The sequence below is a fragment of the Pseudophryne corroboree genome (genome assembly GCF_028390025.1).
Source record: "Pseudophryne corroboree isolate aPseCor3 chromosome 3 unlocalized genomic scaffold, aPseCor3.hap2 SUPER_3_unloc_7, whole genome shotgun sequence".
Taxonomy (NCBI): domain Eukaryota; kingdom Metazoa; phylum Chordata; class Amphibia; order Anura; family Myobatrachidae; genus Pseudophryne; species Pseudophryne corroboree.
The window spans coordinates 3351905-3496083 of NW_026967563.1; the positions used below are offsets into that span (position 1 = coordinate 3351905).

The 144179-nt window shown below is 46.8% G+C and overlaps 2 protein-coding genes across 4 annotated transcripts; one reads left to right on the forward strand and one right to left on the reverse strand.

Annotated features, from left to right (window-relative positions):
- Positions 1 to 33448: 33448 nt before the first annotated feature.
- LOC134984636 (zinc finger protein ZFP2-like) lies at positions 33449 to 41917 on the reverse strand. 2 transcript variants are annotated; one of them, XM_063950181.1, is made up of 4 exons: positions 41841 to 41917; positions 41625 to 41722; positions 40745 to 41480; positions 33449 to 38421 (listed from the first exon to the last, which is right to left on the reverse strand). In XM_063950181.1, the coding sequence occupies exons 1-4, from the start codon at positions 41872 to 41874 to the stop codon at positions 37214 to 37216; spliced, it is 2076 nt and encodes a 691-aa protein (XP_063806251.1). In that variant the 5' UTR covers positions 41875 to 41917; the 3' UTR covers positions 33449 to 37213. The 2 variants fall into 2 exon arrangements, with proteins under 2 accessions (XP_063806251.1, XP_063806250.1); XM_063950180.1 differs by having other exon boundaries at positions 33449 to 38424.
- A 6540-nt stretch (positions 41918 to 48457) lies between these two features.
- Positions 48458 to 92179, forward strand: LOC134984622 (zinc finger protein ZFP2-like). 2 transcript variants are annotated; one of them, XM_063950166.1, is made up of 6 exons: positions 48458 to 48509; positions 50240 to 50416; positions 51850 to 51928; positions 52048 to 52145; positions 61121 to 62084; positions 89226 to 92179. In XM_063950166.1, the coding sequence occupies exons 3-6, from the start codon at positions 51898 to 51900 to the stop codon at positions 90473 to 90475; spliced, it is 2343 nt and encodes a 780-aa protein (XP_063806236.1). In that variant the 5' UTR covers positions 48458 to 48509; positions 50240 to 50416; positions 51850 to 51897; the 3' UTR covers positions 90476 to 92179. The 2 variants fall into 2 exon arrangements, with proteins under 2 accessions (XP_063806236.1, XP_063806237.1); XM_063950167.1 differs by having other exon boundaries at positions 89229 to 92179.
- The last annotated feature ends 52000 nt before the right edge of the window (positions 92180 to 144179 follow it).

Here is a 144179-nt window from a genome sequence, read left to right on the forward strand (position 1 = left end):
AGGATTGGGAAGCAGCTGTTAGGAGTACAGTGCAGAGTTTTGCTGATAAGTGACCACCAGTTTTTATCCGTTCTCTGCCTGAAAAAAACGCTCCATACCATATCTGTGCTCAGTGTGCTGCATGATATATCTGTGCTGAGTGCTCACACTGCTTAATTGTGGGGACTGGGGAACAGCTATAGCAGGAGTACAGTGCAGAGTTTTGCTGACAGTGACCACCAGTATACGTTGTCTGCCTGAAAAACACTCCATATCTGTGCTCAGTGTGCTGCTTTATTGTGGGGACTGGGGACCACCAGTATAATTAATATTATATAGGAGGAGTACAGTGCAGAGTGCACTGCTGTACCTACCTCTGTGTCGTCACTCGTCATCCATTAAGTATACTATCCATCTACATTGTATACCTGTGGTGCATTTTAGTTGTGCGCAGTATATATAGTAGTAGGCCATTGCTATATATACTGGCATATAATTCCACACATTAAAATATGGAGAACAAAAATGTGGATGTTAAAATAGGGAAAGATCAAGATCCACTTCCACCTCGTGCTGAAGCTGCTGCCACTAGTCATGGCCGAGACGCTGAAATGCCATCAACGTCGTCTGCCAAGGCCGATTCCCAATGTCATAGTAGAGAGCATGTAAAATCAAAAATACAAAAGTTCAGTAAAATGACCCAAAAATCAAAATTGAAAGCGTCTGAGGAGAAGCGTAAACTTGCCAATATGCCATTTACGACACGGAGTGGCAAGGAACGGCTGAGGCCCTGGCCTATGTTCAAGGCTAGTGGTTCAGCTTCACATGAGGATGGAAGCACTCATCCTCTCACTAGAAAACTGCAATGCCACTCCTAGATGGGCCAGGTGTTTGTGTCGGCCACTTGTCGCTTAGCTTAGTCACACAGCGACCTTGGTGCGCCTCTTTTTTTCTTTGCATCATGTGCTGTTTGGGGACAATTTTTTTGAAGGGCCATCCTGCCTGACACTGCAGTGCCACTCCTAGATGGGCCAGGTGTTTGTGTCGGCCACTTGTCGCTTAGCTTAGTCACACAGCGACCTTGGTGCGCCTCTTTTTTTCTTTGCATCAGTGACGTGCGGTGAGGTCAATGGCTGGGGAGGCACTGGATTCTCCAGTACATCCCCAGCAGCACAAGAACACAAACCTCAGATCACTTTTTAGGAACAGCATAATACGTTAGAGTACATGGGGGGGTGGGCTGGTACTGCAGCCATTGTGTGTATATACTGTGATTACAGGGCAGCAGGGGTGTATCTACTCTTTGGAGGGATGCCATTCATCAGGGGTGCCGGCGAGAGGGGCGCAGTACAGTAATTGATAGTAGCTGCTACTGGCATGGCATCTATGCAGCATGTACTGTATGTGAGGCCAAGTAAGAGCCCAAGCTGGAGCTTACTGTACCTCGGTCCCTCCACCAGCAACAAAATGCCACGACTTGCCGCCAGTGAAGGGCACTGTCATTAAAGAAGACAAGGCGACACGCTCACCCATAACGTACTCCGCCAGAGGCTTCATTCCCGCCCAGCATCTCCCAGAGATGCCTCTGCTGTTCCTCAATCGCTTTCCCTGGCCCGCATACACCGCTCTGAGAGGGGGAATTGTGGGAGATAGAGGAGGGTGGGCCGGCGGAGACAGAAGGTGGCCACAGCTATCTTGTGTGTGTGTGTGTGTGTGTGTATGTGTGTGTGTGTGTGTGTGTGTGTGTGTGTGTGTGTGTGTGTGTGTGTGTATGTACACAGTACATACATAGAGTGATTGGCCTTTCCAGGGGATTCCACACTGATACTGTACATAGACATTATTCTATACAGTAGTAGCATATACAAAAAGAATACTTAAAACGCACACACAGAAGAGAATACATACAGTACATACTAATGTATACACACTGCTGCAGAGTCAGTGGGAGGCGAAGTGCAGGAGACAGTCACTGCCTCACTGGTTCAGCATCCACTTCACCGCTACCCCGCGCCTTACCCGACCCAAATAATTCACACAGCTTCACAAGAGAAGTGTCTTGGAGGAGCCGTGCGCTACCGCTGCGGCTCTCCCTACTTGCAGGCAGACTCTCAGTGTGCCCGCATTATAGTAGATACTGCCTGTGGATTTGTCCTCCACATTAAATAAAAAATAAGAATAGTTCAGCAGCATCGATTGAGTGGCGGCCATGGGGGGGGGGGTTCTAGGTACTCAGAAACCCCCCCTGCGTGCGCAGCAGCACTGCTCCAGCGCTTACCTGTCCAAGATGAGTACCTTTATCCTCCTCGCTTCCTGTTGAATGGCTGTAGGCTGGATACTCCGGGGGGATAGGGTGGGTGGGGTGAAGGTGTCGAGAGCACTGTATGCTGCTACCGGCTGCTTCTGTGTTTCGAGGGGGCTCTCTGTGCTGCAGCCACCACTTCTGGGGATTCGGTGAAAACCGGACCGGACCAGATTCCGGAACCCAGGACGAGACCTGCTCCCTGCAGCGACTCCTGCCGCTGAGTAGCTTTGTATGCGGGAAGGGGGGGGGGGATGTCTCTAACAGGCTGTCAATGGGGACCGGGGTGACGGAGAGCAAGAGTTTATTTAATATTATTTATTTGAGATTAAATTTAACAATAAAGTCAGACCTTGGTAATACCATATAACATATATATATATATATATATATATATATATAAAATGAACCTTACAGTGACCACGCTTTTAAAAAATATCACAATTGGCTGTCACCATTTTTTGAAAATGTGGTCACTATAAGGTTCATTATATATATATATATGTATACGTTATATGGTATTACCAAGGTTTGATTTTATTGTTAAATGTAATCTCAAATATTAATTGATCCCTCATTTGCACACAAATGTGTTTTGTTCTTTTGTACTGTTGTTATATATAAAACTGTAGTGTATATATACACCCCCTCCCCTTATGCAGGAAGCGGCTATATATGATATGTATGTATAGTAGCACAGCACCAGCATCTCCCTGTGCTGCTCCCCCCTCCCTCCCTCTGTCCGGGCACAGCAGCAGCAGGGTAGGAGGCAGCGGGGCAGGAGGCTGTCATGTCTCCCCACACACAGCAGCACACGGACTCGTCCGCCCGTCCGCTGTGTGTGCAGGGCTGACAGTCTCTCCAGGGAGCAGCAGCCCAGTCGGCTCTTAAAACACTCGCTCTCCGTCTCCCCGGTCCCCTCTGACAGCCTGTTATTGACACGCCCCCCCGGACGGGAACGCGCATATAAAGCTCCTCAGCGGCAGGGGTCGCTGCAGGGAGCAGGTCTCGTCCGGGGTTCCGGAATCTGTTCCGGCCTGGTTTTCACCGAATCCCCAGCTGATACAGGGCGGGTGAGGACGGAGGACTCTGAGAGGAGGGGAGATCTGGACGGGGCCGTCTGGCTGACAGGTGACGCTGGGCAGGGGCACTGAGGGGTGACCACTGGGCCGAGGGTGGAGGGGGGGAGTGTGCGCAAAACAAAAAAAAGACAGTACGTTACTATTAATTATTACTTACAACTATGAAGCAGGCGGCCAGCGGGACGGGTGTCCCCGATGACCCCACCTGTCGCCGGGCCTGCCAGTGACAGCACTGTCAGTGCTAGCACTGTCAGTGCTACAGCTGCTGCCCAATCATAGAGACAGGGGCGTGCTTTCATATACGCTGAAAGCACGCCCCTGCTGCTCTGCGGCACTTGTACTGGTGCCGCTTTCACTGTTATTTTCCATGGCCTTTTCCAATCCTCTGATTGGCTCCGCCCCCTAGCCGTCCCCTGCTTCTGGACTTTTACAATGGCCATCGTGCGGCACCGCTCTAGGTGCCGCAGAAATTCATTTACAAGATATTTCCAGTGTCAAATGATTAGAGTAATTTAAAGAACATACTTATGACACAGAATATGTGTCATAAGTATCTTCTTTTTATTCTTTTCATCATTAATGACAGGGGAGGCACTGCCTCCCCTGCCTCCCCTGACTGCACGTCCCTGCTTTGCATCATGTGCTGTTTGGGGACAATTTTTTTGAAGGGCCATCCTGCCTGACACTGCAGTGCCACTCCTAGATGGGCCAGGTTGTTTGTGTCGGCCACTTGTGTCGCTTAGCTTAGCCATCCAGTGACCTCGGTGCAAATTTTAGGATTAAAAATAATATTGTGAGGTGTTCAGAATAGACTGGAAATGAGTGGAAATTATGGTTATTGAGGTTAATAATACTATGGGATCAGAATTACCCCCAAATTCTATGATTTAAGCTGTTTTTCAGGGTTTTTTGAAAAAAACACCAGAATCCAAAACACACCCGAATCCGACAAAAAAATTTCGGTGAGGTTTTTCCAAAACGCGTCCAAATCCAAAACACGGCCGCGGAACCGAACCCAAAACCAAAACCCGAAAAATTTCCGGTGCACATCACTAAATAGCATAGATACCCCATCTGCCCCTAAGACCCCTCAGTTCCTTAAATCCAATGGTACCATCTAATGGGGCATCCGGGTCCCAGCCCTCACTCAAAAGCAGAATCCCAGCTTGCTTCCAAATCATCACAGCCTGCTTAAATATATCGGTAAGCCAATTAACTTGTTCTTACCAGACAGCAAGCAGTGCAGTGGAGTGAGTCCAGGAACCAAAGCAGATACCACCAGAGAGGGAAGATCCAACCCGGCCTCGTCCCTAAGCCAGTCATAAATATGTGTCAGTTGTGTGGCCCAATAATAAAATCTAAAACATGGCACTGCCATACCCCCAGAGTCTCTGTCCCGAGTTAGGGTGTCTAGTTTGATTCGCACTCTCTTGTTAGACCATATTTATGGAGGAGAGGAAACTGTCCATGCGCTTAAATACCGCTTGAGGGATATAAATCGGGGAATGCTGTAATATATATAACAACTTAGGTTGTGCCGTCATTTTAATGAGATTAATTCTCCCGGTGACAGTCAGCGGGAGCCTGCCCCATACTGCTATCCGAGACTTCAAATAAACCAATTGGGGTTGTACGTTAAGAGTTACATACCGAGATGGGTCGTTAGATATCCATATTCCCAAGTAGTTAAAGACTTCCACCCAATGGAGTGGGAGGGAACTGGAGTCTCCGGACACTGACCCCTGAGCGGCCCCAGTTTATCAGAAGACCTGAATACATACCAAAGTCATTAATTATAGTAAGGATTATAGGCATGGTGACGGGATAGTTGGAAACAAAAAGCAATATGTCATCTGCATACAAAGCTATCTTGTCCTCTCTTGGACCAATTTTAAAACCAGATATGGTCGCAGCGTGTCTAATGAGACACGCCAACGGTTCCACCACCAGTGCGAGTAGAATAGGGGATAGGGGGGGGATAGGGGGCAGCCCTGCCTAGTCCCCATCTGCAACGGGAACGAGGAGGAGATAAAGCCGTTAACCGATACCCTAGCTTTAGGGTTTGAGTACATCAATTTAACCCATTTAATAAAACCAGGACCTATCCCAAATTTCTCCATGGTCCCCCAAAGGAACTTCCACTCCACCGAGTCAAACGCTTTAACAGCATCCAATGAAACTATAATCGAGGAGTGGTCGTCCCCTCGGGTGACCTGCAGATGAGTAAACAATCTCATGAGATTAATCAGAGTAGATTTCCCAGGCATGAATCCAGTCTGATCACCATGAATCAGCTGAGCAATAACTGAGTTAAGTCTAATCGCTAGTATTTTAGCTTGGATTTTGACATCGGTAGGCAGCAGGGATATGGGCCTATACGACTCCATTCTAGTGGGGTCCTTATCAGGCTTCAACAGAACAATAATCAGTGCCTCAGATATAGACTCTCCCTGAACAGCCCTTCATAGGGAGCTAGCAATCTAGGCGCGCAAAATTCCCCGTGCTTCTTATAGAATTCTACAGGTATGCCGTCCAGCCCCGGCGCTTTACCGCCAGGGAAGAACTTTATGGCCCTCTCCAGCTCAGCCAGAGAAATCGGGGAATCAAGAAAATCACGTGCATCAGGGGTCAGTGTCAGCAGAGAGACCGCATCAAGATACGACAGATGGTCCTCATCCGTGCATGTCAACCTAGTGCTATATAAATGATTATAGTAGTCAAGAAATTGATTGGCTATGTCACGGGTTTGGTCATACACAGTGCCGTCACGGCCTACCAGACGAACCACAGTATTAGACGGTTGCTCAGTACGCGCCAATCTGGCCAGAAAAGCGCCGTAAGTCTTTCCAGGGACGGATCTATGGTGTTTTTATAGTCCCCCAGGCTAATGACTGGAGCATCAGGGAATATAGCAAGAAATTCTGCCGTTTTTTTAAGGACTTCCGGGGAATACGGGGGTGGTATATAAAGTGCTATCAGCACAAGAGATGCGGAGTGAATCTGGCACTTCATAAAAACTGATCTACCCCAGGGGTCAATTTGCACCTGCTCTATCGTGAACGGAATATGTTTCCTGACCAAGATGGAGACCCCTCGAGAAGAGGAGGTATTGGTTGAGTGGTAAGTCCAACCCACCCACGTTTTTTTCAAAGACAGAACTCTAGCCCCAACTAGGTGGGTCTCCATCAGACAAATGATGTCCGCCCCAAATTGCTTGAGCTGTCTAAGGACCAGCATCCTTTTAACCTTGTCATTGAGGCCTTGTACATTCCAGGAGAGAAATTTAATTAAATTAGTTGTCATAGTACCATAGTGTGTCGTAGAACCGAGACTCCGCCAGCCCACACATCATCCAGCATGTAACACATTGCACTCCCAATATCACAGAAATACACATTTCCCACGTACCACAATGCAGTTGAAGAAGAAAAAAAAACACATCTCAACAGTTGTAAAAACAGTCCTGGTACCTACTCCCCCAGTTACCGCCCCAAACCTTTACTCCCAAATCCCACACCCTCCTCCCTGTATACCACCCCAAACATTGGCATACTTGGATCCCTACAACAAAAACTAGCCCCTCTCCCCCCTTCTACCGAAAAAAAGTATCAAAATCCTAAATACCCAATGGCAATCTGGCGGGCAAAAAATACAGTGGCGACTAGACATGTCTCAGCCCCCTCCATACATTTAAGGCATCCCCCCACAGGGAAAACTGCAAGAACATTCTATATTACATAACATTGTGGCATGAAGCATAAACTCTAAAAGGCCCCAAACCCCGAGATTCCCCTAAGTGGAACCTATTCAATGCCTAACTGACTAAGTCAGACCCCCTGACTACTCCTACCCAGCTACCAGCCAGCAAGGGAACACACTGTAGAGCCCACCTAGAGCCCATGAACTTAGTAGTTACACAAAGTGGAAATAGGTGGCCGACTTTCAATATATTCCCCCTAGCACCTCTACAAATAGCAAAAAATTAGGTCTAAATGTAAAAGAGAGCGTCCACAGCAGAAGGTTAGCCACGCGTCCTTAATCCTCAGCAATAGCCCGTCTCGCTGGCCTGGCAGTGTCCAGCCACACAGAGGCCTCCCGAGGAGTGGAAAAGAATTTTGCCTCCATCCACCACAATTCTCAACTTAGAAGGGAATAGCATGGCATAAGATATGTTCAGCTCACGAAGACGTCTCTTAACGGGTAAATTGGGCCCTATTCTTTTGGACTTCCACCGCAAAATCAGGCAATACAGATACGCGGGAGCCATTCCACAACAGCGGGCTCTTAGTACGATTCAGTCGCAAAACATCTCTGTCGCAGTAATTAAGGAGCTTAGCTATCAAGGTACGAGGAGGCGGCCCAGGTGGAGGAGGATGGAAGGGGACTCTATGAGCTCTTTCCACGGTGAAAAAGGGCGAGAAGGATTCCATTCCGTAACTATCAGTGAGCCATTTTTCCACAAATTTCTCAGGAGACTGTCCCTCCTCACGTTCCGGGAGACCTACGAATCGCACATTACATCTCCTCAAACGCCCCTCCATATCCAGCAGTTTGTGTTGTACACCCGTTAATTGGGCAATAATGGTAGTGACCTTTGCCCCCAGCGGCTTCACTGAGTCCTCAAGGGTGGACGTACGGGCCTCCACCTCACCCACACGTTCCCGTACCCTCTAAAGGTCATGACGTATAATAGACAGGTCAGATTGAACCTGACCAATTTTTTACGCCAGCCTAGCCTCGCTAGCTGCCACAGCCTCCAGGACCTTCTGTAGGGCAGCATCAGGAGAAGCATCCAAGGCGGCCAAGCCACGCAGAGATTTAGGCGGAGGAGAGGAGTCACGGTCAGGGGTCACCTCTTTACAGATAGGATTAGACGACTGGGAGTATTTCTTCAGCTTAGCAGCAGCTGATTGCTGCGGTTTCACCATTTTGCTGTAGTACAAGGTGAGGTGCTCAGGCAGAGGACAATAGTATAGAATAAAATAGCAGCGATACTGTGCAGGGTATAAATCAGACCAAGCATCGATCATAGAAAAGCAAATGCCCACACTTCCAAAAAACACAGGCACTGTAGAGGTAAAATGGCGGCATTTCCCACCTCTGTATGTCTCACATTGCAATCACTGTAGAGCATGGGGATCACAAGCATCCAGGGGTCCCAGCAGATATAAACAGTAGAGCAGTTCACATATCAGCAGGGAGTTACTGGGGCTAGAGCAGGCAGTAATAGGGCTCAGGCAGATGTATTCTTCCCGCTATCAGCAGGCGCTCATCTCCCCCCGCAGGGTGGGTGTATGTGTGGCAATGGCGTCAGGGCGAACAGGAACAGCAGGGCACAAGCGTATAGCAGACCTTACCCCGCTGATCCGCTGTCTCCACCGTCTTCTGCACCCGGCGCTGTCATGTGCATGAGCCACAGCTTCAGCTCCAGCCTCTCCCATCTTTGATGGCGCGGCGTCTTCCCGCGCGCCAATCCCCGCAGTACTCTCTGGGTCCTCACTAGCATGGCGGACGCAGTACACAGTCTGGAGCAGGATCAGCGGGGTCAGCGCAAGTTCCCCCACACCACAGATGCCGCACAGGGCACAGCAGGGACACCAGGATATGGAATCAGGATAGTTGGTATGGAGAGCGCTGATCAAAGGCTGCTTACTCCATGTCTGTAAAGCCACGCCCCCCTAATAGATTGGGTCTTAGTCCCAGCGGCGGCTGAGAGCTATCAGGTAGGGTAGATAAGAGGAGAGCTCCAGAAAACACATCTGGATGGACCTCTCCGCTCTTATTTTATATACTCACAGGGGTGACAGGTGTGGTACATCCCTGCAAAGGCAGATCCAATCTCTTTCTCATCAGACTCTGCTGTCTTCCCTGCACTCTCACTCAGATGTTCACTGCTGCCAGTAGCACACGTATGAGAAGCAGAAGTATGGCGGCAGCTGTATAGATTCTGATATGTAATTCTCTGTTTCATACCGTATACACATCATCCTTATTACTATTGAGACAGTAGAGGTAAGACACTGATGATGGGGGTGTAAAAATGGATTATAAACTAGCAGATAATGATTGCAGTTTATTATATGGCGTATTGCATGTAAAGTACCTTGTTCGACACCTACTCTGCTGTAGCAATATACCTTATATAAGGACGAGTAACAAATGTACAGGCTTACCAGCATATGGGCACACACATAAAGGAATGCTACCTTACCAATGCTTCCAGGAGTAACGTTAGGAGACATTTCTCTGATCCATCAGCTCATATGTCTGATGTTATTGTTCATCTAGAATCTCCAATTCATACGATATGTTCCCCATCCATTGTTTTACATTGGTGCTGACATAGGACTTGGCAAGTGACTATGGCCCTCATTCCGAGTTGTTCGCTCGGTAAATTTCATCGCATCGCAGCGTTTTTCTGCTTAGTAGGCATGCGCAATGTTCGCACTGCGACTGCGCCAAGTAATTTTGCTATGAAGATAGGAATTTTACTCACGGCTTTTTCTTCGCTCCGGCGATCATAGTGTGATTGACAGGAAATGGGTGTTACTGGGCGGAAACACGGCGTTTTATGGGCGTGTGGATGAAAACGCTACAGTTTCCGGAAAAAACGCAGGAGTGGCCGGAGAAACGGAGGAGTGTCTGGGTGAACGCTGGGTGTGTTTATGACGTCAAACCAGGAACGACAAGCACTGAACTGATCGCAGATGCCGAGTAAGTGTGGAGCTACTCTGAAACTGCTAAGTAGTTTGTAATCGCAATATTGCGAATACATCGTTCGCAAATTTAAGATGCTAAGATACACTCACAGTAGGTGGCGGCTTAGCGTGTGTAACTCTGCTAAATTCGCCTTGCGAGCGATCAACTCGGAATGAGGGCCTATATCTCCATTTATACTTCATGGTTAGTTACCAGTACAAGAGAGAGATATATCTAAGTCTTATTATAAAATTACATTTGTTATTGTGAGTGTTCTCAGGAGGGTGGACACAATGATAGTCTGAGACACAATATTATAAAGCCTTCATTAAAAATTATGTTTTATGATACACACACATTTACAATTAAGTGTCCCAGAGAGTCGTCTTCTCCTATTGTTTACAAGATTAATATTGTTACAGAAAATGTCACATTTCCATAATGTATTTTATTGCCAGCAGATGGACACACAAGCAGGAATATCTCAGAAGGACATCTAATGTTATCCCCGGATTGTGGCATAAAAGATAATGACAGTAGACCGGATTCTCCAGGAGCTAACCCCATTACCCCAATTATGCATCCAGCACTATCAGCTGATCCCCCTGATCCTGGGAAATGTTCTCCTGATCACTCTGATATTGGTGCATCTGTTACAGCTCTGATAGTAGATATAGAGTTTCCCTGTTCTATAGATGCCAAATGTTTTACACAGAACACAAAGCTTATTACCCATCATCCAGCTAAGGCAGGGGAGAGGCCATTTCCATGTTCTGAGTGTGAGAAATGTTTTGCATGGAAATCACAACTTGTTGCACATCAGCGTAGTCACACAGGCGAGAAGCCATTTCCGTGTTCTGAGTGTGGGAAATGTTTTGCACACAAATCAGATCTTGTTACACATCAGAGAAGTCACACAGGTGAGAAGCCATTTCTATGTTCTGAGTGTGGGAAATGTTTTGCACACAAATCATATCTTGTTACACATCAAAGAAGTCACACAGGTGAAAGGCCATTTTCTTGCTCTGAGTGTGGGAAATGTTGTTTATTTGAAGCACATCTTGTTATACATCAGCGAAGTCACACAGGTGAGAAGCCATTTTCTTGCTCTGAGTGTGGGAAATGTTTTGCACACAAATCAGCTCTAGTTAGACACAACAGAAGTCACACAGGTGAGAAGCCATTTTCTTGTTCTGAGTGTGGGAAATGTTTTACACAAAAATCACATTTTGTTACACATCAGCATCGTCACACAGGTGAGAAGCCATTTTCTTGCTCTGAGTGTGGGAAATGTTTTACATCTAAATCACAACTTGTTACACATCAGCGATGTCACACAGGTGAGAAGCCGTTTTCTTGCTCTGATTGTGGGAAATATTTTACACGGAAATCACAACTTGTTACACATCAGAGAAGTCACACAGGTGAGAAGCCATTTCCATGTTCTGAATGTGGGAAATGTTTTGCACACAAATCAGATCTTGTTAAACATCAGAGAACTCACACATGTGAGAATCCATTTCCATGTTCTGAGTGTGGGAAATGTTTTACCCAGAAATCAAGTCTTGTTACACATCAGAGAAGTCACACTGGTGAGAAGCCATTTTCCTGTTCTGAGTGTGGGAAATGTTTTGCACGGAAATCAGTTCTTATTAAACATCAGCGAAGTCACACAGGTGAGAAGCCATTTCCATGTTCTGAGAAATCAGCTCTTATTGCACACAATAGACATCACTCAGGTGAGGAACCATTTTAATCTTCTGGAGTATACTCATCATTGCCATGCCCTCATCTACTGCTATGCAGATGACCTGTCTTTTGCTCCGGGTACTGAGAACCCAGTACCATTCCTAAATGGTTGTCTAGCTGAGCTCCAGGTGTGGGTGATGCCAGTTGGCCGTGACTCAGTCCTGGTGAAACAGGTTCTTATGATAGATGCTCACCAACAAAGGGCAGGGCTACAGCTCAGCTTTGCAAACCAACCAGAATTACGCTTGGGGGTTCAGAGTTACAAAATGCTGATCCTGTGCGGAATCTTGGTGTACTGGATGGTGGAGTGACACTTAGACATCAGGTATCAGCCACAATCAGATCCTCATGTGAGGAACATAGCCAGACTCCAGCACTTATTTCCCTCAGAAGATCTACCTACAGTCATACATGCACTTGTATCATCACGCATAGACTACTGTAATGTCCTCTAATTAATAATTGCACCGTTTGTAGCTTGTACAGAATGCAGCAGCCAGGCTGTTACCTAACCAGCCCGTTCCTGCCACATAACACCCATTCTCTGCTCCCTTCACCGGCTGCCTGTAAGATGGGGACTCTATTACATATTCTTACTGACTCTCCTAGCCCTAAATGACCAGTGTCCATGGTACCAGAAGCAGCTTCTGCCTCCTTACTGCCCTGCTTACTTCCATCTGCAGAAGGACTATTACCAGCAGTGCCAAAAATCCCCAAGAAGTTCTGAGATGCCAGGGATGAGACAGGGTTGTGGTACTAGTGCTGTAGCGGGGGCTGCTGGAGGCACTGTCTTTGGGTAATATTGTCCCCAAGCAGTGCTAAGGTGTCAGAGGGGAGACAGGGCAGTGACAGTATTGGGGGAGACAGGGAGGTGGCAGTTGTGGGACAGGTGGTGACAGTAGTGGAGAGGAGACAGAGTGGGTGGCGGTAGTGAAGGAGACAGGGTGGGTGGCAGTATTGAGGGGAGAAAGGGCGGATGGTCACCGTGCAGTACCAGGGGCTGCTGGAGGCAGTAAAGAGGTGTATGGGTCCCGCACAGAATCAGTTGATAATTAGACTTAATGATGATTCTGCTTCCTTATTTCTAATTAATCCCTTGTATGTGTTACTGTTATTCGCTGTGTCAGCCTTTATGTGTGTTCTGTGTAATAATCCTGAAAGTAGTGCTGCTACCAATCTCATATCATTTGTAGTAACTTGGAAAAGATGAGATATGAGGTGCACTCTGGAAGCCTATAGGGGGTTAATCAGAGATGATCGCAGATGTGACATCATGCAGCCCCTGGAAAATGGTTCCGGCCCTCCCGCGTTCACCCCTCAGGGATGCGGCCACAATGAGTGTCTGCGCGGCTGCTGCGCACGTGCATTTTGTCACCACCACCAAACTGCTCCGGGCCGCTATTGTGGCTGGGTCTGAATGACCCCCATAGGGTTTTGGCTCTCCTGATATGTATCTGTTTTACTTACCTGCAATACTATAATGTAACTTGAATTGTTTTTGTGCTTTAAAGGATATTTTATCCATGTTGTGCAGAGTAAAGTATTTTTTAAATTTAAAATATAGAGAAAAATCTGTGTATTAAAAATATGAAATAAAGTTGTTTAAAAACAAAAGATTTCCGTTGAGTCTTTTTATGTGTCTGCGTATTATCTTATTTCCAGATAATTGTCGCTATGGTGACAGAAACAATTTCCTGTGAATGTGTCACTTGTTGTGTTACTTTTGTGTCCAGCGGGTGGGCTCGGAAATGTTATCCTTTTCCTCGCAGCCCCAGTTGCTGGAGAAAATGAAGGAGGAGCTGTTGACGGGTCACGTTCCGCTTGAGTTGACAATTTTCTCACCAGCAGGTCTTTCCACCTCTGCAGACTTGTGTCCGGAAAGAGAGATACAACGTAGGCTTTAAACCTAGGATCGGGGACGGTGGCCAAAATGTAGTGCTCTGATTTCAACAGATTGACCACCCTTGAATCCCGGCAAAGCGAATGAAGGGCTCCATCCACAAGTATTTCCAGGTAAGACGTTAAGTCTGAGGGACTATGCACAGGCCCAAATGATAATTGTTTTATGATCCTTCTATGTATGAACCAACCGATAGAGGGAATAATCCAAAAGTGTTAATACCAAAGATTAGCTAATCTTGTTGGAGGTGCGCCATTAAGCAAAATGCAATGACTGGTTAGAGGGTGTAATACCAATCAATCGAGGAGATACGCAGGATCAGATGAAAAAGCATATATGGTTTATTTTGCATCTAGGCCCAGATGGGTGTCAGCAGAGCACGCAGGCTCAGTGAGACAATTTGCGTTACAGTCATTACAGTTTATATAGTATACAATACACATAACATCAGAAATGGCTTACGTGACCGGGAACACAGTTCGTCTTTATTACAGGCATCCAAATACAATACTTATTCATAATTATGGGCCAGGAATGACCCCGGGCAGTCACTTAGGGCCCACGAGTTAGTAATAAAGCACTATACACCACTCTCAGCCCCCTAATGACGGAAAGTGGCCCTTATCAGTAGATACATACACATAAAGCACAATTAACAAAAAGCAGGTGCAGAGAAAAACAACACTTATACATGGTTCAGAATATATATTTTCTGCACCTAGGAATATATTGATACATCAAGCTTTTAACCCTATACGCATTCAGTCCCAGTATAAGGGGTCTAAATTTCTCTGACAATTCCTCCCTCTGACAAATTCCTTTTGTCACACACAACTATCCACTTTTTCATAAATGACCCTTTGGTCACCTATGTCACTTGCTCGAAGGATCTGAAAGGTACTAACAGAAGGTATTTCAGGCTCCAACGGCAGAAAACTTTGACCAGGGGGCATCACCCCTTTGGACATTGGAACATACAAAGAGGGCTGAAAAGTAGAGGGAAGTGGACCCATTGCAGATCTTGAAATACTCTGACACCCTTTACTAACGATCATTGGCACACCCTTCAGACACAGGTAAAAAGTAATAATACCAATCCTCCAATTACTACATACTGCAACAATCCGGCTATCAGAGCTGAGACGCCTCTACCTAAGAATCCAAACAGATCCCATCTTTCTCCTCCTATCTTCCTTATTCCTTCCTGCATCTTTTCCACTTCTCTGTGTCCTTCCACTATATCTGAATTGTCTGCAATGTAAGTGCAACACTCCTGTCCTATGAAGGCACATGTTTCTCCCTCTGAGGCCAGCACTTGGTCTAAAGCAAACCTATTTTGCAGCGCCACTTTACACACTTGAGCCAACTCTTCATTCATTTCTCGTATGGCATGACTAGTTTCATTTATTATTCTATCCATATAGTGAGTGTACGCTTCCAGTCTTTCTGACAGAATTCCTACCCCTACCTGAGGAAAAAGTGAGTAAAAGAATTGCTCCCATTCTTGTACACTATGCCTCTCCTCGCCCTGTAAAATACTTCTCTATCATCAATATTACGTGGAGCCCCATGTCATTTTCTTGTGATCCTTAACATAGGGGCTATTTAAGAAAGGACACATTTATATGAACATTTACTGCCAACCCCGAGTAAGCATTTTTTTTACAGAACCAGTAAAAACCTCTAGGGAGTACAACACCTCCTACCTTTACATTTTTAAGTAAGGCTGAAAGAAATGAGTGAGTGATGTTACCTGATGTACTATAGGGGTTCTGGCCATGAATGTCTACTCTTTCTTCTCAAGTTCTAAACATGGAGTTATTGACATTGCCATAAATATCCCTAAATGTATGTCTTCCCCATTCTTCCCATTCAGTACCAGGACTCCTTTGGGACATTCAGTGTCCCCCATCTTCTGTCTGTTAACTATACGTATGACCCTTGTCCCACCATCATCTAGTGTTCCTTGAGCTAAATCATTATGAACCACACAAATGGCAGGCTGCCCCACTCTGGCTACTCTTGCTAAAGGGGGGAGTTTATTCTCCTCAGAGGACTAATTCTGGTACTATAAGTGGTTCCGGAAAAATTCTCTTCCCAGTATCCCCAATCAAATCTCATGGCTTCTTCCCAAGTTACCGAAATGGCTACTAAGGGTATCCCTGATTCAGCAGTCATTGGCAAATGTGTACACACCCCACAGTCAGTCTCATTGTTAACTCTTGCAATGGCCTTATGAATGGCAGGTATAGCATTCTTTCCTTTTATCTCATGTCCATAGTCAGTGATGTGAGTCTCCAGCATAACAGGAGTTAAGACAGAGATCAGGATCCAAAGTATCTTCATTTTCTTCACGGGTAGAGAAGCTCTGCTTCTTTCCGGCTTAGGTGGCAACTCACCATGGGGCTATATTGTATCCTTTCTGGCAGTCACGGTCCTGTGAGCAACACAGGTAAGGTGGTCTGCAGGATGTCCTCGGGTTCACTCCGGGGCGGGTCTGATCGGACCTCTTTTGCAGTGTGATGCGTGTACTCAGGTGGATCTTTTGCCGACTCTCGCCACTGTCGGAGTCGTTAACAGCACCTGGAATGGTCCCTCCCACCGCTCGGACAAGGAACTGCAACGTAAAAAGTTTATCATCACAAAGTCACCAGGCATTAGGTCATGGCAGGCCGCAGGACTGCTTGGTTGTTGAGAAATGACAGCATTGTGAGTTTTCTTGCTCTATCTACTCATATTAATCAAATATTTAACAGTCACATCTTGGGCGGTAGAGATGTCTGGCGCTGGGACCATCATAAGATTAGGCAACTTTCCAAATAGAATTTCATACGGGGAAATACGTAATGGCCCCGTGGGCGTGGTTCGGATAGAATGCAAAACAAGAGGCAAAGCCTCAGGCCACAAGAGTCCAGTATGTTTGGTACATTTTTGCAATTTATTTTTCACAGTTTGATTTAATCGTTCAATTTTTGCACTTGACTGGGGGTGGTAGGGCACATGTAATTGCTGCTTTATGCCCATCATTTCACACATTTCTCTGCATACCCTTCCGGTAAAATGTGTACCTTGGTCAGAAGAGATTACCTGGGGAAGTCCATACCTGCAGACTAAGTCCTGTACTATCTTCTTGGCTGTTATACTAGCTGTTGCTGTGGCTACAAGCAATGCTCCACCCACCTGCTAAACAGTTAAAGTCACAACATACTGCAATTGTCTTACCTTTGGGAACTGAATGTAATAAATTTGTACCCCCTGAAATGGTCCCTCTGTGGCGGGAAGGTGTGATGGTATTGTAGGCACTTTTCTACCTGGATTGTTTTGGAGACAAATTAGACAGCCTTGACAAAATTTAGAAGCCAATGCAGAAAATCCAGGGGCGTACCAGTAGGTCCTGACTAAATTAGTAATTGCAGTTTTAGATGCATGGGTCAGACCATGAGTGACCTGAGCCAATGCAGGTAAAAGTGATCTGGGGGCCACTGGCTTGCCTTCTCTATTGCACCACAAACCATCAGCATCTGGCTGGCATCCTTCCCGCTCCCAGGTGGAGATTTCCTGTGGACTGGAGGTTAATTGCATAGAAATCAATGCTTGTGTATCAGGTATACATATTTCAGACATTACATACACTTGTTCTTTTAACATAGCCGTGGATTTTGCTATTCGATCCACTCTGGCATTTCCTTTTGACACCTCATCTCTGCCAGAAGTGTGGCCCTGGCACTTTATGACAGCAATTTGTTCAGGTTCCATTACTGCTTCTAAAAGCTCTCGCACCTTGTCTGCATGCGCTATAGGTGCTTAATTAGATGTTAGGAAGTTTCTAATTTTCTACAGACAAAATTTGCACCACACCAAACGCATAGCGCAAGTCAGTGTAAAGTTTACAACAGTGTCAGATTACAATTTTACCCTTTGCTAATTTGCAAGCTCTGGTCAATGCTACAAGCTCAGCGCTTTGAGTTGAGTTAGGGGCTGGCAGGGGTCTGGCTTCCAGCGTTTCAGTCTGTGTACACACAGCATATGCAGACCCCAGGCTGACATCTTCTCGTCGTAAGCAGCTTCCATCCACGAACAGTGTTAAATCTGCATGCAGGATGGGTTCATCAGTGAGGCCAGGGCTGTGTGTCTTGTGTGTCCCCACCTTCCCCTCCTCCCTCTGAGTCTGGAAAGACTCATCCCTTATAATCAGAAGGGTGGCGAGATTCAATGTATTGCAGCGCTGGATAATGATATTACTGGGTGCTAGCAAAGTCAGTTCCCACTTAGTGAGCCGTGAAGTGGTTAAATGTTGTGTCTGCTTGCAAGTAAGTAAAGTAGCTACCGCATGAGGCACATACAGATACAATGGTTGATTCAGGACAATATCTGCAGATTTGTGAACTAAGATTGCGGCAGCAGCCACTGCTCGCAGACACACCGGCAAGGCTCTGCCAACTGGGTCCAAAACGCCACTGTAGTATGCCACAGGGCGTTGTTTATCGCCATGCCGTGGAGTTAACACACCTGCAGAATGTCTCATCGCTTTATGACCAAACAAGGACAAAGCTTGTTCTAATGTGGAATGCCTAGCGCTGATGATGGTGTCAATGCCTCTTTTGTCCACAATTGCTCAGGGATTTCTGAAAGCCAGCCTGGCAGCGCCTGTGAGACAGGCATAAGCCTGTAGTCATCATACTGCCACAGGGCATCTCGTACAGCATCAGTGTGTTGCTCTGGAACATGCAGAGAGAATCCAGCAGGCGAGCAGCTGATATAACATCGAAGTTTTGAGAGGAGATCGCGACTAAGCAAACTGACAGGGGCACTGGTGGACAACAACAAAAAGCGTGTTTGTAAGAGGACATAGGAGTCAATTTACTAAGGTGGGAGATTTTTAGAACTGGTGATGTTGCCCATGGCAACCAATCAGATTATATCTATTACCTGCTAGAAGCAGCTAGATAAATGGTAAGTAGATTCTGATTGGTTGCCATGGGCAACATCACCAGTTCTAAAAATCTCCCACCTTAGTAAATTTACCCCATAGCGTGACAAGGGCTCTGAAAGCGTCATTTCAACGGGACTGTTTGAGATTCCTACTGCAGTGACAGTTTTGTCAGAGGTAGGAAAATCCTGACTACCTGCTATTGATAAAACAGAGGCTCCGGTGTCTATTAAACAAGAAATTGGCTTATTATTTATTATTACATTTACCATGGGATGATTATCTGTAGCCAATACAGGATACACCGGAGCCTTGACTTTCTGTCAATCTCTATTCCCGGGACGGTGTCTAAAGTCCCTATTATTGTAGTTGTCAAATGATTTAAGTCTCCCCTGCACGGAGGGTTTGTTACAATCATATGACAAGTGTCCCTTTTCCCGACAGTTGTAGCACACTATATCTCTCCGGGGAGCGGCCCCTCCCACTGGACAGTGCATTTAAACTGCATATTCATTCATTTCTGTTGTCTGTTTATCCTTTTTCACTAAACTATTTTCAAAATCAATTATGGCAGGGAATGTTTTGTTAAATGCTGTTTCTAGTTCTTACCATTTGGCAACTAGCTGATCACTATTAAGCTTATCAGCAGTAGAATCCTATTTTAAATTGCTGCATCAGGGACGTATAATCATTGGGTTTAAATACAGCAAGTAATAATTGCAAAACATCTCTATATGTGGGCTGGTGAATATTTTTAGTTAGAAATAAATGATCCTACCCTGTCTTGGGATCTTTTCTAGGGTCGGGCATCTTTTCTGCTCGGGCTCTAAGGTCTGCTGCCGCCCAGGGAACATGCTTGGAGTATGTAACAGCCGGCCCCACACCCCCAGCTGGAGGGGCTGTGATAAGCCTGACCGGGTATAAGGTCGGATGCAACGCACCAGGATCTGCAGGGGTTAAGGTCTGCGGTATCATGCGTTGACCTCTACCTCTGCCTAAAAGTATTACAACGTAGTCCAGTGTCCCTGAACATAAACTGAAGTTTCCTGTAGTGTAGTGTTATCAGGGGTGGTCTTCTGTATGCCGGCGGCCAGGCTCCTGACGCCGGAATCCCGACCGCCGGCATACCGACATTTATTCTCCCTTGTGGGGGTCCACGACCCTCCTGGAGGGAGAATAAATAGCATGGCGCAGCGTGGTGAGCGCAGCGCGCCTGCAAGGGGCTCATTTGCGCTCGCCCAGCTGTCGGTATGCCAGCGGTCGGGATTCCGGTGCCGCTATGCTGGTCGCCGGGAGCCCGGACGCCCCATACACTACTACACCCGTTATCAGAGAGGGAAGAAATGGCAGCAGCAACTTAAGGGGTTTCTATGGACCGTTCACCCTCTACTCTTCTTATAGAGGAAGCAGCAGAGGCAATGATCAGGGAAGTGTCTATTGCCAGTGTCCCTTAACTCTGTGGGTTCTCGATAATCTGATGCAAATGGGGGTATAATGCCTCCTCCCTTTCTCTAATTTCCTTAACTGTGTGTTATTAAGACCGTATTTTTGCCGCATAAGGCGGAGGGTTTTGTATTGGAGGTGACAATAAAAGTGCATCAGCTACCCACAAACAATAAAATTTACATTCATTGCAACTTATCAACTTATTTCCTAAATTATTCAAAACATTTGCATCAAAGGTACCTGTAAAAGGAAAGGTTAGATAATTCTGTGTTCTCTTATTCCATTCTTTCAAAGATTTCACCGCAATATCACCATACTCGCAACTCCTAACACTAGCCGGTGCACTCAGAGGGAATCACTCTTTGTGGACTGATTTTGCTTCGTTTGCCTTACCACTAGTGTACACAATTTTATCTCAAAAACCGGCTCTCACAAGCAAATGGAGTCTCCTGCCACAGCAGGGAGATGAATCAATTATTTTCAGTACAGTAAAGTATACCCACAAGTGTCACGTCTGACGAGAGTGCTAAACCTCTCTCTCCTCAGGCTGTTATAAGTTTCTCAACAAAAATGATCACACAGCTCTATTTCCTATCAAGTACTCACAATGCCTGCTATGAGAGAGGGTCCCACAATTTTCCTTATACCTTCATCATACCTTGGGCAAGAAAAAGTCACACAAATATTTCTCTTTCCCCCCTGCGTTATAAAGGCAGATATGAGAAGCTTTACCTTTTCTCCGTCCCTGGCACGGGTACAGAGTTCAGTTTACACACATGTACTCAGCGTCATTCATCTCTTACATACACACATCGCAACACAAAATACTTGTAGCAGCTATTGCATCGGTTTAACCCTATACATTTCCAACCTTCAATGCTTATTAACACAACTGTAAGTTATACAATGTATACCTTTTATATTATTGATGGAAAAAATAAGGTTAGAACCTGAAAATAAGGTAAAAGCCATATATAAAGCAATATATGCACAAGTTTGAGTATTGCAGTAAATAGAAATAGTAATGCTTTCTGGAAAGAATGGTGTTAGATAGATGTTAGTCCTAGAAAAAGAAGTATTATTCATACATTTCATATATATCTATAGACACAGAGAAATATGCTTTTTCGTCTATTCCTTACTTCAGGAACGAGGTTCTTTTTGGAGCGAGCACTGCACACACGGGACAGACTTGCTGTATCACTATGCCGCAGAAAAAGGGAAGGTGTGATGAAAATTTCTCACCTTACACCGCTGTTTAGTTTCTGCGGCAGAAGACCCAGCAGTCGTGTCGTCCCGTATGCGAAGCTAATCGTCCAACCAGCCAAAAGTAACACCAAATTGTGATAGCAATCAATCGAGGAGATACGCCAGGATCAGATGAAAAAGCATATATGGTTTATTTTGCATCTAGGCCCAGATGGGTGTCAGCAGAGCACGCAGGCTCAGAGAGACAATTTGTGTTACAGTCATCATGGTTTATATAGTATAGAATACACATTACATCAGAAATGGCTTACATGACCGGGAACACAGTTCGTCTATATTACTGCCATCCGAATACAATACTTATTCCTAATTATGAGCCAGGAAATGCCCCAGGGAGTCACTTAGGGGCCTCGAGTTAGTAATAAAGCACTATACACCACTCTCAGCCCCCTAATGACAGAAAGTGGCCCTTATCAGTAGATACATACATATAAAGCACAATTAGCAAAAAGCAGGTGCAGACAAAAGAACACTTTTTTATACATGGTTCAGAATATATGTTTTCTGCACCTAGGAATATATTGATACATCAAGCTTTTAACACTATAAGCATTCAGTCCCAGTATAAGGGGTCCAAATTTCTCTGACAGTTGTTTTTGTAACCCCCCCTTTCAGTAATTATAAGTTGGTGTGTTGGAACCAGGCATTTTAAATACAATCTGGTGTCGTGTCTCCTTTCCCTGCTAAGGTTATAATGTGTATTTCAATCACACGTGTAGCTGCTAAGTGCTCACGGCGTGTCTTTGGGTGTGTACGCGCTGCGTGTACTTTGTACAGCCAGCGCGGCGTTAGTACGGGGCCTTGTACGCAATTAGTGTAAAAAGTACGTAGGCTAAGGATTAATTACAGTGGCCACAGCAGCTCCATTTAAAGTGTATTGAATGTCTTTTTAAAGTGTTGCTTTTAGTCCTGTATGTAAATCGGCATTTACAGAAATGTATCTGCCCAGTGGAGGAGTCAGGAGACATCAGCCCCTATTATACTCCTGCTCTCTCCCTCACATCATGTCACTGTGTGTTATCAGCCCAGAGATCTGACCAGTCTCCTCCCCACACTCTCTGGTGTATCTCATACATCAGCAGCCATCAGCCCCTATTATACTCCTGCTCTCCCCCTCACATCATGTCACTGTGTGTTACCAGCCCAGAGATCTGAAAAGTCTCCTCCCCACACTCTCTGGTGTATCTCATACATCAGGAGCCATCAGCCCCTATTATACTTCTGCTCTCCCCCTCACATCATGTCACTGTGTGTTATCAGCCCAGAGATCTGACCAGTCTCCTACCCACAATCCTTGGTGTATCTCATACTTCAGGAGCCATCAGCCCCTATTATACTCCTGCTTACCCCCTCACATCATGTCACTGTGTGTTACCTGCCCAGAGATCTGAAAAGTCTCCTCCCCACACTCTCTGGTGTATCTCATACATCAGGAGCCATCAGCCCCTATTATACTCCTGCTCCCCCCCTCACATCATGTCACTGTGTGTTACCAGCCCATAGATCTGACCAGTCTCCTCCCCACACTCTCTGGTGTATCTCATACATCAGGAGCCATCAGCCCCTATTATACTTCTGCTCTCCCCCTCACATCATGTCACTGTGTGTTACCAGCCCAAAGATCTGACCAGTCTCCTCCCCACACTCTCTGGTGTATCTCATACATCAGGAGCCATCAGCCCCTATTATACTCCTGCTCTCCTACTCACATCATGTCACTGTGCGTTACCAGCCCAGAGATCTGACCAGTCTCCTCCCCACACTCTCTGGTGTATCTCATACATCAGGAGCCATCAGCCCCTATTATACTCCTGCTCTCCCCCTCACATCATGTCACTGTGTGTTACTGTCACAATCCTGACTGTAGGTTTTATATTTGGTGACTTACCCCTGCTATCTGTCCTGGATCCTGTGTCTTTTCACTCACAGAGTTAAACAGCTTGTCAGCACTGAGTTTTCCTGAGTTCTCTGCCTGAGAGGTAATAGTTAATTAGCTCCACCTGTGGTGATCTCCTGTGTGAGGCTGAATTCAGTAATCTAAACTTTAGGTCTAAAAGCCAGTATCCTTGCCTCAGCCCAGCCCCGTGAAGAGGGGGCTCTTGCCTCAGCCCATCCCCATGAAGAGGGGGCTCCTGCCTTAGTTCAGCCCCGTGAAGAAAGGGCTCAGTCCATCCCGGTTCCAGCCGGTCCAGCAATACTCCAGGCCCAGCCTGGTCAGTCCGTCCCGGTTCCAGCCGGTCCAGCAATACTCCAGGCCCAGCCTGGTCAGTCCGTGTCGGTTCCAGCCGGTCCAGCAATACTACAGGTCCTGCCTGGTCAGTCCGTCCCGGTTCCAGCCGGTCCAACAATACTCCAGGCTCCGCCTGGTCAGTCCGTCACGGTTTCAGCCGGTCCAGCAATACTCCAGGACCAGCCTGGTCAGTCTCCTTTGGCTCCAGCCAATTCAAGTATCCTCGGATCCAATCCAGTCCTACTCGTCCAGCCAAAGCTTTCTTCAGTTTCAGCCTCTAAGCTTTCGTCTGATGGTTTTCCACCTATTTACTTTGATGGAGATTTATTGCAATATGTCGCTCTGGTTGAACAATTTCTCTCTCGGATGGAGTCTGATCCTTCAGGTGCATTAACTCCTTCCAACGTTACTCGATATTTGTTCCTGGCATTCAGAGGAAGAGCTTTGGAGTGGGCCAACATGCTTTTTGAGAGTAATGATCCTGTGTTCCATGACTTACAGACTTTTAGTAACGCTGTAGTTAAAGAATTTAGTCCTAAACCTTTGGATTCTGCATCAACGAAGGTCCTAAATTCTTCTGTATGAATTTCTCAAGTTCCTCTAAGATTCAAGATGGGTGTCCGGAGTCCACCCTTGAAGAGGGGGATACTGTCACAATCCTGACTGTAGGTTTTATATTTGGTGACTTACCCCTGCCATCTGTCCTGGATCCTGTGTCTTTTCACTCACGGAGTTAAACAGCTTGTCAGCACTGAGTTTTCCTGAGTTCTCTGCCTGAGAGGTAATAGTTAATTAGCTCCACCTGTGGTGATCTCCTGTGTGAGGCTGAATTCAGTAATCTAAACTTTAGGTCTAAAAGCCAGCATCCTGTGTTTTGCAGAAGTCCAGGCTTCAGTGTTCTCTCGGCCTGCTAGGCCTCATTCTACATCACAGCCTTGGCTAGAGTAGTCACATGACAGTGACTGTTCACCTGACCCAGAGTTGTTCAATCCTCTGCCAGCCTGAGACTCTTTGCATCACCTAATCCTGCTCACCAATCACCAAGGACCAGGAAGTATAAATCAGGAGTCTCTTTGTTATTTTTATTTTATTTCTTTTCTTTTCTTTTCTATATTTGTAAGTCTAGTAGTTAGAATCTGGGCCAGTTCCTCGTGTCACATACAGCCTTGTGTGAGTCTTTATGCTGAGCTCCCTTAAGGTAACCTTTGTACCTAAGTTCCTGTGGAAACTCTGTTCCCTTGTTACCGTTTGGTTTACTTGTTTGTTGCCATTTGATTTCACCATTTCCCTGAGTCTCAATGTAAAGGCACAGCTGCAATGTTTCGTCTTAAAGGCACAGTACTGAATTCCGTGTTCTCCACTGAAAACCACAGCTGTCGTGTTTCAGTTTTACTACTGTTGTAGTTGGGATCTCCAGAGCTCAGTACCTCCATGCTTCCGTCATCTCCGTGCTTCCAGCACCTCCGTGCCTCAGTACCTCCGTGCCTCAGTACCTCCGTGCTTCCAGCACCTCCGTGCCTCAGTACCTCCGTGCTTCCAGCACCTCCGTGCCTCAGTACCTCCATGCCTCCGTGCCTCAGCACCTCTGTGCTTCCAGCATCTCCGTGCTTCCAGCACCTCCGTGCCTCAGTACCTCCGTGCCTCAGTACCTCCGTACTTCCAGCACCTCCGTGCCTCAGTACCTCCGTGCCACAGCACCTTCGTGCCTCAGTACCTCCGTGCCTCAGTACCTCCGTGCCTCAGCATCTCCGTGCTTCCAGCACCTCCGTGCCTCAGCACCCCAGTGCCTCTACGCACCTCAGTGTCTCCAAGTACCTCAGTGTCTCCAAGCACCTCAGTGTCTCCAAGCACCTCAGTGTCTCCAAGCATCTCAGTGTCCCCAAGCACCTCAGTGTCTCCAAGCACCCCGTGCCCTTTAGCACAGTTGAACCTGGTATTCTTCACTGATTCATCAGCGCCTTTCCAGTTCTGTCTTTCCGGAGACCTTCAGCGCCCCCACGTGCTTCCTGTCTGCCGACCTAATCCTGTATGAGGAGAGCCTAGATTCGGCCATCTCTGCCACGGTTCCTCTTCCCAGTCATCGGAGGAATCCTCGAGTCCACAACATTTCCAAACCAGGTCAGTGGTAGTATTCACTTAATCCTCCAGTCGCCCGCACAGACTTCACTACACCGGGTTCACAAAAACCTCAGTCATGACAGTTACCAGCCTAGAGATCTGACCAGTCTCCTCCCCACACTCTCTGGTGTATCTCATACATCAGGAGCCATCAGCCCCTATTATACTCCTGCTCTCTCCCTCACATCATGTCACTGTGTGTTACCAGCCCAGATATCTGACCAGTCTCCTCCTCACACTCTCTGGTGTATCTCATACATCAGGAGCCATCAGCCCCTATTATACTCCTGCTCTCTCCCTCACATCATGTCACTGTGTGCCACCAGCCCAGAGATCTGGCCAGCTTCCTCCCCACATTCTTTCAGTGTTTATTATACTCCATTCCAACCTTCATAGTATTTTTCATTAAACATAAAAGCAATGCCAGAACTATAGTACTGGTTAATGTCAGTTACAGAATTATACAATGTACCATGTAACATCCTGGGTCTTCTCTACTCATTTATAGTAATTTTCCATTTTTGAACATAACCTATACAATATTTAATTTGTTTCATGAAAATTCATATTTGCATAATGTATTTTATTTCCAGCAGATGGACACACAAGCAGGAATATTTCAGAAAGACATCTAATGGTAACCCCCGGATTGTGAAATAAAAGATGACAGTAGACAGGATTCTCCAGGAGATAACCCCATTACCCCAATTATACATCCAGCTTTACCAGTTGATACCTCTGATCCTGGGAAATGTTTTCTGGATCATTCTGATATTGGTGCATCTGTTACAGCTCTGAGAGTAGATACAGTGTTTCCCTGTTCTATAGATGCCAAATGTTTTACACAGTACACAAAGCTTATTACCCATCAGAGAGGTAAGGCATGTGAGAGGCCATTTCCATGTTCTGAGTGTGGGAAATGTTTTATACGGAAATCAGATCAATTTACACATCAGAGAAATGACACAGGTGAGAAGGCATTTCCATGTTCTGAGTGTGGGAAATGTTTTACATACAAATCACTTTTTGTAATACATAAGAGAATACATACAGGTGAGAAACCATATTCCTGTTCTGAGTGTGGGAAATGTTTTACATACAAAACAACTGTTGATGAACACAAAAGAAATCACATAGGTACATCTCAATTTCCATGTTCTGAGTGTGGGAAATATTTTGCATGGAAATCAGATCTTATTACACATCAGCGAAGTCACACGGGTGAGAAGCCATTCCCATGTTCTGAGTGTGGGAAATGTTTTGCACTCAAATCAGATCTTATTAAACATGAGAGAAGTCACACGGGTGAGAATCCATTTCCATTCTCGAAAGTATGAGAAAAAAAATCAGCTCTGTTGCACACAATAGATATCACACAGGTGAGGAACCTTTTTAATCTCATCACCATTGCCATGCAATGTTCCTAAAAGTCCTGTCCTATCTCCTATGCTTTTTGCAATATACCTGCTGCCACTAGGTGAAACAATCAGACGTCATGCCCTTGTCTACCACTGCTGTGTAGATGATCTGTCTGTTACTCCGGGTATTGAGAACCAAATACCAATCTTAAATGGCTGTCTAGCTGAGCTCCAGGTGTGGGTGATACCAGTTGTCTGTGACTCAGTCCTGGTGAAACAGAGGTCATTATGGTAGAAGCTCACCAAAAAAGGGCAGGGCTACAGCATTGCCAATCAACTGAACTTATGCATGTGGGAATCGTAGGATTCATAGAAATTGTAGTTAGATAACCAAAAGTCAGAAACAAATAGAATTTTATGGCAAATGCTTTTTAGAAAATTGTTATCCAAAAACAGTAGTTGAACAAGCATCAAAAGAGGCCCTAAGTCTGACCAGGGAGGAATTATTAGAATATAAAAGTAAACCTGATAATAGACCAGAAGGGAAAGACACTTTATTATTCATTATGAGGTATAACACTTATGAAAAGCACACCAAAGAGGTCCTGAATAAGCATTGGAATAATTTACTCCTAGACCCCGGACTTGGAGGTGTATTACCACATGAACCTCAGGTGGTCTTCAGAAGGGCTCAGAATTTTAAGGAGGTTTTGTCTCCTAGTAAGGTCACTACAAGAGAGATGAGGAAGCCTCTAGATTGTCATGGGTGTTTCCAATGTGGTAAATGTATCGCCTGTGAGCATATTGGGGGGAATTCAGACCTGATCGCTGCTTGGATTCGCATCGCAAGTGGCGTGTTTTAGCCAAATGCGCACGCGTGAAGCCAGAAGTGCACATGTGCCGGGCTCGCCATGCGATGAATGTGCAGCAATACACATGGATCTTCTGTTCATTGTCAGGCAACATAGAGGCGTGGTGAAGGCGGTGCGGGGGCGTGGCTACGCAGGATAGTGAAAAGGGGCGTGAAGGTGGGTGTCTTGCAGGGGAGTGTGCTGGGGACTGCAGGCGTGGTTTTTACACAGCTGCAAAGCAAATCACTGCTAGTGCACACTGGGCGTTCACAGCTGGCGAGTAGATCTTGGGCTGCGCACGACTTGCAAACGCTCAGCGCGGGTGTCCTGTCTGGCATCATCCAGCGATTAGTTGTAAATCACACACACCTGTATGCAATTCATCCGCCTCCACAGCTCATTTCACCTCCAGCTCCCTGATATGGTATGTAGGTTATGAAACCCTGCAACACACAATCTGCAACACACCCTGCAACACACATGTGCAACACAATCTACACACGTTTATTTCCAAATATTACATGTTTACTGCACATGTACAACATGTGTTGTTTGACAAGCAATTGAATACAATACACACAACTGGTTATGTTATTTGGAAGGCCCTCTTTCTGTGGTCACATTGCTTTGTGATGACACATTGCTTTGAGTTGTCTATCAAACTGCATTGTACACCCAGAATACACATACTGTATTTCTATATCCCACATACATGCCATGTTTTCTTGATTAATACATTTGTGTGTGTTCCATAAAACAACATTCCCACCATAATGATCCTTTACGGTGACCATATGAACCCTTTTCCTGCCTCACACATGGATTACACAGGTTCTGGGGCTGGCTCACTTCACGCCTACATTTCAGCTGGTAACTGTGCTGCAGATCTGTAACAATTGTATTTCCTCTTTTCCATCTTGCGGAGATGTAATAAATTAGAATTGGGGAGGAAAAACAAGAAGTCATCTTTACCGTTGATGCACTTGGACAGAACCAATTATATCATAAGAAATATCCTTTATTAGATATACATTAAAATGAGACATACGTTAATATGTTTATCCCAAACTCTCAGTGAAACATAAGGTTTAAAATCACAAAACAAACATGTATGTGAATAGAAAAAATAAAGAAATGTGAATGAAAGATTACAAAACGTGTCCACGTGTGATTCTTTGCTGTACCGATTTCACAAAATTATTTCGCTATGTTATAAATATTCAAATGACTTGATGGTGTGATGTTACAAAATATCTGTTCAGTCTACAATATGACCACAAGAGCTTGTCATTGGTATACCATTCACTAAATATAAATGAACCCCCAGGAAATCATCCCTGTTCACAGAATTATAAGGGTAAGTGATTGTAACCGTCTTATCAACAAAAAGCTGAGGAGTTAAAGTGTAGATTGGAAAAAAATGGCTATGACAGTGAGAGAATTGAGCAAGCACTGGGTGATGTAGAGGTACTGGACAGAAAAACTCTATTAGGTAATGATATAAAACGTCAGAAGGCAGGAAAATATGAATGGGCTTTCCTTACAAGTTTTAACACACAACATAAGTTACTAGAAAGGTCTTTTAGAAAAAATTGGAACATCCTAAAAAAAGGACCCAATAGTTGAGGATGTAATTCCAGACCACCCTATTTTTATTTATAAAAAAAGCCCCGAATCTGAAAAACTCCTTGGTAAGAAGTTATCTCCCACCAAAAAGGTGAGAAAGCAGGATTTTAACAAAAGGGTTTCACCGATGCAGGATTTGCATCGGGTGTAGGGAAATAAAAATGACGGTTCCAAGAAATTAGATTCAATATGCATTAATGGAAAAACTGCCAAAATACATGATTTTATAACTTGTAACGTTAAGAATGTTTTATATTTTATTGAGTGCTCTTGTCATTTATTTTATATTTAGACAGTGGAAAAAGTGGAAAAAGAGGGATGGCGCTGAGAATAACTCGCTAATACTTATCTGAATGTCGGGATATCCTGATATTGTGGGTGGTCTTCCTTCTCCTTCTGTTTTCTTTGAAGGTAATCTTCCAAAGAATTTCGGATGGTGTATGTGAATAGAAAAATTGGAATAACTAGGTTATGTTCTAGTTCCAATTTATTCTATGTGAATTATGCGATATAAGATTTATTGCCGGATATACCTAGCTTACACAATAATTAGTAAGTCACAGCACATAACGGTTTCTTTAAATGATGATTGGAGCTAGAAGATCTCTCAATCATGTGCACTTTTTAGAGTGAGTGCGTACCTCCACTTACACTATAACGATATCTGGTAAACTTATAAAGGTATCTTTATTTCCCCTTCAAATTCGTATCAGGATTTGATCTTAATTTCAGATGATATTACAAATACATAGACATGGATATCTTCAAAGTGTACCTAACTTACACTCGTTAGGTGCAATGTCCTCCTATAAAGGTATCTTTATAAGTGTAGAAAGTCGTACCAGTACTCACGATGTTGGTGTGTGTTACATTCGCATCAAGGTATCTTTGTTCTTCATGAAGATAGAAGCTCATATATATATGGTGAATTTAAAAAATTTATTGACAGAATTTCTTTTTACAAAAAAACAATGATAAGATCCAAAAAAAAGTTAAAAAATATATATTGGCTGCCGGAGGGCACCGCCCGTATTATGGATTTAGGGAGACCAGCCAAATCTTGTGCATAGGAACCGGTAACTATGAAACTGAGATGGAAAAAACAAAAAAGGTCATACCTTTAATCCAAACAGCAGGCGGTGTGGTGTCCAGCAGGCAATAGTCCTCAGCCGACACGTTTCAAGTATGCTACTCTTTTTCAAGGCTGATGGAGGACTGTGTTTGCGGGGTATTTAAGGTATAAAGCCGGAAATTTAAAAAATTACATCACTTCCGGTTCCGGTGTATCTCGGAAATTGTGCATCTAAATTACTGGTTTTTCGGTTGTTTATACATTCTAATCAATACAACTAGAGGGTATATGAGTATTCTGTGTGGTTTACTGATGATCTAATTTCATTTAACGGAATTGTAGAGAAAACGCCGCACCGGAAGTGATGGTGGGGGTTTCTGGGAAATTTAGTTTTTTCTATTAGACGAATATAACTTTTTCCTGCGGAGTATTTCTTTTGGGATATTAATAAAATATATGCATTGGTTTGGGATTACTAAAATTCGTTGGTGATACAGTGATAAGTCCTGTATAAACTCTGAAAGAGAGTGGTGTTTACGTGCCGCAACCGGAAGTCCGCAACCGGAAGTCTTATCCGAGGCTTCTGGGTAATGTAGTTCTCATGGTGAAACGGAGTCAGGGTTTTTTTTTTTTTTTGCTATTTTTTGTATTCAACATTCTTAATACAAAAAGGTCTGTCCAGTGACTTAGTGGATGTGTCCGAAAACTTGACGATCGGTACTGTTGGAGCTGGGTAGTTCTGTTTAATGTTTTTTTATGAAACTAAAAAATAGAAGTTTATAAACAATTAGTATAAATAACCGACCCAGTGGTTTTTTATAAATACCATTTATTTAAAAATACCCACTTCTAAGCACCTTTTCACACTGGCTCCAACTATATCTAATAACCTATCTCATTCCACTTCACCTAAAAAGATACAGTATCATCGATTCTTATATCACTTTATAATTGTCAATTGCCTCTAAAGGAGGTTATTTATACTAATTGTTTATAAACTTCTATTTTTTAGTTTCATAAAAAAACATTAAACAGAACTACCCAGCTCCAACTTTATTTGAAATATTGTTCAGACAACTATCAACATTGACAGCATGCCCCAAGATTCCCCCTCTACGGACGACGCAGGCTCCAATATGTGGGAGATAAAATTGAGTGTCTTCTTCTAGAAACTACATCTCCCAGAAACCATGGGGGCCACTTCCGGTTGCGGCACCCGCTAAGGAACATTTTTTCCGTATAACAGTACCGATCGTCAAGTTTTCGGACACATCCACTAAGTCACTGGACAGACCTTTTTGTATTAAGAATGTTGAATACAAAAAATAGCAAAAGAAAAAAAAAAACCCTGACTCCGTTTCACCATGAGAACTACATTACCCAGAAGCCTCGGATAAGACTTCCGGTTGCGGACTTCCGGTTGCGGCACGTAAACACCACTCTCTTTCAGAGTTTATACAGGACTTATCACTGTATCACCAGCGAATTTTAGTAATCCCAAACCAATGCATATATTTTATTAATATCCCAAAAGAAATACTCCGCAGGAAAAAGTTATATTCGTCTAATAGAAAAAACTAAATTTCCCAGAAACCCCCACCATCACTTCCGGTGCGGCGTTTTCTCTACAATTCCATTAAATGAAATTAGATCATCAGTAAACCACACAGAATACTCATATACCCTCTAGTTGTATTGATTAGAATGTATAAACAACCGAAAAACCAGTAATTTAGATGCACAATTTCCGAGATACACCGGAACCGGAAGTGATGTCATTTTTTCAATTTCCAGCTTTATACCTTAAATACCCCGCAAACACAGTCCTCCATCAGCCTTGAAAAAGAGGAGCATACTCGAAACGCGTCGGCTGAGGACTATTGCCTGCTGGACACCACACCGCCTGCTGTTTGGATTAAAGGTATGACCTTTTTTGTTTTTTCCATCTCAGTTTCATAGTTACCGGTTCCTATGCACAAGATTTGGCTGGTCTCCCTAAATCCATAATACGGGCGGTGCCCTCCGGCAGCCAATATATATTTTTTAACTTTTTTTTGGATCTTATCATTGTTTTTTTGTAAAAAGAAATTCTGTCAATAAATTTTTTAAATTCACCATATATATATGAGCTTCTATCTTCATGAAGAACAAAGATACCTTGATGCGAATGTAACACACACCAACATCGTGAGTACTGGTACGACTTTCTACACTTATAAAGATACCTTTATAGGAGGACATTGCACCTAACGAGTGTAAGTTAGGTACGCTTTGAAGATATCCATGTCTATGTATTTGTAATATCATCTGAAATTAAGATCAAATCCTGATACGAATTTGAAGGGGAAATAAAGATACCTTTATAAGTTTACCAGCTATCGTTATAGTGTAAGTGGAGGTACGCACTCACTCTAAAAAGTGCACATGATTGAGAGATCTTCTAGCTCCAATCATCATTTAAAGAAACCGTTATGTGCTGTGACTTACTAATTATTGTGTAAGCTAGGTATATCCGGCAATAAATCTTATATCGCATAATTCACATAGAATAAATTGGAACTAGAACATAACCTAGTTATTCCAATTTTTCTATTCACATACACCATCCGAAATTCTTTGGAAGATTACCTTCAAAGAAAACAGAAGGAGAAGGAAGACCACCCACAATATCAGGATATCCCGACATTCAGATAAGTATTAGCGAGTTATTCTCAGCGCCATCCCTCTTTTTCCACTTTTTCCACTGTCTACATATTTCATTTTGGATCTACTGGGATAGATCCGGGATAATTGTAGGAGGCAGCAGAGACCATTTGGAGCGCCAACAGATTCCCCAAACAATCATCTAAAAAACCATTTATTTTATATTGGCCGTACCACCAGACCACTCAAAGTACGGATAAGCGAACATTGCAGAAATATAAAAATATGGATTGACTACACACGCTCTGTCTAACCACTTTAAAATCCATCACAACAAATCTCTAAAACACATCATTAGATTTGCGGGTTTTAATTAATTAAATGCTCCAACAGACAAAGGGATATTATGTCGATTTTAGCTAAAAATGAAATGCAGGTTATATATGAACTTAATACACTACACCCATCTGGACTGAGTAATGATTTTGAAGTGAAATGTTTTTTTAGAATTTTTTAATAAAATGTATTTTTATGCATTTATTTCTGGATATTTATGTATGTCTTTTAAATTCTAGCCTATCTGGACAGAAGCCAAGAAGAAACTCTCTTACAGTCCCCTATGTTTTAATTTTGATATTGGACGTATGATTTACGAGGACTGATATGATTGTGAAGAGGCACTTCCGGGTTTGGTTGGCAATCCTGCTCCCAGAATGGTTGGCGGAAGCAGGGATCGTCTAAACCACAGCACTTCTGGCCTTGGTTGGCGCAACAAGGCGGTCGGAAGTGAACGGCCGGGATCATCCGGCCTCAGTTCACCACGGAAGCCGGTGCCCGAGACTTCCGGTTGGCGAACATGCACTAGGCAGGTTGGCGGAAGCGGGGACTAGACATCACCAATAAGAGAAAGAAATAGTCCTTTTGATAGATGCGATTGGCCTCCACAGCTTTCCCGGAAGTGACACGACGCAATCATGATCAGCCCCTTAATATGATTGGAGGAGATTGTAACTATGGGAACACACAGCTGTTCAAAATAATTGCACAAAAACGAGGATTGGTTGAACATGTTTAAATTCTGTATCATCAGACTGCCCCTCATCTCACCTTGAAAAAGACTGCAGCAAAGCAGGTGGAAACGCGTTGGTTATTGAGGGACCAGCAGTGGACCTTGCAGCTTCTGTGGTACATTTGGGTTGCAGAACTTTTGCCAAGAACGGAGTCCGGTCAGCTTATCCGGAGAGGCCATTGTACGTTTTAAGAACTATTTCATTGGTTCTCAGACCTGCTGGTAATTTTTCTGACTCCCCTCATACAGAGACTGTGCTAGTCCTTTCTTGTTATATTTGCATATCTATGTCATGTTTGTATGTCAGTATTAAAGTGTTGTTACTGTGCTACATATGATATTCCTCTCTCTTTTTCACATGTGAACCTGTGAATTGAAAAATATTCATTGAGGAAAAATGACTCCTGGCTATCTATTTTCAAGATAAGAAATTATTTTATTGCTTCACCTTGTTCACTATTATGCTGGATTTGTGATTTCACTTAGTCACTCTAATAAGTTACGCTCATCATTAGCGCCTGAGGTAATACATCCCCACCACCCATATATACCCTTGTTACTTTGGCGTTATCTGGAGAAAGACTCCGCGGGGTTTGTTTTACCTCTGGGCTGCTTCATTTTTGGTTTGTTGCGTGATTCCAGATTGTCCAATTAGAACATTCCTATATTGTATGCAGTATAGATACTGCCAGTCTGTACACTGTCATTCACAATGAGACTGGTATATGCGCTGTACGAAAATTACTGACAGGAAACCCATTATATGTTGGTCCAGATATTGAGTTTGTACTAGATCTTCTAACTATGACGCTAACATATAATTATTTTGTTTTCGATGGCAGGTTTTACCTGCAGACAGCAGGTTGTGCGATGGGGTCCCCTGTGGCCCCGTCCTATGCAAATGCTTACATGTTCTCTGCAGAGCAAGATATCTTTTTCAGTGACGGGTCTGTCTCGGAATCCATCATCATGTACTTACGGTACATAGATGACGTGTTTGTCATTTGGTCACAGTCAGAGGAGAAGTTCCGGGAATTTATGAATTTTCATAACTCTACGGAACATCCGATCAAATTTACCTTTAATATCAGCAAAGAGTGTGTCAATGTCCTTGATGTACTAGTACAGTGTAAGGAGGGCATTTTATCCACCGACCTGTATTATAAAAACACTGACTGCAATACGCTGCTTCACTTTGAAAGTTTTCACCCCCTCTCATGCAAATTGGCTTTACCCTATTCTCAGTTCCTGTGGGCGGTGAGAATTTGCAGTGATAAATCCAAAGCTACCATACAAATTGACAACATGATTAGCAAATTTAGACAGAGGGGATACCCTCTTCAATTGTTGTTTGCGGCTAAGAACAAAGCTCTCAATATGAATCGGGATACTTTATTGGCCAAAAAAGAGAAAAAAATTGGCAGCACCCGGTTTCCATGGGTTAATCACTATAATGGTAATAGTAGGGCAATTGCCAAAACTACCAAATCCCTGTGGCCCATGGTAGAGACTGACAAGGATCTGAATCTTATGGGAACAACCATCATGCCCACATACACGAGAGGTTGTAATTTACATGACTGGCTAGTCAGATCTGATGTGACTGGTCTGCACTCCAGAGTGAACAAAACATCTTTTTGTCTTTACAAAAAGGTTACTTTAGATGCCTTGATTGCACTACATGTAGATCTCTCCTTACCAGGAGAACGTTCAGGTATCCGTTCAGTGGAAGAAAATACACCATTAAGCATAGCGTCACGTGCACTACTAGATTTATTATATATCTTATCAGCTGCCCATGCGGATTGCATTATGTCGGTGAAACCGACTGTACACTAAGGGAACGTATGGCTAATCACAAATTGGCCATTCGAAAGGCCATACAAAGTGGGACTAGTGACCAGCCGGTCGCTCTGCACTTTGCCCTAGCCAAACATAACATCGCCTGTTTAAAATATATCATTATAGATCACAAACCTGCGAATCTGAGAGGTGGGAATAGATCACTTTATTGCAGAAAGAATCCAGATGGATTCATGAGCTGCAAACTCTTTCTCCCAAAGGCCTTAACGAGTCTCTTGGTCTTCATTGCTTTTTATAATGATGTATAGATGTGGTCAGCAACCTTAATATTCATAATCATCTAGAAGTATGTATCTACATATATGATCTGTATTTATTACATGGCATCTGTACTTGTTCCTGGTCTGTTTAAATTGTTTTGTGTATAACAATTCTTGTTTCTATGTTTCAGTTTGTATCTATTATGAAATCTCCGGTAGGCGGGGCGGCATGATGACATCTTCTGTAGGCGTCAGAACGCTGCAACCACGCCAAAATTCATTGCACATGAGGGGGGATATAAGGTATGTCTGTTTGTATTTTCTGTGACCTGAGTGCCGCCCATTGCTTCGTCGCTGCATGGGTACCGGACTTTAACTCATGTCGTGGGAGTACTACCACAAATTGACTTATTTATATAATTGTGCCCAAGACTGATTACTGCATATACAACAGATATAGGGGCTTATGTGACAGCCTGTGAGATACAGATGTGGGGCGACACTGGCACAGCTGCCCATATATAAAGTGGCAATCATTATTAGGCAGAGCGGAGGTGTAGCAGGAACATGACAATCAGACCGTATCCCTATCATTAGGTAATAAGCACTCACCCCCGTCACCTCCAGGATGGTACTCCCACACTCCTCTGGGCAATCCAGTTCCAGAAACTACTACTCATGCTAGAAAGTGACTCCCCTCCCCTCACACAATGACAGCAGGAGATCTTACAGAATAGGTAACAGGGAAACAACAGAAACATAAAACTACAGGTATAAGATGTAATGTGACACAAGTGATAGATGTGAGAGGTCACATAGAGCCGGGATCAGGATACCTTGTGTAATGAGAGGTCAGAGAGAAAGCTTCCCCCATGTTGGTTGGTAACGCCTTGCCCTTTGTAGGTGTGACTTCTCTCATGTCTAACAAGATTTGATTTTTGTATAAAACATTTCCCACACTTAGAACATGGAAATGGTTTCTCACCTGTGTGTATTCTCCCATGTGTAACAAGTTCTGATTTCTGTACAAAACATTTCCCACACTCAGTACATGGAAATGGCTTCTCACCTGTGTGATGTCTCTCATGTCTAACAAGTTGTGACTTAACTATAAAACATTTCCCACACTCAGAACATGGAAATGGTTCTTCACCTGTATGACTTCTCTCATGTCTAACAAGTTGTGACTTATGTATAAAACATTTCCCACACTCAGAACATGGAAATGGCTTCTCACCTGTGTGACCTCTGTGATGTGTAACAAGATATGATTTCTGTACAAAACATTTCCCACACTCAGAACATTGAAATGGTTTCTCACCGGTGTGTTTTCTCTCATGCATAACAAGATGTGATTTCTCTAGAAAACATTTCCCACACTCAGAACATGGAAATGGTTTCTCACCTGTATGACTTCTTCTCTCATGTCTAACAAGATGTGACTTATCTATAAAACATTTCCCACACTCAGAACATGGAAATGGCCTATCACCTGTATGGATTTTCACATGTCTAAGAAGATGTGATTTCAGTGTAAAACATTTCCCACACTCGGAACATGGAAATGGTTTCTCACCTGTGTGACTTCTCTCATGTATAACAAGAGCTGATTTTTGTATAAAACATTTTCCACACTCAGAACATGGAAATGGCTTCTCTCCTGTGTGACTTCTCCCATGTCTTACAAGAAGTGATTTGTATGTAAAACATTTCCCACACTCAGAACATGGAAATGGCCTCTGCCCTGCCTTAGCTGGCTGATGGGTAATAAGTTTTGTGTTCTGTGTAAAACATTTGGCATCTATAGAACAGGGAAACACTGTATCTACTCTCAGAGCTGTAACAGATGCACCAATATCAGAGTGATCAGGAGAACATTTCCCAGGATCAGAGGGACCAGCTGATAGAGCTGGATGTATAATTGGGGTAATGGGGTTAGCTCCTGGAGAATCCTGTCTACTGTCATTATCTTTTATGTCACAATCCGGGGATAACTTTAGATGTCCTTCTGAGATATTCCTGCTTGTGTGTCCATCTGCTGGAAATAAAATACATTATGAAAATGTGACATTTTCCTGTAACATTAATCTTATAATGAAAAATGTCTGTTTACTATAAAATGAGTAGACGAGACCCAGGGTGTTACAGTGTACAATATATAATTATATAAGTGACATTATTACATGTAAGCATTGCGGTTATGTTTATTATTTTTTTAAACTAGGACGATTGGACTGGAGTATAACTAACACTGAGAGATAACGTGGGATTACTACAGGTGACATGAGCTGCTGCCATAATGTCTACTTGAAGAAGCCCAAATCTTTCTATCAGTAGCTGGAAGACTTCCTGATGTAGGGACCAGTCCCTTGGAACATCCTGCCTCAGTCTCAGCTATTCGGCCACTGTATACTCCTAGCCTGATACATGGAACACGTGAGGTGACTCTCTCTACACAATATATCAGCTTTCCCACCTCTGCCATAATCCCATTGCTTTCCTGGCACACCCACTGTCTGAGAATACTCGGAGATGTTCTCCAGTAACTACTGATGGAAACATTGATCTACTGTCCATGCTCCTCTGATGTACATTACATTTATGTGACACATCTCTTCCCGTGACTATATACCTTATACTATCGTCCTGTAACACACAGTGACATGATGTGAGGGGAGAGCAGGAGTATAATAGGGGCTGATGGCTCCTGATGTATAAGATACACCAGAGAGTGTGGGGAGGAAACTGGTCAGATCTCTGGGCTGGTAACACATAGTGACATGATGTGAGGGGGAGAGCAGGAGTATAATAGGGGCTGATGGCTCCTGATGTATGAGATACACCAGAGAGTGTGGGGAGACTGGTCAGATCTCTGGGCTGGTAACACAGTGACATGATATGAGGGGGAGAGCAGGAGTATAATTGGGGCTGCTGGCTCCTGATGTATGAGATACACCAGAGAGTGTGGGGAGGAGACTGGTCAGATCTCTGGGCTGGTAACACATAGTGACATGATGTGAGGGGGAGAGCAGGAGTATAATAGGGGCTGCTGGCCCCTGATGTATGAGATACACCAGAGAGTGTGGGGAGACTGGTCAGATCTCTTGGCTGGTGACACACAGTGACATGATGTGAGGGGGAGAGCAGGAGTATAATAGGGGCTGATGGCTCCTGATGTATGAGATACACCAGAGAGTGTGGGGAGGAGACTGGTCAGATCTCTGGGCTGGTAACACACAGTAACATGATGTGAGGGGGAGAGCAGGTGTATAATAAGGGCTGATGGCTCCTGATGTATGATATACACCAGAGAGTGTGAGGAGGAGACTGGTCAGATCTCTGGGCGGGTAACACACAGTGACATGATGTGAGGGGGAGAGCAGGAGTATAACAGGGGCTGATGGCTCCTGATGTATGAGATATACCAGAGAGTGTGGGGAGGAGACTGGTCACATCTCTGGGCTGGCAACACACAGTGACATGATGTGAGGGGGAGAGCAGGAGTATAATAGGGGCTGATGGGTCCTGATGTATGAGATACACCAGAGAGTGTGGGGAGGAGACTGGTCAGATCTCTGGGCAGGTAACACAGTGACATGATGTTAGGGGGAGAGCAGGAGTATAATTGGGGCTGATGGCTCCTCATGTATGAGATACACCAGAGAGTGTGGGGAGGAGACTGGTCAGATCTCTGGGCAGGTAACACAGTGACATGATGTGAGGGGGAGGGCAGGAGTATAATAGGGGCTGATGGGTTCTGATGTATGAGATACACCAGAGAGTGTGGGGAGGAGACTGGTCAGATCTCTGGGCAGGTAACACAGTGACATGATGTTAGGGGGAGAGCAGGAGTATAATTGGGGCTGATGGCTCCTCATGTATGAGATACACCAGAGAGTGTGGGGAGGAGACTGGTCAGGTCTCTGGGCAGGTAACACAGTGACATGATGTGAGGGGGAGGGCAGGAGTATAATAGGGGCTGATGGGTCCTGATGTATGAGATACACCAGAGAGTGTGGGGAGGAGACTGGTCAGATCTCTGGGCTGGTAACACAGTGACATGATGTGAGGGGGAGGGCAGGAGTATAATAGGGGCTGATGGCTCCTGATGTATGAGATACACCAGACAGTGTGGGGAGGAGACTGGTCAGATCTCTGGGCTGGTAACACACAGTGACATTATGTGAGGGGAGAGCAGGAGTATAATAGGGGCTGATGCCTCCTGACTCCCTCACAGGGCAGATACATTTCCCTCATTAGTTTGTACTGACAGAAGAGGGTGTAGGATAAGAGATTGTTGTAGTGACTGAGGAAGGAGAATATGTGACTCTGTTCTGTAATAAATGTTTATTACTCACCTGTGCTGATATCTGTAGGGATCTCCTCCTCCTTACACTGCTGATCACCCCTCACATACGTCCCTTCTTCTCCCTCTATATCTTCTGCCTTTATATCAGTCACATACGTCTCTTCTTCTCCCTCTATATCTTCTGCCTTTATATCAGTCACATACGTCTCTTCTTCTCCCTCTATATCTTCTACCTTCATATCAGTCACATACGTATCTTCTTCTCCCTCTATATCTTCTGCCTTTATATCAGTCACATACGTCTCTTCTTCTCCCTCTATATCTTCTACCTTCATATCAGTCACATACGTATCTTCTTCTCCCTCTATATCTTCTGCCTTTATATCAGTCACATACATCTCTTCTTCTCCCTCTATATCTTCTGCCTTTATAGCAGTCACATACGTCTCTTCTTCTCCCTCTATATATTCTGTCTTTATATCAGTCACATACGTCTCTTCTTCTACCTCTGTATCTTCTGCCTTTATATCAGTCACATACATTTCTTCTTCTCCCTCTATATCTTCTGCCTTTATATCAGTCACATACGTCTCTTCTTCTCCCTCTGTATCTTCTGCCTTTATATCAGTCACATACGTCTCTTCTTCTCCCTCTATATCTTCTGCCTTTATATCAGTCACATACGTCTCTTCTTCTCCCTCTGTATCTTCTGCCTTTATATCAGTCACATACGTCTCTTCTTCTCCCTCTATATCTTCTGTTTTAATATCAGACAGAAGTTGTACCTAAAAAGAAAAAAAACACTATAATGACATCTGCATACAGTCAGATTAAACTGAGGTGAAACATTATAATATCAGTGTATAAGACACACAGCTTCTCTACAGATCATATAGTGATATATTGGGGAGACCCTAAATCCCACCTACATGATCCTCCTGTGGGATCCTGTGATTCTCCTCTGTACAATCCTGGGAATACAGAGGACGGGGACATCTCTCTGGGGTATCTCTGTTACTGGGCCCATCTGTAGGAGACACACAGTGACTGAGTACAGTGTATATATGTGATTATCAGATGATGTGTGTATATAGGGGCCCCCATACCTGCTCTCCCCTGTACAATATATGACAGTCTCCTCTTACCCAGTGATGTGAGGGGCCGGTGATTCTCCATCATCACGTCCTTGTACTGACCTCTGTGTTCCTCTATATACTCCTCCTCCTGCATGGAGACATAGACAGTGACATCCTGACACCTTATAGGAACCAGACACACACAGTGATACAGTCCTCACCCAGTCACATCCCCTGGTGTTACTGTATAATGTCCCATTCCCAGCAGTCACCTCTCCAGTCATCACCCAGACACGTCCCCTGGTGTTACTGTATAATGTCCCATTCCCAGCAGTCACCTCTCCGGTCATCACCCAGATACGTCCTCTGGTGTTACTGTATAATGTCCCATTCCCAGCAGTCACCTCTCCAGTCATCACCCAGACACATCCCCTGGTGTTACTGTATAATGTCCCATTCCCAGCTGTAACCTCTCCATCCTGACACCTTATAGGAACCAGACACACACAGTGATACAGTCCTCACCCAGTCACATCCCCTGGTGTTACTGTATAATGCCCCTTTTCCAGCAGTCACCTCTCCAGTCATCACCCAGACATGTCCTCTGGTGTTACTGTATAATGTACCATTCCCAGCAGTCACCTCTCCGGTCATCACCCAGATACTTCCTCTGGTGTTACTGTATAATGTCCCATTCCCAGCAGTCACCTCTCCAGTCATCACCCAGACACATCCCCTGGTGTTACTGTATAATGTCCCATTCCCAGCTGTAACCTCTCCAGTCATCACCCGGACACATCCCCTGGTTTCTGTATAATGTCCCATTCCCGGCAGTCACCTCTCCAGTCATCACCCAGACACGTCCCCCGGTGTTACTGTATAATGCCCCATTCCCAGCAGTCACCACTCCAGTCATCACCCAGACACGTCCCCTGGTGTTACTGTATAATGTCCCATTCCCAGCAGTCACATCTCCAGTCATCACCCAGACACGTCCCCTGGTGTTACCGTATAATGTCCCATTCCCAGCAGTCACCTCTCCAGTTCTCACCCAGACACGTCCCCTGGTGTTACTGTATAATGTCCCATTCTCTGCAGTCACATCTCCAGTCATCACCCAGACACGTCCCCTGGTGTTACCTTATAATGCCCCATTCCCAGCAGTCACCTCTCCAGTCATCACCCAGACACGTCCCCTGGTGTTATTGTATAATGTACCATTCCCAGCAGTCACCTCTCCAGTCATCACCCATACACATCCCCTGGTGTTACTGTATAATGTCCCATTCCTAGAAGTAACCTCTCCAGTCATCACCCGGACACATCCCCTGGTGTTACTGTATAATGCCACATTCCCAGCAGTCACCTCTCCAGTCATCACCCGGAAACATCCCCTTGTGTTACTGTATAATGCCCCATCAATATCATTGTAAATACTACCAGATCCCCTCACTTCCCCAGTCATGTCCCTATATTATTACTATAGATATAAGTGGTTATTGTGACACTCCCAGACCCCCTCTCCTTCCCAGTCATGTCCCTGTATTATTACTATAGATATAAGTGATGTCACTGTGACACTACCAGACTCCCCCGCCTCCACAGTCATGTCCTTGTATTATTACTATAAATATAAGTGACATCATTGTGACGCTCCCAGATCCCTTCACCTACTGTCATGTCCCTATATTATTACTATAGATATAAGTGATGTCACTGTGGCACTCCCAGATCCCCTCACCACCCCAGTCATGTCCCTGTATTATTACTACAGTAGTAAGTGATGTCACTGCGACTCACCTCCCCAGTCAAGTCCCAGTATTATTATTATAAAAATGTGATGTCACTATGATGCTCCCAGACCCACTCACCTCCCCAGTCATATCCTTGTATTATTACTAGATATATAAGTGATGTCTCTGTGACACTCACAGATCCCCTTACCTCCCCAGTCATGTCCCTGTATTATTACTATAGCTATAAGTGGTCACTGTGATGCTCCCAGATCCCCTCACCTCCCCAGTCATGTCCCTGTATTATTACTATAGATATAAGTGCTGTCACTGTGACACTTCCAGATCCCCTCACCTCTCCAGTCATCTCCCCGAATTATTACTATAGATATGTGATGTCACAGTGACACTCCCAGATCCTCTCACCTCCCCAGTCATGTCCCTGTATTATTACTATAGATATAAGTGATGTCACTGTGACATTTTCAGACCCCCTCACCAATCCAGTCACGTCCCTGTATTATTACTATAGATATAAATTATGTCACTGTGATGCTGCCAGATCCACTGACCACCCCAATCATGTCCCTGTATTATTATAGATATTAGTGATGTCACTGTGACACTTCCAGATCCCCTCACCTCTCCAGTCATGTCCCTATATTATTACTATAGATATGAGTGATGTCACTGTGACACTCCTAGACCCCCTCACCTCCCCAGTCATGTCTCTGTATTATTATTATAGATATAAGTGATGTCACTGTGACACTACCAGACTCCCCCACCTCTCTAGTCATGATCTTGTATTACTATAAATATAAGTGACATCATTGTGACGCTCTCAGATCCCTTTACCTCTCCAGTCATGTCCCTGTATTAATATAGATATGTGATGTCACTGTGGCACTCCCAGATCCCCTCACCTCCCCAGTCATGTCCCAGTATTATTATTACATATATAAGTGATGTCACTGTGACATTACCAGATCCCCTCACCTCCCCAGTCATGTCTCTGTATTATTACTATAGATATAAGTGATGTCACAGTGACATTCCCAGATCCCCTCACCTCCCCAGTCATGTCCTTGTATTATTATTATAAATATAAGTGACATCACTGTGATGGTCCCAGATCCCCTCACCTCCCCAGTCATGTCCCTTTATTATTACTATAGATATAGGTGTCACTTTGACACTCCCAGATCCCTTGACCTCCCCAGTCATGTCCCTGTATTATTACTAGAGATATAAGCAATGTCACAGTGATACACCCAGATCCCCTCACCTCCCCAGTTATGTCACTTGGATACTAAAGTTTCAACAATAAATGGATACAAAGTATTTAAAAGAAACAATAATGGTGAATTGTATCAGTTGAAGAAAACTATTTAGTATTATCCTGTATTTATATGGTGCCATAAGGGATCCACAGCACCCATTACATAGTACATAAACAAATGAGCAAAAATAAAATAAACTTACAGTTTGAGACAATATAGGAAAAATACAAGATTTATACAGAAAACCGGGGGTTAGGTGCCATCAAAGGGAGTACGGAGTATAAGATAGTGTAAGTAAGAGAAGGCAAAGCCCATGATGGAGAAGGTCCTGCTCTTGCGAGCTTACAATCTAAAAGGTGAAGGGCTAAGACACCAGGGTGACATAGAAGGGTTAGACTGTGAGCGTGGACAAGACGGTTAGGAGGATAGTTGGCTGGGGTTGGTGAAGAAGTGGGAATTGAAGATTTGTAGGAAGGTGGAGAGTCGGATGGGGAGAGGTAGAGAGTTCAAGAGAAAGAGAGCAGCTCGTGAGAAATCTGGTAGGTAGGAGTGGGAGGAGGTAAGGAGGCGGCGTGCATTAGCAGAGCGAAGAGGACAGGTGGTGGTGTAAAGGGAGATAAGGTCAGAGATGTAAATGGGAGAGGAGTGGGTGAGGGCTTTGTAAGTGAGTGTGAGAAGTTTGAATTGGATTCTGAAGGGGAAGGAGAGCCAGTGAAGGGCTTGTAGGAGAGGGGAGGTGGACGTAGTACATTTGGTGAGGAAGATGAGCCAGGTAGCAGCATTGAGGGTAGATTAGAGTGGAGATATGTATGTATTAGGGGTGCCAGTCAGGAGGAGATTACAGTAGTCGAGTTTGGAGATGACCGGTGAGTGGATCAGGGTCTTGGTGGAATTCTGGGTGAGAAAGGGTCTGATCCTGGAAATATTTTTTAGATGAAAACGGCAGCACCGTGAGAGGTGCTGAATGTGTGGTGTGAAGGAGAGGGAGGATGGAAGGATTACTCCAAGACAGCGCACTTGGGGGCTAGAGGAGATAGTAGTGACATCAATAGATAATGAGATTGTAGGAGGTGAGGTTATGCGGGAGGGAGGGAAGATGATCAGCTCGGTCTTAGACATGTTAGGTGTAATAAAGCGCTGGAACATCCATCGACAGTTGGAGATACGAGTAAGGAGAGCAGGAGAGAGGTCCGGAGAGAGGAAAGATAGATTTGAGTGTCATCAGCATAAAGATGATATTGGAAATCAAAAGCACTAATGAGCTTACCTAGTGAGGATGTATAGAGAGAGAGAAAAGAAGAGGACTAAGGACAGAACCTTGGGGGACACCTACTGTTAGTGGAAGAGGGAGGAGCTGGAGTCATGAGAGGAGACAGAGAAAGAATGGTCAGAGAGGCAGGAAGACAGCCAGGAGAGGGCAGTATCACGCAGACCAATGGAGTGAAGGATTTGCAGTAGGAGAGGGTGGTCCACAGTGTCAAAAGCAGCAGAGAGGTCAAGAAGAACAAGTAGAGAGTAGGATTTAGCAGCATGGAGGTCATTGCAGACTTTTGTAAGGGCAGTTCACTGGAGTGGGGAGGACGGAAGCCAGACTAGAATGGGTCAAGCAGTGAGTGTGAGGAAAGAAAGGAAGTAAATATTATAACACAGGCCGCTCCCCCTGTAGAGTAGGATGCCACAGGCCGCTCCTCCTGTCTATTATGACAACACAGGCCTCTCTTCTCTATCATGACAACACAGGATGCTACCCCTGTATATTATGACAACACAGGCCGCTCCCCCTGTATATTATGACAACACAGGCCACTCCCCCTGTATACTATAACACAGGATGCTACCCCTGTAAATTATGACAACACAGGATGCTACCCCGGTATACTATGACAACACAAGATGCTACCCCTGTATATTATGACAACACAGGCCACTCCCCCTGTATATTATGACAAAACAGGCCACTCCCCCTGTATACTATGACAACACAGGATGCTACCCCTGTATACTATGACAGCACAGGATGCTACCCCTGTATATTATGACAACACAGGCCGCTCCCCGTTTACTATGACAGCACAGGATGCTACCCCTGTATATTATGACAATACAGGACACTCCCCCTGTATATTATAACAACACAGGCCGCTCGCTCTGTATACTATGACAACACTGGCCGCTCCCCGTGTATACTATGACAGCACAGGATGCTACCCCTGTATATTATGAAAACATAGGCCACTCCCCCTGTATATTATGACAGCACAGGCCGCTCCCCTTGTATGCTATGACAGCACAGGATATTACCCCTGTATATTATAACACAGGCCACTCCTCCTGTCTATTATGACAACACAGGCCACTCCTTCTGTATAGAAAGACAATACATGCCACTCACACTATATAATATTAGTAACAAGACACCAAAGCCCCCTTCCCCTGTATAACAGGACGTCACAATCCACTACCCCTGTATAGGAGGATGCCACAGGCCACTCCCCCTGTAGAGTAGGAAAACATATGCTGCTCCCCTGTATATTAAACAGCTCCTCTGTATATTAAAACAACACAGTCCACTCCCTCTGTATAGTAATAAAACACAGGCCACTATCTCTGTATAGCAAGACAATACAGGTCGCTACCCCTGTATAGTACAATGCCACAGGACAGAACACATTAATGTCTCGGGTGTGCGGTAACGGCGCGGTCCGCGCCACCTGTATTGCGGTAACGGCAGGGTCTGCGCCACCTGTATTACGGTAACGGCTGGGTCTGCGCCACCTGTATTGCGGTAACGGCGGGGTCTGCACCACCTGTATTACGGTAACGGCGGGATCTGCGCCACCTGTATTACGGTAACGGCGTGGTCTGCACCACCTGTATTACGGTAACGGCGGGATCTGCGCCACCTGTATTACGGTAATGGCGGGGTCTGCGCCACTTGTATTACGGTAACGGCGGGGTCTGCGCCACCTGTATTACGGTAACGGTGGGGGGTCTGTGCCACCTGTATTATGGTAACGGCGGGGCCTGCGCCCACCTGTATTACGGTAACGGCGGGGTCTGCGCCACCTGTATTACGGTAACGGCGGGGTCTGCGCCACCTGTAATACGGTAACGGCGGGGTCAGCGCCACCTGTATTACGGTAACGGCGGGGTCAGCGCCACCTGTATTACGGTAATGGCGGGATCTGCGCCACCTGTATTACGGTAATAGGATACTAGAGTGTCAGCCACCTGTACAGGGATAATGCAGCACCAGAGGCTGCTCCAGCTGCACTATAACAAGGCACCAGAGGCTGCTCCCCCTGTAGTACAGAACCTGACACCAGAGCTGCTCAGCCTATAGAATAATAATAATAATATCATTACCTGCTGCCAGACACAGCAATGGCTGCTCTCTGCTCCTGCTGCCTTGTAGGAATGATAGAAGGAAGGCGGAGCTCAGACCAGGGGAAAATGGCCGCCGCTCCTGACGTCACTACACGGCCAGGGAACCTATTGCTGCTGCCTGATTGGTCTACAAGAAAATGGCCGCCGGCCTCCTGCACTGAGGACATGTATGGTAATAATCATAACAAAACACGGGCTGTGGGCGGGGTGTGGGAGGGGAGGGGCCAGTCACCAGGAAGCAGCCCAAGCCAATCATACCCTACTTCCGGCCTGTGCGTTCCACCTTACTTCCGGTCACTGCATTCCATTCAAGCCTCAGTGTCCGTAGAGATCAGGTAATGGCGTCTTACTATACAGGGGGAGCAGCATGTGGTGTCCAGTTATAATTATTATACAGGGGGAGCAGACTGTGGTGTCCTGATATTATTATTATTATTATTATTAATAATAATATTATAATACAGGGGGAGCAGCCTGTGGTGTCCTCTTAATATTATTATACAGGGGGAGAAACCTGTAGTGTCCTGTTGTTGTTATTATTATAATTTTATTATTTTTATACAGGAGGAGCAGCCTGTGGTGTCCAGTTATAATTATTATACAGGGGGAGCAGACTGTGGTGTCCTGATATTATTATTATTATTATTATTAATAATAATATTATAATACAGGGGGAGCAGCCTGTGGTGTCCTCTTAATATTATTATACAGGGGGAGCACCCTGTGGTGTCCAGTTATTATTATTATTAGTATTATTATTATTATTATTATTATTATTTTACAGGAGGAGTAGCCTGTGGTGTATTATTATTATTATTATACAGGAGGAGCATCCTGTGGTGTCCTGTTGTTATTATTATTTGTATTATTATTTTACAGAGCGAGCAGCCTGTGGTATCCTCTTATTATTAATATTATACAGGAAGAGCAGCCTGTGGTATCCTGTTATTATGATTAAGGAGAAGCAGCCTGTGATGTCCTGTTGTTATGGTTATACAGGAGGAGTAGCCTTTGGTGTCCTGTTATTATACAGGTGAGCAGCCTGTGGTGTCCTATTATTATTATTATACAGGGTGAGCAGCCTGTTGTGTCCTATTATTATTATTATTATGCAGGAGGAGCAGCTTATGGTGTCCTGTTGTTGTTATTAATATTATTATTATACAGATGGAGCAGCCTGTTGTGTATTATTATTATTATTAATATTATTATTATAAGTATTACAGTGGGAGCAGCCTGTGGTGTCCTATTATTATCATTATTTTGCATGGGTTGCAGCCTGTGGTGTCCTGTTGTTGTTGTTATACATGGGGAGCGGCCTGTGGTGTCCTGGTATTGTACAGAGGGAGCGGCCTGTCGTGTCCTGTTATTATTATTATACATGGGGAGCAGCCTGTCGTGTCATTTTATTATTACTATTAAGGAACAGCAGAATGTGGTGTCCTGTTGTTATTAGTGTTATACAGAAGGAGCAGGTTTTTGTGTACTGTTATTATTATACAGGGACAGCAACTTGTGTTGTCCTGGTATTGTTATTATACATTGGGAGTGGTGGTGATGTCCTACAATACAGGAGGAATGGTCTGAGGTGTCCTGCTTTTAAAGACATCTGTTATTATTTTCATACTGGGGTGCAGCCTTTAGTGTCATTATTATTATTATTACTATTACTATTATTACTATTAATTTTATTATATGTAATTGTGGGGATTGAAAATTTTACAAAAATTTTAGGATATATTAAAGCAGAGACCATAATATCCCTGGCATGTGTAACAGAAGATAATTAGAGCATTATGAAGAAAATGTATATCACACTCCTGGGAGTGTCACAGTGACATCACTTCTATCTATAGTAATAATACAAGGACATGACTGGGGAGGTGAGGGGATCTGGGAGTGTCACAGTGACATCGCTTACATCTATAGTAATAATACAGGGACATAACTGGGGAGGTGAGGGAATCTGGGAGCATCATAGTGATATCACTTATATCTATAGTTATAATACAGGGAGGTGAGGGTACAGTGATACAGTGATATTGATGTCTCCCCTATTTCACAGGGTTAAACAGTGGTAAAGAAGACATCCGATCGCATTGTGTTAGGAGGACTGAGCAGAGCCCAGAGTCCCATCACGGTGCCTCCACCTCACTCACTGATACATGAGACACAATAACCAAAAGATCCTGGAACTTACCAACAAGACGATTCAGCTGCTGACTGGAGAAGTGACTTTTGGGTATGGGACATTATACAGTAACATCGGGGGACGTTTCTGGGTGATGACTGGAGAGGTGACTGCTGGGAATGGGGTATTATACAGTAACGCCAGGGGATGTGTCTGGGTGATGACTGGAGAGGTGACTGCTGGGAATGGGACATTATACAGTAACACCGGGGGACGTTTCTGGGTGATGACTGGAGAGGTGACTGCTGGGAATAGGACATTATACAGTAACACCGGAGGACGTTTCTGGGTGATGACTGGGGAGGTGACTGCTGGGAATGGGACATTATACAGTAACACCAGGGGATGTGTCTGGGTGATGACTGGGGAGGTGACTGCTGGGAATGGGACATTATACAGTAACACCAGGGGATGTGTCTGGGTGATGACTGGAGAGGTGACTGCTGGGAATAGGACATTATACAGTAACACCGGGGGATATGTCTGGGTGATGACTGGAGAGGTGATTGCTGGGAATGGGACATTATACAGTAACACCAGGGGATGTGTCTGAGTGATGACTGGAGAGGTGACTGCTGGGAATAGGACATTATACAGTAACACCAGGGGATGTGTCTGGGTGATAACTGGAGAGGTGACTGCTGGTAATGGAGCATTATACAGTAACACCAGGGGATGTGTCTGGGTGATGACTGGAAAGGTGACTGCTGGGAATGGGACATTATACAGTAACACCAGGGGATGTATCTGGGTGATGACTGGAGAGGTGACTTCTGGGAATGGGATATTATACAGTAACACCAGGGGATGTGTCTGGGTGATGACTGGAGAGGTGACTGCTGGGAATGGGACATTATACAGTAACACCAGGAGATGTGTCTGGGTGATGAATGGAGAGGTGACTGCTGGGAATGGGACATTATACAGTACCACCAGGGGACCTATCTGGGTGATGACTGGAGAGGTGACTGCTGGGAATGCAGCATTATACAGTAACAACGGGGGACGTCTCTGGGTGATGACTGGAGAGGTGACTGCTGGGAATTGGACATTATACAGTAACACCATGGTACGTCTCTGGATGATGACTGGAGAGGTGACTGCTGGGAATGGGGCATTATACAGTAACACCAAGGGATGTGTCTGGGTGATGACTGGAGAGGTGACTGCTGGGAATGGGACATTATACAGTAACACCAGGGGATGTGTCTGGGTGATGACTGGAGAGGTGACTGCTGGGAATGGGACATTATACAGTAACACCAGGGGATGTGTCTGGATGATGACTGGAGAGGTGACTGCTGGGAATGGGACATTATACAGTAACACCAGGGGATGTGTCTGGGTGATGACTGAAGAGGTGACTGCTGGGAATGGGGCATTATACAGTAACACCAGGGGATGTGTCTGGGTGATGACTGTATCACTGTGTGTGTCAGGTATCTATAAGGTGTCAGGATGTCACTGTCTATGTCTCCATGCAGGAGGAGGAGTATATAGAGGAACACAGGGGTCTGTACAAGGACGTGATAATGGAGAATCACCGGCCCCTCACATCATTGGGTAAGAGGAGACTGTCATGTATTGCACAGGGGAGAGCAGGTATGGGGGCCCCCTATATACACACATCATCTGATAATCACATATATACACTGTACTCAGTCACTGTGTGTCTCCTACAGATGGGCTCAGTAACAGAGATAACCCAGAGAGATGTCCCCGTCCTCTGTATTCCCAGGATTGTACAGAGGAGAATCACAAGACCGCACAGGAGGATCAGGTAGGTGGGATTTAGGGTCTCCTTACTGTCCCTCTGATCTGTAAAGACGCTGTGTGTGTATTATGCGCTGATGTTATACTTTCTCCTGCAGGGTCCACAGGTTATCGACAGTATAACTTTGGGACATGAGGTAGCGACAGCGGATTGGCACCAACGATCAAACCTTTTGGCCTTCCAGAATGCAATGGGCCTATATCCTATTCTATCTCCTATATCCCCGCCTCCTGGCTCAGGCAAATCAGTTTTTTGTTTGGTGCGGCAGGAGCCGGACCATGGTCAGAGGGCTTCTGTTTTTTTATTTTTAGAGTCTTACTCTTTTTTGAGTGATTCGTACCTTAGAAAGAGTCGCTCCAACAATTCCCGCCGGGTCGCAAAAACGCTTACCCATGAGTACAGTGCTGTTTCGGCGGGCGTCTGTGTAGGATGTACGAGCAATTCCAGCAGACGTTACCAGGCTGTGGCCGGAGCACGGGGAATAGGTAAGGCATCGGTTCTGTTAAGCAGGAAACACGAGACACAGCCGCACTGTTTTGGGAGGAGACTACCAAACAGTCTCTGACGCTGCTGCCACCCTGGGTGCACCAGCGCTAGGCCTCAGGTATTATAGGCTCCAGGAGTAGTATGAGGCCGGGATCCCTGGGGTTGATGTCAGCAGTGGGGAGTAAGATGCTCTCCCGGTTCATGACCAGTTTCCTCCGAGTTTCCCACCATGAATTGATTTCCCGCTTCTGTCTGAGATGCTGTGTATCTAAAGGACCCAGTCGCAGCTTAGGCGGCTGTGTGACTTGTGCGTCAGTGTTTATTTGGGCGTCTGTGTTCACTGTAGGTCACTAATAGCGTCTAGATCCACTCAGCGTTCACTAACGTATTGATCGATCCTGGAAGCGGGGTGAAGTCTCCCTGTATCCCACTCTCCTGAGCCAGGTGATACAGCACTGAGTCTCTATCTACCTTTGAGTACGAATATTTGGATACTGTAAGTGCTTGATGCATATGAGTCTGTAAACTATTGCTGCTGTTTCTTTCGCTGTACGAGAATACGTTTAATCTCCTATATAAGGTAATGCAGTAATGTTTCTCCTATATAACTGAAATGTATCTGTAGTTGAATATGTGCTCATATTGCTTACTATACCGAAGTATAACCTGTGACTGATTGCTTGTATGATTGCTGACTTTACTATAATTCTGTCAGTTTTCTGTGTATTTCAATCCTCAATGCTGGTGCAATGCAGGGAGGGATCGGATTGTATGTCACTTTAATAAGTTTGAAAGTGATTTCAGTCACAAATTGTGTAGATAACACTGTACAGGTGTGTGATTTGTTTATCATGTCTAAAAGAGGCAAGGGTGAGGAGAATACACTCTCCACAGCAGCACCAACACTAATTTCATGTTTGTCTTGTAAAGCTGGGTTATCCTCTCAGGATTTGGTTCAAAATGGATTATGTGCAAATTGTTTTAGCTCTCACCAAAGCTTCTTAAATAATCCAAGGCAGGCACAGGTTGAAATGGAACCCCCATGTGCTACGTTTGCACAGTCATTACCCAGTATAGCTGAGAGGATAATGCCATCTCCCATACCAGGGTTAGGTTATCCTATTAACCCTTACATGCAACATTCCACCTGGGGTTTATCATATCCAGTACAGGTATTTGCAGCCTTTCAACAAAAACAGGCTGAAAGGCTGATGGGACAGTAAATCACAAAGACATGAAACAACATCTTCACAGTCTACACATGTTTCAGATGGGGATACTTCGGAGTATGAGAACTCATCGCACTCCGGGTCTACATACAGAGATGAGGATAAAGGTCTCAGCTCAGTGGACAAACCTTAGCTAATTAGTGCTATGAAGGCCTTTCTATCCTTAGAAGAAGCAGCAGAGCCTTTGTTAAAATTCAAGGCACCTGTGTTTAAACGTCCAAAAACAGGACTGAATTTCCTGGGTCAGAGCAGCTGATGGAAATTATTCAAGAGGCTTGGGTAACACCCAGTAAGAAGTTTAGTATTCCCATTATCCTCTTCCAGGTGGGGACTGTTTAAAAATAGAGGTGGCTCCCAAAGTTGATACACGTCGTTCAACTGGTGCGAAAATCTACATTACCTCTGCCTTCAACATCATTAAATGATGTCATGGATAGGAAAATAGATGGGGTTTTTTAAAATCATTTTCTTCCTGTCTGAGGCAGTCATAAGACCAGCCATGGCTTCAGCCTGGATGGCAAAAGCAGTGGCGGCCTGGGCTGATGCATTGGAGGACGATCTCTCATTGGCATCTAGAGAGCAAAAATCCCATATTGCACATATTAAACAGGCGGCTATGTTTATGGAAGAAGCAGCCTTAGACATAGGTACTATTGTCTCTCAAGCATCAGCCTCAGCAGTATAAGCTCGCAGAGCGGTCTGGCTACGTACATGGGAAGCTGTCTCAGAGTCCAAGGAGGTTCTAGAGTCTTTGCCTTTTACTGGAGATATTCTTTTTGGTAAAGAATTAAACATTATTTTGTAGTCAGAGGCAGACTCCAAGAAAGTGAAGTTTCCTTCCACACACAAATCCAAACCTAGGTTTCCAGCTTTTCAGGCCTTTTGGACTCAAGGAAAAGGAAAGGGTTATGGCAAACAGTCCCAATCTGACAAGTCTGGGAAAACTAAAAAGCGTTGGGCTACCAGAGTCAGAAGATAAGCCATCAGCCTGATGGTGTGGTCTTCCACCTGGGGGGACCCCAGGGTGGGAGGTCGACTTCTTCATTTTGCACATGTCTGGCAATCAAGTCTGGGAAAACTAAAAAGCGTTGGGCTACCAGAGTCAGAAGATAAGCCATCAGCCTGATGGTGTGGTCTTCCACCTGGGGGGACCCCAGGGTGGGAGGTCGACTTCTTCATTTTGCACATGTCTGGCAACAGTCCGACACAGATGCCTGGGAGCAAGAAGCGGTATCTCACGGTTATGCGTTTGCTTTCAAGAAACACCCTTCACAAAGGTTCTTTTGTACCAGCCCATCTTCATTGGAAACGAAGACCAGGGCTATTTCAGGAGTTGCTTCAGTCAGGAGTGATAATTCCAGTTCCCCTGCACAACGAGGACAAGGTTTTTATTTCAACCTGTTTCTAGTTCAGAAACAGAAAATTGAGGTTGACCATACTCAATCTCAAGATGCTGAACAAGTACATTTGGGTGCTTCGGTTTCATATGGAAACTTTACGTTCCATTATTTTGGCCATGGAGCTGAAAGATTTTATGGTATCTCCTAGATATCCAGGATGATTACCTGCATGTTCCTATAGCACTGTCCTATCAGTGCTATCTCAGGTTTGCTATCCTTCAGCAATATTTTCAGTTTCAGGCCCTACCATTTGGACTGGACACAGCTCCCAGAGTATTCAGCAAAATTATGGTGGTAATGGCGGCTTATCTTCGTCGACAAGGGATAAGGAGTTTTCCATACCTCTACGACCTATTAATCCTGGCACAATCTGAGGAATTGCTTCAGTGTCATCTGCAACAGACTATGGGGTATATGCAATAGCGGGCGAATCGCGTCATTAGATCCGCCTCTGTGTGATTCGCCCGCTATCGCCAGCCGCAGCCCTGTCGCCGGGACCATGGATTCTCAATATTCAATGAAAAAACGATTCGCCCCTCCCGCAGGCGGATTCAGGCCAATCGGCGAGCAGTGGGCGTACTGAATTCGCCTTCCTGCCCAAATTGCTGGAACGGTAAAATCAGGAAAAAAAATGGCGTGGGGTCCCCCCTCCAAAGCATAACCAGCCTCGGGCTCATTGAGCTGGTCCTGGTTCTAAAAATGCGGGGGAAAAATTGACAGGGGATCCCCCGTATTTTTAAAACCAGCACCGGGCTCTGCGCCTGCTGCTGGTGCCAAAAATACGGGGGACAAAACGAGTAGGGGTCCCCCGTATTTTTAACACCAGCATCGGGCTCCACTAGCTGGACAGATAATGCCACAGCCGGGGGTCACTTTTATGCCGTGCCCTGCGGCCGTGGCATCAAATATCCAACTAGTCACCCCTGGCCGGGGTACCCTGGGGGAGTGGGGACCCCTTCAATCAAGGGGTCCCCCCCCCCAGCCACCCAAGGGCCAGGGGTGAAGCCCGAGGCTGTCCCCCCCCATCCAATGGGCTGCGGATGGGGGGGCTGATAGCCTTTGTGTAAAAAAAAAAGATATTGTTTTTTCCATTAGTACTACAAGTCCCAGCAAGCCTCCCCCGCAAGCTGGTACTTGGAGAACCACAAGTACCAGCATGCGGGAGAAAAACGGGCCCGCTGGTACCTGTAGTACTACTGGGAAAAAAATACCCAAATAAAAACAGGACACACACACCTTGATAGTAAAACTTTATTTCATACGTCGACACACACATACTTACCTGTGTTGACACGCCGACTGCAACGATCTCCGACGATCCGAGGGTACCTGACAAAAAATTATACTCACCTTCCAGCGTCCGTCCAGAGGTCCAGGTCCAGAGGTAAATCCACGTACTTTGTAAAATAAAAAAACGATCAGCGAGCCATACCGGACTAGAAAGGAGTGTAATGTTTTCACATTACACTCCTTTCTCCCGAATGCCGGGACATCACGTGACTCCTGTCACTGATGCCCCTTCAGCCAATCAGGAAGCGCTACTGCCGTGGCGCTCACCTGATTGGCTGGACGCCGTCTGTACTCTGACAGCGCCTCGCACAGCTCCCTCCATTACTTTCAATGGTGGGAACTTAGCGGCTAGCGGTGGGGTCACCCGCCGGTCAGCCGCTGACCGGCGGGTGACCTCACCGCTAGCCGCTAAGTTCCCACCATTGAATATAATGGAGGGAGCTGTGCGATGCGCTGTCACAGCGATCAGCCAATCAGGTGAGCGCAACGAAGTTGCGCTTCCTGATTGGCTTAGAGACCTGTCAGTGACAGCTGTCACTGACAGATCTTAATCGTGGAAAGGTGTCCCATGTGTCAGCATGGGACCCCTTTCAGTCCGTTTTTGGTGCGGGTAAATGCGTTTTCTTTTTTTGCCAAGTACGTGGATTTATCTCTGGAGCCTGTTGAGGTGAGTATATTGATCTTTTATTTTCAGGTACCCCGGGATTCTACATGGAGAAGAGGACCGATGTCGGCGTGTGAACATAGGTAAGTATGTGTGTGTCGGTAGTGTGAAATAAATTTTTACTGTCGACGGTGTGTGTGTCCTGTTTTTATTTGGGTATTTTTTTTCCAGTAGTACTACAGGTACCAGCGGGCCCGTTTTTCTCCCGCATGCTGGTACTTGTGGTTCTCCAAGTACCAGCTTGCGGGGGAGGCTTGCTGGGACTTGTAGTACTAATGGAAAAAACAATATCTTTTTTATTATCACAAAGGCTATCAGCCCTCCCATCCGCAGCCCATTGGATGGGGGGGGACAGCCTCGGGCTTCACCCCTGGCCTTTGGGTGGCTGGGGGGGGGGACCCCTTGATTGAAGGGGTCCCCACTCCCCCAGGGTACCCCGGCCAGGGGTGACTAGTTGGATATTTGATGCCACGGCCGCAGGGCACGGCATAAAAGTGACCCCCGGCTGTGGCATTATCTGTCCAGCTAGTGGAGCCCGATGCTGGTGTTAAAAATACGGGGGACCCCTACTCGTTTTGTCCCCCGTATTTTTGGCACCAGCATCAGGCGCAGAGCCCGGTGCTGGTTTTAAAAATACGGGGGATCCCCTGTCAATTTTTTCCCCGCATTTTTAGAACCAGGACCAGCTCAATGAGCCCGAGGCTGGTTATGCTTTGGAGGGGGGACCCCACGCCATTTTTTTCCCTGATTTTACCGTTCCAGCAATAAAAAAAAAATAATAATAAAAAAAATATTTTTAAAAATATATAAATAATATTTGTGCCTCCCCCCCCCCAAAAAAAAGTACCTAATCCCTTCTAATATAAATAGATCTGCTATTCCCCCCAAAAAAAACACAAAAAAAACATGTTTAAAATTTTTTTATTTGTTTTCACCCTCCAAAGTGTGGCGGATTGAAAATGACGAATTTGCTGTCTAAAAGCCCTGCTGTCGAATTTCCAAACTTGAATTGAATATGCTTTGGTCGAATTGCAGCACTTGTATCATTGCAGAAAAGTCGAATTTGCAAAAAGTCGAATTTCAAAAAGTCGAATTTGAAGGTCCGTTTTTTGGTCGGAAAGCACTGCATTGCATAGGGGAATTTTTTTTTTTGGTCGAAAATGACCCGAAATTCGCCAATTTCGGGAATTCGACCACAATTGCATATACCCCTATAGCTTGTTGAGAGAGACACGGTTGGCTCATAAATTGGGAAAAGTCGTCCCTGGTTCCGTCACAGCGAATGACTCACTTGGGGGCTGTGTTGGATTCGGATCTTCAGAGAATAATTTTACCTCTGAACAAAACGTACAAAATTCAGTAAAGGATTCAGGAGCTACTACACAGTCAAAGGGTATCCACTCACGCAGCAATGCGTGTGATGGGTTTGATGGTGTTGACATTCGACATGGTGAAGTATGCTCAGTTCCATTCGAGGCCTCTACAGCATCTGATCCTTTCCAAATGGAATGGTTTTCATCAGACAATAAAAACTCAGACTATAGTCCTTCCTCTGGAATTAAGGAGGTCATTAGCCTGGTTGCTACAGACAACCCATCTGGACAAAGGGAGACCCTTTTGGATATCATATTGGGAAATTCTGACAACAGATGCCTGTCTTCAGGGTTGGGGAGCAGTGTCAGAAGTTGCTTCCAAGGGCAGTGGACCAAGAAAGACAGTTGCCTGACAATAAATATATTGGAACTTCGGGCCATTTATATGGCACTCATTCAGGCAAAGGACATTCTTCAAGGGAAACCAGTTGAAATTCGCTCGGACAGTGCAACAATAGTAGCGTATCTCAATCATCAAGGAGGAAGTCGTAGCCAAAAAGCAGTGAAGGATGTAAGCCGCACGTTAAGGTGGGCAGAACTTCATCATCCAGCCTTGTCCGCAGTGTTTTTTCCGGGAGTCCTAAATTGGAAGCAGATTTTCTCAGTCGACACGCCATTCATGCAAATGAATGGGCCTTACACACCGAGGTGTTCCAGATTCTGGTAGACAAGTGGATGTTACCGGAGATAGATCTCATGGCATCCCGTCAGAAGAATAAAGTTCACGCGTACGGTTCAAGAACAAAGAATCCCAGGACGACCTTTGTGGATGCCCTGTCAGTGAAATGGGAATTTTGTCTGGCCTTTGTGTTTCCACCAATCGCCCTGTTACCTAGGGTGATGCGATAGGCAAAACAGGGAAAGGGCACCATGATACTAATAGCTCCGGCTTGCCCCAGAAGACATTGGTACACAGATCTGCAGAGGATGTCGATGGATGCTCCATTTCTACTCCCTCAACGTCCAAATCTGTTGTCTCAGGGTCTTTTTTTTCACAAACATGTGAATCGACAGTCTTTGATGGCGTGGCTCTTGAGACTTCCATTATGAAAGCAAGAGGATTCTCACAACTGCTAATTCAAACAATGCTTAAAGCAAGGAAACCATCCTCAGCTCGCATTTATCACCGAATATGGCAAGCCTATATTCAGTGGTGCAGTGACCGGAAATTTTACCCTTGGTCTTTCAGAGTTTCCAGAGTCTTAACATTCCTTCAGGCAGAAATGGACAAAGGCTTCCTTGAAAGTGCAGGGGTCAGCATTGACTGTATGGTTCCAAAAGAAAATTGCTAACCTACAGGATGTTTGCACTTTCTTCCAGGAAACGCTTCACATCCAACCTCCCTGCAGTGCCTTGAGATATAAGTTTAGTCCTAAAGGCACTTCAAGTTGCTCCATTTGAACCACTAAAGCAGGTGGATCTTAAATGGTTGACAGCTAAAGCTCTCTTTCTACTGGGTGTTGCTTCAGCTAGAAGAGTGTCAGATACGGGCATTATTATGTCATCCTCCATTTCTGATTTTTCATCCAGATAAGCGGTTCTTAGAACCAAATCTTGTTATCTTGCTATGGTAGTGTCTAAATTCCACCTTAACAAAGAAATTGTTGTCCCGGCCTTCCAAGGGACGGACTTTTCTGCGGAAGATGCATCATTGGACATAGTTCGTGCCTTAAGGATCTACGTGGATCATATCCGTGCCATCAGAAATACAGACACTCTTTGTTCTCTACAGATTTTACAAGAGAGGATGGCCTGCTGACAAGCAGACACTGGCGAGGTGGCTTCGGATGACTATTTCAGAAGCATATTCTCAAGCTGAACTCCATATTCCCTCTAATATCTCTGCTCACTCTATTTGTAAGGTAGGCCCGTCATGGACAACACAACGTGGTGCTTCACCTAAACAGATATGTAAGGCAGCCACATGGTCTTCCATTAACACATTCATTAGACATTATGCCTTTGATAACGCAGAACGCTGAATTCAGGCAATAGATTCTCCTGTCCAATCAGGAGCGTCCCACCCACTAAATTTGCTTTGGGACATCCCAATGTTATCATGTGGATAACCTGTGGACCCTGCAGGAGAAATAATAGTTATGGTAGACTTACCGTTGATAACTCTATTTCTCCTTAGTCCACAGTATCCACAGGGATCCCACCCTGACGCTCCTGATTTGAGGATCCTTTCACCTACTAACATCTTCCATCTTGTACGGAAGGGTGTGCATGTGTGTTCTTCTCGCCTGATTAGGGCTCTTTGTGATGCTTCTACCTTGAGCTTTGGAAAACAACCGAATTACCTGAGCCATGAGGCGGGGATTTAGGGGACTGGCCTGTTGCATTCTGGGAGGCCGAAAGCTTTTGATCGTTGGTGCCAATCCGCTGACGCTACCTCATATCCAAATGTATATCCTGTGGATACTGTGGACTTAGGAGAAATAGAGTTATCAACGGTAAGTCTACCATAACTATTTTTCACCTCAGTTTAAACTGACTGTATGCAAATATCATTATAGTGGTTTTTTTTGTGTTTTAGGTAGAACGTCTGTCTGATATTAAAATAGAAGGAGAAGAAGAGACGTATGTGACTGATATAAAGGCAGAAGATACAGAGGGAGAAGAAGATACATATGTGACTGATAAAAAGGCAGAAGATATAGAGGGAGAAGAAGAGACGTATGTGACTGATATAAAGGCAGAAGATATAGAAGATGAAGAAGAGACGTATGTGACTGATATAAAGGTAGAAGATATAGAAGGAGAAGAAGAGACGTATGTGACTGATATAAAGGCAGAAGATATAGAGGGAGAAGAAGAGACGTATGTGACTGATATAAAGGCAGAAGATACAGAGGGAGAAGAAAAGACGTATGTGACTGATATAAAGGCAGAAGATATAGAGGGAGGAGAAGAGACGTATGTGACTGATATAAAGGCAGAAGATATAGAGGGAGAAGAGACGTATGTGACTGATATAAAGGCAGAAGATATAGGGGGAGAAGAAGAGACGTATGTGTCTGATATAAAGGCAGAAGATATAGAAGATGAAGAAGAGACGTATGTGACTGATATAAAGGCAGAAGATATAGAAGGAGAAGAAGAGACGTATGTGACTGATATAAAGGCAGAAGATATAGAGGGAGAAGAAGAGACGTATGTGACTGATATAAAGGCAGAAGATACAGAGGGAGAAGAAGAGACGTATGTGACTGATATAAAGGTAGAAGATATAGAGGGAGAAGAAGAGACGTATGTGACTGATATAAAGGCAGAAGATACAGAGGGAGAAGAAGAGACGTATGTGACTGATATAAAGGCAGAAGATTTAGAGGGAGAAGAAGAGACGTATGTGACTGATATGAAGGCAGAAGATATAGAGGGAGAAGAAGAGACGTATGTGACTGATATGAAGGCAGAAGATATAGGAGGAGAAGAAGAGACGTATCTGAAGGGTGATCAGCAGTGTAAGGAGGGGGAAATCCCTACAGATATCAGCACAGGTGAGTAATAAACACTTATTACAGAAAAGAGTCACATATTCTCCTTTCTCAGTCACTACAGCAATCTCTTATCCTACACCCTCCTCTGTCAGTACACACTAATGGGGGAAATGTATCTGCCCAGTGGGAGAGTCAGGAGCCATCAGCCCCTATTATACTCCTGCTCTCCCCCTCACATCATGTCACTGTGTGTTACCAGCCCAGAGATCTGACCAGTCTTCTCCCCACACTCTCTGGTGTATCTCGTACATCAGGAGCCATCAGCCCCCATAATACTCCTGCTCTCCCCCTCACATCATGTCACTGTGTTACCAGCCCAGAGATCTGACCAGTCTCCTCCCCACACTCTGGTGTATCTCATACATCAGGAGCCATCAGCCCCTATTATACTCCTGCTCTCCCCCTCACATCATGTCAATGTGTGTTACCAGCCCAGAGATCTGACCAGCCTCCTTTCCACACTCTCTGGTGTATCTCATACATCAGGAGCCATCAGCCCCTATTATACTCCTGCTCTCCCCTCACATCATGTCACTGTGTGTTACCAGCCCAGAGATCTGACCAGTCTCCTCCCCACACTCTCTGGTGTATCTCATACATCAGGAGCCATCAGCCTCTATTATACTCCTGCTCTCCCCCTCACATCATGTCACTGTGTGTTACCAGCCCAGAGATCTGACCAGTCTCCTCCCCACACTCTCTGGTGTATCTCATACATCAGGAGCCATCAGCCTCTATTATACTCCTGCTCTTCTCCTCACATCATGTCACTGTGTGTTACCAGCCCAGTGATCTGACCAGTCTCCTCCCCACACTCTCTGGTGTATCTCATACATCAGGAGCCATCAGCCCCTATTATACTCCTGCTCTCCCCCTCACATCATGTCACTGTGTGTTACCAGCCCAGAGATCTGACCAGTCTCCTCCCCACACTCTCTGGTGTATCTCATACATCAGGAGACATCAGTCCCTATTATACTCCTGCTCTCCCCTCACATCATGTCGCTGTGTCACCAGCAGCCACCTGCCTATGGTATTACATGCTCTGAGAGTGTCACTATAAGCACACGCCGTTCTATATATAAACCACTTATTTCTGGCATGGTGCGGCTGCTTGCTGGGGCACAGGCTCAGGGTTCCTCATGCCACATGACACAAAGCTTAGGATATATCTGGTTCAGCCCCTGTCATGTATCCACATGCTCCTGTAACAGCCGGCCTCAGGGAATTGGCTAATGATCGGCTCCTGTTACTGAGTTGGCAGCATCTGAGTCTTGCTACCGTCGTCTTAGGTATATAATACATTTATTGAGCTTGTGTATGGGAACCAGCATTCAGAGTCCTGCACATTCCCTGCTGATTACCTGTCCCCTGGCACTAGAATGACGGCCTTCTCTGGCTTCTGATCCATGGCCCTAAGGGCACACCATTGGTTCCTAATGGAAGTATCTTCAGGAGCGTTCACATCTATGTAGGAGGACAGGGCCTCTTGCAAAGTTCTGGTGCCTTCAGCATTCATTACTATATAATCCTGCAATCTCCAAGGTGGTAAAGGAGGAATAGCGGGAAAAGGCGACCAGGACCCTATCAGAGGGGTGTGATCAGACCATGAAATTACTGTCGGTAGAAAAATTCAAGTCACCAGGTTCTGGGATACAATGTGATAAATATGGAGACTGACACAGGACATATTATAAAGGATAAGCATTTATTTCTCTAAGTTACAACGATGAGAACCTGCAAATAACAAGTTATACTCAGTTACAGTAATAGCAAGAACAAATTAGAATACTCCGCTCTTATCTCAGATGTTTCATGATCTGTCCCAGATGATGGTCATCGATGAAGTAGTTTAAACAATATAGTTCAGTCGCCCTCAGGGTCCCTCTTAAATAACTCTGAATTTATTAAACTGAGGTGGGTTTATAGAAGTCTATATCTGCTGCAGACAACCCTAGCTTCAATCAGAACTAACCTGCTATGTGTAAGTCTCTAGGCTTTATACCCTGCAAGGATACGCTAACATTGTCTTACCAGATATTACTGTCACAACTGAGGGCCTGAGCTGACGTGAGGCAGCCTCAGTTGTAGGGGCTGAGATGTACCGGAACCTGGGAGGTTGTATCAGACCCCTGGACATGTAAGTAACATGAATAATAACTGCCCGAAGGCGTGACCACGACAACTTAGATAAAAGTCAATGATGTTTATTATGACAACTCCGCAACACAGCAGCAGTAAAAGAAAACGTAAAAGTCAGCAAAGAATAAATACAGTTCCTGAGTACTACAGGATGGCAGGAGCCACAGGGCACTGGTAGTGTGAGATAGTTCTTATGATCTTCTAGATGGAAAGTCCTTACCAGGCCCGACTGTAGCAATGGAGATAACCCAGGATTGTGCCAGCTGGTGTTCCAGGAAAAGCTGGGTTGCTGAAGGTAAAACAGCTGCTGTGGATACTGGCTGGAACCAGACTGTTGTTAGCACGGAGTGGATACTGGCTGGAACCAGTTAAATAATAAATGAACTTGGGAGCGATGAAATATGAACTGAAATGTAGAACTTGAGAGCGGAGAAATAATAATACCGGTGGAGAGTGGTAAAGTGTAGAAAGGACACCGGCCCTTTAAGGGAAGCTGTACTCTGCTGGAAGCTGAGCTGGAAGCAGGTAATGTTGTAGCTGGAAACAGATGAATCCACAATGGATTGGAGAGTCAGGCTACACCGCAGGTGGAATGCTGGTGCGGGTCTCTATGGTGGAAGTCTTGAGACAGGAGCTGGAACCTGGAAGACAATCACAGGAGAGAGACAAACAGGAACTAGGTTTGACAACCAAAGCACTGACGTCTTCCTTGCTCAGGCACAGCTTACTTATACCTGCAGCAAGGAAGGGGTTGGCTAGGCAATTATGCAAATCAACAATACAGACAGCAGATTGGTGGAAATGATCAGATGACAGAATCCAAGATGGCTGCGCCCATGCAGACACTTGGAGGGAAGTTTGGTTTGTAATCCATGTGGTCTGGGAAACAGTAATGGCGGCGCCGGCCACCGGAGACAGGAGACGCCAGGCTGATAGATGCACATTTAACCACGCGGGCACAGCGGAGGCCGCGGTTGATGAAAACACCACTCTGACATTCTGCATGTGGAAACTCAGGAACAGCGGAATCCGGTCCTGGAACGCTGAGCCCGCCTTAGGAGGCATCTGAAGGGTAAGTAATGGCGTCCAGATACCCGGATCGTGACAATTACATTCAGGTCTGTGATGCTGGGTGCAGTAGTCCTTCAGTATAACGTAATTTATCTTATCCTGGACAACTGTCCCCTTTCACCTACTTATGTATACAATACCCCAAACATCTTTCTAGACAGTTTCTATCTGAGATGCTGATAATAGGAAGATATATTTATTATAATCAGCCTGCCTAAAAGCTGTGTATATTCTTCTCACTCACTATGTCCTTCACACTAGGTCAAAGGTGAGAGATCTATATTTCTAACTGGTGTCTAAAGCACTAATCCTAATAAAATGTACATATATAGAGCAATGAGGTCATACATATAGAAAATGTAGTTACACATGGACAAAATGGCATCTAAAAAGTGGTTACAAATATCACCCCATACAGAAATATATCAATGCGAGGGATCAATTGTAATGACCTAGAAGAAGGTCTATTCTCTAATGTGACCTGTGTACAGCAGAGTAATAAGTGTAATCACGCACACCTGGATGTCTAATTCTCCAAGTGTTATAGAGGTCAGATTCAGCTAATAAAGGGAGCATGAGGAAGCTGAGGAACGGGCGGCATTACTGGTCTGTTCATCAGTAGTGGAGGATCTATCAAGATGAGGGTCTGGAGCAAGAGTAACATCTCCCATAAGGAGAAGTGCAATTAGTTGTAGCTTTTGAAAAAAAAAATATTTAATAAGCTGGGGCTGTCTTGCATTAGGGGTATAGAGAGAAGTGAGGGGGACATATTTATAATGAATTTCCCAACTAGAATCCAATAGCTACCACTGCATTCCACCCACTTGCTTTCCAGGTGAAAGGGGCAGGATCTATGGGAAAGGATGGATACACCACAGGAGATATAGCATGTTGGGTAGTTATTGGTAAACTGAGGGGGAGAGTGCAATGGAACATGTGATTCCTGAATGGCTACCACCGCCACCTTCTGGTCAGTGAAATATTTTAATGTAAGGTGTCTCTTACGGGGAGAATTGAGACCTTTTACATTAAGACTTAGAAACGTCACCGTGATAGAGAGAGATCAGATCATGGTATGAAACATCTAGGATCATCTGTGTAAAGTTCAATAGAGTCTGTAGGGCGTGTGCATACTTCAAACTATCAAATCGCAGGAAAAATAAAATAGGGAACAAATATGGGAGACAAACAGAAATAGCGTCCATAAAGGAGCTAGCGATTCCGTCACTAGGGTACCGTCACAGAAAGGTAGAAAAAGGTGGCGGTCTGGCCTAAAAGGAAAACCCACCGACTACCCCAAGTAGCCATACGAGAGTGCAACATCTAGTCATCATAGTAACAATTGTACAAAGAAATATCATATCTCAATGTAACCAATATATCCAAAGGAGGTAAAGGCCAAGAACATGGCCTGATATCCAATGTATGTTCTATCAACACCGTTATAAGGGCAACAGGATGTTACATGAATCAGTCATGCTTTACCTGAACACCCAAACATTCTAGAAAGGTATTATGAAACGTAACAGTGGAAAGAATGTCAGACCATATACTATATAGCAATTATATAGCACAGGAAATAAAGATAAAAATATACGTTTTATACCCATAACAAGAACAAATAAATCTGGACCAAAAATAGACCCATGCCCAGTAACTTAGTCCCAGTTGTCACATGTTACAGTAGGAAACAGACTCTGAGTGTCTGTAACAGTCTTACTCCTTTATCATATTACTTCGAGACGGAAGACATCTCCTCCGGGATTGGTTTAGGTAAAGTGTCAACAAGAATATCCCACTTTCTCTTACGTTCTAGAGGATGCTGGGGTCCATATTAGTACTATGGGGTATAGATGGGTCCACCAGGAGCCATTGGCACTTTAAGAGTTTAACAGTGTGGGCTGGCTCCTCCCTCTATGCCCCTCCTTCCAGACTCAGTTTAGAAAATGTGCCCGGAGGAGCCGGTCACAGCTAGGGGAGCTCTCCTGAGCTTTCTTAGAAAATGTTTATCTAGAGTTTATTATTTTACAGGGAGGCTGCTGGCAACAGTCTCCCTGCATCGAGGGACTAAGGGGGGGGAGTAGTGTCCACCCTGCGGGGTCTGAGCCACTGTCTCCGCTGACTGGACACTGGGGGGGGTCTGATTGTTCTCTGCCACAGGGGACCGCTCGCCCCAGCAGCATGCCGCCGACCCCTTACAGAGCTGAAGAAGTGGTGAGTGAGTCACTGACCCCCCTAACAAGCGGGGGGCCGGTGTGAAGATGGCGGCAGCGGGGAGGGAGCTCCTGGGAAGGCTTTTCCTCAGGCCAGTATAATCCATGAAGAGCGGGAAGACAGCGCCATTACGGGGGTGGAGCTTCGGACCCAGCAGCGTTCCAGCGCCATTTTCCTGCCTGCACTGCACTGGAAGGAAGAACAGGTCCTCAACAGCAACTCCAGTTATCTGTATACGGTACCAGGGGGTTGTAGAAGGGGGGGGGGGGCTGTAATAAGACTGTGTGTCCTATTAAGGAGCACAGTCAGCGCTGACAGGGGGTTGGCTCCAATCTCTGTGTCTCTCTGCCATTCTTGGGGGGCGGGGGGGGCTCTGTCTGCCCTCCCCTGTGTGTGTGTGTGGGGTATAGCAGCAAACATGTCTAGAGACTCTGTCTCCTATGCTGCAGAGGATTCATCTTCTCAGGAAGATCCCATCCCATGTAATCAGAATTGCACTGTTGTAGCGCAGATCCCGGCTAGATAACCGGAGTGGTTAGCCTCTCTTAGGGGGACTATTTCTCAGATTTCTGACCGTGTTGCTAGGACTGAAACTGCCACTCAGGTATTACAGTCCTCTATGGCTGTATGGCCCGGTCCTGTTCCCTCGGGGTCCCCTGCGGTACATTCTCACAAACGGGATCTTGCCCACATTACGCAGGATGACACCTGGTGAACTCGTCTTTACCCCATGATACTATTATGGACCCCAGCATCCTCTGCGGACTACAAGAAAAGGATTTACCGGTAGGTATGTAAAATCCTATTTTCTCTAACATCCTAGGAGATACTGGTATTGTCTTACTACTATGGGGTATAGATGGGGTCCATTGGAGCCTGGCACTTTAAAACTTCTTCAGAGTGTGCTGGCTCCTCCCCTCTATGCCCCGCCTACCAGACTCAGTTTACAAAAATGTGCCCAAGGAGCCGGGTGCATTCTCTGGAGCTCCAGAGAGTTTTCTTCAAAATGTATTTTAATTCGTTAATTCAGGCAGGACGGGTTGGCACCAGTCTGCCTGCGTTGTGAGCTCTTCCTCACAGCATGCCACCATCCCTAATTGAGTGGGGAGTACTAAACCGGGGTCCCCGGTACAGATGGCGGCATTAGGGCAGCGGGCACACGGCTTAAGTGCTGCTGTTGTCCCTCTATGCAAGCCCACACTGGCACTGATGCTGAAAAGGGGTTTTAACCCCATTTTCTCTGACGTCCTAAGTGGATGCTGGGACTCCGTAAGGACCATGGGGGATTAGCGGCTCCGCAGGAGACAAGGCACAAAAAGTAAAAGCTTTAGGACTAGCTGGTGTGCACTGGCTCCTCCCCCTATGACCCTCCTCCAAGCCTCAGTTAGATTTTTGTGCCTGGCCGAGAAGGGTGCACACTAGGGGCTCTCCTGAGCTTCTTAGTGAAAGTTTAGTTTTAGTTTTTTTATTTTCAGTGAGTCCTGCTGGCAACAGGCTCACTGCATCGAGGGACTAAGGGGAGAAGAAGCAAACTCACCTGCGTGCAGAGTGGATTGGGCTTCTTGGCTACTGGACATTAGCTTCAGAGGGACGATCACAGGCCCAGCCATGGATGGGTCCCAGAGCCGCGCCGCCGGCCCCCTTACAGAGCCAGAAGACAGAAGAGTCCGGGAAATCGGCGGCAGAAGACGTCCTGTCTTCAATAAGGTAGCGCACAGCACTGCAGCTGTCTCCCTGACTCTCCCCTGCAGTCCTGCACTACAGAAACAGGGTAAAAAAGAGAGGGGGGGGCACTAATTTGGCTAGATAAAACTACATAGCAGCTATAAGGGAGAAACACTTATTATAAGGTTGTCCCTATACATATTATTGCGCTTTGGTGTGTGCTGGCAAACTCTCCCTCTGTCTCCCCAAAGGGCTAGTGGGGTCCTGTCAGAGCATTCCCTGTGTGTGTGCTGTGTGTCGGTACGTGTGTGTCGACATGTATGAGGAGGAAAATGGTGTGGAGGCGGAGCAATTGCCTGTATTAGTGATGTCACCCCCTAGGGAGTCGACACCTGATTGGATGGTCTTATTTACGGAATTGCGTGATAGCGTCAGCACTTTACAAAAGACTGTTGACGACATGAGACAGCCGGCAGATCAGTTAGTGCCTGTCCAGGCGTCTCAAACACCGTCAGGGGTTCTAAAGCGCCCATTACCTCAGTCGGTCGACACGAACACTGACTCCAGTGTCGACGGTGAAGAAACAAACGTATTTTCCAGTAGGGCCACACGTTACATGATCACGGCAATGAAGGAGGTTTTGCATATTTCTGATACTACAAGTACCACAAAAAGGGGTATTATGTGGGGTGTGAAAAAACTACCCGTAGTTTTTCCTGAATCAGATTAATTAAATGAGGTGTGTGATGAAGCGTGGGTTTCCCCCGATAAAAAACTGCTAATTTCTAAAAAATTATTGGCATTGTACCCTTTCCCGCCAGAGGTTAGGGCGCGTTGGGAAACACCCCCTAGGGTAGATAAGGCGCTCACACGCTTATCAAAACAAGTGGCGTTACCGTCTCCTGATACGGCCGCCCTCAAGGAGCCAGCTGATAGGAAGCTGGAAAATATCCTAAAAAGTATATACACAAATACTGGTGTTATACTACGACCAGCAATCGCTGCAGCCTGGATGTGCAGTGCTGGGGTGGCTTGGTCGGAGTCCCTGACTGAAAATATTGATACCCTGGACAGGGACAATATATTATTGACTATAGAGCATTTAAAAGATGCATTTCTATATATGCGAGATGCACAGAGGGATGTTTGCACTCTGGCATCAAGAGTAAGTGCGCTGTCCATTTCTGCCAGAAGAAGTTTATGGACACGACAGTGGTCAGGTGATGCGGATTCCAAACGGCACATGGAAGTATTGCCGTATAAAGGGGAGGAGTTATTTGGGGTCGGTCTATCGGACCTGGTGGCCACGGCAACAGCTGGAAAATCCACCTTTCTACCCCAAGTCACCTCTCAGCAGAAAAAGACACCGTCTTTTCAGCTTCAGTCCTTTCGTCCCCATAAGGGCAAGCGGGCAAAAGGCCACTCATATCTGCCCCGGGGTAGAGGAAGGGGGAAAAGACTGCAGCAGGCAGCCCCTTCCCAGGAACAGAAGCCTTCCCCCGCTTCTGCCAAGTCCTCAGCATGACGCTGGGGACTTACAAGCGGACTCAGGTACGGTGGGGGGTCGTCTCAAGAGTTTCAGTGCGCAGTGGGCTCACTCGCAAGTGGACCCCTGGATCCTGCAGGTAGTATCTCAGGGGTACAGATTGGAATTCGAGACGTCTCCCCCTCGCCGGTTCCTGAAGTCTGCTTTACCAACGTCTCCCTCCGACAGGGAGGCGGTATTGGAAGCCATTCACAAGCTGTATTCCCAGCAGGTGATAATCAAAGTACCCCTCCTACAACAGGGAAAGGGGTATTATTCCACACTGTTGGTGGTACTGAAGCCGGACGGCTCGGTGAGACCTATTCTAAATCTGAAGTCCTTGAACACTTACATACAAAGGTTCAAATTCAAAATGGAGTCACTCAGAGCAGTGATAGTGAACCTGGAAGAAGGGGACTATATGGTGTCTCTGGACATCAAGGATGCTTACCTCCATGTCCCAATTTGCCCTTTTCACCAAGGGTACCTCAGGTTCGTGGTACAGAACTGTCACTATCAGTTTCAAACGCTGCCGTTTGGATTGTCCACGGCACCCCGGGTCTTTACCAAGGTAATGGCCGAAATGATGATTCTTCTTCGAAGAAAAGGCGTCTTAATTATCCCTTACTTGGACGATCTCCTGATAAGGGCAAGGTCCAGAGAACAGTTAGAGGTCGGAGTAGCACTATCTCAAGTAGTACTACGACAGCACGGATGGATTCTAAATATTCCAAAATCGCAGCTGAATCCGACGACACGTCTGCTGTTCCTAGGGATGATTCTGGACACAGTCCAGAAAAAGGTGTTTCTCCCGGAGGAGAAAGCCAGGGAGTTATCCGAGCTAGTCAGGAACCTCCTAAAACCAGGCCAAGTGTCAGTGCATCAATGCACAAGGGTCCTGGGGAAAATGGTGGCTTCTTACGAAGCGATTCCATTCGGCAGATTCCACGCAAGAACTTTTCAGTGGGATCTGCTGGACAAATGGTCCGGATCGCATCTTCAGATGCATCAGCGGATAACCCTGTCTCCGAGGACAAGGGTGTCTCTTCTGTGGTGGTTGCAGAGTGCTCATCTTCTAGAGGGCCGCAGATTCAGCATTCAGGACTGGGTCCTGGTGACCACGGATGCCAGCCTGAGAGGCTGGGGAGCAGTCACACAGGGAAGAAATTTCCAGGGAGTGTGGTCAAGCCTGGAGACTTCACTTCACATAAATATACTGGAGCTAAGGGCAATTTACAATGCTCTAAGCCTAGCAAGACCTCTGCTTCAAGGGCAGCCGGTGTTGATCCAGTCGGACAACATCACAGCAGTCGCCCACATAAACAGGCAGGGTGGCACAAGAAGCAGGAGGGCAATGGCGGAAGCTGCAAGGATTCTTCGCTGGGCGGAAAATCATGTGATAGCACTGTCAGCAGTGTTCATTCCGTGAGTGGACAACTGGGAAGCAGACTTCCTCAGCAGGCACGACCTCCACCCGGGAGAGTGGGGACTTCATCCGGAAGTCTTCCACATGATTGTGAACCGTTGGAAAAAAACAAAGGTGGACATGATGGCGTCCCGCCTCAACAAAAAACTAGACAGGTATTGCGCCAGGTCAAGGGACCCTCAGGCAATAGCTGTGGACGCTCTGGTAACACCTTGGGTGTTCCAGTCAGTGTATGTGTTCCCTCCTTTGCCTCTCATACCCAAGGTACTGAGAATTATAAGACGGAGAGGAGTAAGAACTATACTCGTGGCTCCGGATTGGCCAAGAAGGACTTGGTACCCGGAACTTCAAGAGATGCTCACAGAGGACCCGTGGCCTCTGCCGCTAAGAAGGGACCTGCTTCAGCAAGGACCCTGTCTGTTCCAAGACTTACCGCGGCAGCGTTTGACGGCATGGCGGTTGAATGCCGGATCCTGAAGGAAAAAGGCATTCCGGAGGAAGTCATCCCTACCCTGATCAAAGCCAGGAAGGAGGTGACCGCACAACATTATCACCGTATTTGGCGAAAATATGTTGCGTGGTGTGAGGCCAGGAGGGCCCCGACGGAGGAATTTCAACTGGGTCGATTCCTGCATTTCCTGCAAACAGGAGTGTCTATGGGCCTCAAATTGGGGTCCATTAAGGTTCAAATTTCGGCCCTGTCAATTTTCTTCCAGAAAGAATTGGCTTCAGTTCCTGAAGTCCAGACGTTTGTCAAGGGAGTACTGCATATACAGCCCCCTTTTGTGCCTCCAGTGGCACCGTGGGATCTCAATGTAGTTCTGGGATTCCTCAAATCACATTGGTTTGAACCGCTCAAATCTGTGGATTTGAAATATCTCACATGGAAAGTGACCATGCTGCTGGCCCTGGCCTCGGCCAGGCGAGTGTCAGAATTGGCGGCTTTATCTTACAAAAGCCCATATCTGATTTTCCATTCGGACAGGGCAGAACTGCGGACCCGTCCCCAGTTTCTCCCTAAGGTGGTGTCAGCGTTTCACCTGAACCAACCTATTGTGGTGCCTGCGGCTACTAGGGACTTGGAGGACTCCAAGTTGCTAGACGTTGTCAGAGCCCTGAAAATATATATTTCAAGGACGGCTGGAGTCAGAAAGTCTGACTCGCTGTTTATCCTGTATGCACCCAACAAGCTGGGTGCTCCTGCTTCTAAGCAGACGATTGCTCGTTGGATTTGTAGTACAATTCAGCTTGCACATTCTGTGGCAGGCCTGCCACAGCCAAAATCTGTAAATGCCCACTCCACAAGGAAGGTGGGCTCATCTTGGGCGGCTGCCCGAGGGGTCTCGGCTTTACAACTTTGCCGAGCAGCTACTTGGTCAGGGGCAAACACGTTTGCAAAATTCTACAAATTTGATACCCTGGCTGAGGAGGACCTGGAGTTCTCTCATTCGATGCTGCAGAGTCATCCGCACTCTCCCGCCCGTTTGGGAGCTTTGGTATAATCCCCATGGTCCTTACGGAGTCCCAGCATCCACTTAGGACGTCAGAGAAAATAAGAATTTACTTACCGATATTTCTATTTCTCGTAGTCCGTAGTGGATGCTGGGCGCCCATCCCAAGTGCGGATTGTCTGCAATACTTGTACATAGTTATTGTTACAAAAATCGGGTTTTTATTGTTGAGAGCCATCTTTGCAGAGGCTCCTCTGTTATCATGCTGTTAACTGGGTTCAGATCACAGGTTGTACAGTGTGATTGGTGTGGCTGGTATGAGTCTTACCCGGGATTCAAAATCCTTCCTTATTGTGTACGCTCGTCCGGGCACAGTATCCTAACTGAGGCTTGGAGGAGGGTCATAGGGGGAGGAGCCAGTGCACACCAGCTAGTCCTAAAGCTTTTACTTTTTGTGCCCTGTCTCCTGCGGAGCCGCTAATCCCCCATGGTCCTTACGGAGTCCCAGCATCCACTACGGACTACGAGAAATAGAATTATCGGTAAGTAAATTCTTATTTTCTTTGCAAATATTACCTTGCCAGTATAAACTATTGCGGGAACACTGCACGCCATTAAGGGGGCGGGGCTTCCTGAAGAGCGGGACCAGCGGATCAGTGCGCTATTTCCTACCCAAGGTACAAGGGGGTTTGTGGTAGGGTGGAGCGATATACTGTATGTGTATATAATAATCTAGGTCACTTATCTAAGGTTCCTAGTTACTGCCCGGCACAGCGCTGCTTTGGCTGTAGAGGCAAGGTGTGCTGGTTTCTCCCTCTCTCTCATTCCTAGCAGGCTCTCTGGGTTACTGTGTTATGTAACCTGTTCCTGTGTGTGTATTATGCTGTACAGTATGTCAGGTAAGAAGGTCATATGCCAGTCCTGCAGCACAAGGTTTTCCCCTCACCCGGGGGGATCTCTGTTGTGTGCACAGTGCAGCCCTCCTTCACAAGGAAGCAGCACTCAAGAGCCAGCGTGGCTGGACTCAATAAAAGGAATGATTACAGACATCTCATCTGTACTGGATACTGCCAAGCAGGAGAGGCCAGATATTAAAAGAAGTCTATGGCTGATTTTTATGATCAAGAATTCAGAACACAGACCATCCTCTCAGCCCCCTATACTTATTTTCCAAAAAGGAACACTACCCCAAGTTCTCCAGTCTGTCTGTCTGTGGTGTCAAGATGCCAGATCTGGAAGAGGGGGAGGTGAATGTAAAAAGGGGCACGCTAATGTCTCAGGGAGTGGAAGCTCTTATCTACTCTATTTGAGATGTAATGAATATCCCTGATAAGGAGACAGACACAGTTCAAAAAAATATGTTTAATTGTAAATCAGAAGCTACTGCTACTTTCCTATCTCAAAGAAATGAAACACACTCTCTAGAGTAATGTGGGTTAATCCTGACAAGAAATTTCAGATCCCTATGAGGTTGCTGTCATCCTTTCCTTTTCCCCCTGAGGATGGGAAGGTGTGGGTAAATCCACCTGCAGTGGATACTTCAATGTCCTGGCTGTCACGTAAACTTCTTGCTGCCAGTGCCAGGAGCTATTTCCTTAAAGACTCTGCTGATTATAACATTGAGACTACTTTTAAATACATTTACACAGCAGTGGGAGTTGCTCAGAGACCCACAATTGCATATGGATGTATTACAAGGGCCATTAGTAAATGGACGAGTAATATACTGAAAGGTTTTGACACGACTCAGGTTGAGCTTCTCACACTCCTGTGACATGTACAGGATTCTGCAGTGGGTAGCAATCTAGGAAATAGCCCTGATCAATGCTCGCTCAGTGGCTATGGCGGTGTCGGTGTGCAGAGCGTTATGGCTGCGGCAGTGGACAGCAAACGCTGATTCCAAGAGAGGTGTAGAGAGCCTTCTCTTTACGGGTGAGGCTTTGTTCGGTGATGAATTGGTCAAGTGGATTTCACATGCCACGGCTGGTAAGTCCACATATCCCCCGTCTGCAGCTCCGCCGCCTGGACGTGCTTACCCAGGCACCATTCTGCAGTCCTTTCAGGTTGCCAGATTTAAGGGCAAGGCCAGAGGTACCTCCAACGCCGCTAGAGGACCCAGAGGTAAACCGCTCAGAACACCGGCCGCTGGTTCACAGGAGCAGTGCTCAGGCTCAGCCTCTTCCATAACCTCAGCATGAAGGTTGGCCCCAGATTCTGGGGGCCTTACATGTGGGAGCTCACCTCAAATGTTTCAGTCACATTTGGGCAAGCTCCTGCCAGGACCCCTGGGTGACAGACCTACTCTCCCAGAGCTACAGGTTAGAGTATCAAACGCTCCCACCTCAGATTCTTCAGCTTGGGCTTACCAATTTCACACAAAACAGTAACCTTGCAGAAGACATACGAAGACTGTTACGGACGCAGGTCATTGTTCCAGTTCCGCCTCAACTCCAATACAGGGGTTATTTTTCCGGCCTGTTTGTGATGCCGAAACCGGGTGGTTCGGTAGGGACGATCTTAAATTCAAATCACTGATCCCGTTCTTCTGAGTTTTCCACTTCAAAATGGAGTCTCTGAGAGCGGTGGTCTCAGGTCTGGAATGTCAGCATCCGGAGTCTTGCCTCCGGTTCTGGTCCCTGCGGCCTTCCTGTTAGCTGGCTGGTGTCACTGCGGCGGATAGGAGCTGCAGCAGCGAGGTCCTCCAGTGCAGCTTCCGGGCGTCTGGAGGCCAGGGTCCAGGTCCTGTGGAGTGGAGCATGTCAGCCGGAGGTGTCTGTTTTCAAGTGTCCTGTTGCTGGAGTGCTGCGTCTGGGAGGCTGAGGCCAGCGGTAGTGGCTGTGTGCTGGCTCCACATGTGTCCTCTGTGCAGGGAGCCACCATGTTGGAGACCAAGCCAAGCCAATAGGTATCCCAGTTCATGTGCAGTCTTCCCTTATAAAAAGGGGTTGATGCTTAGTCATGGTGCCAGTTCTTCAAGTTACTTGCTGCTGTAAGGTACCCAAGCTCCGCGCTCACAGGTTAACCCCCGGTATCCTGGTTCTCTTGAGTCCGCCTGGTGGTCGGTTCTGTTATTGCAGTCCTTTGCTCCTAGTCCACCTGCTCTTGCGGTTTAACCGCTGGGTCCTCATCTGGTAGAGGGTCTCCATGTTTTTTATGGTGCTCACAGCGATCTTCTCTTCAAAAGTAGACTCAAGGCATTATGGGCATCTAGTGATGCCATCGGTCTCTGCAATGCTCCAGCGGTCTTCCAGAACTTTGTGAGCGAGATATTCAGAGATCTTCTTTACAGTTTTCTAGTGGTATACTTGGACAATATTCTCATATTTTTTCTAAAGATTTGAAGGTCCATCGTAAGCAAGTCAAAGAGGTCTTAGGAAGAATTTTTTTTTGCAAGTTAGAAAAGTGCACCTTTTGAGGTACACCATCTCCTTTCTCGGTTATGTCATCTCCAGACAGGAGCTACAGATGGATTCAACCAAGGTCCAAGCGATTCGTGATTGGACTCTTCCTACCACTCTAAAAGGGATCCAACGATTTTTTGGCTTTGCCAACTTTTACCGAAAAATTTATCAAGAACTACTCCACTGTCATCGCCCGAATTACCATATTAACCAGGAAAAGAGCTAATCCTTCGATTTGGCCACCCGAGGCTCTGAAAGCCTTCATGTTCTTAAAAAGCCTTTATGTCTGCTCCAATTCTTTGCCAACCCGATCTCAGTCGCCCCTTTCAGGTGGAAGTTGATGCTTCTTCGGTGGGAGTCGGGCGGTTCTCTCTCAGCTCTTTGAAGATAAGAAAAGTCATCCTTGTGCATATTTTTCTCATAGATTCTCCCAAGCAGAGCAAAATGATGCTATTGGTGAACAAGAACTGTTGGCCATAAAATTAGCTTTTAAAGAGTGGCGATATTTATTAGAGGGTGCTCAACACCCTATCCCTGTTATCATGGATCACAAGAATATTCTGTACCTCCAGACAGCTTGTTGTTTAAACCCATGGCTAGCCAGGTGGGCTCTCTTCTTCCCTTGGTTCTCCTTCAAACTCTTTAACCACCCAGGAACTTTGAATCGAAGAGCAGATGCACTTTCTCGTTCTTTTCAAATTGATGATTCACTCAACTCCTCTGAGAAACAATTTATTCTGAATCCGGCTTCATTTGCTTCAACTCGTACTGTTCCTCTAGCTCGTCTGGGGAGAACTTTTGTGGCACCTTAACTTTGCAGGAAATTGCTTACGTGGTCTCATTCTTCATCTTTCATGAGTCATACCGGTGGTCTTAAGACTCTCAAGTTCATTCAACGATTCTACTGGTGGCCTCATCTTAAAACGGATGTCTTTGAATTTGTAGCAGCCTGTTCCAAGTGTGCTCAACATACAAGTCCACGAACATCTCCCTCGGATCATCTTCATCCACTTCCAACACCTCAAAAGCCTTGGCCTCACATCTCTATTGATTTCATAACCGATTTGCCAGTCTCCAGAGGGCACAACACCATTTGGGTCATTGTGTAATGATTTTTGAAGATGGCTCACTTCATACCCCTCACCGGTCTTACCCTCTGCTCCTCAGCTATCCAAATTGTTTTTCTCATAAAATTTTCATTTGCATGGCCTTCCACAGGAAATAGTTTCTGATCAGGGTCCTCCAATTCGTCACCATGTTCTGGAAAGCTCTCAGCTCTGTCCTAGGAATCAAGTTGAGCTTCTCTTCAGCCTACCATTCCCAGACTGATGGACAGACTGAAAGAGTCAACCAAGATCTGGAAACTTTCTTACGGATGTTCATGTCCCCTGCTCAGGAAGACTGGATGGATTACCTCCCATTTGCTGAGTTTGCATACAATAACCTATATCATTCTTCTACCAATTCCACTCCTTTCTTCATTAACTGTAGTTTTCATCCACGAGTTCCTTCTTTCTAATCTCTCCCACCTCTTGAGGTTCCTGCTGCTGAATCCACGTGGAAGATCGTGTTTGGATATCCACCAGAAACCTCAGACTCAAAGTTTCTACCAAAAAGTTTGCTCCAAGATTCATCGGTCTGTATCCTATTAAAAAAGTGTTGAATCCTGTTTCTTACAAGGTGAAACTGCCTCCCTATTTGAAAATTCCCAATACCTTTCACATTTCTCTGTTAAATCCTCTTGTACCAAATAATTTTTGGGCAGCCTTCCCTTAATCTCCCAAGGTTCAAGCTGCTCAAAATGAGGAATTCGAAGTTCATAAGTTTCTTGACTTCCGCAAGAGGTATGGTCGTCTCCAGTATCTCATAGATTGGAGAGGATATGGTCCGGAGGAAAGATCTTGGGTGGCTGCAGAGGATGTTCATGCTCCAAGACTGAGTTGTGCCTTTCATGCCAAGAATCTCACTAAGCAGCGTGGGTGTTCGGAGACCACCCTAAAAAGGGGGATACTGTCAGCATCGGGAGTCTTGCCACGGGTTCTGGTCCCTGCAGCCTTCCTCTTAGCTGGTTGGTTTCGCTGCGATCGATAGGAGCTACAGCAGCAAGGTCCTTCGGTGCGGCTGCTGGGTGTATAGAGGCCAGGGTCTGGGTCCTGGGGAGCGGAGCATGGCAGCCGGAGGTGTCTTTTTCCAAGTGTACTGTTGCTGGAGTGTGGCGTCTGGGAGGCTGAGGCCAGAGGTAGTGGCTGTGTGCTGGTTCCACATGTGTCCTCTGTGCAGGGAGCCACCATGTTGGAGACCAATCCAAGTCAATAGCTATACCAGTTCATAACCAGCCAATCCGATACAGGCTTCCCTTATAAAAAGGGGTTGATGCTTAGCTATGTTGCCAGTACTTCAAGCTACTTGCTGCTGTAAGGTGCCCTGCAGAGCACTCTGCCAGATTAACCCCTGGTATCCCAGGTCTGTTGTGTCCTCCTGGTGGTCAGTTCTGTTATTGCAGTCCTTTGCTCCCAGTTCACCTGCTCTTGTGATTTAACCACTGGGCCCTCTGTCTGGTGGAGGGTCTCCGTTTACGGATGGTGCTCTCAGCGATCCTCTCTTCAGCATTGTTTAAAAATCACAAGTCATCTTTTCATTCAGTATTCTTCAGCATCGTTTACAAAACACTAACCTTTCAGAATTCACTCAGGCTTCTCTCCTAGTCGTTGTGTATGATTGAGGTCTCATTAAAACTGAATTCCTCTTTATTCAGTGTATCATTCTCGGTCATTGTCCTCATTGCCTACTCCTCTACATCTTCAGGCCTAAGTCTTCAATCCATGTGTAAGAACTACATTCAGCCACCTTGTCTCCTTCCTTTGCCGATAGCTGCTCCCCCAGTCAATGATCAGTCGTCAGATCCCCAACTCAAGCCAAGCGTGACATGGAAGAAGGGGAATTCCTGGATCCTCTGGAAATTAAGGATGCATATCTTCACATCCCAATATGGCTGCCTCTTCAGGCTTACCTCATGTTTGCACTGCAGGACAGTCACTACTAGATCCAGAAGGCAAAATATAAATGGAACAGAGAATAGCGCTTAATAAAAATGGAGGCGGCCTGGGTGTATTCTGGTGACTCCCAATCATCCAAAAGACTAAGGCGGCACTGCATGATCCATCTACCTGCATCTAAAGTACCAGGAGAACCCTACCAGGTCCTGCGGCCGGTGTTTTGCATGAGGGGAGGAGGAAGGAATTCCGGAACCTTCCAATTTTTTGCTCTTCTCATCGCCCCATGCTGGGAGCATGACACGGTACGGTTCCAATTTTACTATACAGTGAATCTGTCACTTTTATTGGATACGAGTATCTTATGAATTTTAACTAAATAAACCAACTTTTTTGAACTACTACACTATGGCCCTCATTCCGAGTTGATCGGTCGCAAGGCGAATTTAGCAGAGTTACACACGCTAAGCCGCCGCCTACTGGGAGTGAATCTTAGCTTCTTAAAATTGCGACCGATGTATTCGCAATATTGCGATTACTAACTACTTAGCAGTTTCTGAGTAGCTCCAGACTTACTCTGCCTGTGCGATCATTTCAGTGCTTGTCGTTCCTGGTTGACGTCACAAACACACCCAGCGTTCGCCCAGGCACTCCCACCGTTTCCCCGGCCACTCCTGCGTTTTTTCCGGAAACGGTAGCGTTTTCAGCCACACGCCCCTGAAACGCCATGTTTCCGCCCAGTAACACCCATTTCCTGTCAATCACATTACGATCGCCGGAGCGAAGAAAAAGCCGTGAGTAAAATTACTTTCATCATAGTAAAGTTACTTGGCGCAGTCGCAGTGCGAACATTGCGCATGCGTACTAAGCGGATTTTCACTGCGATGCGATGAAAAATACCGAGCGAACAACTCGGAATGAGGGCCTATATGTGCTTTTCTCTTCTCTTTATGACAAATACCTCCATATAAGGAATAATTCTGAACTAGTTGTGGGAGAAGAATTGTCATCTAGAAAGAAGAAGAAAAAAAAAAGAATTTTCCAAGTGAAACACAGAATTTATTTTTTGAACTATCCATTAAGACTTTCACCTAATTTTCTTAGAGTGGGAGCGCCAACGGTGTATTCAACAATTTACTGTTGACTACTAGATCCAGGCCTTGCCTTTCGGTCTCTCAATGACACTGAGGGTGTTATCAGGGGTGATGGCAGAGATGTTGCTACAACTCCGCAAGCAGGAAGTGAAAATCGTTCCATACTTGGACGATCTCCTCATAATGGCTATATTCAGAGCACAGTTGATGGAAAAGATCAGCCTTCCAACACGACTACTCACGGATCATGGGTGGATTCTCAATCTGCATAAATCCCACCTAGAACCTACGCAGAGGCTTCAGTTCCTAGTAAGGATACTGGACACGGTGTCTCAGAAGGTGTTCCTTCCTATGGACAAGGCAAAGAAAATTCAGACGATGGTACGTTCCATTTTGAAGCTGAACAAAATCTCGGTACATCTTTGCATATGCTTACTGGGAAAGATAATGGCCTCCTACTACGCAATTCAGTACCGTAGAGACCATGCATGACCATTCCAGCTGGATCTGCTGGACAAATGGTCTTGGTGACATCTGCACATGCGCCAGATGATATGCCTTTCACCAAACGCCAGGATTTCCCTCTTATGGTGGTTGCTGATCTCCCTCCTGGAGGGTCGACACTTCCGAATTCAGGATTGGATTCTGTTGACAATGGATGCAAGCCTCCATGGTTGGGGTGCAGTGACCCTAGGGGCTTGGTTCCAATGAAGGTGGTCTGATCAAGAGGCTTCCCTTTCAATAAATGTTTTGGAACTCAAGGCAATTTATAATGCCCTTTTGCTGACCTCTTTATATCCTTCATTATCAGGCCATACAGGTATGGTCGGAAAACGCACCAACTGTGGCTTACATAAACCAACAATGAGGTCCAAACAGCAGTGCTGCAATAAGGGAGGTGTCACATATACTCCTCTGGGTGGAGCGTAATCCTAAGGCCATTTCCGCCATATTAATTCCGGGAGTAGACAATTGTGGAGCAGACTTCCTCGGTAGACACGATCTGCACCTGGGGGAATGGGGCCTCTACCCGCAAGTGTTTCAGAAGATATTTCATCAATGTGGGCTACCCGCAAATCGACTTGTTGGTTTCTCAGCTGACCAAGAAGCTTCTGCGTTACTGTTCTGGTACAAGGGATCCACAGGCCACAGCAGTGGACTCTCTGGCGACACCGTGGATTTACTGGTTGGTGTACTTGTTCCCTCCAGTTCCTCTAATTCCAAGAGTTCTCAAAGGACTTAAGGGGACAGGGTTCAGGCAATTCTGAGTGCCCCAGACTGGCCCCGCAGGGCTTGGTATGTAGACATTCTAGCCTTATTACTCGTAGGACCCTGGCCTCTGCCAATTCAGGATGATCGTCTTACACAGGGGCCGTTCGTCTATCCAGACTTACCACGGCTACGTTTGATGCAATGGAAGTATATTGGGAGGATTTTTGCCAGGAAAGAGATTCCGGGCAAGGTTATCTCGACTATGCTCCAAGCCGGCCAGATGGTCGCATCAAAACATTACCATTGCATATGGAAGAAATGTGTCTCTTGGTTTGAGGGTCAACAGTATTCTACTGTGGATTTTCATCTGGGACATATCTTGCACTTCCTGCAGGCTGTTGTGGATGTGGGCCTACGTTTAGGCTCCATAAAATTTCAAATCTCAGCCTTGTCTTTTTATCCATGGAACAATTGGCTGTTTTCCCAGTGGTCCAGATGTTCTTGACAGGTGTCCTTCATATTCGACCACCCTTTGTGCCTCCCACAGCGCCGTGAGTTCTCAAGTTGATTCTGGCCTTTCTCCAATTGGTTTGATTGAACCTTTCCACAAGGTGGACATGGAGTATTTGGCATGGCAGGCTGTCATGTTGTTGGCCTTGGCCTCAGTGAGGCGTGTTTTGGGACTAGGGGCCTTATCCTGTAAGAGTCCTTCTCTCGTGTTTCATGAGGATAGAGCGGTGCCTAAAATTCGCTAGAAGTTCTTGCCTAAGGTGGTATTAGCATTTCATATCAATTGGCCGGTGATGGTTCTGGTTGTCACTGACACGTCTGTTACACCAATGTCCTTGGACGTGGTTCGGGCTTTGGAGATTTATGTCAAGAGGCCAGCTCGACTCAGAAAATCAGACTGCTTTTTGTTCTCTATGATGCTTCAAAGATTGGTTGTCCTGTTTCGAAGCAGTCTATTGCGTGTTGGATCAGGCTTACGATCCAACAGGCTCACTCTTCGGCGGCTTTGCCGCTGCCTAGGTCTGTTCAAGCCCACTCACACAGTCAGTGGGTTCTTCCTAGGTGGCTGCCCGGGGTGTCTCGGCCTTGTAGTTATGCTGGGCAGCTACTTGGTTGGGTTCGAACACGCTGTAAAGTTTTAAAGGTTTAACACCTTGGCTACTGAGGATCTTCAGTTTGGTCAATCAGTTTTGATGGGGTCTCAGCACTCTCCCACCCAGTTTGGGATTTTGCAACTTCTCCATGGTACTAAGACCATCCCAGTATCCCCTTGAACATTAGGATTTTAATACCTACCGGTAAATCCTTTTCTCGTAGTCCATAGGGGATACTGGGTGCCCACCTCTGTGCTTTGATATTTTTCAGCAAGAGTTGTTCTTGTGTGTTGTAGTTTGGGTCTGCTTTTGCTGTCCCTAGTTGTGGTTAGTGTTGCTATCCTCTTGTTATGTAGTGTGCTGGTTCGTTCTCTCACTACTTTCTTGTCTCTTTTCCTCCTTTCAAAGTATGTCCGTCTCCTCGGGCACAGTTTTCCTAGACTATGTCTACAGGAGGGGCATAGAGGGGAGGAGCCATCACACTCTGAAGAAGTTTTAAAGTGCAGGCTCCAATGGACCCCATCTATACCCCATGGTACTAAAACCATCCCAGTATCCCCTACGCACTACAAGAAAAGGATTTTCCAGTAGGTATTAAAATCCTATTATTTCAGAATAGCAGGGCCATCCTCAGTTTAAGGTATCACTGCGAAGACGCCGTTTCGCATAACAATAACCTTAGTAGGAACTACCCATTTGTATTGTACATTTCCTTGGGTGGAATAGACGCCTTTTGGCCAGTGTCACAGGAGAAATATCTGGAAATATCTGCAGATTATCCAGGCACTCAGCTGTGGATGAGGAAGGCAAAGCAGCCTGTAGAATGCATTCTTTAATATGAAAAAAAGTGGACCCTGAGCCGAGTGTCCCTCGGTGCTTGGATAGGGGCCTGTTTGGACTTTGGGAGTCTATGGATCCTATCAATAAGAAGGTCAGCGGCAGAAGCCTTCGGTGGAAGTTTCTGAAAAGAGGACCGTGGCATAATCATAAAGCTCAGCATTTGTAACAGAATCCGGAACGCCCATTATTCTGATATTATTTCTCCTAGACCTGTCTTCTAAATCAACGACTTTATCACGAATAGAGACCAGGTCTTCCTAAAGGGTGTCATGTGCTGAAATCAGATCTTTGTGAGATGCAGCAATCTCATTCATCTTATTCTGTACGATGTATAGAGCGTAGAGTAACAGGACCATCTAGAGTGTCTTAAGATGTCTTCAGCCATTACAGCTGGGCTGTGCGTCTGACAAGAAGAAGCAGATGATGTAGTGGTCTCAGAAGAACCACCTGAATTTAAGGTACCAAAGAGATGGACAGGTGGGGCCGATTTGGTACCTTTTAACCTTTTTTGGAGGCATGATAAGCCGGCTACAAAGAGACTGACCTCTCAGAGATAGGAAAATACAAACGATCTATAAATAAAAGGAGCAGTAGTAAGCTGTCAGGATGACTCCGTTCAAAATGACATTCTTAGTGTGACGGGGGCATCCGTGCCAAAATTTCAAGTAAACATGATTTATTGCAACTCAAATAACACAGTAATGACCGAGAAATTCCATTAGAGGTCAGCGTGATCACAGACGTAAAGTACTCAGTCCAGAGAGACACAAATGGAAAAATATATTCAGTGGATAAATCCACAAAATAATGGCACTCATTCCGAGTTGATCGCTCGCTAGCTGCTTTTAGCAGCAGTGCACATGCTAGGCTGCCGTCTTCTGGGAGTGTATCTTAGCTTAGCAGAAGTGCGAACGAAAGGTTAGCAGTTCTGCTACTAAATATTTTCCTGCAGTTTCAGAGTGGCTCGAGACTTACTCCTTCCTTCCGATCACTGCAGTCTGTTTAGTTCCTGGTTTGACGTCACAAACGCCCTGCGTTCGGCCAGCCACTCATGCGTTTTTACCTGGCACGCCTGTGTTTTTTAGCGCACTCCCGGAAAACGGTCAGTTTACGCCCAGAAACACCCTTTTCCTGTCAATCACACAACGATCACTTGAGCGATGAAAAAACGTCGGTCGGCCTTGTGTAAAACTGCATAGTTTTGTGTGAAAGTACCTAGTGCTGCGTACCATGTGCAGAATTGCTGATTTTTCACCTAATCGCAGCGCTGCGAAAAACGGCAATGAGCGATCAACTCGGAATGAGGGCCAATATACTGTGAGGTTGTAATCAGAGTGTAATGAGCTGTACTCAGACGATACTTGATACTGGGCTCTGCATGTAGACTGAGAGGAAGTAGATGATAGTGGTACCTTATAAATAGAAGGTAGTTTCACCTCCAAGCAAATGCTGCAATTTAGTGTAGTGACCCCGGTCCAGCCATCAGGACACTTATTTATATTAAGCCTTATTGAAGGCAGAAGGCAAAGCTTTCGATGGCCGACACCAGGATATAAAATGGCAGCCACCTTACTTCCCAATATCACCGCCGGGCGCCAGTGACTGTGGGCAGACCCTTCTGTCCCCAACAGTAGCGGGAGCTGTGTACCTGTGTTATATGGAGAGCAAGTACTCCCGCCTTAGCCAAAAGCGCCTCCAAGTCAGGTGTCTGGAGCGTGCAGGAAAGACTGGGCGCACATAGCCCCAGAATACAGCCCGTGGCTTTATAGGCGTCACTAGGCTGCAGCAGTGAACAGTGCCCAGAGTGAGCAGAGCGAGCGGCTATAGGGCAGTAGGAGAGGGGGACTTAATAGATAGGGTCTTGGTCCCAGCAGCGACTGAGAGCTATCAGGTAGGGTAGATAAGAAGCCACTTACTGAGGAGAGCTCCAGAAAGCACGTCTGGATGGACTCAGGCCACGCCCCTCTTATTTATTGTTTTATATACTAACATGAGTGACAGGTGTGGTACATCCCTGCAAAGGCAGATCCAATCTCTTTCTCATCAGACTCTGCTGTCTTCCCTGCACTCTCACTCAGATGTTCACTGCTGCCAGTAGCACACGTATGAGAAGCAGAAGTATGGCGGCAGCTGTATAGATTCTGATATGTAATTCTCTGTATCATACTTACTGTACACACATCATCCTTATTACTATTGAGGATTTAGAGGTAAGACACTGATGATGGGGGTGTAAAAATAGAATTTTAAGTACCTATCAGTAAATCCTTTTCTCTTAGTCTGTAGAGGATGCTGGGTTCCATTTAGTACCCTTGGGTATAGATGGGTCCTTTGGGAGCCACTGGCACTTTAAGAGTTTAATAGTGTAAGCTGACCCTTCCCTCTAGAAACTGTGCCAGAGGAGACGTACATACTTCGAGAGAAGGAAATACACAGATGGTGAGATTCACACCAGCTCACACATAACAAAAAGGAAAGCCAAGCTAACCAACTTGGAACAGTTCAGCAACAGCTGAACCAACAATACTGAACCAAATAACAATGCCGGAATACGAAGCACAGGGCGGCCGCCCAGCATCCTTTACGGACTACGAGAAAAGGATTTACTGGTAGGTAATTAAAATCCTATTTTTTCTTACGTCCTAGAGGATGCTGGGGTCCATTTAGTACCATGGGGATGTACCAAAACTCCCAGTACAGGAGGGAGAGTGCTAAGGTTCCTGCAGAAATGCTTGACCAAACATGAGGTACTTAGAGGCCAAAGTATAGAACTTATAAAACTTAGCAAACGTGTTCAACCCTGACCAAGTAGCTGCTCGACAAAGCTGAATAGACCGAGACACTCCGGGCAGCTGCCCAGGAAGAACCCACTTTACGGGTAGAGTGGGCCTGAACAGATTTTGGAATTGGCAGTCCTGCCGTGGAATAAACATGCTGGATAGTGAGCCTGATCCAGCGTGAATTGTCTGCTTAGAATCAGGACACCCAATCTTGTTGGGATCATAAAGTACAAATAGTGCGTCTGACTTCCTGTGACGAGTAGTTCTCTTCACATAGATTTTCAAAGCCTGCACGACATCCAAGGACTTTGAGGTAATTGAGGTGTCAGTAGCCACTGGCACCACAATAGGTTGGTTGAAAAGCCGACACAACCTTAGGGAGAAATTGCTGACGCGTTCTGAGCTCAGCTCTATCCTCATGGAAAATCAAGTAGGGGCTCTTGTGCGACAATGCGCCCAATTCTGACACACGTCTGGCAGAAGCCAAGGCCAACAACATGACCGTCTTCCAAGTAAGAAACTTTATGTCAACCTCCTGTAAAGGATCGAACCAATCCGATTGCAGGGACTGCAGCACCACATTAAGATACGAAGGTGCCATAGGAGGCACAAAGGGTGGTTGGATGTGCAGAACTCCTTTCAAGAAAGTCTGAACCTCAGGGATAGCAGCCAATTGTTTCTGGAAGAAAAAAGACACTGTCGAAAGCTGGACCTTGATGGAGCCCAAGCGTAGGCCAACATCCACACCCGACTTCAGAAAGAGGAGAAAATGTCCCTGTTGAAACTCCACCATAGGAAACTTCTTGGATTCACAACCAAGACACATACTTTTTCCAAATCCGATGGTAATGCTTAGACGTTACCCCCTTCCTAGCTTGGATCAGAGTAGGAATAACCTTATTCGGAATGCCCTTTCGAGCTAAGATCTGGTGTTCAACTTCTATGCCGTCAAACGTAGCTGCTGTAAGTCTTGATAGGCAAACAGCCCCTGCAGTAGAATGTCCTCTTGAAGAGGAAGAGGCCTCAGATCCTCCAGCAGTAATGCTAGAAGATCCACGTACCAAGCACGCCTTTGCCAGTTCAGAGCAATGACGGTCACTGGAACTCTTGATCTTTTTATTAGTTTGAGAATCCTTGGGATGAGTGGAAGTGGAGGGAACACATACACTGACTGACACCACTTTACTTTCTTCTGGCTTTGTTAGGGGGTGGTGGCCATGCTGCGGGAGTGAGCAGTCGCCTCGTGGTCTTGCGATCAGCACCCTCAGGAGCTCAGTGTCCTGTCAGCGGACTAGGGAACCATTAACTCTTCAGGAAGTTGGTTCCTATTCCCGACCTGACCCCCCCCCCCCCCCTAAGTCCCACGAAGCAGGGAGGTTGTTGCCAGCAGCCTTCCTGAAACCTAACTAACTCTAGAAAATAAAAAACTAATAAAACTCCTAGGAGATCCCCAAGCTGTGACTGGCTCCCCCGGGCATATTTTCTAAACTGATTCTGGCAGGAGTGGCATAGAGGGAGGGGCCAGCCCACACTATTAAACTCTTAAAGTGGCAGTGGCTCTCAAAGGACCCGTCTATACCCCATGGTACTAAATGGACCCCAGCATCCTCTAGGACGTCAGAGAAAGTAGATTATAACCTAGCAGGTGATGATGATGATTACAGGGTATCATATGGTGTATTGCATGTAAAGTACCTTGTTCCACACCTACTCTGCTGTAGCAATATACCTTATATAAGGGTAAGTAACACATGTACAGGCTTACCAGCGTATGAGCACACACATAAAGGAATACTACCTTACCAATGCTTCCAGGAGTAACATTAGGAGACATTTCTCTGATCCATCTACTCATATGACTGATGTTATTGTTCATCTAGAATCTCCAATTCATACGATATGTTCCCCATCCATTGTTTTACATTGGTGCTGACATAGGACTTGGCGAGTGACTACATCTCCATTTATACTTCATGGTTAGTTACCAGTACAAGAGAGAGAGATATCTAAGTCTTATAATATTACATTTGTTATTGTGAGTGTTCTCAGGAGGGTGGACACAATGATAGTCTGAGACACAATATTATAAAGCCTTCATTAAAAGTTATGTTTTATTATACACACACATTTACAATTAAGTGTCCCAGAAAGTCGTCTTCTATTGTTTACAAGATTAATATTGTTACAGAAAATGTCACATTTCCATAATGTATTTTATTTCCAGCAGATGGACACACAAGCAGGAATATCTCAGAAGGACATCTAATGTTATCCCCGAATTGTGACATAAAAGATAATGACAGTAGACAGGATTCTCCAGGAGCTAATCCCATTACCCCAATTATACATCTAGGTCTATCAGCTGGTCCCTCTGATCCTGGGAGATTTTCTCCTGATCACTCTGATATTGGTGCATCTGTTACAGCTCTGAGAGTAGATACAGAGTTTCCCTGTTCTATAGATGCCAAATGTTTTACACAGAACACAAAGCCTATTAACCCACGCACAGGTAAGGCAGGTGAAAGGCCACTGATATGTTCAGAGTTTGGGAAATGTTTTGCACACAAATCAGATCTTGTTACACATCACAGAAGTCACAAAGGTGAGAAGCCATTTTCTTGCTCTGAGTGTGGGAAAGGTTTTACCTGGAAATCCCACCTTGTTATACATCAGAGAAGTCACACAGGTGAGAAGCCTTTTCCATGTTCTGAGTGTGGAAAATGTTTTGCACACAAATCAGGTCTTGTTATACATCACAGAAGTCACACAGGTGAGGAGCCATATCCATGTTCTGAGTGTGGAAAATGTTTTGCACACAAATCACATCTTGTTATACATCAGCGAAGTCACACAGGTGAGAAGCCATTTTCTTGCTCTGAGTGTGGGAAATGTTGTGTAAGTAAATCACATCTTGTTATACATAACAGAAGTCACACAGGTGAGAAACCATTTTCTTGTTCTGAGTGTGGGAAATATTTTACACGGAAATCACATCTTGTTACACATCAGCAAAGTCACGCAGGTGAGAAGCCATTTCCATGTTCTGAGTGTGGAAATTGTTTTGCAAACAAATCAGATCTTGTTAGACATAACAGAAGTCACACAGGTGAGAAGCTGTTTTCCTGCTCTGAGTGTGGGAAATGTTTTGTATGTAAATCACATCTTGTTATACATCACAGAAGTCACACAGGTGAAAAGCCATTTTCTTGCTCTGAGTGTGGGAAATGTTTTACACAAAAATTAAATCTTGTTAGACATAACAAAAGTCACACAGGTGAGAAGCCATTTCCATGCTCTGAGTGTGGGAAATGTTTTGCTCACAAATTACATCTTGTTAGACATCAGAGAACTCACACAGGTGAGAAACCATTTTCTTGCTCTGAGTGTAGGAAATGTTTTACACGGAAATCACAACTTGTTACACATCAGCAAAGTCACACAGGTGAGAGTCCATTTCCAAACTCTGAGAAATAAATAAGCTCTTGTTGCACACAATAGACATCACTCAGGTGAGGAACCATTTTAATCTTCTGTAGTATACTCATTGCCATCGTTGTTCTTCAAGGTTCTTATCCTATCTCCTATGCTTTTTGCAATATACATGTTACCACTGGGTGAAATAATCAGATGGCATGCCCTCAACTACCACTGCTCTGTAGATGACCTGTCTTTTGCTCCAGGTACTGAGAATCCAGTACCAATCCTAAATGGTTGTCTAGCTGAGCTCCAGATGTGGGTGATGCCAGTTGGCTGTGACACAGTCCTGGTGAAACAGGTCCATATGGTAGAAGCTCACCAACAAAGGGCAGGGCTACAGCTCAGCTTTGCCTACCAACCAGACTTACGTTTAGGTGTTCAGAGTTACAAAATGCTGATCCTATGCGTAATCTTGGTGTCCTGGATGGCGGAGTGACACTTAGACATCACGTATCAGCCACAATCAGATCCTCATCTGAGGAACATAGCCAGACTCCAGCACTTATTTCCCTCAGAATATCTTCCTACAGTCATACATGCACTTGTATCATCACACATAGACTACTGCAATGTCCTCTACCTGGGTCACCCAGCAAAATAATTGCACCGCTTGTAGCTTGTACAGAATGCAGCAACCAGGCTATTACCTAACCAGCCCGTTCCTGCCACATAACACCCATTCTCTGCTCCCTTCACCGGCTGCCTGTAAGATGGTGACTCTATTACATAATCTTACAGACTCTCCCAGCCCTACATGACCAGGGTCCATGGTAACAGAAGCAGCTTCTGCCTCCTTACTGCCCTGCTTGCTTACTTCCATCTGGAGACAAAGGAATGTTACCAGCAGTACCAAGAATCCCCAAGCAGTTCTGAGATGTCAGAGGGGCAGAGAGGGTGGTGGCAGTAGTGCTGCAGCGGGGGCTGCCGGAGGCACTGTCTGTGGGTAATATTGTCCCCAAGCAGCGCTAAGGTGTCAGAGGGGGAGACAGGGCAGTGGCAGTAGTGGGGGAGGATAAGGAGGGTGGCAGTAGTGACAGAGGACAAGGTGGGTGGCAGTTGTGGGGTGAGATGTGGCAGTAGTGGGGGGGGGAGACAGTGTGGATGGCTGCAGTGCAGTACCAGGGGCTGCTGGAGACAGTAACGAGGTGTATGGGTCCCGCACAGAATCAGTTGATAATTAGACTTAGTGATGATTATACTTCCTTATTTCTAATTAATCCCTTGTATGTGTTACTGTTATTTGCTGTGTCAGCCTTTATGTGTGTTCTGTGTAATAATCCTGAAAGTAGTGCTGCTACCGATCTCGTATCATTTGTAGTAACTTTGAAAATATGAGATATGAGGTGCACTCTGGAAGCTTACAGGGGGTTAATCAGAGATGATCGCAGATGTGACATCATGCAGCCCCTGGAAAATGGTCCTGGCCCGCCTGCGTTTACCCCTCAGGGATGCGACCGCAATGTGTGTGCACGGCCGCTGCGCATGTGTATTTTGCCACCACCAGCAAACTGCTGGGGGCCGCTATTGCGGCTGGGTCTGAATGACCCCCATAGGGTTTTAGCTCTTCTGATATGTATCTGTTTTACTTACCTGCAATACTATAATGTAACTTGAATTGTTTCTGTGCTTTAAGGATATTTTATCCATGTTGTGCAGAGTAAAGTATTTTTTAAGTTTAAAATATAGAGAAAAATCTGTGTATTAAAGATATGAAATGAAGTTAAAAACAAAAGATTTCCGTTGTCTTTTTATGTGTCTGTGTATTATCTTATTTCCAGATAATTGTCGCTATGGTGACAGAAACAATTTCCTGTTAATGTGTCACTTGTATTGTTACTTTTGTGTCCAGCGGGTGGGCTCGGAAATGTTATCCTTTTCCTTGCAGCCCCAGTTGCAGGAGAAAATGAAGGAGGAGCTGGCGACGGGTCACGTTCCACTTGAGTTGACAATTTTCTCACCAGCAGGTCTTTTCCCCTCTGCAGACTTGTGTCCGGAAAGAGAGATACAACGTAGGCTTTAAACCTAGGATCGAGCACGGTGGCCAAAATGTAGTGTTCTGATTTCAACAGATTGTCAACCCTTGAATCCTGGCAAAGCGAATGAAGGGCTCCATCCACAAGTGTTTCCAGGGAAGACGTTAAATCCGAGGGACTATGCACAGGCCCAAATGATAATTGTTTTATGATCCTTCTATGTATGAACCAACCGATAGAGGGAATAATCCAAAAGTGTTAATACCAAAGATTAGCTAATCAGGTTGGAGGTGCGCCATTAAGCAAATTGCAATGACTGGTTAGGGGGTTTAGAAAAAACACTAGTGGGCTTATATCTAAAGAAGCCTTAATGTGTGGTGCACTCTTTTCTTTATGTTTCAGGGCAAAGATTTTTCAATAGGCAAGACATAAGGCAATTGATTGTCAGAATGGAAAGACAAATACTTGATAAAGCCTATTGTTTATCTTATAACATTCACTATATATTGGTAAGAGACTCAGTACACAATTGGCGTACGGGGTACCGTAATGGTACGCACTTAGCGTAGCAGATGCTAGACCGTGAGTGCGACGCACGAGCGACACATACGCTCACGGGTTTACGCTTGGTATCGAGCACACTATAGGCGGCCAACTACCGTAATGCTATGCTACTAGCGTAGCGGACGCTGTGCCCACGAGAGGAACACGAGCGGCGCAGACGCTCACGGGATGACACAGTAAACCTTGTTAGCAATACACTGAAAGGATATACTTATACTGTAAACCTTAGTACTGTATTACTGTAATGATATAACGCTTCTTAACCTTGTTAATATAAAAGCTGCTTGAGCGATTTAGACGCTCAGAGTACCCTTAGCAATGTAATGATAAACACACAATACCTTGTAAGGTTCCAAAACCTTTATCTAGATGATTTTAGTATGTAAAAAGGGGAAAACAGTTACAGCTTATACACTACAAAACTAACATTAATACCTAAACAGAATAACTATACATAAATATACAATATCGACACAATCGCAAATAATAACAGAGAGAAAGAGTAAATGGCTAACACAGAAGGAGAACAAGATGGTCACAGAAAAACTTACACACGTGGGGATGAATCGCAAGCGCAGTCCTGGACCAGGGACCCAGCCTTCAGTGTGAAAACCTTGCAGAGTCTTGTGTGACCAAGCCTATTGCAAGCTATATTTATTTACTAACTCAAGACATTCTACAATAGATACTGTGTGCTCTCTTTCCATTGGTTAGGGGGTGGGACATGTACTGCACCTGGGATCATTGGTTAGTTCAAGAAGTGGGCGATGGCTAGGACTTGTTAGTATTCTAAATTCCTCTTTGTCTGGTTATATTGAGGAAAGCTATTGTTTTGGATCTTCCAAACAAACTCTGTCTCTGGGCTTTGTTCACCCCACTGTCCCCTCCTTCAGTTGAGACAATGACATCTCAGCACTCATTCTTCTGGAGAGAAACCTGGTCCTATTCATAAATAAAGGTGTAAGCCCTCTTCATAGAATCTCAAAGCTTAGTGTAAATAAGGCCATTGTGTCTTAGTCTGCGGGAAATTCATGTCTGCATTCCATTCACTTACCCTCCACTTATGTGTAATTTATAGATAAAATACAATTTATTTTCTACTTCTGGCAATAACTATGCAAAGGAATATGCGAATCTTTCCTAACTATCATAGGAATATTACCCTTAAAATTCTCTACAGCTGGATACTAAACACAACTGTTCAACCCCTATCTGACCCTTCGTATCATGCAAAGAGGAATCCCTCTGTCCAAAAACCGTTTATACTAAACAAACTTACTGACATTGTTAAGGGGTATATTATCTACAAAACGCCCTATAAAGGTTAAATATGTTGCGATCGAGTCAGACAGCTGGACTGGAGTGACACAGAGAGGAATGAGACCAGAACACAAACCCTCAAGTCATAGCAGCGCTCTGCTGGGCATAAGGCAGTGCCTGAGATAAAGGAGCTGGTGTATTTACTATTTATATGCTCCCCCTTGGTACCAGTACAGGCTGTGTAGCAGGGTCTGTGGAGGAGCAGTGCTCTGCTGGGCATAAGCCAGTGCCTGAGATAAAGGAGCTGGTGTATTTACTATTTATATGCTCCCCCCTGGTACCAGTACAAGGCTGTGTAGCAGGGTCTGTGGAGGAGCAGTGCTCTGCTGGACATAAGCCAGTGCCTGAGATAAAGGAGCTGGTGTATTTACTATTTATATGCTCCTCCCTGGTACCAGTACAAGGCTGTGTAGCAGGGTCTGTGGAGGAGCAGTGCTCTGCTGGGCATAAGCCAGTGCCTGAGATAAAGGAGCTGGTGTATTTACTATTTATATGCTCCCCCTTGGTACCAGTACAGGCTGTGTAGCAGGGTCTGTGGAGGAGCAGTGCTCTGCTGGGCATAAGCCAGTGCCTGAAATAAAGGAGCTGGTGTATTTACTATTTATATGCTCCCCCTGGTACCAGTACAAGGCAATGTAGCAGGGTCTGTGGAGGAGCAGCGCTCTGCTGGGCATAAGCCAGTGCCTGAGATAAAGGAGCTGGTGTATTTACTATTTATATGCTCCCCCTGGTACCAGTACAAGGCTGTGTAGCAGGGTCTGTGGAGGAGCAGTGCTCTGCTGGGCATAAGCCAGTGCCTGAGATAAAGGAGCTGGTGTATTTACTATTTATATGCTCCCCATTGGTATCAGTACAAGGCTGTGTAGCAGGGTCTGTGGAGGAGTAGTGCTCTGCTGGGCATAAGCCAGTGCCTGAGATAAAGGAGCTGGTGTATTTACTATTTATATGCTCCCCCCTGGTACCAGTACAAGGCTGTGTAGCAGGGTCTGTGGAGGAGCAGTGCTCTGCTGGGCATAAGCCAGTGCCTGAGATAAAGGAGCTGGTGTATTTACTATGTATATGCTCCCCCCTGGTACCAGTACAAGGCTGTGTAGCAGGGTCTGTGGAGGAGCAGTGCTCTGCTGGGCATAAGCCAGTGCCTGAGATAAAGGAGCTGGTGTATTTACTATTTATATGCTCTCCCTGGTACCAGTACAAGGCTGTGTAGCAGGGTCTGTGGAGGAGCAGCGCTCTGCTGGGCATAAGCCAGTGCCTGAGATAAAGGAGCTGGTGTATTTACTATTTATATGCTCCCCCCTGGTACCAGTACAAGGCTGTGTAGCAGGGTCTGTGGAGGAGCAGCGCTCTGCTGGGCATAAGCCAGTGCCTGAGATAAAGGAGCTGGTGTATTTACTATTTATATGCTCCTCCCTGGTACCAGTACAAGGCTGTGTAGCAGGGTCTGTGGAGGAGCAGTGCTCTGCTGGGCATAAGCCAGTGCCTGAGATAAAGGAGCTGGTGTATTTACTATTTATATGCTCCCCCTGGTACCAGTACAGGCTGTGTAGCAGAGTCTGTGGAGGAGCAGTGCTCTGCTGGGCATAAGCCAGTGCCTGAGATAAAGGAGCTGGTGTATTTACTATTTATATGCTCCCCCTGGTACCAGTACAGGCTGTGTAGCAGGGTCTGTGGAGGAGCAGTGCTCTGCTGGGCATAAGCCAGTGCCTGAGATAAAGGAGCTGGTGTATTTACTATTTATATGCTCCCCCCTGGTACCAGTACAAGGCTGTGTAGCAGGGTCTGTGGAGGAGCAGTGCTCTGCTGGGCATAAGCCAGTGCCTGAGATAAAGGAGCTGGTGTATTTACTATTTATATGCTCCCCCTGGTATCAGTACAAGGCTGTGTAGCAGGGTCTGTGGAGGAGCAGTGCTCTGCTGGACATAAGCCAGTGCCTGAGATAAAGGAGCTGGTGTATTTACTATTTATATGCTCCCCCCTGGTACCAGTACAAGGCTGTGTAGCAGGGTCTGGGAGGAGCAGTGCTCTGCTGGGCATAAGCCAGTGCCTGAGATAAAGGAGCTGGTGTATTTACTATTTATATGCTCCCCCCTGGTACCAGTACAAGGCTGTGTAGCAGGGTCTGTGGAGGAGCAGTGCTCTGCTGGGCATAAGCCAGTGCCTGAGATAAAGGAGCTGGTGTATTTACTATTTATATGCTCCCCCTGGTATCAGTACAAGGCTGTGTAGCAGGGTCTGTGGAGGAGTAGTGCTCTGCTGGGCATAAGCCAGTGCCTGAGATAAAGGAGCTGGTGTATTTACTATTTATATGCTCCCCCCTGGTACCAGTACAGGGCTGTGTAGCAGGGTCTGTGGAGGAGCAGTGCTCTGCTGGGGATAAGCCAGTGCCTGAGATAAAGGAGCTGGTGTATTTACTATTTATATGCTCCCCCTGGTACCAGTACAGGCTGTGTAGCAGGGTCTGTGGAGGAGCAGCGCTCTGCTGGGCATAAGCCAGTGCCTGAGATAAAGGAGCTAGTGTATTTACTATTTATATGCTCCCCCTTGGTACCAGTACAGGCTGTGTAGCAGGGTCTGTGGAGGAGCAGTGCTCTGCTGGGCATAAGCCAGTGCCTGAGATAAAGGAGCTGGTGTATTTACTATTTATATGCTCCTCCCTGGTACCAGTACAAGGCTGTGTAGCAGGGTCTGTGGAGGAGCAGTGCTCTGCTGGGCATAAGCCAGTGCCTGAGATAAAGGAGCTGGTGTATTTACTATTTATATGCTCCCCCATGGTACCAGTACAAGGCTGTGTAGCAGGGTCTGGGGAGGAGCAGCGCTCTGCTGGGCATAAGCCAGTGCCTGAGATAAAGGAGCTGGTGTATTTACTATTTATATGCTCCCCCCTGGTACCAGTACAAGGCTGTGTAGCAGGGTCTGTGGAGGAGCAGTGCTATGCTGGGCATAAGCCAGTGCCTGAGATAAAGGAGCTGGTGTATTACTATTTATATGCTCCCCCCTTGGTACCAGTACAGGCTGTGTAGCAGGGTGTGTGGAGGAGCAGTGCTCTGCTGGGCATAAGCCAGTGCCTGAGATAAAGGAGCTGGTGTATTTACTATTTATATGCTCCCCCCTGGTACCAGTACAGGCTGTGTAGCAGGGTCTGTGGAGGAGCAGCGCTCTGCTGGACATAAGCCAGTGCCTGAGATAAAGGAGCTGGTGTATGTACTATTTATATGCTCCCCCTTGGTACCAGTACAGGCTGTGTATCAGGGTCTGTGGAGGAGCAGCGCTCTGCTGGGCATAAGCCAGTGCCTGAGATAAAGGAGCTGGTGTATTTACTATTTATATGCTCCCCCTTGGTACCAGTACAGGCTGTGTAGCAGGGTCTGTGGAGGAGCAGTGTTCTGCTGGGCATAAGCCAGTGCCTGAGATAAAGGAGCTGGTGTATTTACTATTTATATGCTCCCCCTGGTACCAGTACAGGCTGTGTAGCAGGGTCTGTGGAGGAGCAGTGCTCTGCTGGGCATAAGCCAGTGCCTGAGATAAAGGAGCTGGTGTATTTACTATTTATATGCTCCCCCTGGTACCAGTACAAGGCTGTGTAGCAGGGTCTGTGGAGAAGTAGTGCTCTGCTGGGCATAAGCCAGTGCCTGAGATAAAGGAGCTGGTGTATTTACTATTTATATGCTCCCCCTTGGTACCAGTACAAGGCTGTGTAGCAGGGTCTGTGGAGGAGCAGTGCTCTGCTGGACATAAGCCAGTGCCTGAGATAAAGGAGCTGGTGTATTTACTATTTATATGCTCCCCCCTGGTACCAGTACAGGCTGTGTAGCAGGGTCTGTGGAGGAGCAGCGCTCTGCTGGGCATAAGCCAGTGCCTGAGATAAAGGAGCTGGTGTATTTACTATTTATATGCTCCCCCCTGGTACCAGTACAAGGCTGTGTAGCAGGGTCTGTGGAGGAGCAGTGCTCTGCTGGACATAAGCCAGTGCCTGAGATAAAGGAGCTGGTGTATGTACTATTTATATGCTCCCCCCTGGTACCAGTACAGGCTGTGTAGCAGGGTCTGTGGAGGAGCAGTGCTCTGCTGGACATAAGCCAGTGCCTGAGATAAAGGAGCTGGTGTATTTACTATTTAGATGCTCCCCCCTGGTACCAGTACAAGGCTGTGTAGCAGGGTCTGTGGAGGAGCAGTGCTCTGCTGGGCATAAGCCAGTGCCTGAGATAAAGGAGCTGGTGTATTTACTATTTATATGCTCCCCCCTGGTACCAGTACAGGCTGTGTAGCAGGGTCTGTGGAGGAGCAGCGCTCTGCTGGACATAAGCCAGTGCCTGAGATAAAGGAGCTGGTGTATTTACTATTTATATGCTCCCCCCTGGTACCAGTACAAGGCTGTGTAGCAGGGTCTGTGGAGGAGCAGTGCTCTGCTGGACATAAGCCAGTGCCTGAGATAAAGGAGCTGGTGTATGTACTATTTATATGCTCCCCCTGGTACCAGTACAAGGCTGTGTAGCAGGGTCTGTGGAGGAGCAGTGCTCTGCTGGGCATAAGCCAGTGCCTGAGATAAAGGAGCTGGTGTATTTACTATTTATATGCTCCCCCCTGGTACCAGTACAGGCTGTGTAGCAGGGTCTGTGGAGGAGCAGCGCTCTGCTGGACATAAGCCAGTGCATGAGATAAAGGAGCTGGTGTATTTACTATTTATATGCTCCCCCCTGGTACCAGTACAAGGCTGTGTAGCAGGGTCTGGGGAGGAGCAGTGCTCTGTTGGGCATAAGCCAGTGCCTGAGATAAAGGAGCTGGTGTATTTACTATTTATATGCTCCCCCCTGGTACCAGTACAGGCTGTGTAGCAGGGTCTGTGGACGAGCAGTGCTCTGCTGGACATAAGCCAGTGCCTGATATAAAGGAGCTGGTGTATTTACTATTTATATGCTCCCCCCTGGTACCAGTACAAGGCTGTGTAGCAGGGTCTGTGGAGGAGCAGTGCTCTGCTGGGCATAAGCCAGTGCCTGAGATAAAGGAGATGGTGTATTTACTATTTATATGCTCCCCCTTGGTACCAGTACAGGCTGTGTAGCAGGGTCTGTGGAGGAGCAGTGCTCTGCTGGGCATAAGCCAGTGCCTGAGATAAAGGAGCTGGTGTATTTACTATTTATAAGCTCCCCCCTGGTACCAGTACAAGGCTGTGTAGCAGGGTCTGTGGAGGAGCAGTGCTCTGCTGGGCATAAGCCAGTGCCTGAGATAAAGGAGCTGGTGTATTTACTATTTATATGCTCCCCCTGGTACCAGTACAGGCTGTGTAGCAGGGTCTGTGGAGGAGCAGCGCTGTGCTGGACATAAGCCAGTGTCTGAGATAAAGGAGCTGGTGTATTTACTATTTATATGCTCCCCCCTGGTACCAGTACAAGGCTGTGTAGCAGGGTCTGTGGAGGAGCAGTGCTCTGCTGGGCATAAGCCAGTGCCTGAGATAAAGGAGCTGGTGTATTTACTATTTATATGCTCCCCCTTGGTACCAGTACAAGGCTGTGTAGCAGGGTCTGTGGAGGAGCAGCGCTCTGCTGGACATAAGCCAGTGCCTGAGATAAAGGAGCTGGTGTATTTACTATTTATATGCTCCCCCCTGGTACCAGTACAAGGCTGTGTAGCAGGGTCTGTGGAGGAGCAGCGCTCTGCTGGACATAAGCCAGTGCCTGAGATAAAGGAGCTGGTGTATTTACTATTTATATGCTCCCCCCTGGTACCAGTACAGGCTGTGTAGCAGGGTCTGTGGGGGAGCAGTGCTCTGCTGGACATAAGCCAGTGCCTGAGATAAAGGAGCTAGTGTATTTACTATTTATATGCTCCCCCTGGTACCAGTACAAGGCTGTGTAGCAGGGTCTGTGGAGGAGCAGCGCTCTGCTGGACATAAGCCAGTGCCTGAGATAAAGGAGCTGGTGTATTTACTATTTATATGCTCCCCCCTGGTACCAGTACAGGCTGTGTAGCAGGGTCTGTGGGGGAGCAGTGCTCTGCTGGACATAAGCCAGTGCCTGAGATAAAGGAGCTAGTGTATTTACTATTTATATGCTCCCCCTGGTACCAGTACAAGGCTGTGTAGCAGGGTCTGTGGAGGAGCAGTGCTCTGCTGGGCATAAGCCAGTGCCTGAGATAAAGGAGCTGGTGTATTTACTATGTATATGCTCCCCCCTGGTACCAGTACAGGGCTGTGTAGCAGGGTCTGTGGAGGAGCAGTGCTCTGCTGGGCATAAGCCAGTGCCTGAGATAAAGGAGCTGGTGTATTTACTATTTATATGCTCCCCCCTGGTACCAGTACAAGGCTGTATAGCAGGGTTGTGGAGGAGCAGCGCTCTGCTGGGCATAAGCCAGTGCCTGAGATAAAGGAGCTGGTGTATTTACTATTTATATGCTCCCCCCTGGTACCAGTACAGGCTGTGTAGCAGGGTCTGTGGAGGAGCAGCGCTCTGCTGGGCATAAGCCAGTGCCTGAGATAAAGGAGCTGGTGTATTTACTATTTATATGCTCCCCCTTGGTACCAGTACAAGGCTGTATAGCAGGGTCTGTGGAGGAGCAGCGCTCTGCTGGGCATAAGCCAGTGCCTGAGATAAAGGAGCTGGTGTATTTACTATTTATATGCTCCCCCCTGGTACCAGTACAAGGCTGTGTAGCAGGGTCTGTGGAGGAACAGTGCTCTGCTGGGCATAAGCCAGTGCCTGAGATAAAGGAGCTGGTGTATTTACTATTTATATGCTCCCCCCTGGTACCAGTACAAGGCTGTGTAGCAGGGTCTGTGGAGGAGCAGTGCTCTGCTGGGCATAAGCCAGTGCCTGAGATAAAGGAGCTGGTGTATTTACTATTTATATGCTCCCCCTTGGTACCAGTACAAGGCTGTATAGCAGGGTCTGTGGAGGAGCAGCGCTCTGCTGGGCATAAGCCAGTGCCTGAGATAAAGGAGCTGGTGTATTTACTATTTATATGCTCCCCCCTGGTACCAGTACAAGGCTGTATAGCAGGGTTGTGGAGGAGCAGCGCTCTGCTGGGCATAAGCCAGTGCCTGAGATAAAGGAGCTGGTGTATTTACTATTTATATGCTCCCCCCTGGTACCAGTACAGGCTGTGTAGCAGGGTCTGTGGAGGAGCAGCGCTCTGCTGGGCATAAGCCAGTGCCTGAGATAAAGGAGCTGGTGTATTTACTATTTATATGCTCCCCCTTGGTACCAGTACAAGGCTGTATAGCAGGGTCTGTGGAGGAGCAGCGCTCTGCTGGGCATAAGCCAGTGCCTGAGATAAAGGAGCTGGTGTATTTACTATTTATATGCTCCCCCCTGGTACCAGTACAAGGCTGTGTAGCAGGGTCTGTGGAGGAACAGTGCTCTGCTGGGCATAAGCCAGTGCCTGAGATAAAGGAGCTGGTGTATTTACTATTTATATGCTCCCCCCTGGTACCAGTACAAGGCTGTGTAGCAGGGTCTGTGGAGGAGCAGTGCTCTGCTGGGAATAAGCCAGTGCCTGAGATAAAGGAGCTGGTGTATTTACTATTTCTATGCTCCCCCTTGGTACCAGTACAAGGCTGTGTAGCAGGGTCTGTGGAGGAGCAGCGCTCTGCTGGGCATAAGCCAGTGCCTGAGATAAAGGAGCTGGTGTATTTACTATTTATATGCTCCCCCCTGGTACCAGTACAGGCTGTGTAGCAGGGTCTGTGGAGGAGCAGCGCTCTGCTGGGCATAAGCCAGTGCCTGAGATAAAGGAGCTGGTGTATTTACTATTTATATGCTCCCCCTTGGTACCAGTACAAGGCTGTATAGCAGGGTCTGTGGAGGAGCAGCGCTCTGCTGGACATAAGCCAGTGCCTGAGATAAAGGAGCTGGTGTATTTACTATTTATATGCTCCCCCCTGGTACCAGTACAAGGCTGTGTAGCAGGGTCTGTGGAGGAGCAGTGCTCTGCTGGGCATAAGCCAGTGCCTGAGATAAAGGAGCTGGTGTATTTACTATTTATATGCTCCCCCCTGGTACCAGTACAGGGCTGTGTAGCAGGGTCTGTAGAGGAGCAGTGCTCTGCTGGGCATAAGCCAGTGCCTGAGATAAAGGAGCTGGTGTATTTATTATTTATATGCTCCCCCCTGGTACCAGTACAGGCTGTGTAGCAGGGTCTGGGGAGGAGCAGTGCTCTGCTGGGCATAAGCCAGTGCCTGAGATAAAGGAGCTGGTGTATTTACTATTTATATGCTCCCCCCCTGGTACCAGTACAGGCTGTGTAGCAGGGTCTGTGGAGGAGCAGCGCTCTGATGGACATAAGCCAGTGCCTGAGATAAAAGAGCTGGTGTATTTACTATTTATATGCTCCCCCCTGGTACCAGTACAGGCTGTGTAGCAGGGTCTGGGGAGGAGCAGTGCTCTGCTGGGCATAAGCCAGTGCCTGAGATAAAGGAGCTGGTGTATTTACTATTTATATGCTCCCCCCTGGTACCAGTACAAGGCTGTGTAGCAGGGTCTGTGGAGGAGCAGCGCTCTGCTGGGAATAAGCCAGTGCCTGAGATAAAGGAGCTGGTGTATTTACTATTTATATGCTCCCCCTTGGTACCAGTACAGGCTGTGTAGCAGGGTCTGTGGAGGAGCAGTGCTCTGCTGGGTATAAGCCAGTGCCTGAGATAAAGGAGCTGGTGTATTTACTATTTATATGCTCCCCCCTGGTACCAGTACAAGGCTGTGTAGCAGGGTCTGTGGAGGAGCAGTGCTCTGCTGGGCATAAGCCAGTGCCTGAGATAAAGGAGCTGGTGTATTTACTATTTATATGCTCCCCCTTGGTACCAGTACAAGGCTGTGTAGCAGGGTCTGTGGAGGAGCAGTGCTCTGCTGGGCATAAGCCAGTGCCTGAGATAAAGGAGCTGGTGTATTTACTATTTATATGCTCCCCCCTGGTACCAGTACAAGGCTGTGTAGCAGGGTCTGTGGAGGAGCAGTGCTCTGCTGGGCATAAGCCAGTGCCTGAGATAAAGGAGCTGGTGTATTTACTATTTATATGCTCCCCCCTGGTACCAGTACAAGGCTGTGTAGCAGGGTCTGTGGAGGAGCAGTGCTCTGCTGGGCATAAGCCAGTGCCTGAGATAAAGGAGCTGGTGTATTTACTATTTATATGCTCCCCCCTGGTACCAGTACAAGGCTGTGTAGCAGGGTCTGTGGAGGAGCAGTGCTCTGCTGGACATAAGCCAGTGCCTGAGATAAAGGAGCTGGTGTATTTACTATTTATATGCTCCCCCCTGGTACCAGTACAGGCTGTGTAGCAGGGTCTGTGGAGGAGCAGTGCTCTGCTGGGCATAAGCCAGTGCCTGAGATAAAGGAGCTGGTGTATTTACTATTTATATGCTCCCCCTGGTACCAGTACAAGGCTGTGTAGCAGGGTCTGGGAGGAGCAGTGCTCTGCTGGACATAAGCCAGTGCCTGAGATAAAGGAGCTGGTGTATTTACTATTTATATGCTCCCCCCTGGTACCAGTACAGGCTGTGTAGCAGGGTCTGTAGAGGAGCAGTGCTCTGCTGGGCATAAGCCAGTGCCTGAGATAAAGGAGCTGGTGTATTTACTATTTATATGCTCCCCCCTGGTACCAGTACAAGGCTGTGTAGCAGGGTCTGGGGAGGAGCAGTGCTCTGCTGGACATAAGCCAGTGCCTGAGATAAAGGAGCTGGTGTATTTACTATTTATATGCTCCCCCTGGTACCAGTACAAGGCTGTGTAGCAGGGTCTGTGGAGGAGCAGTGCTCTGCTGGGCATAAGCCAGTGCCTGAGATAAAGGAGCTGGTGTATTTACTATTTATATGCTCCCCCCTGGTACCAGTACAGGCTGTGTAGCAGGGTCTGTGGAGGAGCAGCGCTCTGCTGGACATAAGCCAGTGCCTGAGATAAATGAGCTGGTGTATTTACTATTTATATGCTCCCCCCTGGTACCAGTACAGGCTGTGTAGCAGGGTCTGGGGAGGAGCAGTGCTCTGCTGGGCATAAGCCAGTGCCTGAGATAAAGGAGCTGGTGTATTTACTATTTATATGCTCCCCCCTGGTACCAGTACAAGGCTGTGTAGCAGGGTCTGTGGAGGAGCAGCGCTCTGCTGGGAATAAGCCAGTGCCTGAGATAAAGGAGCTGGTGTATTTACTATTTATATGCTCCCCCTTGGTACCAGTACAGGTTGTGTAGCAGGGTCTGTGGAGGAGCAGTGCTCTGCTGGGTATAAGCCAGTGCCTGAGATAAAGGAGCTGGTGTATTTACTATTTATATGCTCCCCCCTGGTACCAGTACAAGGCTGTGTAGCAGGGTCTGTGGAGGAGCAGTGCTCTGCTGGGCATAAGCCAGTGCCTGAGATAAAGGAGCTGGTGTATTTACTATTTATATGCTCCCCCCTGGTACCAGTACAGGCTGTGTAGCAGGGTCTGTGGAGGAGCAGTGCTCTGCTGGGCATAAGCCAGTGCCTGAGATAAAGGAGCTGGTGTATTTACTATTTATATGCTCCCCCTGGTACCAGTACAAGGCTGTGTAGCAGGGTCTGTGGAGGAGCAGTGCTCTGCTGGACATAAGCCAGTGCCTGAGATAAAGGAGCTGGTGTATTTACTATTTATATGCTCCCCCCTGGTACCAGTACAGGCTGTGTAGCAGGGTCTGTGGAGGAGCAGCGTTCTGCTGGGCATAAGCCAGTGCCTGAGATAAAGGAGCTGGTGTATTTACTATTTATATGCTCCCCCTGGTACCAGTACAAGGCTGTGTAGCAGGGTCTGTGGAGGAGCAGTGCTCTGCTGGACATAAGCCAGTGCCTGAGATAAAGGAGCTGGTGTATTTACTATTTATATGCTCCCCCCTGGTACCAGTACAGGCTGTGTAGCAGGGTCTGTGGAGGAGCAGTGCTCTGCTGGGCATAAGCCAGTGCCTGAGATAAAGGAGCTGGTGTATTTACTATTTATATGCTCCCCCCTGGTACCAGTACAGGCTGTGTAGCAGGGTCTGTGGAGGAGCAGTGCTGTGCTGGACATAAGCCAGTGCCTGAGATAAAGGAGCTGGTGTATTTACTATTTATATGCTCCCCCCTGGTACCAGTACAAGGCTGTGTAGCAGGGTCTGTGGAGGAGCAGCGCTCTGCTGGGCATAAGCCAGTGCCTGAGATAAAGGAGCTGGTGTATTTATTATTTATATGCTCCCCCCTGGTACCAGTACAAGGCTGTGTAGCAGGGTCTGTGGAGGAGCAGTGCTCTGCTGGGCATAAGCCAGTGCCTGAGATAAAGGAGCTGGTGTATTTACTATTTATATGCTCCCCCTGGTACCAGTACAGGCTGTGTAGCAGGGTCTGTGGAGGAGCAGTGCTCTGCTGGACATAAGCCAGTGCCTGAGATAAAGGAGCTGGTGTATTTACTATTTATATGCTCCCCCCTGGTACCAGTACAAGGCTGTGTAGCAGGGTCTGTGGAGGAGCAGCGCTCTGCTGGGCATAAGCCAGTGCCTGAGATAAAGGAGCTGGTGTATTTACTATTTATATGCTCCCCCCTGGTACCAGTACAAGGCTGTGTAGCAGGGTCTGTGGAGGAGCAGTGCTCTGCTGGGCATAAGCCAGTGCCTGAGATAAAGGAGCTGGTGTATTTACTATTTATATGCTCCCCCCTGGTACCAGTACAAGGCTGTGTAGCAGGGTCTGTGGAGGAGCAGTGCTCTGCTGGGCATAAGCCAGTGCCTGAGATAAAGGAGCTGGTGTATTTACTATTTATATGCTCCCCCTTGGTACCAGTACAAGGCTGTGTAGCAGGGTCTGTGGAGGAGCAGCGCTCTGCTGGACATAAGCCAGTGCCTGAGATAAAGGAGCTGGTGTATTTACTATTTATATGCTCCCCCCTGGTACCAGTACAAGGCTGTGTAGCAGGGTCTGTGGAGGAGCAGCGCTCTGCTGGACATAAGCCAGTGCCTGAGATAAAGGAGCTGGTGTATTTACTATTTATATGCTCCCCCCTGGTACCAGTACAGGCTGTGTAGCAGGGTCTGTGGGGGAGCAGTGCTCTGCTGGACATAAGCCAGTGCCTGAGATAAAGGAGCTAGTGTATTTACTATTTATATGCTCCCCCTGGTACCAGTACAAGGCTGTATAGCAGGGTCTGTGGAGGAGCAGCGCTCTGCTGGGCATAAGCCAGTGCCTGAGATAAAGGAGCTGGTGTATTTACTATTTATATGCTCCCCCCTGGTACCAGTACAGGCTGTGTAGCAGGGTCTGTGGAGGAGCAGCGCTCTGCTGGGCATAAGCCAGTGCCTGAGATAAAGGAGCTGGTGTATTTACTATTTATATGCTCCCCCTTGGTACCAGTACAAGGCTGTATAGCAGGGTCTGTGGAGGAGCAGCGCTCTGCTGGGCATAAGCCAGTGCCTGAGATAAAGGAGCTGGTGTATTTACTATTTATATGCTCCCCCCTGGTACCAGTACAAGGCTGTGTAGCAGGGTCTGTGGAGGAACAGTGCTCTGCTGGGCATAAGCCAGTGCCTGAGATAAAGGAGCTGGTGTATTTACTATTTATATGCTCCCCCCTGGTACCAGTACAAGGCTGTGTAGCAGGGTCTGTGGAGGAGCAGTGCTCTGCTGGGCATAAGCCAGTGCCTGAGATAAAGGAGCTGGTGTATTTACTATTTATATGCTCCCCCCTGGTACCAGTACAGGGCTGTGTAGCAGGGTCTGTGGAGGAGCAGCGCTCTGCTGGACATAAGCCAGTGCCTGAGATAAAGGAGCTGGTGTATTTATTATTTATATGCTCCCCCCTGGTACCAGTACAGGCTGTGTAGCAGGGTCTGGGGAGGAGCAGCGCTCTGCTGGGCATAAGCCAGTGCCTGAGATAAAGAAGCTGGTGTATTTACTATTTATATGCTCCCCCCCTGGTACCAGTACAGGCTGTGTAGCAGGGTCTGTGGAGGAGCAGCGCTCTGCTGGACATAAGCCAGTGCCTGAGATAAAGGAGCTGGTGTATTTACTATTTATATGCTCCCCCCTGGTACCAGTACAGGCTGTGTAGCAGGGTCTGGGGAGGAGCAGTGCTCTGCTGGGCATAAGCCAGTGCCTGAGATAAAGGAGCTGGTGTATTTACTATTTATATGCTCCCCCCTGGTACCAGTACAAGGCTGTGTAGCAGGGTCTGTGGAGGAGCAGCGCTCTGCTGGGAATAAGCCAGTGCCTGAGATAAAGGAGCTGGTGTATTTACTATTTATATGCTCCCCCTTGGTACCAGTACAGGCTGTGTAGCAGGGTCTGTGGAGGAGCAGTGCTCTGCTGGGTATAAGCCAGTGCCTGAGATAAAGGAGCTGGTGTATTTACTATTTATATGCTCCCCCCTGGTACCAGTACAAGGCTGTGTAGCAGGGTCTGTGGAGGAGCAGTGCTCTGCTGGGCATAAGCCAGTGCCTGAGATAAAGGAGCTGGTGTATTTACTATTTATATGCTCCCCCTTGGTACCAGTACAAGGCTGTGTAGCAGGGTCTGTGGAGGAGCAGTGCTCTGCTGGGCATAAGCCAGTGCCTGAGATAAAGGAGCTGGTGTATTTACTATTTATATGCTCCCCCCTGGTACCAGTACAAGGCTGTGTAGCAGGGTCTGTGGAGGAGCAGCGCTCTGCTGGGCATAAGCCAGTGCCTGAGATAAAGGAGCTGGTGTATTTACTATTTATATGCTCCCCCCTGGTACCAGTACAAGGCTGTGTAGCAGGGTCTGTGGAGGAGCAGTGCTCTGCTGGGCATAAGCCAGTGCCTGAGATAAAGGAGCTGGTGTATTTACTATTTATATGCTCCCCCTGGTACCAGTACAAGGCTGTGTAGCAGGGTCTGGGAGGAGCAGTGCTCTGCTGGACATAAGCCAGTGCCTGAGATAAAGGAGCTGGTGTATTTACTATTTATATGCTCCCCCCTGGTACCAGTACAGGCTGTGTAGCAGGGTCTGTAGAGGAGCAGTGCTCTGCTGGGCATAAGCCAGTGCCTGAGATAAAGGAGCTGGTGTATTTACTATTTATATGCTCCCCCCTGGTACCAGTACAGGCTGTGTAGCAGGGTCTGGGGAGGAGCAGTGCTCTGCTGGGCATAAGCCAGTGCCTGAGATAAAGGAGCTGGTGTATTTACTATTTATATGCTCCCCCCTGGTACCAGTACAGGCTGTGTAGCAGGGTCTGTGGAGGAGCAGCGCTCTGCTGGACATAAGCCAGTGCCTGAGATAAAGGAGCTGGTGTATTTACTATTTATATGCTCCCCCCTGGTACCAGTACAGGCTGTGTAGCAGGGTCTGGGGAGGAGCAGTGCTCTGCTGGGCATAAGCCAGTGCCTGAGATAAAGGAGCTGGTGTATTTACTATTTATATGCTCCCGCCTGGTACCAGTACAAGGCTGTGTAGCAGGGTCTGTGGAGGAGCAGTGCTCTGCTGGGCATAAGCCAGTGCCTGAGATAAAGGAGCTGGTGTATTTACTATTTATATGCTCCCCCTGGTACCAGTACAAGGCTGTGTAGCAGGGTCTGTGGAGGAGCAGTGCTCTGCTGGACATAAGCCAGTGCCTGAGATAAAGGAGCTGGTGTATTTACTATTTATATGCTCCCCCCTGGTACCAGTACAGGCTGTGTAGCAGGGTCTGTGGAGGAGCAGTGCTCTGCTGGGCATAAGCCAGTGCCTGAGATAAAGGAGCTGGTGTATTTACTATTTATATGCTCCCCCCTGGTACCAGTACAAGGCTGTGTAGCAGGGTCTGTGGAGGAGCAGCGCTCTGCTGGGAATAAGCCAGTGCCTGAGATAAAGGAGCTGGTGTATTACTATTTATATGCTCCCCCTGGTACCAGTATAGGCTGTGTAGCAGGGTCTGTGGAGGAGCAGTGCTCTGCTGGGCATAAGCCAGTGTCTGAGATAAAGGAGCTGGTGTATTTACTATTTATATGCTCCCCCTTGGTACCAGTACAAGGCTGTGTAGCAGGGTCTGTGGAGGAGCAGTGCTCTGCTGGGCATAAGCCAGTGCCTGAGATAAAGGAGCTGGTGTATTTACTATTTATATGTGAAGGGTTAAATATACTCTGTCATTGTGCATTGTGTAAATATTGTTTCTTTTTCTTTTGCCTTGGATTTAGCTTGCATTGCATAAAATGAATATAGCTCCACCCATAGTTTGTTGGGAACTGTGTGAAATCACCACCCCTAGATGAAGTACTAGGCTGTATCCTACATCCCCCCATGTAGCCTGTTTTACCCCTCCTATGCAGTAAAGTTAAACCAATAAAGTATTTACTTTTGCCTACCCCTCCCTGGACATTCCAATCCCTCCCTAGACAATGATGCCTTATATACCATTGTTATGAACAATAAACGCAGAGTGATTCTTAACTACATGGTGTCGTGTATTATCTGTAACGTTAAGGATTGCTCTCACTGACGTCAGTGGCCACCAAATCGAGGGGTACAAGAAGAGGCTGATTTTCCTTTCAAAGTGGGGGCTCAGTCCTGGATTCAGTTGATCGCCCCCGAACCGGTAAGATAGAGAATTCATTGTCTGTCTTTTCCGTAAGGGATTGCGTTCAAACACTGAATTTGAACTCGCTCCGTGTTCCGGGAACACGTGACAAGGTAATATTTAAGTCCGGGACTTAATATTACGTAGTTTTATGTAAGGCATAAAACAGGTATCAGGGATACCATATAATCTTTAATGTCTGGGACTTAAAGATACGTCTGAGAAAAGCGCAATTCTCCAAAGACGTTAGTATCTGGGATACTTTAAAAAAAAAAAAAATAGACCTGGGGTCTATACGTAACGTAGAAAATACCCCGATTTGATCGCCTATATATTCTTGTATGTTTGTAGTGTGATAAGTTCTTATGTTTGGTCCAGACGGCTGGTAAGTTTTCGTCTGCCAGATATCTTTACTCAAAACACTTTTCTTGCTTCCTGTTTAAAACGCTGTATTTTTTCTGACATCTTGTACGAAGGTAAGCGTACCCGTCAAAAGATTTCATGTTCTCATTATACAGATAATATTGTGATATTGTCAATGACTAATTAACTGGTGTTAACTAATGCATGCATAGAAAGTTTTTGTAAATTGCATTTTTTTTGTTGTGAAATTGCATAGAAAGTCTTTTTGTTGTGAAATTGTATAGAAGGTTTTTTTTAAACTGCATTTTTGTTGTGATATTGCATAGACAGTTGTTGTAAGTTGTTGTGGAAATTGCGTAGAAAGCTGGTGTAGATTGTATTCTTTACTATGGGAGGGGGTCAGAGTAAAACAGTCATTTATCCTCCACCTTTACCAGGGGAGACATGTAAGGAATATGTTGCCCGTAACTCCACCACAGATTATTATTTAGTTAACCCTTGGGTGGATAACTTAGCAGGATGGACAGAGAAAGTTGGCAGCCCCAGTCCATTCCCCCGTGACGGTATTAATTATCCCTTTTATATGGACATGGTCAAAGGTCTTTGTCTGGAAGACAAGGAAGCCTGGCCATGGTATGATCATGACCCACAATGGGACATGACATATATGCGTGCTGGAGGAGAGCAATGGCTCACGATAGCACCTCATTGGTATGACAAGAATATCAAGCAGAAACAGCGTAGAATAAAATCTGTAACTTCCAGACTGCATAAAGCTGAGGAATTTAGAAGCAACAAGTTTCTGAAAAATTCTTCTCCCCCGCCTTACACTCCCCTATATCCCTCCTTAAAAGACACAGATCTTTTAGCTGCAATTGCTTTGTCACGAATGCCAATGCAAGGAGGAGGGGGAGGAGGAGGAGGGGAAGGAGGCTCAGGAGGCTCTGAAGGAGAAATAGCCCCCCCTGACAGTACCCTCCACATAGACGTAACCACCCCCGCCCCTAGTGCCCCTACTCCTAACAGACAAACCGCCTCCCGCCGCAACGCTGACTTAACTATTGCTACTGACAACCCTCTCACCCCCTCCACAACGCGATCCGGCACTGGTTTCCTCGGTGTCGCCACCCACCTGCCCTTCATGACAGTAGGGGATCAGTTGTTAAAGAAACCCATTGAAATAGAGGATTTAGACAGAATTGTTAAGAACTGTCCCAAACCCACTGTTGCACCTGACGGCTGCATAGCTTACTTGAAAAAGGCTTGCACAGGACGCAGCTATACTCAAGAAGATATGAAGCTGATCATAGATGGGGTTATAGACCATTACAACGGGTGGGATTGGAAAAAGATTCCCACCATAAACACTCCTACCATCCTTAACGATGCCGTTCGCTACCCTCTCAATACTGGGGACGGTGTAACGGAGATGTGGAAGGAAATTGAGACCCATATGAAAGAGATTTTTAAAACCCGGGCTTCTCTTCCTATTGCCGTAGCATGTAAACAAAAGCCCACTGAAACTGTCACTGAGTTTTGGAAGAGGTTTAAAAAGTGTTGGTCTGAAGATGCAGGTCTTACTCTTGTAGATACAGACCATTTACTAATTTCTACCTTTGTAAATAACTTGTTGCCATCTGTTATGGTCCCTGTTAAGCAAGGTGTTTCTTCCTGGACCTCTGATAATATTAAGGAATTTGAAAAGCACTTATATGAAAAGGAAGCTGCAGGATGCTTTGATGTTAAAAAACCCTTGCAGAATGCCCCAACCCATAGTTTCCAAAATCAGAGAGGTCGGGGAGATAGACGCCAGCAGCACTCCACTGGCCCACCCCGCAATCCAGCCCGATATCAAAACCCACCAGCCCGATATCAAAACCCACAAGCCAGGCCACCCCACCCCCCTGACTCTGCCAGCAGGAAACAAACCTCCTGCTTCAACTGTGGAAGGGACGATCACTGGGCAAGGGATTGCCCTTGTCCCCCACAAAACCACCGACAGCCCCAAGCTCCGGCTCCCTCCCAGGATCATCCCCGACAATCACACAACAACCCCTTTCAGGATCATGTACGATTCCGGGTTGACTGGCAGGATCCCTCCCACTGACGGGGCCCGGAGGAGGGTATCCCAGCCTTTGCCCAGCTCACCAGACACTGGAAGGACCCACCGCTACTAACCTTGATTATAGGAAAGAGAGCAATCCCTTTCCTGGTAGATAGCGGGGCAACTACTAGTGTTTTGTGTGTCGACCTGTACGACGGTCACTTGGAAAAGACTGCTCCTTCAATGGGAATCAATGGGATACCCACAGATGCTTACCTGACAGATGCCCTTAGTGTCAGAACCACGGGAGGCACATATATGGGTAAACACAATTTCACTGTAATACCTGAATGTCCAATTAATCTTCTGGGAAGGGATCTTCTTAGCAAACTCGAAATCTCCATTCTCCCTTCACCCACTGGCAGTGGCCTGGAGGTTGAGTCCCCACACCTACCGGTGTGGGAAGCAACAGACATTACACCTGATTTTGACAAAGTAAACCCTGCTCTATGGTCGGAGGGTCCCTATGACACTGGCCTCATTCCTTGCACACCATATAGAGCAACCCTGAAACCTGACACACAACCTGTCTATCAAAAGCAATACCCCTTGTCACAAGAGAAGGTTGAAGGTCTTAGACCAATGATACAACAGTTTCTCCAACAAGGCATTCTCAGACACGTAATTTCACCTTACTGCACACCAGTCAACCCAGTTGCTAAGTCAGATGGCAGTGTAAGGTTTGTACAAGACCTTAGGGCAATTAACCAACTCATTGTGCCTATAGCACCCATTGTACCTGACATTAACTCACTCATTTCAGCTATCCCTGCAGATGCTGCATTTTTTTCGGTAATTGATTTAAAAAATGCATTTTTTAGCATTCCAGTGGATGCACAGACACAGTTACTTTTTGCATTTTCTTTTGAGGGCAAGCAACTCACCTGGTGTCGTTTACCCCAGGGCTTCATTGACGCACCTGTTGTGTATAGCATTGTACTCCAGGCCACATTGGGGCCCTGGCAACCTCACCATGGTTCAGTCCTGCTACAGTATGCAGATGATCTGCTGCTCTGTAGTCAAACTGAGGAGGCCTGCCGGGAGGATGGTATATCACTGTTAAACTGGCTCTGTGAATGTGGACACAAGGTGTCCAAAACAAAAATGCAATGGTGTAAGAAGCATGTGGATTACTTAGGTTTTGTGCTCACTCAGGGGGAAAGGAAGGTCAGTCCACAGCGCATTCAGTCTGTATTGGGCCTGGTCACCCCAACTACCCAGAAAGAACTGCTGTCTTTTCTGGGTATGGTAAATTACTGCAGACAGTGGATATCTGATTGTTCCTATTATGATAACATTTTGAGACAAGCCACACTGAAAGACAAACCTAATATTGTACAATGGTCACAAGAAATGTTAACTGCATATGAAAGCTTAAAGTGTATGTTAATGAAAAGTCCGGCACTTGGCCTCCCCAACTATGTACTACCTTTTCATTTGTTTGCAAGGGACAACTGTAAAACCATGGCGGGGGTGCTCACACAGTTTCATGGAGGAAAGTTGCGCCCAGTGGCATTTTTTTCCAAAGTAATGCCTGTCACTGTGCAAGGTATGCCTGCTTGCCTCAGGGCACTTGCAGCCTGTGCAATGGTAACTGAAATGGCCACCACACTCACCCTAGGCCACACAACAATACTTCACACCACTCATGATGTTCTAACCATTTTAAAAGGGTTACACACACAACACATGTCAGCTCAGCGCCTCAGTGGATATGAGGTCCTCCTTTTGAACAACCCCTCACTCACCATTAAGTATGCCACCAACTCTTCAGGTCCTGCACCCATTCTCAACGCTCTACTGGGGCTCAAAGGTCCTGAAGACCACCCTCCTGAACCCCATGACTGCTCGGCCTCCATTGAGTCAGAAACATCCCCCAGACTGGACATGTCCCCTGTCCCTGTCCCCGACGCGGATGTCATTTTTGTAGATGGTTCCTGTAGCAGACCCAATGACACCACGTACCAAGCGGGTTATGCTATTGTCACTCTCCCTGACATTATTCTGGAAGCGCAGCCTATTCCTTACCAGTCAGCACAGGCTGCAGAGCTCATTGCTCTCACAAGGGCTTGTCACCTTTACCGGAATAAACCAGTCACCATCTACACTGACTCCAAATACGGGTACGGCGTCGTGCATGACCATGGGGTCATTTGGCGACGCCGTGGTTTCCTTGGAGCTGATGGAAAAGGCATATCACATGCCCAACTCATCTCTGACCTTCTGCATGCCATAACCTTACCCTCTGACATTGCAATCCTCCATTGCAGGGCACACACCGGGGGGAAGGATGCAGTCTCCCTTGGAAATGCCCTTGCTGACTCTGCTGCCAAACATGCAGCCTCACAGCCCATCACTCAGGCCCACATGACCATCATGACCCCCCCAGCTCTCGACAACCACTACCTGATCACCCAGTTGCAGGCCTCAGCCTCCAATGCCGACCTAGCTGACTGGACTTACCCAGTTTTGCAGAAGAATCCTAAAACAGGATTAATCTGCAAAGAGGGGAAACCTTGTATACCCCAGTCCAGTGCACCCTTGTTTATTGCCCACTACCATGGCATAGGACACCACAGTAAGGCAACAACTACCTTACTCTTACGTAATGATTTCTATGTCACGGATGCCAAGTCATTAGTAGATCAGTATGTCAGTAGATGCATCACTTGCCTGCGAAACAACCCCAACAACCCTGACAAGGCAAAACATCAGCATCTTGAATACCCCACCACACCCTTTACACACCTGCAAATTGACTTCACCCATATCCCAGGTACTGGTAAACAGGAGTATGCCCTGGTCATTGTAGACATGTTCTCTCGATGGCCAGAGGTATTCCCCACTAAATCTGAGGATGCAAAGACAGTTGCTAGGATCCTAACTCAGGAAATCATCCCCAGATGGGGGTGCCCATTGCAAATCAATAGTGATAAAGGCTCCGCCTTTACAGCAAAAATTACACAGGCCTTGGTAAAGGCCCTGCAGGTGGAATGGAAGTTCCACATCCCGTATCACCCGCAGAGTTCAGGGGTCGTAGAACGCATGAATAGGACCCTCAAAGACAAGCTTAGGAAGGCCACAGGGGGTACCTTCCATAAATGGAAGAAGGTCCTTCCTATTATTCTAGCAGAGATCAGAATGACCCCACAAAAGACTTTGGGTTACTCCCCCTTTGAAATATTAATGGGTAGGCCCTTCCCTACACCTTGGGCTAAGAAACCATTAGTAATACAGGAGGGAGATCTAGAACTCATCAGAGAAGAGTATGTCAGGTCCCTGATAACAAAACTGAATGAAATTGAACATGAGGTTGTTTGTAAAAATCCTTTGAATCCACAGGAACCTACACACCCCTTTAAAGTCGGAGACAGAGTCGTGGTGAAGGTGCTCCCCAGGAACAAGAACCCAGGAGACTTCACCTACGGTCCAGAGACAGAGGTCGTAGCAGTAACCAGAACAGCAGTCCTGACAGAGGAAAGCCCCACCTGGATCCATGCATCCCGAGTGAAAAAGGTTCCTAGACCAGACCTAGAGAGGGAAGCAAGTGATTCCAGCGAGGTACGAACGGGGGCAGACAGCCCTGACCTCCCACCTAGCGAAGACAGAAGAACAGAGGAGGATGAGGAACCTGTCCCCTACCTCTATCCTGGGGACTATGTTGATAATCCTAATGGTCCTCACTTGCCAAGCTACAGCTGAAGTAGACATTACACAAAAATCCGGCACCTACACATTTTGGTATAACTCCTCCAATACTGAGGTTGCCGCCTATAAAATAGATTTCTGTACCATTGCTCCCTGTCTTAACAAACATTATGCCTGGCAGTGTGATCAGTATGGTACACGTAATACCCCCACTGAAGCCTATATTTGTGTTACTAGTAAATATTGGGGAAATAAATGTGCGTATTGGGGATCAGTGGGATGGAATTCTGGCCATAGTTATGGATACCAGCCCAAAGAGGCTCTCTCAAGAAAAGACAAATATGGTGAGTCCCTGCTTACCCGTCTTACCCTTCATAGACAAAACAGATGTGATAGTAAATTCATATTAAGCATAAAACATCCCCAGTCTACTGATGCAGGCACCTATGTCCTAGGTGAATCCTTTTTTTTAAACCCATCCCTTACACCATTCTTGTTACAGGATATGTTTAACAATGAAAAGTATGCCCAGCTCAAGCCCCCTAAACCACGCCCCAACCTCTTGAAACCTCATATAACCACCTTCAAGGATATGATGGCCGTTAACAATCCCACCTTTAAAGACACCCTAGCTATTGAAACTGGTTTCTCTGACATCAATTTCTGGTTAGAATGGATGAAGTATAGTGCTAGCAAACATAATAAAAGTAACTGCTATGTCTGTGGCAAATCTAGGCCCCACCTAGGTACAGTGCCCCTTAATATACCCCTAGAACAGGAACATTGTTTTTTCAGCCTTTTTAATGACACCAAAACAAATGACAGTCAGTGCGAAATGTGGAAAAGGGAATATCCCATATTGTCAAAAAATCCCAACCCAGGAAGCACCATAACCATATATCCTGGAAACTATACCTGTTATACATCTAACACTACCACAGGTAGAAATTTAAAAACCTTCCCACCAGGGTACTGTGCAAATAAAAGAACAACTGTTTTAGTTAACCAAACTAGATCACTAGGTGACATTTATTATATATGTGGGGATATGAAGCTTAGAACTAAATTAGACACACCATGGTATGGTGAGTGTGCCCTAGCCAAAGTCATAATGCCACTCCTAATGATCACCGATGACCCCACTCCTCCCTCTAATACACCTGCTAATCGAAAGAAAAGAGCACTCCCAGGAGGTAGCTTTGACCCCCACGTATACATTGATGCTATAGGGGTCCCAAGAGGTGTTCCAAATGAGTTCAAAGCTAGAGATGAAGTGGCTGCGGGTTTTGAGTCATTGTTCCCTATAGTAACTATAAATAAAAACGTAGCCTGGATTAATTATATATATTATAACCAACAAAGATTTGTTAATGATACCAAAGATGCTCTTAAAGGTATAGCTGAACAGCTAGAAGCCACTTCCCAAATGACCTTCCAAAATAGAATGGCCCTTGACATGATTCTAGCAGAAAAAGGCGGTACATGTGTTTACATTAGTAAGGTGGAAGGCTGTTGTACATATATTCCTGACAACACTGGTCCTAATGGTAAGGTTACTTTAGCCATAAACAAATTAGAAACCTTATCCATAGAACTTAAGAAAAATTCGGGTGTTGATAACCCATGGAGCCAATATTTTGGGTGGATTGAAAATTGGAAACAGGCTCTTGTGCAAATAAGTATATTCATAATAATAACTTTAATCTTTATAGGTCTCATAGTTTATTGTGTGATTCCCTGTGGAAAGAAACTCACATCTAAAGGTATTGACACAGTCTTGATGTATTATGATGTTACCACTAGCCCCATCACCTCCTCTGATAGCAAAGGCCCCGATGATTATGTTCAATATCTAAAAAATTGGAGAAACAAAAAGGGGGCTCTACAGAAGAATCATGTCGTATAACAATCATGATTCTAAGAGGGGATTGAAGGGTTAAATATACTCTGTCATTGTGCATTGTGTAAATATTGTTTCTTTTTCTTTTGCCTTGGATTTAGCTTGCATTGCATAAAATGAATATAGCTCCACCCATAGTTTGTTGGGAACTGTGTGAAATCACCACCCCTAGATGAAGTACTAGGCTGTATCCTACATCCCCCCATGTAGCCTGTTTTACCCCTCCTATGCAGTAAAGTTAAACCAATAAAGTATTTACTTTTGCCTACCCCTCCCTGGACATTCCAATCCCTCCCTAGACAATGATGCCTTATATACCATTGTTATGAACAATAAACGCAGAGTGATTCTTAACTACATGGTGTTGAAAGGATCCCTACCTCTCTTTGATTACCTCGATTTGATGGCCTCTGACGTCAGAGAGAGCAATCCTTAACAATACAGATTATACACGACACCATGTAGTTAAGAATCACTCTGCGTTTATTGTTCATAACAATGGTATATAAGGCATCATTGTCTAGGGAGGGATTGGAATGTCCAGGGAGGGGTAGGCAAAAGTAAATACTTTATTGGTTTAACTTTACTGCATAGGAGGGATAAAACAGGCTACATGGGGGGGGATGTAGGATACAGCCTAGTACTTCATCTAGGGGTGGTGATTTCACACAGTTCCCAACAAACTATGGGTGGAGCTATATTCATTTTATGCAATGCAAGCTAAATCCAAGGCAAAAGAAAAAGAAACAATATTTACACAATGCACAATGACAGAGTATATTTAACCCTTCAATCCCCTCTTAGAATCATGATTGTTATACGACATGATTCTTCTGTAGAGCCCCCTTTTTGTTTCTCCAATTTTTTAGATATTGAACATAATCATCGGGGCCTTTGCTATCAGAGGAGGTGATGGGGCTAGTGGTAACATCATAATACATCAGGGCCTTATCAATGCCTTTGGAGGTAAGTTTCTTTCCACAGGGAATCACACAATAAACTATGAGACCTATAAAGATTAAAGTTATTATTATGAATATACTTATTTGCACAAGAGCCTGTTTCCAATTTTCAATCCACCCAAAATATTGGCTCCATGGGTTATCAACACCCGAATTTTTCTTGAGTTCTATGGATAAGGTTTCTAACTTGTTTATGGCTAAAGTAACCTTACCATTGGGACCAGTGTTGTCAGGAATATATGTACAACAGCCTTCCACCTTACTAATGTAAACACATGTACCGCCTTTTTCTGCTAGAATCATGTCAAGAGCCATTCTATTTTGGAAGGTCATTTGGGAAGTGGCTTCTAGCTGTTCAGCTATACCTTTAAGAGCATCTTTGGTATCATTAACAAATCTCTGTTGGTTATAATATATATAATTAATCCAGGCTACGTTTTTATTTATAGTTATTATAGGAAACAATGACTCAAAACCCGCAGCCACCTCATCTCTAGCTTTGAACTCATTTGGAACACCTCTTGGGACCCCTATAGTATCAATGTATACGTGTGGGTCAAAGCTACCTCCTGGGAGTGCTCTTTTCTTTCGATTAGCAGGTGTATTAGAGGGAGGAGTGGGGTCATCGGTGATCATTAGGAGTGGCATTATGACTTTGGCTAGGGCACACTCACCATACCATGGTGTGTCTAATTTAGTTCTAAGCTTCATATCCCCACATATATAATAAATGTCACCTAGTGATCTAGTTTGGTTAACTAAAACAGTTGTTCTTTTATTTGCACAGTACCCTGGTGGGAAGGTTTTTAAATTTCTACCTGTGGTAGTGTTAGATGTGTAACAGGTATAGTTTCCAGGATATATGGTTATGGTGCTTCCTGGGTTGGGATTTTTTGACAATATGGGATATTCCCTTTTCCACATTTCGCACTGACTGTCATTTGTTTTGGTGTCATTAAAAAGGCTGAAAAAACAATGTTCCTGTTCTAGGGGTATATTAAGGGGCACTGTACCTAGGTGGGGCCTAGATTTGCCACAGACATAGCAGTTACTTTTATTATGTTTGCTAGCACTATACTTCATCCATTCTAACCAGAAATTGATGTCAGAGAAACCAGTTTCAATAGCTAGGGTGTCTTTAAAGGTGGGATTGTTAACGGCCATCATATCCTTGAAGGTGGTTATATGAGGTTTCAAGAGGTTGGGGCGTGGTTTAGGGGGCTTGAGCTGGGCATACTTTTCATTGTTAAGCATATCCTGTAACAAGAATGGTGTAAGGGATGGGTTTAAAAAAAAGGATTCACCTAGGACATAGGTGCCTGCATCAGTAGACTGGGGATGTTTTATGCTTAATATGAATTTACTATCACATCTGTTTTGTCTATGAAGGGTAAGACGGGTAAGCAGGGACTCACCATATTTGTCTTTTCTTGAGAGAGCCTCTTTGGGCTGGTATCCATAACTATGGCCAGAATTCCATCCCACTGATCCCCAATACGCACATTTATTTCCCCAATATTTACTAGTAACACAAATATAGGCTTCAGTGGGGGTATTACGTGTACCATACTGATCACACTGCCAGGCATAATGTTTGTTAAGACAGGGAGCAATGGTACAGAAATCTATTTTATAGGCGGCAACCTCAGTATTGGAGGAGTTATACCAAAATGTGTAGGTGCCGGATTTTTGTGTAATGTCTACTTCAGCTGTAGCTTGGCAAGTGAGGACCATTAGGATTATCAACATAGTCCCCAGGATAGAGGTAGGGGACAGGTTCCTCATCCTCCTCTGTTCTTCTGTCTTCGCTAGGTGGGAGGTCAGGGCTGTCTGCCCCCGTTCGTACCTCGCTGGAATCACTTGCTTCCCTCTCTAGGTCTGGTCTAGGAACCTTTTTCACTCGGGATGCATGGATCCAGGTGGGGCTTTCCTCTGTCAGGACTGCTGTTCTGGTTACTGCTACGACCTCTGTCTCTGGACCGTAGGTGAAGTCTCCTGGGTTCTTGTTCCTGGGGAGCACCTTCACCACGACTCTGTCTCCGACTTTAAAGGGGTGTGTAGGTTCCTGTGGATTCAAAGGGTTTTTACAAACAACCTCATGTTCAATTTCATTCAGTTTTGTTATCAGGGACCTGACATACTCTTCTCTGATGAGTTCTAGATCTCCCTCCTGTATTACTAATGGTTTCTTAGCCCAGGGTGTAGGAAAAGGCCTACCCATTAGTATTTCAAATGGGGAGTAACCCAAAGTCTTTTGTGGGGTCATTCTGATCTCTGCTAGGATAATAGGAAGGACCTTCTTCCATTTATGGAAGGTACCCCCTGTGGCCTTCCTAAGCTTGTCTTTGAGGGTCCTATTCATGCGTTCTACGACCCCTGAACTCTGCGGGTGATACGGGATGTGGAATTTCCATTCCACCTGCAGGGCCTTTACCAAGGCCTGTGTAATTTTTGCTGTAAAGGCGGAGCCTTTATCACTATTGATTTGCAATGGGCACCCCCATCTGGGGATGATTTCCTGAGTTAGGATCCTAGCAACTGTCTTTGCATCCTCAGATTTAGTGGGGAATACCTCTGGCCATCGAGAGAACATGTCTACAATGACCAGGGCATACTCCTGTTTACCAATACCTGGGATATGGGTGAAGTCAATTTGCAGGTGTGTAAAGGGTGTGGTGGGGTATTCAAGATGCTGATGTTTTGCCTTGTCAGGGTTGTTGGGGTTGTTTCGCAGACAAGTGATGCATCTACTGACATACTGATCTACTAATGACTTGGCATCCGTGACATAGAAATCATTACTTAAGAGTAAGGTAGTTGTTGCCTTACTGTGGTGTCCTATGCCATGGTAGTGGGCAATAAACAAGGGTGCACTGGACTGGGGTATACAAGGTTTCCCCTCTTTGCAGATTAATCCTGTTTTAGGATTCTTCTGCAAAACTGGGTAAGTCCAGTCAGCTAGGTCGGCATTGGAGGCTGAGGCCTGCAACTGGGTGATCAGGTAGTGGTTGTCGAGAGCTGGGGGGGTCATGATGGACATGTGGGCCTGAGTGATGGGCTGTGAGGCCGCATGTTTGGCAGCAGAGTCAGCAAGAGCATTTCCAAGGGAGACTGCATCCTTCCCCCCCGTGTGTGCCCTGCAATGGAGGATTGCAATGTCAGAGGGCAGGGTTATGGCATGCAGAAGGTCAGAGATGAGTTGGGCATGTGATATGCCTTTTCCATCAGCTCCAAGGAAACCACGGCGTCGCCAAATGACCCCATGGTCATGCACGACGCCGTACCCGTATTTGGAGTCAGTGTAGATGGTGACTGGTTTATTCCGGTAAAGGTGACAAGCCCTTGTGAGAGCAATGAGCTCTGCAGCCTGTGCTGACTGGTAAGGAATGGGCTGTGCTTCCAGAATAATGTCAGGGAGAGTGACAATAGCATAACCCGCTTGGTACGTGGTGTCATTGGGTCTGCTACAGGAACCATCTACAAAAATGACATCCGCGTCGGGGACAGGGACAGGGGACATGTCCAGTCTGGGGGATGTTTCTGACTCAATGGAAGCTGAGCAGTCATGGGGTTCAGGAGGGTGGTCTTCAGGACCTTTGAGCCCCAGTAGAGCGTTGAGAATGGGTGCAGGACCTGAAGAGTTGGTGGCATACTTAATGGTGAGTGAGGGGTTGTTCAAAAGGAGAACCTCATATCCACTGAGGCGCTGAGCTGACATGTGTTGTGTGTGTAACCCTTTTAAAATGGTTAGAACATCATGAGTGGTGTGAAGTATTGTTGTGTGGCCTAGGGTGAGTGTGGTGGCCATTTCAGTTACCATTGCACAGGCTGCAAGTGCCCTGAGGCAAGCAGGCATACCTTGCACTGTGACAGGCATTACTTTGGAAAAAAATGCCACTGGGCGCAACTTTCCTCCATGAAACTGTGTGAGCACCCCCGCCATGGTTTTACAATTGTCCCTTGCAAACAAATGAAAAGGTAGTACATAGTTGGGGAGGCCAAGTGCCGGACTTTTCATTAACATACACTTTAAGCTTTCATATGCAGTTAACATTTCTTGTGACCATTGTACAGTGTTAGGTTTGTCTTTCAGTGTGGCTTGTCTCAAGATGTTATCATAATAGGAACAATCAGATATCCACTGTCTGCAGTAATTTACCATACCCAGAAAAGACAGCAGTTCTTTCTGGGTAGTTGGGGTGACCAGGCCCAATACAGACTGAATGCGCTGTGGACTGACTTTCCTTTCCCCCTGAGTGAGCACAAAACCTAAGTAATCCACATGCTTCTTACACCATTGCATTTTTGTTTTGGACACCTTGTGTCCACATTCACAGAGCCAGTTTAACAGTGATATACCATCCTCCCGGCAGGCCTCCTCAGTTTGACTACAGAGCAGCAGATCATCTGCATACTGTAGCAGGACTGAACCATGGTGAGGGTGCCAGGGCCCCAATGTGGCCTGGAGTACAATGCTATACACAACAGGTGCGTCAATGAAGCCCTGGGGTAAACGACACCAGGTGAGTTGCTTGCCCTCAAAAGAAAAGGCAAAAAGTAACTGTGTCTGTGCATCCACTGGAATGCTAAAAAATGCATTTTTTAAATCAATTACCGAAAAAAATGCAGCATCTGCAGGGATAGCTGAAATGAGTGAGTTAATGTCAGGTACAATGGGTGCTATAGGCACAATGAGTTGGTTAATTGCCCTAAGGTCTTGTACAAACCTTACACTGCCATCTGACTTAGCAACTGGGTTGACTGGTGTGCAGTAAGGTGAAATTATGTGTCTGAGAATGCCTTGTTGGAGAAACTGTTGTATCATTGGTCTAAGACCTTCAACCTTCTCTTGTGACAAGGGGTATTGCTTTTGATAGACAGGTTGTGTGTCAGGTTTCAGGGTTGCTCTATATGGTGTGCAAGGAATGAGGCCAGTGTCATAGGGACCCTCCGACCATAGAGCAGGGTTTACTTTGTCAAAATCAGGTGTAATGTCTGTTGCTTCCCACACCGGTAGGTGTGGGGACTCAACCTCCAGGCCACTGCCAGTGGGTGAAGGGAGAATGGAGATTTCGAGTTTGCTAAGAAGATCCCTTCCCAGAAGATTAATTGGACATTCAGGTATTACAGTGAAATTGTGTTTACCCATATATGTGCCTCCCGTGGTTCTGACACTAAGGGCATCTGTCAGGTAAGCATCTGTGGGTATCCCATTGATTCCCATTGAAGGAGCAGTCTTTTCCAAGTGACCGTCGTACAGGTCGACACACAAAACACTAGTAGTTGCCCCGCTATCTACCAGGAAAGGGATTGCTCTCTTTCCTATAATCAAGGTTAGTAGCGGTGGGTCCTTCCAGTGTCTGGTGAGCTGGGCAAAGGCTGGGATACCCTCCTCCGGGCCCCGTCAGTGGGAGGGGTCCTGCCAGTCAACTCGGAATCGGACATGATCCTGAAAGGGGTTGTTGTGTGACTGTCGGGGATGATCCCGGGAGGGAGCCGGAGCTTGGGGCTGTCGGTGGTTTTGTGGGGGACAAGGGCAATCCCTTGCCCAGTGATCGTCCCTTCCACAGTTGAAGCAGGAGGTTTGTTTCCTGCTGGCAGAGTCAGGGGGGTGGGGTGGCCTGGCTTGTGGGTTTTGATATCGGGCTGGATTACGGGGTGGGCCAGTGGAGTGCTGCTGGCGTCTATCTCCCCGGTTTCTCTGATTTTGGTAATTATGAGTTGGGGCATTCTGCAAGGGTTTTTTAACATCAAAGCATCCTGCAGCTTCCTTTTCATATAAGTGCTTTTCAAATTCCTTAATATTATCAGAGGTCCAGGAAGAAACACCTTGCTTAACAGGGACCATAACAGATGGCAACAAGTTATTTACAAAGGTAGAAATTAGTAAATGGTCTGTATCTACAAGAGTAAGACCTGCATCTTCAGACCAACACTTTTTAAACCTCTTCCAAAACTCAGTGACAGTTTCAGTGGGCTTTTGTTTACATGCTACGGCAATGGGAAGAGAAGCCCGGGTTTTAAAAATCTCTTTCATATGGGTCTCAATTTCCTTCCACATCTCCGTTACACCGTCCCCAGTATTGAGAGGGTAGCGAACGGCATCGTTAAGGATGGTAGGAGTGTTTATGGTGGGAATCTTTTTCCAATCCCACCCGTTGTAATGGTCTATAACCCCATCTATGATCAGCTTCATATCTTCTTGAGTATAGCTGCGTCCTGTGCAAGCCTTTTTCAAGTAAGCTATGCAGCCGTCAGGTGCAACAGTGGGTTTGGGACAGTTCTTAACAATTCTGTCTAAATCCTCTATTTCAATGGGTTTCTTTAACAACTGATCCCCTACTGTCATGAAGGGCAGGTGGGTGGCGACACCGAGGAAACCAGTGCCGGATCGCGTTGTGGAGGGGGTGAGAGGGTTGTCAGTAGCAATAGTTAAGTCAGCGTTGCGGCGGGAGGCGGTTTGTCTGTTAGGAGTAGGGGCACTAGGGGCGGGGGTGGTTACGTCTATGTGGAGGGTACTGTCAGGGGGGGCTATTCCTCCTGAGCCTCCTTCTCCTTCCCCTTCCCCTCCTCCCCCTCCCCTTTGCATCGGCATTCGTGACAAAGCAACTGAGCTTCCTTCTCCTTCCCCTTCCCCTCCTCCCCCTCCCCTTTGCATCGGAATTCGTGACAAAGCAACTGCAGCTAACAGATCTGTGTCTTTTAAGGAGGGGTATAGGGGATTGTAAGGCGGGGGAGAAGAATTTTTCAGAAACTTGTTGCTTCTAAATTCCTCAGCTTTATGCAGTCTGGAAGTTACAGATTTTATTCTACGCTGTTTCTGCTTGATATTCTTGTCATACCAATGAGGTGCTATCGTGAGCCATTGCTCTCCTCCAGCACGCATATATGTCATGTCCCATTGTGGGTCATGATCGTACCATGGCCAGGCTTCCTTGTCTTCCAGACAAAGACCTTTGACCATGTCCATATAAAAGGGATAATTAATACCGTCACGGGGGAATGGACTGGGGCTGCCAACTTTCTCTGTCCATCCTGCTAAGTTATCCACCCAAGGGTTAACTAAATAATAATCTGTGGTGGAGTTACGGGCAACATATTCCTTACATGTTTCTCCTGGTAAAGGTGGGGGGTAAATGACTGTCTTACTCTGACCCCCTCCCATAGTAAAGAATACAATCTACACCAGCTTTCTACGCAATTTCTACAACAACTTATAACAACTGTCTATGCAATATCACAACAAAAATGCAGTTTAAAAAAAAACCTTCTATACAACTTCACAACAAAAAGACTTTCTATGCAATTTACAAAAACTTTCTATGCATGCATTAGTTAACACCAGTTAATTAGTCATTGACAATATCACAATATTATCTGTATAATGAGAACATGAAATCTTTTGACGGGTACGCTTACCTTCGTACAAGATGTCAGAAAAAATACAGCGTTTTAAACAGGAAGCAAGAAAAGTGTTTTGAGTAAAGATATCTGGCAGACGAAAACTTACCAGCCGTCTGGACCAAACATAAGAACTTATCACACTACAAACATACAAGAATATAGGCGATCAAATCGGGGTATTTTCTACGTTACGTATAGACCCCAGGTCTATTTTTTAAGTATCCCAGATACTAACGTCTTTGGAGAATTGCGCTTTTCTCAGACGTATCTTTAAGTCCCAGACATTAAAGATTATATGGTATCCCTGATACCTGTTTTATGTTTTTACATAAAACTTCGTAATATTAAGTCCCGGACTTAAATATTACCTTGTCACGTGTTCCCGGAACACTGACACGGATTCAGCTTCAGTGTATGACCGCAATCCTGTATGGCAAAGTCAGACAATAAATTCTCTATTTTTACCATTCAGGGACGATCACTGAATCCCGGACATAGAGCTCCCAGCTGAAAGGATCCCTACCTCTCTTTGATTACCTCGATTTGATGGCCTCTGACGTCAGAGAGAGCAATCCTTAACAATACAGATTATACACGACACCATGTAGTTAAGAATCACTCTGCGTTTATTGTTCATAACAATGGTATATAAGGCATCATTGTCTAGGGAGGGATTGGAATGTCCAGGGAGGGGTAGGCAAAAGTAAATACTTTATTGGTTTAACTTTACTGCATAGGAGGGATAAAACAGGCTACATGGGGGGGGATGTAGGATACAGCCTAGTACTTCATCTAGGGGTGGTGATTTCACACAGTTCCCAACAAACTATGGGTGGAGCTATATTCATTTTATGCAATGCAAGCTAAATCCAAGGCAAAAGAAAAAGAAACAATATTTACACAATGCACAATGACAGAGTATATTTAACCCTTCAGGTGTCGTGTATTATCTGTAACGTTAAGGATTGCTCTCACTGACGTCAGTGGCCACCAAATCGAGGGGTACAAGAAGAGGCTGATTTTCCTTTCAATATGCTCCCCCCTGGTACCAGTACAAGGCTGTGTAGCAGGGTCTGTGGAGGAGCAGCGCTCTGCTGGGAATAAGCCAGTGCCTGAGATAAAGGAGCTGGTGTATTTACTATTTATATGCTCCCCCTTGGTACCAGTACAGGCTGTGTAGCAGGGTCTGTGGAGGAGCAGTGCTCTGCTGGGTATAAGCCAGTGCCTGAGATAAAGGAGCTGGTGTATTTACTATTTATATGCTCCCCCCTGGTACCAGTACAAGGCTGTGTAGCAGGGTCTGTGGAGGAGCAGTGCTCTGCTGGGCATAAGCCAGTGCCTGAGATAAAGGAGCTGGTGTATTTACTATTTTTATGCTCCCCCCTGGTACCAGTACAGGCTGTGTAGCAGGGTCTGTGGAGGAGCAGTGCTCTGCTGGGCATAAGCCAGTGCCTGAGATAAAGGAGCTGGTGTATTTACTATTTATATGCTCCCCCTGGTACCAGTACAAGGCTGTGTAGCAGGGTCTGTGGAGGAGCAGTGCTCTGCTGGACATAAGCCAGTGCCTGAGATAAAGGAGCTGGTGTATTTACTATTTATATGCTCCCCCCTGGTACCAGTACAGGCTGTGTAGCAGGGTCTGTGGAGGAGCAGCGCTCTGCTGGGCATAAGCCAGTGCCTGAGATAAAGGAGCTGGTGTATTTATTATTTATATGCTCCCCCCTGGTACCAGTACAAGGCTGTGTAGCAGGGTCTGTGGAGGAGCAGTGCTCTGCTGGGCATAAGCCAGTGCCTGAGATAAAGGAGCTGGTGTATTTACTATTTATATGCTCCCCCTGGTACCAGTACAGGCTGTGTAGCAGGGTCTGTGGAGGAGCAGTGCTCTGCTGGACATAAGCCAGTGCCTGAGATAAAGGAGCTGGTGTATTTACTATTTATATGCTCCCCCCTGGTACCAGTACAAGGCTGTGTAGCAGGGTCTGTGGAGGAGCAGCGCTCTGCTAGGCATAAGCCAGTGCCTGAGATAAAGGAGCTGGTGTATTTACTATTTATATGCTCCCCCTGGTACCAGTACAGGCTGTGTAGCAGGGTCTGTGGAGGAGCAGTGCTCTGCTGGACATAAGCCAGTGCCTGAGATAAAGGAGCTGGTGTATTTACTATTTATATGCTCCCCCCTGGTACCAGTACAAGGCTGTGTAGCAGGGTCTGTGGAGGAGCAGTGCTCTGCTGGACATAAGCCAGTGCCTGAGATAAAGGAGCTGGTGTATGTACTATTTATATGCTCCCCCTGGTACCAGTACAAGGCTATGTAGCAGGGTCTGTGGAGGAGCAGTGCTCTGCTGGGCATAAGCCAGTGCCTGAGATAAAGGAGCTGGTGTATTTACTATTTATATGCTCCCCCCTGGTACCAGTACAGGCTGTGTAGCAGGGTCTGTGGAGGAGCAGCGCTCTGCTGGACATAAGCCAGTGCCTGAGATAAAGGAGCTGGTGTATTTACTATTTATATGCTCCCCCCTGGTACCAGTACAAGGCTGTGTAGCAGGGTCTGGGGAGGAGCAGTGCTCTGCTGGGCATAAGCCAGTGCCTGAGATAAAGGAGCTGGTGTATTTACTATTTATATGCTCCCCCCTGGTACCAGTACAGGCTGTGTAGCAGGGTCTGTGGACGAGCAGTGCTCTGCTGGACATAAGCCAGTGCCTGAGATAAAGGAGCTGGTGTATTTACTATTTATATGCTCCCCCCTGGTACCAGTACAAGGCTGTGTAGCAGGGTCTGTGGAGGAGCAGTGCTCTGCTGGGCATAAGCCAGTGCCTGAGATAAAGGAGATGGTGTATTTACTATTTATATGCTCCCCCTTGGTACCAGTACAGGCTGTGTAGCAGGGTCTGTGGAGGAGCAGTGCTCTGCTGGGCATAAGCCAGTGCCTGAGATAAAGGAGCTGGTGTATTTACTATTTATATGCTCCCGCCTGGTACCAGTACAAGGCTGTGTAGCAGGGTCTGTGGAGGAGCAGTGCTCTGCTGGGCATAAGCCAGTGCCTGAGATAAAGGAGCTGGTGTATTTACTATTTATATGCTCCCCCCTGGTACCAGTACAAGGCTGTGTAGCAGGGTCTGTGGAGGAGCAGTGCTCTGCTGGGCATAAGCCAGTGCCTGAGATAAAGGAGCTGGTGTATTTACTATTTATATGCTCCCCCTTGGTACCAGTACAAGGCTGTGTAGCAGGGTCTGTGGAGGAGCAGCGCTCTGCTGGACATAAGCCAGTGCCTGAGATAAAGGAGCTGGTGTATTTACTATTTATATGCTCCCCCCTGGTACCAGTACAAGGCTGTGTAGCAGGGTCTGTGGAGGAGCAGTGCTCTGCTGGACATAAGCCAGTGCCTGAGATAAAGGAGCTGGTGTATTTACTATTTATATGCTCCCCCCTGGTACCAGTACAGGCTGTGTAGCAGGGTCTGTGGAGGAGCAGTGCTCTGCTGGGCATAAGCCAGTGCCTGAGATAAAGGAGCTGGTGTATTTACTATTTATATGCTCCCCCTGGTACCAGTACAGGCTGTGTAGCAGGGTCTGTGGGGGAGCAGTGCTCTGCTGGACATAAGCCAGTGCCTGAGATAAAGGAGCTGGTGTATTTACTATTTATATGCTCCCCCTGGTACCAGTACAGGCTGTGTAGCAGGGTCTGTGGAGGAGCAGCGCTCTGCTGGGCATAAGCCAGTGCCTGAGATAAAGGAGCTGGTGTATTTACTATTTATATGCTCCCCCCTGGTACCAGTACAGGCTGTGTAGCAGGGTCTGTGGAGGAGCAGTGCTCTGCTGGGCATAAGCCAGTGCCTGAGATAAAGGAGCTGGTGTATTTACTATGTATATGCTCCCCCCTGGTACCAGTACAGGGCTGTGTAGCAGGGTCTGTGGAGGAGCAGTGCTCTGCTGGGCATAAGCCAGTGCCTGAGATAAAGGAGCTGGTGTATTTACTATTTATATGCTCCCCCCTGGTACCAGTACAAGGCTGTATAGCAGGGTTGTGGAGGAGCAGCGCTCTGCTGGGCATAAGCCAGTGCCTGAGATAAAGGAGCTGGTGTATTTACTATTTATATGCTCCCCCCTGGTACCAGTACAGGCTGTGTAGCAGGGTCTGTGGAGGAGCAGCGCTCTGCTGGGCATAAGCCAGTGCCTGAGATAAAGGAGCTGGTGTATTTACTATTTATATGCTCCCCCTTGGTACCAGTACAAGGCTGTATAGCAGGGTCTGTGGAGGAGCAGCGCTCTGCTGGGCATAAGCCAGTGCCTGAGATAAAGGAGCTGGTGTATTTACTATTTATATGCTCCCCCCTGGTACCAGTACAAGGCTGTGTAGCAGGGTCTGTGGAGGAACAGTGCTCTGCTGGGCATAAGCCAGTGCCTGAGATAAAGGAGCTGGTGTATTTACTATTTATATGCTCCCCCCTGGTACCAGTACAAGGCTGTGTAGCAGGGTCTGTGGAGGAGCAGTGCTCTGCTGGGCATAAGCCAGTGCCTGAGATAAAGGAGCTGGTGTATTTACTATTTATATGCTCCCCCTGGTACCAGTACAGGCTGTGTAGCAGGGTCTGTGGAGGAGCAGTGCTCTGCTGGGCATAAGCCAGTGCCTGAGATAAAGGAGCTGGTGTATTTACTATTTATATGCTCCCCCCTGGTACCAGTACAGGGCTGTGTAGCAGGGTCTGTAGAGGAGCAGTGCTCTGCTGGGCATAAGCCAGTGCCTGAGATAAAGGAGCTGGTGTATTTACTATTTATATGCTCCCCCCTGGTACCAGTACAGGCTGTGTAGCAGGGTCTGTGGAGGAGCAGTGCTCTGCTGGGCATAAGCCAGTGCCTGAGATAAAGGAGCTGGTGTATTTACTATTTATATGCTCCCCCCTGGTACCAGTACAGGGCTGTGTAGCAGGGTCTGTAGAGGAGCAGTGCTCTGCTGGGCATAAGCCAGTGCCTGAGATAAAGGAGCTGGTGTATTTACTATTTATATGCTCCCCCCTGGTACCAGTACAGGCTGTGTAGCAGGGTCTGGGGAGGAGCAGTGCTCTGCTGGGCATAAGCCAGTGCCTGAGATAAAGGAGCTGGTGTATTTACTATTTATATGCTCCCCCCTGGTACCAGTACAGGCTGTGTAGCAGGGTCTGTGGAGGAGCAGCGCTCTGCTGGACATAAGCCAGTGCCTGAGATAAAGGAGCTGGTGTATTTACTATTTATATGCTCCCCCCTGGTACCAGTACAGGCTGTGTAGCAGGGTCTGGGGAGGAGCAGTGCTCTGCTGGGCATAAGCCAGTGCCTGAGATAAAGGAGCTGGTGTATTTACTATTTATATGCTCCCCCCTGGTACCAGTACAAGGCTGTGTAGCAGGGTCTGTGGAGGAGCAGCGCTCTGCTGGGAATAAGCCAGTGCCTGAGATAAAGGAGCTGGTGTATTTACTATTTATATGCTCCCCCTTGGTACCAGTACAGGCTGTGTAGCAGGGTCTGTGGAGGAGCAGTGCTCTGCTGGGTATAAGCCAGTGCCTGAGATAAAGGAGCTGGTGTATTTACTATTTATATGCTCCCCCCTGGTACCAGTACAAGGCTGTGTAGCAGGGTCTGTGGAGGAGCAGTGCTCTGCTGGGCATAAGCCAGTGCCTGAGATAAAGGAGCTGGTGTATTTACTATTTATATGCTCCCCCTTGGTACCAGTACAAGGCTGTGTAGCAGGGTCTGTGGAGGAGCAGTGCTCTGCTGGGCATAAGCCAGTGCCTGAGATAAAGGAGCTGGTGTATTTACTATTTATATGCTCCCCCCTGGTACCAGTACAAGGCTGTGTAGCAGGGTCTGTGGAGGAGCAGTGCTCTGCTGGGCATAAGCCAGTGCCTGAGATAAAGGAGCTGGTGTATTTACTATTTATATGCTCCCCCCTGGTACCAGTACAAGGCTGTGTAGCAGGGTCTGTGGAGGAGCAGTGCTCTGCTGGGCATAAGCCAGTGCCTGAGATAAAGGAGCTGGTGTATTTACTATTTATATGCTCCCCCCTGGTACCAGTACAAGGCTGTGTAGCAGGGTCTGTGGAGGAGCAGTGCTCTGCTGGGCATAAGCCAGTGCCTGAGATAAAGGAGCTGGTGTATTTACTATTTATATGCACCCCCTGGTACCAGTACAAGGCTGTGTAGCAGGGTCTGGGAGGAGCAGTGCTCTGCTGGACATAAGCCAGTGCCTGAGATAAAGGAGCTGGTGTATTTACTATTTATATGCACCCCCTGGTACCAGTACAAGGCTGTGTAGCAGGGTCTGTGGAGGAGCAGCGCTCTGCTGGGCATAAGCCAGTGCCTGAGATAAAGGAGCTGGTGTATTTACTATTTATATGCTCCCCCCTGGTACCAGTACAAGGCTGTATAGCAGGGTTGTGGAGGAGCAGCGCTCTGCTGGGCATAAGCCAGTGCCTGAGATAAAGGAGCTGGTGTATTTACTATTTATATGCTCCCCCCTGGTACCAGTACAGGCTGTGTAGCAGGGTCTGTGGAGGAGCAGCGCTCTGCTGGGCATAAGCCAGTGCCTGAGATAAAGGAGCTGGTGTATTTACTATTTATATGCTCCCCCTTGGTACCAGTACAAGGCTGTATAGCAGGGTCTGTGGAGGAGCAGCGCTCTGCTGGGCATAAGCCAGTGCCTGAGATAAAGGAGCTGGTGTATTTACTATTTATATGCTCCCCCCTGGTACCAGTACAAGGCTGTGTAGCAGGGTCTGTGGAGGAACAGTGCTCTGCTGGGCATAAGCCAGTGCCTGAGATAAAGGAGCTGGTGTATTTACTATTTATATGCTCCCCCCTGGTACCAGTACAAGGCTGTGTAGCAGGGTCTGTGGAGGAGCAGTGCTCTGCTGGGCATAAGCCAGTGCCTGAGATAAAGGAGCTGGTGTATTTACTATTTATATGCTCCCCCTGGTACCAGTACAGGCTGTGTAGCAGGGTCTGTGGAGGAGCAGTGCTCTGCTGGGCATAAGCCAGTGCCTGAGATAAAGGAGCTGGTGTATTTACTATTTATATGCTCCCCCCTGGTACCAGTACAGGGCTGTGTAGCAGGGTCTGTAGAGGAGCAGTGCTCTGCTGGGCATAAGCCAGTGCCTGAGATAAAGGAGCTGGTGTATTTACTATTTATATGCTCCCCCCTGGTACCAGTACAGGCTGTGTAGCAGGGTCTGTGGAGGAGCAGTGCTCTGCTGGGCATAAGCCAGTGCCTGAGATAAAGGAGCTGGTGTATTTACTATTTATATGCTCCCCCCTGGTACCAGTACAGGGCTGTGTAGCAGGGTCTGTGGAGGAGCAGTGCTCTGCTGGGCATAAGCCAGTGCCTGAGATAAAGGAGCTGGTGTATTTACTATTTATATGCTCCCCCCTGGTACCAGTACAGGCTGTGTAGCACGGTCTGGGGAGGAGCAGTGCTCTGCTGGGCATAAGCCAGTGCCTGAGATAAAGGAGCTGGTGTATTTACTATTTATATGCTCCCCCCTGGTACCAGTACAGGCTGTGTAGCAGGGTCTGTGGAGGAGCAGCGCTCTGCTGGACATAAGCCAGTGCCTGAGATAAAGGAGCTGGTGTATTTACTATTTATATGCTCCCCCCTGGTACCAGTACAGGCTGTGTAGCAGGGTCTGGGGAGGAGCAGTGCTCTGCTGGGCATAAGCCAGTGCCTGAGATAAAGGAGCTGGTGTATTTACTATTTATATGCTCCCCCCTGGTACCAGTACAAGGCTGTGTAGCAGGGTCTGTGGAGGAGCAGCGCTCTGCTGGGAATAAGCCAGTGCCTGAGATAAAGGAGCTGGTGTATTTACTATTTATATGCTCCCCCTTGGTACCAGTACAGGCTGTGTAGCAGGGTCTGTGGAGGAGCAGCGCTCTGCCGGGCATAAGCCAGTGCCTGAGATAAAGGAGCTGGTGTATTTACTATTTATATGCTCCCCCCTGGTACCAGTACAGGCTGTGTAGCAGGGTCTGTGGAGGAGCAGTGCTCTGCTGGACATAAGCCAGTGCCTGAGATAAAGGAGCTGGTTTATTTACTATTTATATGCTCCCCCCTGGTACCAGTACAAGGCTGTGTAGCAGGGTCTGTGGAGGAGCAGTGCTCTGCTGGGCATAAGCCAGTGCCTGAGATAAAGGAGCTGGTGTATTTACTATTTATATGCTCCCCCCTGGTACCAGTACAGGCTGTGTAGCAGGGTCTGTGGAGGAGCAGTGCTCTGCTGGGCATAAGCCAGTGCCTGTGATAAAGGAGCTGGTGTATTTACTATTTATATGCTCCCCCTGGTACCAGTACAAGGCTGTGTAGCAGGGTCTGTGGAGGAGCAGCGCTCTGCTGGACATAAGCCAGTGCCTGAGATAAAGGAGCTGGTGTATTTACTATTTATATGCTCCCCCTGGTACCAGTACAAGGCTGTGTAGCAGGGTCTGTGGAGGAGCAGCGCTCTGCTGGACATAAGCCAGTGCCTGAGATAAAGGAGCTGGTGTATTTACTATTTATATGCTCCCCCCTGGTACCAGTACAGGCTGTGTAGCAGGGTCTGTGGAGGAGCAGTGCTCTGCTGGGCATAAGCCAGTGCCTGAGATAAAGGAGCTGGTGTATTTACTATTTATATGCTCCCCCTTGGTACCAGTACAGGCTGTGTAGCAGGGTCTGTGGAGGAGCAGTGCTCTGCTGGGCATAAGCCAGTGCCTGAGATAAAGGAGCTGGTGTATTTACTATTTATATGCTCCCCCTTGGTACCAGTACAGGCTGTGTAGCAGGGTCTGTGGAGGAGCAGTGCTCTGCTGGACATAAGCCAGTGCCTGAGATAAAGGAGCTGGTGTATTTACTATTTATATGCTCCCCCCTGGTATCAGTACAAGGCTGTGTAGCAGGGTCTGTGGAGGAGCAGCGCTCTGCTGGGCATAAGCCAGTGCCTGAGATAAAGGAGCTGGTGTATTTACTATTTATATGCTCCCCCCTGTTACCAGTACAGGCTGTGTAGCAGGGTCTGTGGAGGAGCAGCGCTCTGCTGGGCATAAGCCAGTGCCTGAGATAAAGGAGCTGGTGTATTTACTATTTATATGCTCCCCCCTGGTACCAGTACAGGCTGTGTAGCAGGGTCTGTGGAGGAGCAGTGCTCTGCTGGGCATAAGCCAGTGCCTGAGATAAAGGAGCTGGTGTATTTACTATTTATATGCTCCCCCTTGGTACCAGTACAGGCTGTGTAGCAGGGTCTGGGGAGGAGCAGTGCTCTGCTGGACATAAGCCAGTGCCTGAGATAAAGGAGCTGGTGTATTTACTATTTATATGCTCCCCCTTGGTACCAGTACAGGCTGTGTAGCAGGGTCTGTGGAGGAGCAGCGCTCTGCTGGGCATAAGCCAGTGCCTGAGATAAAGGAGCTGGTGTATTTACTATTTATATGCTCCCCCCTGGTACCAGTACAAGGCTGTGTAGCAGGGTCTGTGGAGGAGCAGTGCTCTGCTGGGCATAAGCCAGTGCCTGAGATAAAGGAGCTGGCGTATTTACTATTTATATGCTCCCCCCTGGTACCAGTACAAGGCTGTGTAGCAGGGTCTGTGGAGGAGCAGTGCTCTGCTGGGCATAAGCCAGTGCCTGAGATAAAGGAGCTGGTGTATTTACTATTTATATGCTCCCCCTGGTACCAGTACAGGCTGTGTAGCAGGGTCTGGGAGGAGCAGCGCTCTGCTGGGCATAAGCCAGTGCCTGAGATAAAGGAGCTGGTGTATTTACTATTTATATGCTCCCCCCTGGTACCAGTACAGGGCTGTGTAGCAGGGTCTGTGGAGGAGCAGTGCTCTGCTGGGCATAAGCCAGTGCCTGAGATAAAGGAGCTGGTGTATTTACTATTTATATGCTCCCCCCTGGTACCAGTACAGGCTGTGTAGCAGGGTCTGTGGAGGAGCAGCGCTCTGCTGGGCATAAGCCAGTGCCTGAGATAAAGGAGCTGGTGTATTACTATTTATATGCTCCCCTTGGTACCAGTACAGGCTGTGTAGCAGGGTCTGGGGAGGAGCAGTGCTCTGCTGGGCATAAGCCAGTGCCTGAGATAAAGGAGCTGGTGTATTTACTATTTATATGCTCCCCCCTGGTACCAGTACAAGGCTGTGTAGCAGGGTCTGTGGAGGAGCAGTGCTCTGCTGGGCATAAGCCAGTGCCTGAGATAAAGGAGCTGGTGTATTTACTATTTATATGCTCCCCCCTGGTACCAGTACAGGCTGTGTAGCAGGGTCTGTGGAGGAGCAGTGCTCTGCTGGGCATAAGCCAGTGCCTGAGATAAAGGAGCTGGTGTATTTACTATTTATATGCTCCCCCCTGGTACCAGTACAGGCTGTGTAGCAGGGTCTGTGGAGGAGCAGTGCTATGCTGGGCATAAGCCAGTGCCTGAGATAAAGGAGCTGGTGTATTTACTATTTATATGCTCCCCCCTTGGTACCAGTACAGGCTGTGTAGCAGGGTCTGTGGAGGAGCAGCGCTCTGCTGGGAATAAGCCAGTGCCTGAGATAAAGGAGCTGGTGTATTTACTATTTATATGCTCCCCCTGGTACCAGTACAAGGCTGTGTAGCAGGGTCTGTGGAGGAGCAGTGCTCTGCTGGACATAAGCCAGTGCCTGAGATAAAGGAGCTGGTGTATTTACTATTTATATGCTCCCCCTGGTACCAGTACAAGGCTGTGTAGCAGGGTCTGGGGAGGAGCAGTGCTCTGCTGGGCATAAGCCAGTGCCTGAGATAAAGGAGCTGGTGTATTTACTATTTATATGCTCCCCCTTGGTACCAGTACAAGGCTGTGTAGCAGGGTCTGTGGAGGAGCAGTGCTCTGCTGGGCATAAGCCAGTGCCTGAGATAAAGGAGCTGGTGTATTTACTATTTATATGCTCCCCCCTGGTACCAGTACAATGCTGTGTAGCAGGGTCTGTGGAGGAGCAGTGCTCTGCTGGGCATAAGCCAGTGCCTGAGATAAAGGAGCTGGTGTATTTACTATTTATATGCTCCCCCTGGTACCAGTACAGGCTGTGTAGCAGCGTCTGTGGAGGAGCAGCGCTCTGCTGGACATAAGCCAGTGCCTGAGATAAAGGAGCTGGTGTATTTACTATTTATATGCTCCCCCCTGGTACCAGTACAGGGCTGTGTAGCAGGGTCTGGGGAGGATGCTGGGCATAAGCCAGTGCCTGAGATAAAGGAGCTGGTGTATTTACTATTTATATGCTCCCCCTGGTACCAGTACAAGGCTGTGTAGCAGGGTCTGTGGAGGAGCAGTGCTCTGCTGGGCATAAGCCAGTGCCTGAGATAAAGGAGCTGGTGTATTTACTATTTATATGCTCCCCCCTGGTACCAGTACAAGGCTGTGTAGCAGGGTCTGTGGAGGAGCAGCGCTCTGCTGGACATAAGCCAGTGCCTGAGATAAAGGAGCTGGTGTATTACTATTTATATGCTCCCCCTGGTACCAGTACAAGGCTGTGTAGCAGGGTCTGGGGAGGAGCAGTGCTCTGCTGGGCATAAGCCAGTGCCTGAGATAAAGGAGCTGGTGTATTTACTATTTATATGCTCCCCCCTGGTACCAGTACAGGCTGTGTAGCAGGGTCTGTGGAGGAGCAGTGCTCTGCTGGACATAAGCCAGTGCCTGAGATAAAGGAGCTGGTGTATTTACTATTTATATGCTCCCCCCTGGTACCAGTACAAGGCTGTGTAGCAGGGTCTGTGGAGGAGCAGTGCTCTGCTGGGCATAAGCCAGTGCCTGAGATAAAGGAGATGGTGTATTTACTATTTATATGCTCCCCCTTGGTACCAGTACAGGCTGTGTAGCAGGGTCTGTGGAGGAGCAGTGCTCTGCTGGGCATAAGCCAGTGCCTGAGATAAAGGAGCTGGTGTATTTACTATTTATATGCTCCCCCCTGGTACCAGTACAAGGCTGTGTAGCAGGGTCTGTGGAGGAGCAGTGCTCTGCTGGGCATAAGCCAGTGCCTGAGATAAAGGAGATGGTGTATTTACTATTTATATGCTCCCCCTTGGTACCAGTACAGGCTGTGTAGCAGGGTCTGTGGAGGAGCAGCGCTCTGCTGGACATAAGCCAGTGCCTGAGATAAAGGAGCTGGTGTATTTACTATTTATATGCTCCCCCTGGTACCAGTACAAGGCTGTGTAGCAGGGTCTGTGGAGGAGCAGTGCTCTGCTGGGCATAAGCCAGTGCCTGAGATAAAGGAGCTGGTGTATTTACTATTTATATGCTCCCCCTTGGTACCAGTACAGGCTGTGTAGCAGGGTCTGGGGAGGAGCAGTGCTCTGCTGGGCATAAGCCAGTGCCTGAGATAAAGGAGCTGGTGTATTTACTATTTATATGCTCAGCCCTGGTACCAGTACAAGGCTGTGTAGCAGGGTCTGTGGGGGAGCAGCGCTCTGCTGGGCATAAGCCAGTGCCTGAGATAAAGGAGCTGGTGTATTTACTATTTATATGCTCCCCCCTGGTACCAGTACAAGGCTGTGTAGCAGGGTCTGGGGAGGAGCAGTGCTCTGCTGGGCATAAGCCAGTGCCTGAGATAAAGGAGCTGGTGTATTTACTATTTATATGCTCCCCCTGGTACCAGTACAAGGCTGTGTAGCAGGGTCTGTGGAGGAGCAGCGCTCTGCTGGGCATAAGCCAGTGCCTGAGATAAAGGAGCTGGTGTATTTACTATTTATATGCTCCCCCCTGGTACCAGTACAAGGCTGTGTAGCAGGGTCTGGGAGGAGCAGTGCTCTGCTGGACATAAGCCAGTGCCTGAGATAAAGGAGCTGGTGTATTTACTATTTATATGCTCCCCCCTGGTACCAGTACAGGCTGTGTAGCAGGGTCTGTGGAGGAGCAGCGCTCTGCTGGGCATAAGCCAGTGCCTGAGATAAAGGAGCTGGTGTATTTACTATTTATATGCTCCCCCTTGGTACCAGTACAAGGCTGTGTAGCAGGGTCTGTGGAGGAGCAGCGCTCTGCTGGACATAAGCCAGTGCCTGAGATAAAGGAGCTGGTGTATTTACTATGTATATGCTCCCCCCTGGTACCAGTACAGGGCTGTGTAGCAGGGTCTGTGGAGGAGCAGTGCTCTGCTGGGCATAAGCCAGTGCCTGAGATAAAGGAGCTGGTGTATTTACTATTTATATGCTCCCCCCTGGTACCAGTACAAGGCTGTGTAGCAGGGTCTGTGGAGGAGCAGCGCTCTGCCGGGCATAAGCCAGTGCCTGAGATAAAGGAGCTGGTGTATTTACTATTTATATGCTCCCCCCTGGTACCAGTACAGGCTGTGTAGCAGGGTCTGTGGAGGAGCAGTGCTGTGCTGGACATAAGCCAGTGCCTGAGATAAAGGAGCTGGTTTATTTACTATTTATATGCTCCCCCCTGGTACCAGTACAGGCTGTGTAGCAGGGTCTGTGGAGGAGCAGTGCTCTGCTGGGCATAAGCCAGTGCCTGTGATAAAGGAGCTGGTGTATTTACTATTTATATGCTCCCCCCTGTTACCAGTACAGGCTGTGTAGCAGGGTCTGTGGAGGAGCAGCGCTCTGCTGGGCATAAGCCAGTGCCTGAGATAAAGGAGCTGGTGTATTTACTATTTATATGCTCCCCCCTGGTACCAGTACAGGCTGTGTAGCAGGGTCTGTGGAGGAGCAGCGCTCTGCTGGGCATAAGCCAGTGCCTGAGATAAAGGAGCTGGTGTATTTACTATTTATATGCTCCCCCTTGGCACCAGTACAGGCTGTGTAGCAGGGTCTGCGGAGGAGCAGTGCTCTGCTGGGCATAAGCCAGTGCCTGAGATAAAGGAGCTGGTGTATTTACTATTTATATGCTCCCCCTGGTACCAGTACAAGGCTGTGTAGCAGGGTCTGTGGAGGAGCAGTGCTCTGCTGGACATAAGCCAGTGCCTGAGATAAAGGAGCTGGCGTATTTACTATTTATATGCTCCCCCCTGGTACCAGTACAAGGCTGTGTAGCAGGGTCTGTGGAGGAGCAGTGCTCTGCTGGGCATAAGCCAGTGCCTGAGATAAAGGAGCTGGTGTATTTACTATTTATATGCTCCCCCTTGGTACCAGTACAGGCTGTGTAGCAGGGTCTGGGGAGGAGCAGTGCTCTGCTGGACATAAGCCAGTGCCTGAGATAAAGGAGCTGGTGTATTTACTATTTATATGCTCCCCCTTGGTACCAGTACAGGCTGTGTAGCAGGGTCTGTGGAGGAGCAGCGCTCTGCTGGGCATAAGCCAGTGCCTGAGATAAAGGAGCTGGTGTATTTACTATTTATATGCTCCCCCCTGGTACCAGTACAAGGCTGTGTAGCAGGGTCTGTGGAGGAGCAGTGCTCTGCTGGGCATAAGCCAGTGCCTGAGATAAAGGAGCTGGCGTATTTACTATTTATATGCTCCCCCCTGGTACCAGTACAAGGCTGTGTAGCAGGGTCTGTGGAGGAGCAGTGCTCTGCTGGGCATAAGCCAGTGCCTGAGATAAAGGAGCTGGTGTATTTACTATTTATATGCTCCCCCTGGTACCAGTACAGGCTGTGTAGCAGGGTCTGGAAGGAGCAGCGCTCTGCTGGGCATAAGCCAGTGCCTGAGATAAAGGAGCTGGTGTATTTACTATTTATATGCTCCCCCTGGTACCAGTACAGGCTGTGTAGCAGGGTCTGTGGAGGAGCAGCGCTCTGCTGGGCATAAGCCAGTGCCTGAGATAAAGGAGCTGGTGTATTTACTATTTATATGCTCCCCCTTGGTACCAGTACAGGGCTGTGTAGCAGGGTCTGTGGAGGAGCAGCGCTCTGCTGGGCATAAGCCAGTGCCTGAGATAAAGGAGCTGGTGTATTTACTATTTATATGCTCCCCCCTGGTACCAGTACAGGCTGTGTAGCAGGGTCTGTGGAGGAGCAGTGCTCTGCTGGGCATAAGCCAGTGCCTGAGATAAAGGAGCTGGTGTATTTACTATTTATATGCTCCCCCCTGGTACCAGTACAGGCTGTGTAGCAGGGTCTGTGGAGGAGCAGTGTTCTGCTGGGCATAAGCCAGTGCCTGAGATAAAGGAGCTGGTGTATTTACTATTTATATGCTCCCCCCTGGTACCAGTACAGGCTGTGTAGCAGGGTCTGTGGAGGAGCAGTGTTCTGCTGGGCATAAGCCAGTGCCTGAGATAAAGGAGCTGGCGTATTTACTATTTATATGCTCCCCCCTGGTACCAGTACAAGGCTGTGTAGCAGGGTCTGTGGAGGAGCAGTGCTCTGCTGGACATAAGCCAGTGCCTGAGATAAAGGAGCTGGTGTATTTACTATTTATATGCTCCCCCTGGTACCAGTACAGGCTGTGTAGCAGGGTCTGTGGAGGAGCAGTGCTCTGCTGGGGATAAGCCAGTGCCTGAGATAAAGGAGCTGGTGTATTACTATTTATATGCTCCCCCTGGTACCAGTACAAGGCTGTGTAGCAGAGTCTGTGGAGGAGCAGCGCTCTGCTGGGCATAAGCCAGTGCCTGAGATAAAGGAGCTGGTGTATTTACTATTTATATGCTCCCCCCTGGTACCAGTACAAGGCTGTGTAGCAGGGTCTGTGGAGGAGCAGTGCTCTGCTGGGCATAAGCCAGTGCCTGAGATAAAGGAGCTGGCGTATTTACTATTTATATGCTCCCCCCTGGTACCAGTACAAGGCTGTGTAGCAGGGTCTGGGGAGGAGCAGTGCTCTGCTGGGCATAAGCCAGTGCCTGAGATAAAGGAGCTGGTGTATTTACTATTTATATGCTCCCCCTTGGTACCAGTACAGGGCTGTGTAGCAGGGTCTGTGGAGGAGCAGTGCTCTGCTGGGCATAAGCCAGTGCCTGAGATAAAGGAGCTGGTGTATTTACTATTTATATGCTCCCCCTGGTACCAGTACAAGGCTGTGTAGCAGGGTCTGTGGAGGAGCAGCGCTCTGCTGGGCATAAGCCAGTGCCTGAGATAAAGGAGCTGGTGTATTTACTATTTATATGCTCCCCCCTGGTACCAGTACAAGGCTGTGTAGCAGGGTCTGGGGAGGAGCAGTGCTCTGCTGGGCATAAGCCAGTGCCTGAGATAAAGGAGCTGGTGTATTTACTATTTATATGCTCCCCCTGGTACCAGTACAAGGCTGTGTAGCAGGGTCTGTGGAGGAGCAGCGCTCTGCTGGGCATAAGCCAGTGCCTGAGATAAAGGAGCTGGTGTATTTACTATTTATATGCTCCCCCCTGGTACCAGTACAGGCTGTGTAGCAGGGTCTGGGGAGGAGCAGTGCTCTGCTGGGCATAAGCCAGTGCCTGAGATAAAGGAGCTGGTGTATTTACTATTTATATGCTCCCCCTGGTACCAGTACAGGCTGTGTAGCAGGGTCTGTGGAGGAGCAGTGCTCTGCTGGGCATAAGCCAGTGCCTGAGATAAAGGAGCTGGTGTATTTACTATTTATATGCTCCCCCCTGGTACCAGTACAAGGCTGTGTAGCAGGGTCTGTGGAGGAGCAGTGCTCTGCTGGACATAAGCCAGTGCCTGAGATAAAGGAGCTGGTGTATTACTATTTATATGCTCCCCCCTGGTACCAGTACAAGGCTGTGTAGCAGGGTCTGTGGAGGAGCAGCGCTCTGCTGGGCATAAGCCAGTGCCTGAGATAAAGGAGCTGGTGTATTTACTATTTATATGCTCCCCCTGGTACCAGTACAAGGCTGTGTAGCAGGGTCTGGGAGGAGCAGTGCTCTGCTGGACATAAGCCAGTGCCTGAGATAAAGGAGCTGGTGTATTTACTATTTATATGCTCCCCCCTGGTACCAGTACAGGCTGTGTAGCAGGGTCTGTGGAGGAGCAGCGCTCTGCTGGGCATAAGCCAGTGCCTGAGATAAAGGAGCTGGTGTATTTACTATTTATATGCTCCCCCTTGGTACCAGTACAAGGCTGTGTAGCAGGGTCTGTGGAGGAGCAGCGCTCTGCTGGACATAAGCCAGTGCCTGAGATAAAGGAGCTGGTGTATTTACTATGTATATGCTCCCCCCTGGTACCAGTACAGGGCTGTGTAGCAGGGTCTGTGGAGGAGCAGTGCTCTGCTGGGCATAAGCCAGTGCCTGAGATAAAGGAGCTGGTGTATTTACTATTTATATGCTCCCCCCTGGTACCAGTACAAGGCTGTATAGCAGGGTCTGTGGAGGAGCAGCGCTCTGCCGGGCATAAGCCAGTGCCTGAGATAAAGGAGCTGGTGTATTACTATTTATATGCTCCCCCCTGGTACCAGTACAAGGCTGTGTAGCAGGGTCTGGGGAGGAGCAGTGCTCTGCTGGGCATAAGCCAGTGCCTGAGATAAAGGAGCTGGTGTATTTACTATTTATATGCTCCCCCCCTGGTACCAGTACAAGGCTGTGTAGCAGGGTCTGTCGAGGAGCAGTGCTCTGCTGGGCATAAGCCAGTGCCTGAGATAAAGGAGCTGGTGTATTTACTATGTATATGCTCCCCCTGGTACCAGTACAAGGCTGTGTAGCAGGGTCTGTGGAGGAGTAGTGCTCTGCTGGACATAAGCCAGTGCCTGAGATAAAGGAGCTGGTTTATTTACTATTTATATGCTCCCCCCTGGTACCAGTACAAGGCTGTGTAGCAGGGTCTGTGGAGGAGCAGTGCTCTGCTGGGCATAAGCCAGTGCCTGAGATAAAGGAGCTGGTGTATTTACTATTTATATGCTCCCCCCTGGTACCAGTACAGGCTGTGTAGCAGGGTCTGTGGAGGAGCAGTGCTCTGCTGGGCATAAGCCAGTGCCTGTGATAAAGGAGCTGGTGTATTTACTATTTATATGCTCCCCCTGGTACCAGTACAAGGCTGTGTAGCAGGGTCTGTGGAGGAGCAGCGCTCTGCTGGACATAAGCCAGTGCCTGAGATAAAGGAGCTGGTGTATTTACTATTTATATGCTCCCCCTGGTACCAGTACAAGGCTGTGTAGCAGGGTCTGTGGAGGAGCAGCGCTCTGCTGGACATAAGCCAGTGCCTGAGATAAAGGAGCTG

Excerpts from the sequence above, each read along its gene's own strand:
- LOC134984636 (XM_063950180.1), bottom strand. The coding sequence starts at position 41,874 with ATGATGGAGAATCACCGGCCCCTCACATCACTGG. Across the intron at positions 41,481-41,624 it reads GGATCCCACAGGAGGATCAT|GTACAACTTCTGTCTGATAT; the intron begins GTAGGTGGGATT and ends TTTTCTTTTTAG. Across the intron at positions 38,425-40,744 it reads CCCTACAGATATCAGCACAG|CAGATGGACACACAAGCAGG; the intron begins GTGAGTAATAAA and ends TTTTATTTCCAG.
- LOC134984622 (XM_063950166.1), top strand. The coding sequence starts at position 51,898 with ATGGAGAATCACCGGCCCCTCACATCATTGG. Across the intron at positions 51,929-52,047 it reads CCGGCCCCTCACATCATTGG|ATGGGCTCAGTAACAGAGAT; the intron begins GTAAGAGGAGAC and ends TGTCTCCTACAG. Across the intron at positions 62,085-89,225 it reads CCCTACAGATATCAGCACAG|CAGATGGACACACAAGCAGG; the intron begins GTGAGTAATAAA and ends TTTTATTTCCAG.